This window comes from Natrix helvetica, assembly GCF_964273705.1.
Source record: "Natrix helvetica genome assembly, chromosome: 4".
Taxonomy (NCBI): Eukaryota; Metazoa; Chordata; class Lepidosauria; order Squamata; family Natricidae; genus Natrix; species Natrix helvetica.
This window is the reverse complement of record NC_138550.1, coordinates 110,324,603-110,468,781: the sequence shown is the minus strand read 5'-3', so window position 1 is coordinate 110,468,781 and position 144,179 is coordinate 110,324,603.

Genomic DNA, 144,179 nt, shown 5'->3' with positions numbered 1-144,179 from the left:
ACTCTTAACCTGAGTCAGGACTTTGTGTGAATGGATGCAGGATCTGCCAGTGGAAAAACAAAAGATTATTTTTATGCTGAAATATGAAAATCAGGTATTCCTTTAAGGCATGCAGCCATTATTGATTTAGAGCTCTTTTAACAAAGCTGCTTTTTCTCCAACTAAGACGAATTAAACATTAACTGTAAATATAAAAACAATTTAAATATAGCAATTTAAACACAGCACTGAATACATTTAAATATAGTACCATAAAACATGAAAATTAATCCAGAGAAAAACAATTGAGCTTATTTTAAAAACAGAATGAATTTGCAAATGTACATTTTTAAAAATGAAATAAAATGTAAAGTCCAAAATGAAAAGGAGCTAAACACAGACATATAAAGTTTCACAAAATGTCCCTGGGGCCATGTTAGATAAGAGTTTCGGATCTACTCCAAAGAAGCTCCTGTTATGGCCAACAAATGGCAGAACTTTTGTGTGTTCACTTGTGTATGTGTTAGAAGTAAAACATTGTCCCCAAATAAAAATTAAGTTTATTGGGAGCAGGATACAAGTTGAAGCTCAAGGACACCAGGATTTAATGTCTGGTATTTATTCTATATTGAAGCTCCTGTTGTAATCCTGTAACGTTTCTGGCTGATTCATTTATCCTTTCTCCTCTGGTCTCTTATTTTCGCATATTTTCCTATTATTTTTGTTTTCTTTTCATGTTCTTTTTATAGCTGGTCTTCTGACTGCTACCAGAACTCAAGAGTTGTCTGTGGTGTGTTTGTGTGCATGTGTGTTTATATTTAAACAACTGGACCATGCTTTTTCCCCCTCCTGGACATGTGTTGCATATAATACATAAGTAAAAAAGAAAATGTCAGCCTCTGTTTTGCTTGCTATGCTTGCTTGCTATCGGCTGCCATAGGAACGGGGGGGGGCATGGTATTGGGGAAGGGAATTATATTGTACTGGAGGAGTCTTGCTCTTACCATCTTCTGTGCATGCTGATGGCTGATGTTTGGACTTGGTCAAGGCCAACCGTTTTGCCAACTTGATGAGGCTGTTTGAAGATGCACCCCACATGACACCTTAGGGAGTTGCAGATTGGACACTGGGTTGGGGAATTGGGGTGTGGGTGCTGGGTAAACGCTTGATATTTATATGTTTCCACCTTTCTGGCTCAGATCTTGCTTTCCTTTTGCTGTTTTCACTTCATATCTAGTAAAAGTACTTTATCTCTATTAAAATGGAGTTGAGGTTTCCCTTTCTTGGATATTGAATGCCTGACAGAAACAGACTTTGATCCGGAAAATTATCTTGACATTTTTTACCATCCTACAGTGGCCTCTTATCAGACCTTTCTGCTACTGGCTGCTTTGCAGTTCTTCTTTAAATGTTTTCATTTTTTCTGGCCCCTTCCTCCTTTTTTCCTTCCATTTAACCAACCCGGCTAAATGGAGACTAAATTATTGAAGTATTGTTTTCTTGTCTCTGTGGAAGATTTTGGAAGGGAAAATAAAAGAGGATATGCTCATTATTATGCCGAGGCTGGTTTCTATGGAGTCCAAAAAGACCCAAACTCAGCTATGTTCTCTATATATACTTGAAAATCTAGAAAGGTTTATTGGCAACTGATTCCTCTTGACTTAAATGAAGTAAGCATAGATTTAGATACAGTCAACTTATATAAAGAATAAGAATACCATAAGGGTAAGAGTAAGGGCAAGGACAAGGACAAGAATAAGGTTAAAGCAGGGTGGGATGCTGGGAGTTCACACGAGTTCAGGTTATCCTCTAGCTAGCATTCTGCCTGGTTCAAATGCGACCTCTAGCTGGTACTGCCCACCCCTCCCTCCTCTCCCCTCCCCTCCCCTCCCAGGAATCTCCACATGGCCTGTTCATCATGCAAGGTAAGTGCAGGCCCATGCAGATGCTTGGGGAGGGTGAAAAATGGGCCTACCACAGGTTCTAGAAGTCTGGAAACAGGCCTGCTTCCGGTCTCTGGAGGCCCATCGGTGTCCAGGGGAAACAAGTTTTACCCTCCCAGAGGCTCAAGGAAAGCCTCCCAGACATGGTGCAGGAGGCTGGCAAGGCCGTGCCCATCACAGCCATGCCCACTCAGCAACAGGGAAGTGAACACATTGCTTGAACTTTTGAAGTTCACCCCTGAGGATAAGGATAAGATCAGTGTTTCTCGGAACTGAATGTTGAGAATCATCATTCCTGGCTTTCCCTTTTCTCAAATACATTTGACAACCAGAATCTTTTTCTTCAACAGAGTAAGCAGCTTTGGACTGAAGTGTCCAGCGTGATGTTTGTGGGCATAAAGTTTCATATGAGGTGTACCAGACAGTGCTCCACCTAATATTTAGCTGAATATGGGGGAAGAGTAGGGTTTCCATAATTAACCAAAATCCAGTTAACTGAATTGCTGCTATTTTTGTTGCCATTTCTACCATCATGCAATTATCATAAATTACTTAATTATTGAAATTATTTACTTAATTCTTTAAAAGATCCACCCATCCTATATGCCATGAACATGGATGGTCCACAAAACAACAGTAAACAAAATTTAAAAGTATCAAAAACCATCAGACCATAACAAAAGCTCCCAACACTCCAAAAACAAACAGTCCTCCATGCATTTCAATTTTTCTATTTCAGAACTTCATTGAGTTTGTTGACATTGGTTGGTAAAAAGGAGTAAGAAAATATTACTTTTAGCTAGTTTGTGACCATTTTTAATATATCTATTAGAAGAATCCTTCCTATTGGAAGTTTTGGATCAAAGTTTTAACCCAGCAATTAACTAATTAGTCTTACAGTTGTCAAAATGATGTCTGATGTCTTAGTAATTATAGATGAAAATTCAGTTTAAACAACCAGCAGCTCTTAGATTTAAATAAAGCTATGTAACTATTTAAAAGCTAACACAATCATTTTAATTCAGCAAAACAAAACAAAAATCTAATCAAGCCATCACTGAACCTTCATTAACCATCAGCAATAATTATAAGATAGGAGATCATCCATAGACTCCTTCTTCTTTCTACTCTAGAAAATAATTATTTGCAGTAATTAACAGTAGCATATGGGGCATAATATGAATTTATTTTTCCTTTTCCATTATTCATATTGATGCAAAGTGGTAGACAGCAGAGCCAAGAATTCCATTTCCCATCCGTCCCTGGGAAATATTATTACAATCTAAAGAGGATATCTTGTAGCTTGAATATTTCAGTAACACTATTCCATTAGACATGGGGAAAGGCATCTCAAAAGTTTTCAAACAAATGTCAAAAGAGATTCTGAAACAAAATAATCACACCGAAGACATGCTTAGAGAAAACCTTAATCTAAACCAAGTTGAGGTCATAAAATGTTTAATCTTATAAGTCAAGCAAGATAGTACTTTGAATAACTAGCTTGTCAAAATGTAGTCCATACTAACAACTAATTGCATGGGGATAGTGAATTTCATTGGTTTCTATGAGGATTCAATCAGGATTTTTCTTTTCACTACCCTTCCTTCCATGAAAGGAGCAGGGCAGATAAAAGTAGTGATACATACTGGGGATAATATATAGCTTGACTGGGAGAAAAATAATTGTCTCTTGCTATTTCTTTCCAAAAACTGCCACTCAATCTATATTGATAGGAAGAAAGTCAGAAGCCAAAGAGGCTACAATACTGAATGAGAACATTCTGTAACGAAGAGCAGAAAATGGTAAGGATTTCAGACAGAAGACTTTCTTCCTATTATCAGGAAATACAGTGGATTAAATTGGAGATTATCTGTATGCATACTATATGTTTGGTCCTGATTCTTACTACTCATATAACCAAATAACAAATCTGGGCTGCAGAAATTCACAACCCTGGAGGTCAGGGAAGAGTGGTCATCCTGAGTTTTACAGCCCAAATATGGCAATTCTGCAAATAACACAGCAACAAAGTGTTGTATCAAGCAAGGTCAAATTCAATTGTGTAACATTCCAATTTAGGAAATAATTTCAGAAGAACAACTTTAGTGAAACCAGACTTACAATTGCTTTTTAAATACAGTAGATTGTAACTAGTGTAATGTTTACTTTTCCATGAATTACATAACTGATTTAGAAGCATTTGGCATCTGTTTCAGTATGAAAATTAAATGTGCATATTGATTGGCAATGAGACACATGCCAGGTTACAGTAACGGTGTTATCTCTTCTTTCTGAACAAAACATTCTCAATTTCATCTTAAATTTCCTGAAGAGTTCAAGTAGTTCAAATACGGACCTGTTTAATGATCAGCACTAACAGGCTAACTTTCATTGTTGTGAAGTAGAACCAATCCACTTTGGATAGATCACAGTTGTCCCAAAATATTCTCCATTGTCTCGCAAATCAAATGTTTGCTAATTTTTGCCCTAAACCATTAGCTCATCTATGCATTAAGTTTTCTTAGCTTCATCAGTTTACTGTGCTTCATGAAGAACAAGTAGTGGTTATCCACTTCTTCTAAAAGATCACTTCACTTATACTAAGACCGGTATCCTCTTCCTGAGCAATCATTCATCATTGCCTTTGGCAGAAATGTACGTTACCTGAAGAGTTTCTATAGCTAGTGTATCTCTGAATGCTTTTTTCAACTCATATCTCCAATTGATTTCCAGGAAACAACTTGATTCACTAAAAGCTACTTGCTCTTTACACTAAATGGTCATGGCTCTGGTCCAGAAAGGAAATAATTACACTCTACACAATATATCAGATAGCCTTCATAAACCTGGTGGCTTTCTATCACTATTGCTACTTGTCTTGATTGCATTTATTTATTTGGAAATCTGTCAGAAACAAAAGGGACATTATATATATTTTTTCTTGCTAAGCCCATTTGTCTGCCTTGACACCATAAAACTGCTAACTTCTCTTTTTATTACTTGGGTTTCCAATGTGTTCTTAAAACTTACTATCCTATAAGTTTGCCTAATTTCCTTGGAAACCCTCATACATTCCTGTAATAATTTTGCTATTATAGAGCCAGGGTGATGTATTGGATTAGCAGTGGTCAGAGCCAGATTCTAGTCCTCCCTTTGACTCATATGGCTGGATGATGAGCAATTTTGGACCAGTCACTATCTCTCAGCCTAGTTTGGAAAGTTTTTTTTTAATCTATCTAAAAAAAATTATGTCTATGATGGTGTCTATATCTACATAACAACAACAGGTAGCATAATGCATTTTTGTTTTCCACATGTGAATATTATACCAAATCAATAGTATACAATATTATACAATCAATATCAATATTATACAATCAACCTGTCTACATTTCATGTAGTTCATTTTATTATACAAGCAAATGATTGGTTGAAACAATATCAGAGTCATTGATGAAACTGGGAATAAACATTGCAGCCAAAATCTTTTCAATCTTAACTATATAGCAATGTCATGCCTTTAATGCAATGTTCCTGGAACGGTCAATTTGATTTGAGGTAACCCTAGTTGTTTATGACATTAATGGATTACCTTTAGTTATATATCCAGGTGCTATATTTAATGCTTGATACTGTGCACATAAATTTTAATATTTGATATGTCATGAAGCTGAAATATAAAATATTAATAATAGAATGACATACATAACATTAGTTCTATTGCATATGAAAATAGGAATATTTTCAAAGTTTTAATTTTTCATTTGTGTAAAGTTAAAATGTAGATATTCAGGTACATGCATACCTATTCTTAGAAGGTATGCTACACATAATTTTATTGTCGGTTATGAATGCCATAAAGAATAAAGATTGTAACTGTTTTGTTATGATATGACCCGACCATAAGGGGACAAGAAGAATAAATCATAATACCATACATTGTTGTGTAATGACACAAGTTCTGTGATTTATATACTTGTGTCCTGATATTAAAATGTTTGTTCTTTACTTTTACAGCAAAATTGCAAGAGGAGTGGAACATAATGTCATCATTTATTTCACTGCCCCAATAGTTATTTATTATAGTCCAACAGTTTTGGACAAATGGAGAAAATCATCTTCAATCTTTAGCCATAAATGTTTGCTTATTGTTTATTTTGTTTATTATTTATTGTTTATTTGTTTTTCCCCTAAAGCATATAAAGTGATGCAATGTAAGGAATTAATGGAATTCCTGTTATTTTCACAAAATATTGGAAAATTCATGACAAATTTTGTTTGGGTCAGTGCTATTTAAAAGCATTGGAAATTGCTGTTGCATTTAATTTTAACCAAGGGGAAAACCTTGGATGAGTGAACATTTGAGGATACTTTTCAAACGTTGAATACCATTTATAAATGATATTAACTATTCACTACTTCTTTGAATACATTTTCCTCATCTATACAAATGCTATTTGTAAAAGAAATATCAATATAGACATTTAAAATATTGACAAGTTTCTTCATTTATATGATCTATTTTTATTGCTTTTGCTTTAGTTGTTTATCTTCTTTTTATTTTATATATATTTTTATTTCTTAGCTTCATACCACACTGATATCAAAAGTGACCCTCGGCAGTTAACATTTCTAGTGTTTGTCCTATACTGTTTGTACAATAAAAAGCAATTAATAAAAAAGAAAGGTAAAACAGCAAAAGAGCAACAGCCTTATTTCAGTCTAATAGAATTAATTAAGTAATTCATAATCTCTTGTACTACAATAAGGTATCTCGTGATAGATCATTACAATATGTGCCTGGCTCAGTTCTGCTTAACAAGCATATTTTAACTGAGTTTCTGCTATGTATGAAGTCTGCAGAATTCTTTTGAAGTGTATTAAATAAAATCTAGCAATAATGAACAGAGAAGCTATCAGGTATGCCTGAAGATGGGAAAAAATATAATTTCCTCAGATCTTCTAGGGACAGTTTACTATTCCTTTTAGGGTTTTTTAAAACTATTAGATCTAATTTTATTTTCAGTTACTCCCTAATTTAAATTGAGTCTCTTTAAGACTGCGGACATTGTCATGCTTTGAGTCTTTAATATGGGTTAGTTTACTTTTGGCACTGAAAAAGTAATAATTGGAACTGCTAAAATTTTTTAGCAACCATTTCAATTTGTGGTCAAGATTTTCCTTTATTTTAAAAGCCCACTGCAAATGCCTTACTAACTTTTGTGGTCTTAGTTAACGCGTCAATAACTGAGGAGACAGCTCCGTTCAATAACTATTTATTAACGGTAACCATTAGAACAGAACAGAACAAGCCCCATCTGATAGCTATTTATACGAGAGCTGTCAGACAGGGAACCAATGAGAGGGTTGCATGTGTCCCGCCAGCCAGCAGGCACGTCTGGGCCAATCAAGCTACTCCTGTGTTTTCGTGCCTCTGAATACCCCTTCCCCCCGGATTGCGTACACGTAGTCTTGTAGATAATTAGGCCTTCGGCACGTGCGTACAAATCATCTTAAAATGGGTGTGTCCATCAACCAAGGAGGAGTGGCGAGCTGTTGAGGTGGGCAAATAGGAACCATGGCGAGGACAGGAGGACCAGCCCCCACTGCAGTAGCGGCAGTGAACGGTAAGTCAGCTGTCAAGATCGCAGCGGGTGACGCTGGTTGGGCTGTGGGTGTTTTTGTAAATTTTTGCTGGCGGGCGACGTCTGGGTTGCTGACAGGATATGGTGCAGACTGCACTTCATGACGGCGCAGATGATTTATATGGAGGCACCACAGTCTCCCATCAGCGAGTTGGACCCTGTAAGAACAGGGCCTGGTTATCTCTGCAATGCAGCCTGGCAGCCATTTGGGGTCGCCTGTGAAGTTCTGGGCAAATACCCCCTCACCCACCAAAAAAGATTTGGGGGGGGGCAAGGCAGAAATCAGCAGGGTGGTACGCAGGGTGGAGATGGTCCAAGGTGGTCCTGAGCCTGCGGCCTATTAAAATCTCAGGAGGGCTTGTGCCACTTGTTGGGCAGGGTGTGGAGTGCTGAGTGCGAAGGTACGTGGTGATTGCTGCTGCTGGACAAAACGGGACAGGGTAGGAGCATAATGGGCCTGGAGCTTGTAAGGAGCAGATCCCAAGGAATGATGTGTACCGGGGTCAATGCGGCAAGAGCCCAAGCTGTGGCGAACATGTCAGGGCCATAGTAGTTGAGGAAAACTCCGCCCTTTCGCTCCAGGGGAAGGTCAGTGAGATCGTGAGCCCAGAAAAAACATTTGAAGTGCTGAAGGAAAGCGTCCCAAGATTCTGCCTCACGGCGATTGGTGGCAAACACAGTAGTGGCGGCCATAGCAGATAAGTGCTGTGGTTCTGTGGAAGACACCTTGGTCACCAGTTTTGTGGTCTCAGTTAACTCCAATAACTGAGGAGACAGCTACATTCAATAACTATTTATTAACGGTAACCATTAGAACAGAACAGAGCAAGCCCCGTCTGACAGCTATTTATACGAGAGCTGTCAGATGGGAAACCAATGAGAGCACTGCATTTGTCCCGCCAGCTGGCAGGTGCATCTGGGCCAATCAGGGCTACTCCTGCGTCCTTGTGCCTCCGAAGGACACAACACTAACAATAGAGGAGAACAAATAAAATGTTTGCTTCTTAACTTTGTACTGAACAATGGTGGGATTAAAAAAAAATTACTACAGGTTCTGTGGGCATAGCTTTGTGGGTGTGGCATAGCTTTCTGGGTATGGGAGCGGAAGGATACTGCAAAATCTCCATTCCCTCCCCACCCCACTAACCTGCTTTCCAGCTCTGTTCAGGGCAACAAAAGAAGATCAGCTGGGAGGCAGCAGGAGCCTATTTAGTTCTCCGAACTACTCAAAATTTCCCATACCGGTTCTCGAGAACCTGTCAGAACTGGCTGAATACCACCTCTGATACTGAAGCAAACTACTGCTTATTGTCCTAGTGGGCAGCACCGTTGGGCTAGCCTAATGAAATAAAGATCTTTTGTTTCTGTATTTAAGCCAACTGAACAAAATTCTCTAAATTAGCAAACAAAATTTATGGGAAGGGTTTTTTGGCTTACATAAACCCTTATGTATTTAAAAAGTGTTTGATTTGAAAACATCAGAACAACTTAGTACAATAAAAATCATGGGTATTGTACATGTCAGAGAAGGTTTAATAAGGGCTAGTTGCCATCTTATTGTTATCAAAGCTGGAATATAAGAGTTACCACCACCAATCTCCAAGGTCTGAATTTGCTCCTTTATTTCCCCAATCAAGGGTTATTTTTTTTTAAAGTTGGGGGGGGTGTTGAGTAACAATTTGGAGGAATTTCTGGATACTAAAGAGGTATGCCATGAGTTATAAATAGTATTTTGAATTTATTTATTTATAAAATCTGTATAGCTGTCCATTTCACCAAAATCCACTCTGAGAAGCACATATAAAAACCACAGATATAAATAAATATAAACATCTTCAATAAGAAATAAACAGTAGTGTGTGTGTGTGTGTGTGTGTGTGTGTGTGTGTGTGTTCGTAAATTTTCACGGGTGAGGTATGCTGGTCTTGTTGTATTCGGGTCTTACACACACACACATACATAAATACACACACAAACACACACACACACACATACAAACCTCTAGACAAAGAAAGAATAAAAATGGCCACCTCAACAATGAAATTATCTCAGTATATGTGAGATAAGGGAGGCTCCAGATGTTGAGGACCTTCCAAAATTTCAAAAGGGATGAAGAGAATCTAATTTTGAGGTGACGAATTATCCATAAACTGAGCACCATGACCGAGAAGACATATATCTTAGGACCCACAAAATGTAGACCCTTAGCTGATGGTACCTGCAACATGCCTTCTCATGCAGATTGAATGGAACAGACTGAAATAAGTAGAGAGTGGAGATCTCTCAAACCAGTCCCATACCATAAAGGATTTTAAAGGTTAAAACCAACTACTTGAATTGACTCAGAAGAGATCTGGAAATCAGTGAAGAAGCTCATGGAGCAGAAGTGTAACATACAAAACGCTGTTCTAGGACTGCACATAACTGTCTGCAACACAGAATTCTGTATCAGCTGAAGTGCCTTCTTTATTGCATATGCATGAAACAGTCATCCAATCAGTCCAGCCATACACCAGGATATGAATCTGAAAACCATGCACATACTGTATGCACACAAATCTGCCTGGGATTAAATTGATGCACTTCATTACATGTGGATCAGATGTATATCTGAGCATACAGGGGGTTTATATATTGATTATTATGTTTATTGATTGTAGTCTACCAGTCACTCCACCAATTAAAGTCCTTCATTAGTTTTGTTATAAACCATTGACTGCATTTGTTCCTAGCAAATCCAAAGAGGAAGTCAAATAGTCAGGATGGTGGCTGCAGCTATGCAAATGAAGCCCTGCCCCCCCTTTTTTACATATGTTACATGTTCATAAAATGGATGGGACTTAGATACGAGTCATTTCCCAACAGCAATATGATCCTTGGACTTATTTTTAGTAGCTGTTGAAATACACCCTACTTCTCTTCAATTATAAGATCAATTTGATTATGTGATTCTATCTATACCCATTTAAAAAAAAAAAACATGGCACTGATAACCTCACCAAATCCTCCCAAAATTAAGAAACAGTAGTGCTCTACCATGTCTTCTATGGCCCACACAAGAATCGATGATCCATTTATTATCAAAATAAAATTACCTACTCCAACATAGATCAAAATTATGAAGCATGAAAGTGATCTGAACATATTTATGGCTGTAAGTGTGTGCCTGTACATGTGGGTATAGGTACATGTGTATACGTGTATGTGTGATGCATTTAAATGATTATACCACTTATTAATATTTCATCACTCTTGATGATTTTCAGGTTCATACTGTGAGTGAATATATATTAATTTGCAGTCTTTTCCATCCACCTGCCACGATTAGTTAGCTACCCAGAAACCTAAAGAAGTTGCCCTTGTCTTATTAGTCAAGAATATATCTGAATGGACATCAAGTTAATTTAAAGAGGTCCAGTGCACTTTCCTTTACTTTACTAACAAGGAAAACCATTTATCAACCATCACTATTGTTCTTGGAAAGGATGTAGCTCTATTCACCTCCCTGGAAAAGTGTGCACGGAAAACTTATTTTGGCTAATTTTAATAATCCCTATAGTATCTGACATTTATGAAAGATAAGGGCAAAACTTATGCTTACAAACCAGAAGTTAACAGTGCTCAGTAACATACTAAGCAGTAGCAATTTATTATTTAGCACTCCATGATATGTCCTGATTAAATTATTCAGTCAACAACGCAGACTTACCTTTTGTCATGAATATATTTTGGTGACATAAAAACTCTCCACGATCCATTTATTATCTTGCTTCCCACTTGATGCAATGCAGCTGTTGTCACTGACCCATTTCCCCCTTAGCTTTAAGAGCACTAATTAATGCAGGGCTGTGATGCATTAACAGCAATGAAAGTGTATAAGTCACTTGGTATATTTAGAAGGCAACTGAATAGGCGTTTACTAATGATACGATATTGGTTTTTCCTGTATCACACAGTGGCATTTATGAACATGGGAATTGCCATATTATATGGAGATGAGTGGCATAGCTAATTAAATCCCCTTTTTCTGAAAATTGCCAGTGCAGCTGGACAGTAGAAAAGTATAATGAATGTTGGAGGGAGGGAAGGAGGGAGGATGGAAGGAAGGAAGACTGTATTTGATTTCAAAGAGGATATCATGAAATAAGGTTTGAATAGATTTCCACATAATTTAGTCTAATTAATTTTCTTAAAGAAAAAAATAATTATTATTATTTTTCCTTGAATAATTCTGTTTATAACAAGTGGTATAAAATATTGAATAAGGCTATAACCACATATTTTGGAATCACAAGAGATTTCTCCTATGGAATTCATGCAGAAATCACAAAACTGTAGGCATATGATTTCCTGATCTATAATTGGCAAATTCATTTGCATATAAAAAAGTGCTCAAACATACTTTTGAGGGGGGGGGGACCAGTTAACTATACACTCTTCCAGAAATATTGTCTGTTAACTTTGAAAATAAAGACCTCTATCAAAAAATATCATAAAACTAATTTTGAAGCAAAACTGTTAATTTTCTTTTCAACTCTTTGGATTCAATAGCTTTATGCAGGGATGAATGTATGGTGTCAATGTCTTCAGATGTGCATGGATAAAATTAGATATATCTACCTGAAGGAAAATATAGGTTCCTGAGTAGCATGAATGTTTTGAATCCCCACTATACTTTTTTTCTTTTAATTATCCAAAATATTCAGTGTTAGAAGGGGGAGGAATGCTAATGGACAATTCAATGGAAGCTCTGGAAGATGATGGCAGCTTTAACCCGATATCTTCCAAATGTGATAGGAATAAATTCCCTAATGCCCAGTTAGTATAGCCAGCTGCTGATTAGGTAGGAGACAGATGTAGTACATAAACCTCTGCTATTTTATAGATGAGACCTCCAGAGAATCATATTGTCTGCTTCTGGGAGAGTGAATTATCATGAATATGAAAATGCCCTGAGACAATGCCATGGGCCAGAGGTGTGTTGTTAAGGAGGAAAAAACCATCATGTATAACTTTCTCTTCCTAAGCTGTCTTTCAGAGGATGTCAGTCCTACTTTAGGTCCCAGTGTAAATATCCACAGTGGCCAGTTTTCTCTGGCTATAGATGTAGGTGAAAACACAGAGTTTGATAAGAAGAATTCAGCATTGCCTTGGATAAAAGAATTTTATAGTAAGTTAAAGCAAAGGGTTTGACAGTTGGTAGAACTGAGATACACAAGCTGCATTTTTGCATCCATGTGGAGGCTGTTTGTTTTTTTTGTCAAACATGCACAAGATAACAGGTATACGTATAAACATGGACATGAACACAGGAAATGGGTACGAATAAATGGGGACAGTATTTTTAGTCCATGTGGTAAAACACATGCTTTGCTGTTGTGGTTTGTGATTTTCCATGCAGAGTGTAATAAAAAATATTTTCCATGCTTGTTACTATGAGATCATATGTATTTTCATTATTTTTAATTCTATTTGCATCTTAGTGTATCAGCCAAAGCTAGGGCAGGATGCAATCAATAAAACAACAGATATCAAAATTTGAAAAATGAACAATAAGTGATATGAGCAGAAATTATGGTATATAGGTAATAAATAGCTACATGTACCATTAAATTACATTAAGGAAGACCCAAAGACTTGTGTGAAACTTGTTCTTATGCTGACACAGAAATGATGGGACTAGAGGAGCATCTGAAGGAAGGGGATTATTTAATATTGTGCAATTTCAGAATTAAATTGCATTGATTGTCTTCTACACATCAATAAGTGAGTTATGCGATACATTGGTTAGTATTGGACTGGCACTGAGGAGATCTGGTTCTAATTCATCCTCAGCCACAGTGGCTCACTGGGTGACATTGGACCAATCATCATCTATCCCCCCTTGAATTTCTGCATGACAGCTAGGATATAATAAGATAGAAGTTATAAGATACTTCCAATCTGAAACTTTGAACATTTAATATGTTAATATGCAAAATGAATATTATTTAGTATGCATAATTGTATGTTCATGCTATCTGTATTCACTATATCATCCTCAAGGGCAGCTTCACATGGAATGCTATATTAACTGATGTTAATATAAATAGCAATGGCTGGTATAAACCACTAGCCAACCACAAATGATTCTCTTTGGTGAGAAAAGCTAGCCAAAAGTACATTCACTCAATGCATTGAATTCATTCATTCATTTGGAATATTGAGTCTCAGTGGCAAAAATAAATTAAATTTATTCTGAAAATTATAATCCCTCCTAAGGTAAATCAGTTAAGATTTTTTTAAATCTTGGATCCACCAATGCAAAAACTATGTCTCATCAGGACTTATCTTCTTTTTTGGCCTGGCAACCACATCTAATTCCAACAACAGAGTTAAAAAAATGGAGTACAATAAACAAAATAATAATGCTTAATTCACCACTGCCTAATACATGTCAAGTGGCTTAATATTGATATTAAGCAGCATAGCTAAAAATGGAATTCAATGGTATGATCATCTAGTACATAAAAGCAGAAACACTGAAAAACAAAACATACTTTATCTTCCAAATTATACACTGCAAGCAATGTGCCAAAATGTATTGACAATTTCAATAAAGTCTTGTTTTCCTGGTCTCTTCTGGAAAGGAAACCATTAGTCGGGACTGCTTAGAACCTAAATCTTGACATGAACTTTTTCTAGACCATGGTTCTTGGAGGGAGCTAAATAATATGAGGCATTCTACATTCCCAATTTTCTTCTGAATATTCTTACATTGGCTGTGTGATGATATTGAATGATTGTGTGAACTTACTTAAGCTACAACACCTGGAAATCAAACTTAACTCAATGTTTTCATTGGATCTGTTTCTTGGTGTTATACATGTCGAACATCCACATATACTTTGATGTGGCCAAGTATCTCTTTAATGTGCAGAGCAATTTCATCCACATTTCCATTTCACTTATCCCCAAATCGAACCCAACTCTTCACCATATAGAATGCAACGGAGAAAGGTAATGAAACAGAGTTTGGTCTAGTGGTTAGAGAACCAGATTAGAAGCCAAGGGACTGTGTGTACTAGTCCCACCTTGGGCATGAAAGGCACCTGAGCCAGTCATTCTCTTTCAAACTAACTCAACTTATAGGATAGTTGTAGTGCATAAAAGAGTAAGAAGAAAAAAGCATTAGATTTCCCACCTAGAGTTATTTATAAAAAGTTAGTAAAGGTAAGATTAAAAATAATTAAAAATTGCAGGGGGAGGAAGGAAGGCTTTATTTTTAATTATTTATTGGCTCCCTTGTTGGTTTCTTCCTTTGATCTTCAAAAACTTTTTTCTCTTCTCAGGGATTACAAATTTCCTAAGAGTTCAAAGCTGTAATAGCATGTAATACTATAATACCTGGTTTTTACAACCCATCAAAAGTTGCTTCAAAGGTCGTTGTTGGAACTCATTGCTTTTCCATGAAAAGTGATATTTTAGTTATTGGCATATAGTTCAGTCAATGCGATGATTTATGGAAAATAAAATCTAAAATTAACATAATATTTTGTTATGAGCAGCCTTGATTACTCTAGTCATTCTAAATATTACATTAGCATAACTCAAACTCAACCACAAAAAGACCTAATTCTCAGGTCTAAACTTATGGATTTAGTTCTGTGATCCCAGGCTTATTATGAATTTTAGCATCCAGTTATTAACTTGGGGGTGACATTTCTACTAAGGCATGAGATAGAACACTAACTTTCATAAGGCTATTTTTAGAGTAAAAAAATCTAGCAAGGATTCAGCTGTCCACACAAAGGACTAAAGGAGAGCATAATAATGAAAGTTTAAAAAAAATGATTCTGGAGTAAGTACGCATTTTGTATAAGGTTGCTCCCAACAATAGTAGAATTAATTGGCTATTCATGTAATATCAACAGAAGGATACTGGGATCTTTGCTTCTATAAAAAGGCCAAGTATTTGTATGTAGGAAAATCTTCCTATCCAGCACAATAATTTGTTTCACTCTAAAATTTGCTGCTATGATTTTGATGCTAAATATCTGCAGAAGATTTGCTCTTTGATGTCAACAAAAGACTGTTTAGCCCAAAACACATATGATTCATTCATGAGAGAAATGCTACAGTTTGATCTGAAGTAAGAATCCAGCTGATATCCTTATGCATTCTAAAGATGTTTTGATCTAGGCCAAGTGTGGTTAACTCATTGTCAGTAAGCCTTAAAATCTTTTTCTGAAGATACCAGAGCATTGAAAAAAAACCATCTTATTTTTTAAAGTATTTTTTTTAAATATGAAATATAAATTAAAGTAGGTGCAGTAAGCAGTAGGAAGCCACTTATTTACCTTATTTCCCCCCAAAACTGAAACCAAACCAACCCAATCAATCTAAATAAAGAAATGAACTCGGAAGATTTTAACTGTTTTTTTTTAATGACATAATTGTATTGCTGTCATATAATCTGCTGCTCACATGACCTGAAAAAAAAGATGGGAATATGTAGTCCATTTGCTAATGAAAAAAGTGGCATCATGATTTTGTTTATTTTCTTTTATTCTGTAATTTTATATTTTACTCCTGACCATTTACATAAGGGCAACTTGGACTTCAACTCTCAGAATTTACCAGCTACCTATGATGGCTGGGGAATTCTAGAATTTGCCAGCCAGTTATGCTGGCTGGGCAGGGGTGGGATTCTATCACTGTAACAACCGGTTCTCTGAGAGCATGCTTCGCTCCATGTGTATGCAGTTCATTTCAAAACAGCTCTAAAACTTAACTTTAAGTCTTAAAGTTGTCAAGTTTGGACACTCCTGATCTCTATATGCTTTTCTTGAACATCCCAACCTTTAGTTTTCTGAAAATGATTTGTTAAAGAAAGTCTTTCCCAGACCACATGCTCTTACTGAAGTGCTAGAACAGCAGCTAAATTCTACCCACTGCATTTAAATTGTACAATCACCATATTCTCTACCATATACAACAAAAGACGCCCTAAATTTGGATTTAGTCATAGTTTTGCTTTCTCTTTTGGCTTTCACTAAAGTATAATAACAGAATCAGCATCAAGGTAGAGACATATATTTTAGCTATTCATAAAATGCAGTGCTATATCTCAGTGAATATTTAAGATGTGACATATATAAAATGGATTGTAATAATTGAAAGGTTTTCTTTTTCTTTTGCAAGGAGACAGTGTTATTTCCTCATAAATATCCTTACTGAAAATTGAGTGACCTGGAAAAAGGAATGTACAAATGCAGTCTACAAATGCAGAGATCTTAAGCAAAAATACATACAGTACATAATTATAAGTACACCAAAGAATATGTATGATATTCCAAATTTCCACAAGCTCAACTTGTAAGTTTTTTTTAAAAAAAAACTGTTCCTCATACAACATTCCATATGATTTGTGTGACAGACAGGACACTGCTACTGGAAAGATTATACCGCTCACAGAAAATAAAGAAAAAAATATGAACTACAATGAAATCCTTTGTTTGTCTGGCACTACAGAAATCTTACCCAAATAAATCAATTCTATTCCTCTAGCAGTGTCTGTAACTTCATATATAGCTAAAGGTTTCAGGCTGTTCTATCCCATTCTGTCTTCATATTCCCTACAAATGGACAACCCAGAATATTTTTCTGTTTGAGATGGAAAGTCAACCTTGCTACATATAATCATCTTCTCATAGTCCTTGAGATGTTGCACTATAATAGTAAAGCAATTAATTACATATTAGCTCCCTTTTAACTGTGCAGCATATATGGCCTTGCACAGGAGACTCATCCTACCCAAGAGCAGGATTTTTCAGATATAAGATGCCATTTCACATCTTTTTTCTATTTCATTGTCCAGGTTTAAAAAAGTTTTGTATTGTGTGAACAATAATGGGAACAGAGCGTTTGGGAGAGGTGAACCCAAGCATCCAAATCTGTAAGGGTTAGTATTTAGAAGAAGAAAAACACCACCTAATTTTTCTCTTTCAATGTCTTCCCTGATTTTAGAGTTCCAGTTATTCTATTTTGATTTGAACAGAATCCAGCAGACCAAAGGTTTGCCACTGTTCTGCTAGGACAGGATTATTTTTTCTCTCTCTCTCTTTTTTTAATGATCCTACTTCAGTTTTCAAAAATATGCATATGTATCCATCTCTGTCTCACACACATACAATCACACACACAAATACATATTTCTTTATATCAAGAACAACAAGGGTTTTTTTGAACTCTTGGAAGAATTTTTAGAAGGATCATCTGGGATCTGTAGTTGATTGATCTCATTGATTAATAAGATAAATCAAATATCTGTGGAATGGAATTCTTTTAAAATTATTTCAGTAGGTCATCTAAAATTGATTGCGAAAACATTGCATAGATACTATTGTATGCTGCTGACATTGCTGACTTTTTCCTCCCTTTTGATAGAGTTCTTGGCAAATTGCTACATATAATCATCTTCTCATTCTTTCCACACTTAGCATTCCCAAGAAAACATGTGGCCATGTATTTATCAGGAATCATGTTCCCTTTGATCGAAAGGAATTTTTTTGATAAGATATTAGAAAAATAACCAGGCAGCTTCTCATAATATCAAACAACTATTCTATTCTTGTTCTTTTCTTCTCTTGATAAATATGAATTCAACATAAGAAATTGATTACGTTTCTATTGTTAGCTGCTAGGCTTGTTATTGCAGGATATTGGAAAAGTAAAATAGATTTTTAATGCGGCAATACATCTAAGGATAGGTGATTGCTTTGATTAAAAAATGGATAGGACAAAAATAATTTTGTTAAAATCCTTTAGTGAACGATAATTACTCAAATCTAATCACAGTTTATTGGCAGTATTAACAGCATTTTTCCTACAAATTCCAATGAATTTAAGATTACATACATAACTCTGTATGTCTGTATTACTTTATGTGAGATTTTTTTCCCCACTTATATTCTTATTTCTTTTCAACTGAATATCAAAATGCAATGACAGTTCAATGCACTGTCATTCAGTTTGTTGAATTAAACAGTTAATGGAAAAATAAGCTAATTTGCCATAAAAATGACATCCCAATACATTTCTTGTTCATCTCTCTGTATGAACTTTGATTCGTGTTCAAAAAGGGGCATAATGCTATGCCCTTTTTGATCTTGAAATCTGTGAATTGCAAACTCTTTTATCTTTATATAAAGTGTATATCATAAATGAGTGAATAGATACAGTTGGGATTTAGTTGTATATTAGCAATTATCTTTTTAAAAATCCCAATTTATTTCCTAACAAATTGAAACGTTATACTTTTTTATTGTAAATATTTTATAGATCGTATTCAGGAAAAGCTAGTAGATGTTTTCCCCACATCCCTTGCCTCTATCCCCACCTTCCCAATAAAGTGGAGAATCAAACTAAGGAGAAAGGATATAGTTGCTTCTGGATGTTTCCTTGTTCTGCTCTCCATGAAAAAAATTAACATTTATGGGGTGGAGTGGCAGATAATTTAGCAATGGGAAAAAATGGAAATATGATATTCTGGATAGTGCTTAGGTTAATGCTTTCTAACATAGTTAGAGAGATCATTTCTCATAAGAAACATGCTGCTGCTTTTGCTTTTTATATAGCATAGGTAGTTATCAACTTATGATCACAATTAAGTACAAAATTTCTATTGCAAAACAAGACAGCTGTTAAGTCAGTTTTGCTCCATTTTACATTCTTTCTTACCACAGATGTTAAGCTAATCATTACAGTTGTTACTAACAAAGTTGTTCAGTGAATCTGGCTTCCCTATTGACTTTGCTTGTCAGAACATCGGAAAAATTGATCATATAACCCTGAGATTGCCAAGAAACCAAATTTTGATCATGTGACTATGGGGAGGCTGCAATGGTCATAAGTGTGAAAATGGACATAAGTCACTTTTTAGTAACATTGTAACCAGTGGTGGGATTCAGCTGGTTCACACTGGTTCAGGCGAACTGGTAGTTGGAAGGACTTGCTGACCCCTCCCGCCTGCCCCTCCCAGGAACCTCCACATGGCCCATTTTGGATAGCAGGTAAGTGCAGGGACTGCATGGAGGGTCTGGGAGGGCAAAAATAGGGCTTTCTGGAATTCTGCAAACAGGCCTGTTTCTAGATTCCGGAGGGCCTCCAGAGCACAGGGGAGGCCACTTTCACTCTCCTGGAGGCTCGGAGAAGCCTTCAGAAGGCAAAGAACAGGCCTACCAAAGTACTGGAAATATGAAAATGGGCTTGTTTCTGGCTTCTTGAGGGCCTCCGGAGGCCAGGGAAGGCTGTTTTCACCCTCCTGGAGGCTTAGGGAAGCATCCAGAGGGCAAAGAACAGGCCTACCAGAAATACTGGAAGTACCAGAAGTACCGGAAGTCTGAAAACGGCCTGTTTCTGGCTTCCAGAGGGCCTCCTGTTTTTGCCCTCCCGGAGGCTTGACCTAGCCTCCAGAGCCTCTGGAGGGTGAAAAACAGGCCTACCAGAAGTTCGGAAACAGGCCTGTTTCTGGCTTCCGGAGAGTCTCCAGAGCATGGGGAGTCAATGGGGAAGCCAGCAGAGAAGGTTGCATGTTACCTGGGTAAGTGTCTCCCACCCACATAGATTCCTCAGTACTAATGTGTTTGTAGGGCACTGGTGTAGGAAAATACAGGCAGAGCTGGGGAGCAGCGTTAAATGTATTGTCAGTTTAGAGTCCTTAAATTATCAGTTTCAGCCATTTTTGAATTTGTCAGGCCCATATTTAGCGCCTATTTAGTTCTGACTGTTAGTAGACGAGATTGTTATGTTTAGGCTTGAATAAATGTTTTGTGCTGCAAGTTAATGTATGGTCCTGATCCTATGTGCCTTACTTCTGGCCAATTTGCACTCTTGTGTACCCTCCCTACCCAACACAATACCCTCACTCTATCTATGTTTTGCACCCTCAACTTCCTCCCTGACTCTCACTGCATCTCTCAGGCATCCTTGTGTACCCTTACATTCCTGATCTGTGCCACAACTATCATGCATCCCATTGTACCCTCCCTGACATTTGCCACACTACTTGTACATACCTTGTCCCGCTCATCTTGTCTTCCCACATGAAGGTAAGTAGCCACTTACCTTCATGCTGGCATTGAACTTTGCAGCTTCCTGTCAGCTTCTCCACTGACTTTACTTGTGGTGGGCTGTCAAGGAGCATTGGAAATTGCAATGTGGTGGCATGGTGGTGCTAAAGCACCCACAAGTTTTCCAAATTTAAAATCCCACAGGAGTAATGAGCCAAGCTTATTAGGGGCCCATTTGAGGTAACTTGGCTCAAAAATTGTTGCCCTATGATACAACATTTTGCCCAATTGAAAGTTACAAACGTTCAAACAGATGCAAGAATTTTAGCATTATATAGATAATGGCTTTCTAAACCACTTTCCTTCTAGTTTGTCATCACTACAATATTTTGCAGTATTGTAACAATAATCAAGTACCAAAAGGAACTCAAGGCAATATTAGCTAGGGAGCATGAAAGCTTTAAAGAGAGCGTTTGTCACATTGTATTTTATAACCACTGAAGTGGCTCTGTATCATTTCAGTAAGTGGGAATTATCATTGAGAATGAACATGGCATTTTCTCACCAACATCGACACTCCTACTCCTGTCATCATGAAGTGATAATTACTTTTCAGAACAGAATGAACTTAAAAGAGACCTGCAAGGCAACTCTTTACAGGGAGCACCAGACTGCCTTTTCCTTGCAGGTAATGTGGTTCAGTTAGCAGGTCATTTGACCAATAGCCCCCGCTATAGCATCTGGTGTCAGATTTCTTTTGTGCAAATATATTTTGTTCAATCTGTTTGCTGACATTGCAGTTCTACTAAAAACAACAACAACACAAGAACAACCTAATGTGATTTAAAGACAGGAACTTATATTCTAAGGTTAGCGTTGCCTGGATTACCACTTTCTTGACCTATTTAAATGAATAAATAACAGACGTACAGTAATACAAGGAGAACAGTGGTAAAATTCAAATATATTTACTACTGGTTCTGTGGGCATGGCTTGGTGGGCGTGGTGTGGCTTGGTGGGTGTGGCTTGGTGGGCATGGCAGGGGAAGGATAGTGCAAAATCTCAATTTCCACCCCAATCCAGGGGAAGAATACTGCAAAATCTCCATTCCCACCTCACTCTGGGGCCAGTCAGAGGTGGCATTTGCCGGTTTTCTGAACTACTCAAAATTTCCACTACTGGTTCTCCAAATTACTCAAAATTTCTGCTACCGGTTCTCCAGAACCTGTCAGAACCTACTGGATTTCAACCCTGAAGGAGAACCAAAGAGTTAAGAATGCTGATCTGGCGACTTCCGGTTCCGGCTGCGGTACGCGATGGGCAAGCTTTGCTCACCCCGCGTGCTCCTGGTGGGCTCCCCTTTGATTGGGGGGGCACAGGACAGTTTGGAGGGGCTCCTGCCGAAGGGGTGGCGTAGCGGGGGACCCCCTGTGTCAGCGGCCGGGGGGGCTCCCCGCATCGCCCTAGGCATCGGGAGGCAAGAGGGGAGGCGCCGCGGCATCTTCGCGTTGAGGCAGCTGGAAGAAAACTCAATATTTGAAGGACGCAGTTGCAATGCGGTGAGATGGAAATTCCCCCCCATTCCCCCTTATGAGTGAAGGAAAACAAAGGACTGTCAGCCTTTTAGAAAAACTTTCAACTTGCTCCTGGGAAGTGTGATTGGAGGGAAGGGGATTCCCCCCCCCTTGGACAAGCGGCTTTAAACTGTTTTGCTCTCTGCCCCCAGAGGAGGAGGAGGGGGGGAGCCTTGGAATGGAATCACTCTCATAGCAAACAGCAGATTCCTTCTACTGCAATTGTGAAATGAGGTGATGATCTGTTTTTTTTTTTTTTGAACTTTGAAAACTTTTGGCTTGTTGTCTTCTGATCCCGGAGCTGGCAGGGCAAGATGGCACACTTCCGTTGTCTTCATGTACTTCAAAACTTGACTCCACCCACAGAAATTGCTGGCATTTTGTCTTTGTCTCCGTGACACTCAGACAAATCTCATGTTACATTTTACCCTGGACTTGGAACAAAGGATTTTATTGCTTTATTGCCCAGAGTTGGAACTGAGAAAAGATCCTTATCTGCTTAGACTCCCTGCCTCGTGATCTCTCTTGGCTATCCACCTTCCCAATTGTTTCTTCTCTGTACTGATATTGTCATCTCTGAGCTTTGTCTACCACAATGCCACCTAAAAGACAAACACCGGGGAAACTGGGTTTTGCTGGCTCCGCCCCGGCATCTTCGACGTCCAGCCCCAGCAGAAAACAGACACTAACTTCTTTGTTCCAGCCCAAGCCCCCTGAGTTGGACTTTCAACAGATGTTTCAACACTCTTAAAGGGGCAGGAGGACTTGAAAAATCAATTGAAGGAAATGAACGAGCAGCTCAGAGAGAATCAAGACCGTGCGATCCAAAACTCACAGAGACTGGAACTTTTGGAGGAGGGGACGGCTGAGATGAGGAGAGAGGTGAAGGGGTGCAGAAAGGAAATCAAGAACTTGAGAACCACCAGATAAAAACGGAATTTGAACGAATGTCTTTTTTCCTTAGATTTCAAAATGTAATTGAGGCTGATGATGAAGATCTGAGGGATATTATGACAAATTTATTGGCTGAATATATTAAAAAATTCAGACAACAGATGGGGTGGGACATGGACCTGGTTTATAGAGTAAACTCAGCATATGCCAGAACACACAATGTTCCAAGGGAGGTACACATTAAATTTCTCAGAAAGACCACAAGAGACGAGATTCTGAGTGCACAAAGGGGGCAAGCATTAAAATACAAGGATAGAGAAATAGCCATTCTGAAACAGATCCCAAAGAAAGTTAGAGATAAAAGAAAAAACTATTCGCTGTTAGCGAAGAAACTATACCAGAAAGGGGTGTGGTTTAGATGGCTTTTTCCAGAAGGTATGCTATTATTCTGGGAGGACATGAGAGTTAGAATCAACACAACTATGGAGGCTGAGGCTTTCATGGAAAAAAATAAAGTCCTCCTAGATAAACCTGATGACACTACACCGGACATACAGGACACGGGAGGTGCCGGAGCTCTGCTGGAAGGGGGAGAAGAGGCAACATCTAGAAAACTCAGATCACAAAAATGAACTAGAAAATCTGTTTGATATAAAATGATTGAAATTATTTGGGGATAAAAGTTTATATGCTGACAAAATACTATTTAGTAGTAACAATCTAATGTATTGATAAATGAAAGTGATGAGAATGGGGGAGAGGGCCATTTCCTGCATAATGTAACTGTCAAAATTTGTAACTTTATCCACTACCCCTTTCCTTGACTATTTTTTTAAAAAACCAATAAAATTTTGTTTAAAAAAAAAAGAATGCTGATCTGGCATGATGGCAATGCATAAGCCTTCTCTCAGGAGTGGGAGAAATAGGCAATGTCATATCATCATCAACATCAACTTCATTGCCGTTGTCGTCATCATCATCATCTTCCCTTTATAAGATTCACTTTACTATATTTTATTAGTGTGATTGTGTATTATGGCAGCTTTACAATTCTTACAATTTTATTGCAGATCTGAGCTCTTTGCTGCCTAGTAAACAAAGAATTAAAAGCCACTTGAGATTGTCAATCCTGTAACTCTGGATAGTACAGACAATTATTGCATTTCAGAATAAATTTATGTGCTATATACTGTACATTAAGTAGGACATGAACCATAGCATTTCAACAATAATGTTTGGACATGCTTTTTTATAAGCAACACTGGATCCAGTAAATTTTGTATTTGTATTTCCTCGGTGCTGTTGCTTCAACAGGATGTAACACATTTCAGATTCCTGAAGTAATGGAGTGCTCAGAATTGCCAATATATTTCTGTCATTATAATTGTGTCTACGAACTTGAAAAATATAATTTTTATTGTAACTGTAATTATAAATAATTAAATTCTCTTACAGCTCTAATTTGTTTTAAAGGCAAAAGATGCCAGTTCACTGGAGCTCTCCTCCTAGGATTTAGTTTTTAATTCCAATCATATGTGTTGCTCTGCTTTGCACCTGCACAGATCTGAATTTTTCTTAAAATTGGATGGCCAAACTGGCTTCACTAGTCAAAATTTTTGTTTTGTTTATGAGATACAGCTCTATTGATAGCATGAAAAATTAACTTTTTTGACATGCAGTTCATGTTGCTCACTCATATTCAGCAATTGTGATCAACTGCAATCCAAAGACTTTTTCCAAGATAATAAACATTGTCATGACACCCAATATTTTGCACTTTCTACTTATACATCTATGGAGATTCTAAATCATCTGCTCACGGTTGTCCCAAAGGTGCTTTTTAAAGAGACAACTGAATTTTCTTGGTTTTTTTTCGGGGGGTGGGCTGCTGGGAGTTCACACTGGTTTGGGTGATTCTGTAGCAAAGATTCTGTGCAGTTTGGCAACCCCCCAAATCCAACTCCTGCTGGCCCCACCCACCCTGCCCCGCCCCTCACAGGAGTCTCCACATGGCCCATTCATCATGCTAGGTAAGCGAAGGGCCCATGCAGAGGCTCAGGGAGGGGGAAGAACAGGCCTACCAGAGGTTCTGGAAACGGGCCTGTTTCTGCCCTTTGGAGGGCCTCTGAAGCTCGGAGGAAGCAGTTTTCACCCTCCTGGAGGTTTGAGGAAAGCCTCCAGAGCCTGCGGAGGGCAAAAAACACCCCCCACCATGGTGCAGGAGGCCAACTACTCCATGTCCACCATGGCCACGCCTACCCAGCAATGGGCAGCGAACACGTTGCTGAAATTTTTGTAGCCCACCTCTGGGTTTTTTTCCCCTTGAAAACATTTAATTTCTCATCCAAAAAGCTTCTTTGGTTCTATTGGAACATTCTGGGATGAGAAGTAAAAGATTTTTAAGGGAAAAAACCCAAGAAAGTCCAGTTGCTTTTTGAAAAAGCACCTTTGGTATTACTACCTGTATATAACTACTGTATTCCCTAAGTATTAAATTCATTTGTTTTCGACCTTTAAGCCCACACATTTATATTGAGTTTTGCTGCTCTTTTCTAAAGCATTAGTTATCCCATCCTTGGGATAATGCCTTGGTAAGGCCACTACATTCAGTTTTGGTCACCACAATGTAGAAAAGATGTGGAGACTCTAGAAAGAGTGCAGAGAAGAGCAACAAAGATGATTAGGGGACTGGAGGCTAAAACATATGAAGAACGGTTGCAGGAACTGGGTATGTCTAGTTTAATAGAAAGAAGGACTATGGGAGACATGATAGCAGTGCTCCAATATCTCAGGGGTTGCCACAAAGAAGAGGGAGTCAAACTATTTTCCAAGGTACCTGAGGGTAGAACAAGAAGCAATGGGTGGAAACTAATCAAGGAGAGAAGCAACTTAGAACTGAGGAGAAATTTCCTGACAGTTAGAACAATTAATCAGTGGAACAGCTTGCCTCCAGAAGTTGTGAATGCCCCAACACTGGAAGTCTTTAAGAAGATGTTGGATAGCCATTTGTCTGCAATGATATAGGGTTTCTTGCCTAGGCAGGGGGTTGGACCCCTGAAGACCTCCAAGGTCCCTTCCAACTCTGCTATTGTATTATTACTGTATTATTATTGTATTATCCAGTTTTTATTCAACATGCATTCCATTCCATTTCAAGGTATCACTGAAAATATTGAAGAATCCCAGTTCCAGGATCAAATACAGTGGCATGTCATTTCGTTACTCTTGTCATTTTAACCAGAAAGGAAATGATGATTTTACGATAGTTTTAAAATGTATATGTTAGCATATGAAAACCATAAGTTGGGGATCATAGATGAGCATGTGTAAGCTTCATCCACACAATGATTTTTGTAATTAGTGCAACATTGTCCAAATCTGCCAAAGGGATGTCAGGGAAAAAGCTTGCTGTATATAATTACTTCTAAGTCCCATTAATATGGATCCATATCTGGGTAAATACCTTAATGGGCTTGTTTAAATATTCTGTCATATAACCAATGAAAAAAAAGCTCAAAATATATCACTGAAGTTTGTATATATTGTTGCTAGTTTTTTATTGCTTATTGGGAGGGAGGAGCATCTAGATCAGAAGTAAGTGTTAGCATGCACAAATCATATTGCCAAAATGACCATACTTGATCTGGCAATTTTATTTTGCATTCCACTCACATGTATATTTTAATAGTGTCTACATATTTAAATTGAGATCAGTGATTTATGGAAGCCCTAAATAACAGGGAATTTCTTGAGAGTTACATACATCTGATGAAGAGAATTCTGTTAAATAGGGGAAAAAATTACAATTAATGATACAATTTTGTACACACTCATAAAAAGATTTTCACAAAATGTTGAAAATTTGGGCTTTCAGATTTCTCTGGTTTTACAATTGGATTATGGCCAACAGCTTTATTTATTTGCTTCTTCTATTATATTTTATCTTTCTTCTCAATGGCTTTGCTACTATTCTAATGGGCATACAACCTTTAAGTGATGAATATATTTGCCATATGCAAGACAGTTTTAATCTAAATTAAAATATGAAGCAAAGTTTAAAATTTAATGTATACATGTAAACATCCAAGCTGCTTAGAATCAACTTTAGGTGAGATGGATGCCTATAAGTTTAATAAATAAATAAATTTTCTAGAAAGTGATCAAGATCAAAAGTTCCCAAGATAGGAGATATTTAAGGATATGCAGTAGTCTGAAATTGATTTTTCATATACAGTATCCAGGTAAATAGTGTATAACCTGGATATAAAAGATGAATTTCTTATAATAAATATAATATGTTTTACATAATAGGGATATTTGATGCACATAATATATTATTTCAACAGAAAGAAGCAGAATGTTATTTCAGCATCACTGATTCCTCATTGAGGTATTTAAAAGTTTTGTCACATATTAAAAGCCTGAAATGAAGTTCCTGGTATCACTGCATTGAAATCATGCCGCTCTTTATGTGTTTGTGTTTCCAAACAATAAAATAAAATAAAACAAAAACCCATACAATTGCTCAGAAGTAAATTCTGTGAAAATATATACAAGATTATGGCTGAAACTGATTAGAAATTCTGGGCCATGTTGCTGTTATGTCTTCCAGTAACTTGATTGGATTTTTTAAATGAAAAAGTCACTACCAATGCAAATTAACTGCAAAATTGATATTTTTGCAATAACTGCTTATTTCCACTTCGAGGGGCTGCTTTTAACCTTTAAAGCTCTTAATGGCATAAGGTAAAGGTTCCCCTCGCACAAATTTGCTATTTGTTCCTGACTCCAGGGGGCGGTGCTCATCTCAGTTTCAAAACCAAAGAGCCAAGGCTGTCCAAAGACGTCTCTATGGTGGTCATGTGGCCAGCATGACTAAATGCAGAAACGTACGGAGCACTGTTGCCTTCACACCAAAGGTGGTTCCTATTTTTTCTACTTGCATTTTTACATGCTTTTGATGTGCTAGGGATTCTAACCATTGAACTGCTGACCCTTAGATCGACAATCTCAGCATCTTAGTCACTGAGCCACCGTGTCCCTTGGCATAGGGCCAGGTTATTTGAGGGACTGTCTCTTTCCAATTACATCTGTCCATCCTATCAGGTCTGGCAGAAGAGACATGCTGTGAGTCCTGTCTGTTAGTAAATTACACTTGGTAGGTCCCTTTTTTTGCTGTAGCATCTGCTTTATATAATATTATTTCCCCCACATACCTCCAAAATGAAATTACCTTCATTGCTACTTATTCCCTAGAAGTCCCACAAGTCCTTATTATATCATCAGCCTTCATTGTCCCAGGGAACCAGCAACCTTGGGGTGGCTCCATTATTGCAGTTAACATCTAATCTTTGGTATGCCTTGTGATTTTCAAAACTTTTTAATAGCTTTTTTTTACATACAGTCATCATTTTATATCTTTCTTGCATGCAGCCTAGAGTCACTTTTTGTGAGATGGGCGGCCATATGAATATGATAAATAATTCTTTTTCACACAGGTTACATGAAGAATATGAAGCTGTGCATTTCGTAGGAGTAGCAGGAATAGTAGGAGACCACTGATCAAAAGGTAAAAATTTATCAAACAAATTATGTGTATGTGTATTCCTGACAGATTTGAGAAACATTTCTTCAAACACACCTTTGACAATGAATATCTAATAAAAAATCAAAGCAAATGCTTGTATTTCATGAAAGTTACCATCATAACTACCACATTTCTTTTTTGCTTTTTCTATTATTCAACAGATAGAAACCTCTAGAGCAGTGGTTCTCAACCTTCCCAATGCCGCGACCCTTTAATATAGTTCCTCATGTTGTGGTGACTTCCAACCATAAAATTGGTGTCTCAGTTCCTAAGGCCATTGAAAATATGTGTTTTCCGATGGTCTTAGGCGACCCCTGTGAAAGGGTCGTTCAACCCCAAAAGGGTCCCGACCCACAGGTTGAGAACCATTGCTCTAGAGAGCATTCCACTTCTGAATTAAGTAGACCTCTGTTGTCAATGTGGATTTTTCTGGAAATATTTAGAAGAACTGGGGTAAAATGTTTGGGATGTTGACAATATCTTAATGGACAATTGTGTTACTGGGTTTTTAACTGGGTTTCATCAGTGATCATGAAACTAAGGCATTCTCAAAATACGGTACATAATTGAGGATGTTCACAAAGGATTTGGGATGCAATTCTCTGCAGTCCTTCTTGCCAGTAAATAGATTTGACTTTCAAATTATCTCTCACCCATCCTCAATTAGCAATCAAGGTATATTTATATAAAGGCACTACAACACTTCCTTTTTATAGTAGTTCTTTTCACTTTTTATTTTTTTGTGGGGAAAACCACCTGTAGAACAATATTTAAGCCAAGATAGTAGAATAATGATCAAAGGAACTTGTAACATGATCTATAGCTCAACCTCTAGACTGATTTGTAACATCTGTAGTGTTTTGAAAGATGTTTTTGGCATGTTCTTCAAAGGTCAAGCAGCCCACAGCTGAAAAAGATGGTGTATCTCTGAAATAACTACTTAAAGACCAGCACTCTGTGAGCAATGCTTGTGTCTACTGCTGTTAGCAATTCCTATTTATTGTGAGGCTGATGATACCGAGTTCTGCTCTTTACAATAGAGAAACGATAATGTGTATGCTATAGTCCTATACAAACTGAGCATCCGGGAAAGGGAAAATGAAAATGTCAGAGGTAGAAAGCATACTCAGAGGATTCTGAGGTATTCAACAGTGAACTTACCATTTTAACATTTTTACTCATGGTTTATGTGGCCACGACTCTATTAAGGCTTCTGTTATGATTATAGGTTTATCTTTGCTATGGATCAGGATGTTTACAATGAGACAGAAAGACAAGTTGTTCTCTTGGGAACAAAGTAGTCTAAAAAAGATGCAACTCATTTGTTACACCTGCCATCCCTGGAGCTTACAATTACACTGGACAAATGATGACAAATTGAAGGACTGAGAGCAAATTCTGAGCTCATGCTGCTTACTATTTAGGTTTGGCATTTCATGCTGCTGGCAATATAGGAGTAGAATATGTTTGAAACAATGACTTTAGTAGTTTCCCTTTTTTTCCCCCACTACTAACAAATTTCATTTTTTTCATCAGAAAGTTTTTTTATTAACTACACAAAAGAGTAAAAGAATGTCCTAAATTATGAATTTAAAATTAAAAGTGAAAAAAACCTTATAGCATATATATTTTCAGATATACATATTTCAATAAATTGAAGCTATGATTCATTATATTTATTATATTAATCATTGTTGTATATACTGGAGAGTTGGAACCATATTTGTCTTTCTGATGCTGAACAATAGATCTTTTGATTATAAGTCCATTTTGTGTCCAGTTATCAACTCCCATGTGATAGAGATGAACTTCAAAAGAATATAAACATTTGAAAATATTAAATCTCAAAGTTGAGTTATCTTTTTATCTTATCTATTTAATTTAAAAAAAACCACAGTATTTGCAGCAGCATAAATACAATGAGATCATTTGTAAAATATATCTTGTGGAAAAAGAGGTCATCTTAAAAATCTATTGATCTATTTTTTAAAATCATTTTTTTTACCGGTTAAGAAAAACATGCACGAAAGAAACCCCAGAAAAAGATACAGGTAGTTCTCAACTTACAGCGGGTCATTTAGTGACCATTTGAAGTTACAACAGACCTATCTTTGGGCTGCTTATGACCCAGACCCACAGTTCTGATGTTCAGAACTTTGTCTCAGTGATCATGTGACCAGACTTAAGATGCTTGGCAACATGGCTACATTTTCAGCCATTTGCAGCATGGTTGCCTGACCATGTTTTACAATCATTTGAAGGAAAATCAACACTTCTCGATTTTTATAAACCTAGAGTGGGGGCATCAAACACAAAGCCCACAGGCTGGTTCTGGCCCACAATGTTGTTGCATTCGGCCCAGGGGGCTGTCCTGGAAAATGTAAGGGGCTCACGTCAGTTTGGTCCAGTCAACCCAATGAGAAGAGGAAACATCAGGCCAGCATGGCTTCAGCCTGGTCTATCTAGTGTGAAAGGAAATCTACCAGCAGTTTGGGGAGTGGTGTCAAGCTGCCTACTCCCACCCAGTTGGTCATACCTACCCAGTCAACCACAACCCCCCCAGGTCAACCACAACCCTGATACAGCCCTCAAAGAAATTGAGTTTGACATCCCTGACCAAGAGTCATTCAGCATTCACTTAATGACTGCTGCAGAAAAGGTTGTCAAATATATATAATGCTATTCTGGTAGCCTCCTTTCTTTACCTCCCCCTCGCTTTTCTTTTGGCCCAGTCATTAACTGCTATTTTTATACTTTAGTTTGAACATTATTACTCATTCGGTTTGGATCATTGTTGTTGTTGCTTATTATGGTTGGTCGCACAGGCAGCCAGATGTTTAGATTTTTTTTCATTTTCACTAATTTTGTATTCAAAAAAGTAACTAAAATCTTTGATTACTTTCATCCACTGCCCTAAGGAGCTTAGTGGTTGCATGATTGTTAATATTATAAAAAATAAAGGAGGGAGTGAACACCCCTGCCATGTGTCTATGTTTGTGGAAAACATGAAGAAGGTGTTCCTGGGCCCTTAGTTTGTTTGTAAGTTTAAAAATCAATGTTCTAATCACTCCTTTGCTGATTATTATTATTATTATTATTATTATTATTATTATTATTATTATTATCATCATCATCATCATCATCATCATCATCATCATCATCATCATTTAAAAAAGAGCGATTACTTAAACTTATATTTAACTGTTATTTTGCTAAGTGTTGAAGGAAATGTATCCAGTGCTATCAAATCTGCCAACCCCAATTTAAGGAAAACCAGCACTTATAGCCAAAAAGCAATTAAGAAGCAATTTCTGAAAGTGATTAAGGAATGAGGCTCAGTGAGACATCCCAACCTCAAGCCCTGAACTGTGGAATGCCTCCGGGTCTGGCACTCACTTGGTTCATGAAACTGCTGGGTGAGGTCATCCATAGCAATGATGTGAGTCAGTATGCTGATGTTACTGAGCTATATATCTCTGTGCCTGCTCAAGTAAGCAATGTGGCCAATGTGCTGTGTTGATGCCTGAAGGCTATAAGGGATGGTATGGAACACAACAGGCAAGATTGAGTGGCTTTGGGGTCTCCTGAATCTAGGAATTTGTCAGCTTTGACACTTTTTCAAACAGATCCAGTTCACAATCTGGGGGTCCCTCTGGACTCATGACTCCTGCTCAAGGAGCAGGTAGTAGTCATTTTTAGAAGGTCCATAGCACAGCTTCAAGTTGTGCACCAGTTCTTCCTATTCCTGGATGAAGAGGCTCTGGGTTCAACCATGTACGCCCTGCCTATCTTCTGTATAGCTTACTGTAATGTACTGTACATGAGATTGCCCTTGAAGAATATTCAAACACTTCACTTGGTAGAGGCAACATGGGCAGTGATGTGCACACCAGGGGTGGGATTCTATCAGTTCAGATTGGTTCAAGCAAACCTGTAGCTCCAAAGATCAGCTGGGAGCAAACCGGTTCACTCCCATGAGCAAATGGGCCCGCCCGCCCATCTGCCCCTGTGCTTTACCTACCTTTATCTTCTCAGCTGAGTCATGCAGCAGAGTGGGTTGCCATGCCTCAGCTGTTTTTCTTCCCAAGCAGCAATCCAAAAGATAAATATTCTCTAAATTATGTATGCACATGAAGCACACGCTCAGCAAATCGGTTGTTAAACCGGTAGGATACTAGCCCTAGTGCACACCTAGATCTGTGCCCATTATAACTCTGCTCTGCAACTTGCATTGGCTGGCAATTTGCTACTGAGTCCAATTTAAGGTCTTAGTGATAATTTATGAAATCCTACATGACATGGGGATGGGTTATATGAGAAATTGCATCTTCTTAGTGACCCATTCCATCAAATCTAGCATAAGATGCTTTTTGCAGGTTCCATCTACCAGAGAGTCACCCTTCAAGGGTCCAGAAGGATGCCTTTTCTGCTGCTGTACCTGTCCAATGGAATATGATTTCCAAAGTCAGGCTGGTTTTACCCTGATGGTCTTTCAGAAGGGACCTGGCTTTGCTACCTATCCTTGGATTACATAGTCATATGCCGTCCATAAAATAGCCGTGCTGTTCTTGAATAGCTCTCCCGGTAATTGTGCTATTTAATTATTTTTTAACATTTGTATGTATATATGACTTTTTATTTTTATGTTTTAATTGTAATGGGGTAGGAGATTCATTTAAGATTCATGACATGGAGCCAATTAGTATCCTTTATATACAGAAAGGATGTAAACTGAACATGCACTTAATATTTCACTTTCTTCACCAATTCCATTTGAAATGCTAATATGAGCTCAAGGATCCTAACTAGCCCTCCCTTCTGAACACTTATTGACTCCTTAACCTGAGAGAAGAAAACACCGAGTGCTAGCACTGATGATGTCATCTAGTTAAGGTAATGAAATGTCTGCAAGGAAACAACCAAGCTCAGAGAGCACCAAGGACACCTCACTTCAACCTTGAACTACAAATATTCTCCTTTGTTGGAGATGGAAATTCTTCCCATCAACAGTTTTTAAAGAAAGAGGAAAATGATTCCAGTTCATATATAGCTTCCTGGAAGTCAGAGAGGGAAGGAAAGAGACCTCAACTGTTTCAATGGACAAAGAAAACCAGTAGATCCTCCTTGGCATTATTGGTGGGGAGATACACCAGGATTATCTAGGGAGGAGAGGTCTTAAAAGAGAAAGTGCTATCCCACTTGGTCAAAACTTGATACTCTGTTCATCTATTACTAAAACAAGGGGCAAATGGAAACTATCTCCAACCCAAAAGAGACTGTAACGTTTTTATATAAGAGGTGGGATTAAAAAGATGTATGAACTTTGAACGTGGGTCTTTCAAGTACAGCTTATTGGGGAGAAATTGAAATTGAATTAATTGAAATTAATGAAACAATCCCACATGAAGTCAGGAAATTCTGATAAACAATTCATCTAAAAAAAAACCCTCAGTTAACTGATTTACTGCATTTTTCCTCTTTATTGTGGCTTATGTGGGCCAAGTGAGGATCTTCTTGAAATTTCCATCCAATAAGGAAAAATGCTGGCGGTATTAGGGCTCTCAACAGTGATAATTTTAAGGTCCAGACAGATAATGTAATCTTAGGTAAATGGTCTCTGCTAAGAGTATAGACTCAGAAGCCTGATCCTGTGAAAAAGCTATTTTCCATAGCAGCAGAAGCACGAAGAGGAATTCACCCTGAAAAATGGCAGCATATTTCCTGGCTACAGAATCAAGGCCTTCTAATTATTCAGCTTGATCGATGCTGCCAAAGTGTAAATAGAACCTCCTGGAAGTTGCATGTTCTCTCATTTCATCAACCAATTTCAGCACAAGACACCAGGTGGGGGATTGATAAGAAGTTAATATAAACGGCTTTTACAAATGCAATCTTTCTACTGGTCTTTTTACTGGTACAATTTGCATGGACTGCAAGAAAAGAGTAAGGGATGGATAAAAAGGAATGAATTTGAATGAAGCATTTTTTTTTGTTCAGGGAGAAATTTTCAATATGGATGGCAGTGCTATGGGATTTTTCTTAGAATAAAATAGACTTTTGGTTCCAATTCTTGACTTTTATTTCTACTTCTATAGGATTAAAGCATTTCATCTTGCTATTTAAACTTCACCGCATAGCAGCCCCTTCTTTCTACACTATGACTGTATAAAGCAGTCTGGACCAAAAAGAAAAATGTTATGCTGTACCTCACACAATCCCTTTTCTTACACTATGATTACAGCCAAAATGGTTTAACAATAAGAAGTCTCTATGAATTTGTCAAGTGCCAGGCAAATCAGATGATCTGGGCAGTTCAAATGGGTATAAAGATTTATTGCAAGCTTAAGCTCTCTATAAGAATCTGAACTACTCAGAGTCAAAGCAAATCAATGGTACATAAGAGTCAAAGGAAGTCGAGGTGGGTTGGACTTAGATCTCTTGTGGAACGAAGGTACTCAAGGCTGATTACTCCTTTGGACTCAGTCTGGTCATCCCCTAGAGAATCGGTATCATCTAATTTTGTAATACTGTAATATTTATTTCTTCTTAAAGAGGTGAACTTTATCCTCACTGACAATATTTTAATGAGCCTAAGGAAAGATGGAATAATCTGTATCAAAGAATATATTAAAGTAATTATTGGGTTAAACTATAAAAAGTAGGCAGCAAGTGGGGTCAATCTAGAAACCCACATAAAAAGGTAATTGCACTGAATGCAGCATGTAAATATACAAAGAGCATCTCCACACTTTGTTTGGGAGCATATTTTTCTTAATGGGCAATGTAGCAGAGCTGTGTAAAGCTTCAAGGTTGAGGATTTGATGGGAAGGCAATCAATTTGAACTGCCTTCAGAATAGTTCAGTGATTTGACAGATTTCTGGGTATGTATGCACCAGTGGTAGGATTCCAAAATTTTTACTACGCTTCTGTAGGCATGGCTTGATGGGTGTGATATGACTCGGTGGGTATGGCTTGGTGGGGGTGGCAGGGGAAGGATACTGCAAAATCCCCATTTCCTCCCGATCAGAGGGAACTCGGGAGGCAGAGAATAGATGGGGGTGGGGCCAGTCAGAAGTGGTATTTACCGGTTCTCCAAACTATTCAAAATTTCCACTATTGGTTCTCCAGAACTGGTCAGAAACTGCTGAATACCATGTCTGATGCACACTGATACTGAATGAATCTTTTGAATGAAAATAATATGACCCCATTCCTCAGAGTAAGTTACAAATTCACATTAGATCTTGGCTATCCCTACACACACACACACACACACACACACACACACACACACACCTATTCAGATTGATTCAGAGGGTGAACTTTCTTTTGATTAGACTTCCAGTCATTTTTGAATAGGGTACAAAACAACTCCTGCTCAAATTCAGGATGAGCAAGACTAAAGAAAAGGTCATACAAAGCAATCAGTGTAATGCACATTTTAATATTAAGCTCCATATCCAAAGTACAAGTTGATCTGAATTAACCAATCGTTGCAGAAAGACAAAGAAGAGGTTACAGATAGTCAACTTAGAATTGGACCCTTCACAAATGTTTGGAGCTGTAGTGGACTTCCCCGAGCTACTTACAACCCATTTTTGAAGTTACAACAGCTGAAGTTTGGGCTCCATTTTCAGTGTCCCACCATCATGGTGCTGCAAGCTGTGATGCTTTAGACAATTTCTGGCATTAACTTATGACTTCTGGCAAAAAAAAAAACACCCATTCAGAAACATGGATTTGCTTAACAACCATTGTGTTTGCTTAACCACAAAAAAGGGTTAAAAAAAGAGCCTGGTCACATGATGCCCCAATTTATAACAACAATGACAGTAATTGTACCTGGAATCATAGTCATAAGTTGAGGACCAACTGTCTTGGATCACATTAGCTAATGGCTCCATTCCCATTGTCTCATATGTCTCATGTGTTTGTGGGTGTGGCTTTGTATAGTGAGTTTGTCAAGATTAAAAAAGTCAAGGCGGTGGCCACAATCATACAATTGAAGCCACCATGTGATTTTTTTATCTGCTCCCCATGGACACTGTGTGTGTCTGTGTGCATGTGTGCATGTGTGCTTTGTGTGTGTGTGTGTGTGTGTGTGTGTGTGTGTGTGTGTGTGTTTATGTGTTTGGTATGGGTGTGAAAAGTTTAGAATAATATATTAGTCTTTTCACATGCCTCTCATTCTTTCCTCTTTATTGGTACTTTGTTCATACCCTTTTGTCTATAAATAAATAAATAAAAATAAATCACTCAGGTCAAATTGAAAACAGGCAATAATCAAAATACATTTTTCCTGAAAGTATGGAATCTGTGAATAGTCCTTGAATGAAAACTGGTTACATATTGCTTGTTAATGCTACTACAATGTTGATGTTAGTCCTCTCTTTTACTATTAAAAATCATCTAAATTGCAATAAAGTTGGTGTATTTTTGTTTCTTTGCAAAGTTGTTGTTGTTCCAATTGAGCTAGGCCCATGCTGGCGAACCTATGACACGTGCCAGGGTTAGCTCCAGCAGCTGACTTCTTTTTCGGCCGTTTTTCCCTGAAGCGTCCAAAGGGCAAAAAAACACCCAACGTGCAAACTGCAAGTTCAGAAACAGACTTCTGCTTTGCGCATTGGGCCATTTTTCACCCTTCAGAGGGTTCAGGGAAGCCTCCTGAAAGCTCAAAAGGGGAAAAAAACAGCACTACGGGAAAACCGGAAGGTTGCCCTTAGGGCCATTTTTTGCCCTCCGGAGCCTTCAGGAGGCTTCCCTGAAGCCTTCAGAGCATGAAAAATTGCCCTACAGACAAACTGGAAGTCACTGTTCCTGAACTTCTGGATTGCTCGTACGGCCATTTTTTGCCAGCTCCTGAAGCCTCCAGAGGGCCTCACGGGGGGCAGGAAGGCTGTTTTTGCCCTCTCCAGGCTCTTAGAAAGCCTCTGGAGCCTGGGGAAGGCAAAAAAAAGCATGCCAAAAGCAGGGGGAGTCATGCACACATGTACGCTGAGGTCATGCGCATAGCATTATAGGTATGGCATGCCCATGCATGACCCCCCTGCACTCCCCCTGCTTTTGGCACGCGATCCAAAAAAAGCTAGCCATCACTGAGCTAGGTGATCACTTCCTTCCTGTTCTGCCCAAAAGTTCATTAAAACTAAAGTAGTAATTCACTTTGCAGCATAGAGAAGCAAAATGTCTGAATGATGCATATCCTTAGTTAATTATTGGCATAACTTGAAGGTAGAGAAGAGATCATTATTTGGAATCATGGAGCTTACTTCACTTACAGTTCAGCTGCTATTCTTGAGTTATAAGTCCCTTTTACCAAGAGATTTTCAGTGCTCCCTAATGTTATTTTCAGATAATATATTACAAATTATTATCATGTTTCAAACATCACTATTGTTTTCCAATGTATTTTGGGATGCAAAATCATTTTAGACAAGAACAGCCACAAGATATAGTATCTGAAGAAGCAACCGAGATTGGAAGCAATTGTTAATGTAAATATTAAAGTCCAGAACTCAATCTTTGAATATGCTGCTTTTATTATCCATGAAGATAATCTATGCTGGAATTACTTCTCAGCTGATTCACAGTTAGCTTGATTTTTAAAAAGTGATAGTTGTTGTACATCGGTTTTTCCATCCTTAAATTGAAAAATATAGGAGGAATGAATGGTTCTCTTTTAGTATCAGACTGATTCTAAGTTGGCTCAGGAGTGTTGCTCATTTGGTGGACATTACTAAATGGATTTAAAGAGCCATATTTAATTCCAAGTATCTCTGATGTATGAAAGAGCAGACAATAGAAGGAAAATCTTTGCCTAAAATCAAAATCTATACTATAGTAGATCATTGTTATTGTCAGCCATTCAATCATGTCAGATCTTGGCCACTCTATGCATTATCACGCTCCATGCCCTTCTGTTTTGCAGTACCTCCTTCAAATCCACATGGTCATCTCAGTGTCATATTTTATAATGTCCAGCCAGTGAGTGTTAGGGCAGCCCCTTCTCCTTTTTCTGTTAATCACTTCTGGAATGTTCAAGTGACTCAGCTCTCATGAGATATACAAAGATATACAAAGTATGACAACTTTTATTTGGCAATTTTGGCTTTGTCATTTTGGGCGAGGTTCAGTCTAAAACTTCTTCGTTATTTTTGCAATCCATAAAATGATATTTGTTGCATCCAGCATCACAGTTCAAAGGCATCCACCTTCTCCTATCTGCCTTTTTCAGAGTTTAAGTTTCACAGCCGTAAGTAGCAACTGGGAAAATTATTGCGTAAAATTTAGTAGATATAAAATTATCTACCATAGAGGATACATAGATATTATTTGAATAAGTAGGAATGCCAAATTCCTATTATCTATAAAGATAGATTCTTTATCTATGTTCCAAATGTTGAAATCCTGTGTCCAATATTAACTGTGCAAAAAAGTATATGTATACTCCCATGCCCTTGAAATACGTTCTTTGGTTTCTATAATATATTAGCATGCAAAACACTCTGCAGAACTGCACACTCAGTATTTAATTTCATTCATAATTATGTCTTAATTAAAGAACAAGTATACAGTATGTTCAATCTGTGTTGCTACGTTCTCAATGACAGCTTTTAGAAAATTATTGGCTTATTGAAACAGCAAAGTGCAGTAGGGGAAAAGGGTAGAAAGGTTAATTTTGATAACCAACTATTATGGAGATTTTGCTACAGAATATTCATGACTCTTTACACTCTATTTCAAACCTTCTCTGACCAGAAGTATAACAGCCTAATCAGATATGTCATATTAAAACCAAAACTCCTAGCAACCTTGTTATTAAATTTAGCTCTCAGTCATTTCTTTTCCAGTTGCTGCTACAAATATTCAATTTTTCACCCTTTGTTGTATGCAACCATCAATTCACATAAAATAATCAGCAGTTTAAATGGCTAGATAATCTACTTTTCTTTCTTCCTTTTAAATCCTAAAATTATAGAAAGGAAACCTATGGAATGAAAAGATGAAGAGCATGTGCTATATTCTGAGTTTGTACACCCTCCCTCTGCTTCTGCCTTGGCTGGTAACTTGGTAATTACCACTGTTACCACCTATCTTCCTGATGAATGCCTTCACTTGATGTCCTTCTCCCAATCTCATTGAGTGTGAGAAAGAGGACTCCCACCATATATAAAAATGCTCACTAATGTAAACATAGACATGAAGGAAAACGTACACACTAACCCGTGTCAACAAGGAAATGTGAAAACCAGGTGTAATGGATTCAGCTAATATGATATGTTGCTCTACAGTAAAAAAAGTTTTGGTTGGACAAGAGCAGCTTGATCACTTCCGTGATATATGACTACAATTTGCCTCTGTTCTTCTTTTTTTTTTTTTTTGTCAACATGAAAGTTAGGATGAAAATTGCAAATATAATATATCCTACTCCATTTCCATGTCAATGCTCATGAATGGTTGAAGACAGCTAAATAAACATTTAACTTTTTTTCTTTATACTGCAATATATAAGCAACTTTTACTCATTCTCACTCTTGAATGCATAATGCATGCAGGAAAAGTCTAATATTGGCAATCTCTTGTATCCTTCAAACCATCACATTCACTAAACCAGGGCGAGCCAGTTATATTAGATGTTTTAAACCATTAGCAGTCACAGCCAATATGGTCAATGTTGTCCTGTAATGATTCTGAGAATTGTAGTTCAATAAGATCTAGAATGCCACAGTTACACAGTTCCCTTACATGAGATCACTAGGAGAGCATCAGCCTACTGACATATAGATAATATAGGAATATATAAATCCAATGGCATGCACATATTCAATACAACTTATCTGTATATACATAGCCAAGAAATTTGCAAACCACAGTGCTAATCATAGTCTAGTATGTATGAATTATTTGGAACACAATACTTTCTCCCCTATATGTGTGCTAGGGCTGTGCCCCACAAAATGCTGTTTAAAAGTCTTAAAAGGTAAAGGTAAAGCTTCCCCTTGCATAAATGTGCTAGTCGTTCCCGATTCTAGGGGGTGGGGCTCATCTCTGTTTCAAAGCCAAAGAGCCAGCATTGTCCGAAGATGTCTCCATGGTCATGTGGCCAGCATGACAAAACACCGAAGGCCCACGGAACACTGTTATCTTCCCACCAAAGGTGGTTCCTATTTTTCCATTTGCATTTTTACATGCAATTAAACTGCTAGGTTGGTAGAAGCTGGGACAAGTAACAGGAGCTCACTATGTTACACAGCGCTAGGGATTGGAACCACTGAACTGCCAACCTTTCTGATCGACAAGCTCAGCATCTTAGCCACTCATCCACCACCTCCCTTTTACAAGACTTACGGTTCCTGAAAAAGCTGACTGCTGCATTTTGCAGAAGTGAGAATCATGAAAGTAATCATGCTAAGTATATGTACTAATGTGAATTAAATGGAGTTTAAATGTAACGTAAACAAAATGAAATATAGTTTGGAAAGCAGAGCCCAGCTCCCTTTTCAGAGGCAAGATGAGGTCCTTAGTCCTGAAATGCAGCCTCATTTTAATCATAAATCATAAAGAAGAGTTAAATAGATGTGTTGCAGCAAAAAAAAAAAAAAAGAATTCCAACAGTGTTTTATCTCTATTGTCCATCCCTCAATATTTACATTGTTTTTATAATTATGCTACTAGTTATCAAGGCTGAACTGAAGTCGAGACATGGGAGCTTTCTTTCTTTTTCACCATTCCCAAGGTCAGCATAAAACTATGCATGAGGATACTGATACAATCTCATATTATTATATAGCATAATTGAATATATCTTCCTGTAATTTAAGAAGAATAAAGAACATCACCCAAAGTGACTATAAAAATAACCAGGAATGAAATTAAACAAACAAAACCCAAATGCAATTGGCATAAATAGAAGGTTACATGAAGGAAATCACAACTGGCCTATGTTCAAAAGACAGAGGGTTTTCTTAGAAATACGTTTGAGGGCAGAGTGAATAAATGTGAAAATAGAATTCCTCCTATTTTGTTTGATTAATGTATTATTTGTATGCATTTGAACAGTTTTCTGATCTGATCACCAGACTGAAAAATGCATTTTATCTGGATATAATTGACTGTCAGATGCTTTGAGAAAAGACAGATGTCTGAAAGGCAACGTAAATCAGATATTTCTGTAAATTGGCCCAAGGAGAAAAGAAAATGGAAGGAGGAACTCCGGATATGGTAAATGCCACTGCCAAATTTCATAGTATTTTAGGAATTTGCAGGAATTAAAAAAATAGAGAAGATGTGAGAAACGATGAACCAAATGCCTGAGGAAACAATAATACAGAGGAAGGGAAAGGTAAGAAGAAATAAATATATATAAAGAATATCTATATAAAGACTCTAGCAATTTTCCAAGCCTCCAGAGGCTGAAACCAACATAAAAACTAACAACAACAACCTGACTCTCATCCCATTGTGCATTGTGCTTTATTAACTTCCACTGATACTCGTTCACCAGAATATATTCCTTGCAATCTTGTTTTCTCCTCATACTTCACAAACCCTTGACACAGCAAATTTGCTGAAACAATGTCTTTGCCGGGTAGTTCTAATACAGCATTGGTAGAGTGCCAAAGGAATATCAATAAGGATCATAGGACAATATGATTCAGGGGGGAAAAACAGGAATACATTGCATACAATGAAATTGATTATGGTAATACTTATTATTTGCTATAGCACTGAGCTTGGATCTTGCAGCACACTTATTACAGTCCATATATCTTGTTGCAGAATCCAACACAATTTAAGGACTAATCAATTTTAAAACACCAAATATTACTTTGTCATCATCAGGTAAGAGAAATTAAATTCAACTGGGCTAGACTGTGAGGTTTCCTTTTGCCTTGGTCCAGAGGTGGGTTCGGAGTGGTTTGGACTAGTTCAGCTGAGTAGGAAGTAACTCAGCCGCCCATGCACCCAAACCAGTTCTATTGTGGCTGGTGCCATCTTGATTTTTGCTTCTGCGCATGTGCAGAACAATCTCCATTGCAGAAATGTAAGTTTTTTCCCCTTTTCTAACCTTCTGCACATATGCAGACCTTTTTAGGTGTAAATATGCACATGCACGGAACCGTCAGTAAAGCTGGTAGCAACCCACCTCTGCCTTGGTCCCTTGCAAAGAGCCTCTGTTTCAAAGTTCCAGATCTAGAATTAATAGTGTAGAACTTGCTAAGTGTAAAACTACTCCAAATAGTCTTTTGAGATAAGATTGGTCACTTAATGTCCATTTGAGGTTATGACAGACACTCCCCAAAAGTTACCATGACCTTGGGGGCTGCAGCACTTATGACTGACCAAAGGGGACATTGCAGTATCCCGTGCCCCTCTCCCTCCCATCCATCCCTGATTGAACCCCTTAATGCTTGGGCAGCTACCATTTTCAGCAGAAATTTTGTGCAGAAATGGCAACTGCTTTCAATTTTCTGCTCAGATCAATGGGCCCTTGGGAAACTGAAAACTTCTCCTGGTTTGAAGGAAGCTGCCAACATGCAAAGATTGCCATCTTGAGGATGACTTTCCCAAAACCTTTTCCTTGCTAAAACTCTGCCCCTCATAAACCCCTTCCCCTCTTAAATAAACCAAACAAAATAAGCTAGGAGGGACAGGCCTGTTGATATTTCCCTTGTTCCCCAATTAGAGGCATCTTCACCGTTGCTTGCCTATCTCAATCCCTTTTCACAAAAAGCTTTTTTGCTGTCTGTCTGACTCTCTTTAAAAACTAACTTCTGCTGTGGTCCTTTGGTGCAACTTTCACTTAGCTGCCGCTATTTCTTTTGAGTTGAACTTTTTCTTCAGCTCCTCAAGACAAACAAGCTGTGGAAAGATTTTCTTTGCTTGCTTGCTTCCTTCCTTCCTTTCCTCTATTCTTCAGCCTGGCAGTCACTCATCAAGGTAAGTAACTTACAGATTTTGTCACCCTCTTTCAGGGCATGAAGTAAGTTTATCAAATTAGACAGATAAAAGGGACTGAGATTGAAGGGAAGAGGCACAGTTTACTTTCAGCACTAGGATTGGGGGAGGGGAGATCAACAAGTCTCTCTCTCCTAGCTTTTAAATTTTTCTTTATTGAAGAAATGTGAATATCTGGGGAAGGAAGGGGAAAGGTTTTAGGAAGATGAGCCTAAAGCTGGTATCTTGTATGCAGGTGGCTGACTTCCCAAAAGATTGCAAGTGCTTGGAGAAGTTTGCAGTCTCCTGATGGCTAGTAGATTGAGACCAATGCCCAGCCCACAAGCTTGGCTTCATTGGCCAAACACAAACTCTTATTTGGAAGCCTCTCTGTATGGGAGCACAGCACTGGGCCCCAATTTAGCTGGGCTCTTCTCCCATGTTGGTCTGTTTTCAGCCGTGCAAAGCTTTTTTCCTGCTTGCCTGCCTCCTTTAAAGACCAGTAAAGTGGCAGGCCTCCCTACATATGAGGTGCCCCATACTTACTTAACGATCCATATATTCATTCAACAGTGGCATCATGGAGATCAGGATTGGGGATCGTTAAGCAAGACTGTCTCACTTAACATTGTCACCACTTGAAACTGTAATGGGGTGGCTCCAATATTGTTGCAGGTCAAAGACTACCTGTGGTGGCTTAAACTAACTGAATAAAAAAGCCATTGATGCTTCAGCAGTTCCCATTACTACTTCATTTTCATAAAAACAGTTTCAATATTCTCAGCTTATCTAGAGGTCAATTTCTCAGTAGCATTAAAAAAAATGAGATATAATTCGTGAAGGAATTCTTGGAGGAAGTGATATTGACATGCTAAGAAATGGTGCAATACCTCCCTGATACTTCAAAGAATTCTATTATTTGGCTATACATTTAGGCTTGTTCTTCCATTTGAAACCTCCAATTTAGATAATCCTAGCAACCCAAATACTGAAATCCTTAAAATTGTGTTTGGATAAAAATCTATTGTTAGCACAAGAAGAGGCAGAGAAGGGATTCTGATCTTAAATAAAGTCAAGTAAACTTGCCCTTTTATTCTGCAAATGAGTTATTGCTGTTGGATGGGTAGTGTAAAAACCATATAAAAATCTGCCAGTTTAAAAGAGCAATCTTTAAGCATGTGAGCAATTATTGTTCACGGAGGTTAAAAAAATCCAGCTCTGTTTTGATTAAGCACAATTTGATCATATATGAAAAAAAACCCAGATAATTGGTATTCACCGTTGATCTAAAATTATCCATTGGAGCTTCCATCTCTCCTTGTTTGTATAGGTAACCCTTGGCATGCTTAATTATGCTGAGGCTCCAAAGTAAGCAACACAGCTGTGTCTATGCATATGTTTAGTAGTTAAAATGTGGCTTCTCATAATTGCCTTCACAAAGAAATGGAATGGGATAGAGTGGTTAGGAAGTGTTGGCAAGCTGTTCTTCCCTTGTTGATGATTATTAACCTTCACAAAGATCATGTTGGAACATGAAACTTGGGGGGGGGGAGCAAAGGGGCATTTGGATAATACAATCGATGAAGGCTTCATTCTCAGTCAGAATAGTAGGCCTGTATGTAGAAACTTCACTTCTACCTTAGATTATTAGTAACTACAACAGGGTTAACTTGACCACATGTGGAAAAATAGAGAAAATTGGAAAAGAATGAGACCTGTGGAAGAAGAGAAATGTGATTCTCCACAGTGAGGCAAAGAAGAGGCACGATTCTCCTCAAGGATTTTGCATCACCTTGAAGCCTCCACCAGACACAGTAACCAGGCACAATAACATTAGTGGCATGAAGATAGCTTATTTAAAACCTCTATCCACTTATCAAGTGAGAGGAAGGAAAATAATGTGGCAAAACTGGGCAGATTTGGACATAAAGGCATAATTTGATGTTTATATGGTGAATAATAAATACTGTATAGTTCAGTGACGTGCGGTGAGGTTTATGGCTGGTGAGGCACTGACGTCATCAAATGATCATCATGAAGGGAGGACTGTGACAACTTTGATCTTTGCAAGCGTGCAAGCAAAATACCCCAGGATCACAGTGGCGGGGACAGCAACTTCTTCTGCTGTGCTGCGGAGAAGAGCCATGCTGTGCAGGAGGCTCCTCAGCGCTAGCCTCAGATCAGCGCGAGCCGCAGAGCCTCCTGATTAGATTAGATTAGATTAGATTTATTGCATTTCTAAACCGCTCCCTCTCCCCAAAGGGACTCGGGGCGGTGTACAATCGGAAGTTAAAAGCATATATAATTACATAGACATTGCATAACGTATATACAATTACATTTATATAGAGGAGGCATTAGGACTCATAAAACCAATTCATTTAAAATCAATCCAATAATGGTAAGATTAGTCCAGTAATGGTAAAATATAATACAACATTAAAAACTACCCTATAATTTAAAATAACTGCCAGGAGGATTAGAAGGTAATACTATAGTTGAGCCAGGCCGGCTAGTTGGAACAGGTGGGTCTTGAGTTTCGTACGGAAAGAGCGGAGGTCGGTGGTGGTCCTAATATCTGAGGGGAGGTCATTCCAGAGGGCTGGGCCCATCACAGAGAAGGCCCTACTCCTGGGCGCCGCCCGCTGGCATTGCTTAGTGGACAGCACCCGGAGGAGTCCCTCTCTGTGAGAGCGAATTGGCCGCAGGGATGTATGGGGTAGGATGCGATCCCGCAAGTAACTAGGTCCTGTGCCATGGAGCGCTTTGAAGATGGTAATCAACACCTTGAAACGCACCCGGTAGACCACAGGTAGCCAGTGCAGCTCGCGCAGGATAGGTGTTACATGGGAGTACCTGGTACTCCCCATAATTGCCCGCGCGGCCGCATTCTGAACCAGCTGTAGTCTCCGGGTGCATCTCAAGGGCAGCGCCATGTAGAGAGCGTTGCAGTAGTCCAGACGGGACGTCACCAGCGCATGAGTGACTGTGCGAAGGGCGTCCCGGTCCAATAGGGGGCGCAATTGGCGCACCAGGTGAACCTGGTGGAACATCCCCCTCGCCACGGCTGCCACGTGCTCATCCTGCACACGCGGTCCCATTCCCCTCCTTCCTGAGCCAACATGAAGGGGACTGCGGCTCGCGCTGATCTGTGGCTAGCGCTGAGGAGCCTCCTGCACAGCGTGGCTCTTCTCCGCAGCTCAGCGGAAGGAGTTTCTGTCCCCGCCACCGTGATCCTGGGGTATTTTGCTTGCACGCTTGCAAAGATCAAAGTTGTCGCAGTCCTCCCTTTTTTAGAGGCTTTTTTAAGCCTCACCTCAGCACTCACCTTTTCCCTTTTACATTTTTTTTCTTTTCATGAGAGCAGTGAGGCTCTGCCTCCCCTGACCGCACATCACTGGTATAGTTGTATATAGCAGATGTGCATTGCAATATCTCCTTTTTCCTTTCCTCCTGTTGTTCTGTTGAACTATTATCTCTTTTTCCTCCTCTATTATTCCTTTTTCTCCAAGAAGTATTCTTGCAATAAATTATATTTCTTTTATTAATGGAGCTGGGGTGATCTAAAAAGATTTTTGAAGTCACTAAAAGAAAACCTGATGCTTCAGGGTACAGAGGAAATACTGTATTTCCTAATTTATGTTTATGAGCAGTAAGACATTTACTAGGAAGAGCAGAATGCAAGAGAAGGCTGAGAAGAAATCAAAATCTGGGGTCGTCATAAGGTTTTCCCTGATGCAGAGATACAGTACATTCAAAATTAGTTTTTACTGCCTGAGCTTTGTTCATAGGGTGAGATTGTGCAACCTCAGTTATTTATTTATTTATTTGATTTGATTTCTAGACCGCCCCCTCTCCCCGAAGGGACTCGGGGCGGTGTACAGGTACCAAATTAAAAACCTCACAAATAATCATAAATATAGTTAAAATCGAATTAAACTTTAAACCCCTGTACAAATTTATAAAAATTAAAAACTTAGCCTAAAACCAAAATTAGAGCTGGAAATTAGGCCAAGCCGGCTAGATTAAACAGGTGGGTTTTGAGCTTCTTACGGAAGGAGCGGAGGTCCGTGGTTGTTCTAATATCAGGGGGAAGGTCAGTTACATCAAGGACATTTGTTTTAGCCTAAAACCAAAATTAGAGCTGGAATTAGGCCAAGCTGGCTAGATTAAACAGGTGGGTTTTGAGCTTCTTACGGAAGGAGCGGAGGTCCGTGGTTGTTCTAATATCAGGGGGAAGGTCAGTTACATCAAGGACATTTGTTTTCAGATGAGCCAAGTCATGAAATAAAATTTAAATAAATGTTTTATTTTTTAACACTGTTATATAGCAACATTTGTTCACAATGGATGGCTTAATTTCAGTTCCACATAAATCTAAAAGGTATAAATCAGATTATTTGCAAAGAAGGAATTTTCAGGCAGTTCTAATATGATACGGTGTACATATTGTCTGTAACAGGCTTAGTATTCATACATAATAATCACTAATTAAAGAGCTGTTAACTGGCAATTGCATTTTTAAAACATCTTTGTTTAAGTCTTGATATAATATAAGCACATATTGTGAGACTCTTGGCAAGTTGCCCTGCTTTTGGGTTTCTTTTTTTATTTATCCCAGGAATAATTTCAAAGCAATCTTTTTCAGGTATTTTTGGCTTCACCCAAGACATCTGTGGCACAAATTCTGGCTGTCATTTGAAAGCATGCATTTACAAGTGTCATTCTAGTCTGCCTTTTTTGTTATTTATTTCATTTGTGAGATCTTTTATTTGTGCAAGCAAACATCTCCCTATGCCAATAATGCACTTATGATTCCTAAAATAGTTATGACAGTTTCTTGGCTAATATGAAAGCTTCATCCTGAAAGTATCAACTTATGGTGAATTATAAAATCCACAGCATATATTTTCCTGATTTATCCATATCATTCTGTCTGACACTTTCTTCCCCCTGCCTCCCTACTCTTTGCCTATTTCCTCTTTCTGTTCGCTCAGCCTGATTGTAGACATTCTTGTTAGTGACTGTCGCACTTTATCAGTTTATATAAATATGCATTCGGACATATTTCTACCTGATATTCTAGCTGATGTTTGCAGAAATGTGCCTCTACACTTTGAGTTACACAGCAAACTCAAATCACATTGTATAAATTAGCTTAAGAACATCAGAAGCTATATGTGTGTGGGGAGGGTGTTTGTACTAAAATATTTATCAAAAAGAAACAGTGCACTAGAAAAAAAATGTCTAATAATGCCTAGCATTTTCCTAGAGTTAAAGAACCTTAGACTTTGGTCCTAGTACAGTGTCAACTCCCCAGCTGAGTCACTGAAATGAGCAAATAGATTATAAATGAAATTGGGAAGAAGAGGAACAGAGGTTTACAGAAGATTACATACATAATTGAGGCATAATGAAATCATTACAATTAAAAGGAAAGATTCTGGAAAAGATAATCAAGCAACCAATTAGTGAACACCTAGAAGTAAACAAAGAAATAGCCAAAAGCCAACATGGGTTTGTCAATATCAGATATATTCCAGACTAATCTTATTGCATTCTTTGACAAAATGACAAAATTAGTGGACCAGAGGAATGCCGTCAATATAGTTTATTTGGACTTCAGTAAGGCATTTGATAAGGTAGACCTTAACCTACTAAAAGGTAAAGTAGAAGAATGTGGGTTAGACAGCATCACCACAAGATGGGTTTGTAACTGGCTGACCAACCACACTCAACGTGTAGTCCAATGGAACTGCATCTACATGGAGGGAAGTATGCAGTGGAGTACCCCAAGGCTCTTTTTAGGCCCAGTACTCTTCAACATCTTCATCAATGATTTGGATGAGGAATAAATGGGGAACTCATCAAATTTGCAGATGACACCAAGCTGGCAGGAACAGACAACACTCCAGAAGACAGGCTTAAGATACAGAAGGATCTTGACAAACTTGAACACTGGGCACTATCCAATAAAACGAAATTCAATGGTGAAAAGAGTAAGGTTCTACATTTAGGGGAAAAATGAAATGCACAGGTATAGTATAGGTGGTACCTTGCTCAATAATAGTAACTGTGAGAGGGATCTTGGAGTCCTGGTGGACAACCATTTAAATATGAGCCAGCAGTGTGCAGCAGCTGCCAAAAAGCCAACACAGTTCTAGGCTACATAAACAGAGGGATAGAATCAAGATCACGTGAAGTGTTAATACCATTTTATAATGCCTTGATAAGGCCACACTTGGAATACTCCAGAAGTTGTGAATGCCCCAACACTGGAAGTCTTTAAGAAGATGTTGGATAGCCATTTGTCTGAAATGGTATAGGGTTTCCTGCCTAGACCTCCAAGGTCCCTTCCAACTCTGCTATTGTATTGTATTGTATTGTATTGTATTGTATTGTATTGTATTGTATTGTATTGTATTTTGTGTTTGCAATGAAAAAGAAAAAGAAAGAAAGATATGTTTCAAATGTTCGTCTAGAGAAGACCAGAGAAAAAAGAACTCTGTCTAAAAATCTATCTAAAATTGTAACAGTAGATGTCCACAAAAAATGATAATAGGGTCTTCAATTATAACAGTTTTAGGAGCATTTTCAAAGTAATAAATTACCAAATCTCAGGTTCTTCCTCCTGAGAAAAACCCACCCACAAATGTTTCATCTAAATAAAAGTCCCGTGGCCCATTACCTTGAGCTATTTGTAATCAAGCTGTGAAGTGGTGGGTGAGCACACATGTGCGAATTCCCACTTCTGCAAGCAGTGGGCGAACATGTGCACATGTGCTCCATTGGTGAGAGCACAATAGAACTACGCACACATGCATGCTTACCTGCCACTTGTAGAGAACCATCCTCTCTCCCCACCCTCCTGCTTGTCTGCAAAGCCAGAAAGATCTAGGTAGTATCCAGTCTGTTTATTTACACCATCTAGACTCCCCAGAAACTGATTTAGAACATACACATTCAGATATTATAGAGCAAATGGATGTAGATAATTCCAAGATGCCTAAATAATCTGTGTGCCATTTTATTCTACCAAGTCTACCAGTATTATTTGCTTAGATTCTCCCTGCAATTAAGACCTATCCTGACATACTCTTACCAATCCCGGGTCCTAAAAATAATTCAGGAAGACATTGTGATTAATGGTGTCAACAGTTGGCAATGATTTAACATGGCCATATTTCCTTTGTCTCTCCTACAAAACAACCAAAAACAGAGTATAAAAACAGTGTAGCAAAAGATGAGTTCTGCATTGTGTATGCACAAAAATGTAGAGAGAAGCACTTTATTATTCCTCACCTGTTATTTCCTATCTCTGTGGAATTTATACACCATCTGCAGAATTTTCATGTGATGAGTGAACACATATGGCGCTAACCATGATAAACATTCTTAACTACAGTGCATAGAATGTGAACATCTGTGTGTGTGTATGTTCATTTTTAAGATCTAATGACAAATGCACACCTATATTGAGTCTCTATGCATGGAACCAATTTCCTGAAGAAAAATCTAGTTAGGTCACAGAATAATAACCAGAAGGGGTGAATCTGCCAAATTTGATTATGATCTATATTTATTTCTGAATATTAAACTTGTTTTATTACTATTCAATTGGTGAGAATTTTTAAGGTCATTTAAAAAGCATGTATATTTGCATACTAACCAGCACACTAATATCCTAATTGCAAAAAATCAGGCTCACATGTAAGATCTGTTTCAGAAGATTTATTGTTTAAGCCCATACTCAAAGCTTCTGTTCAACTAATGGTTAGCACTAAATTGATGCTGGATAAGTATTAATGGAATTCAAGGTGCTGGACTTGGACTGTTTGTGGATATGTAATGACCTTAGGCTGAGTCCTCTCTTAACTCCAACCCCAGGTCCTGCCTGCTCTTCTTTTACATCACACACATTTTATGATATGCACTTTTCCAAATATTTTAAAATCTTCAGCCACTAACCAAATTACAAGCAATATAGTGCATATCTGTCTGTTAAAATGCAGGCTTTTATATACAGGTGAAACTCAAAAAATTAGAATATCATGCAAAAGTTCATTTATTTCAGTAATGCAACTTAAAAGGTGAAACTAATATATGAGATAAGACTCATTACATGCAAAGCAAGATAGTTCAAGCCGTGATTTGTCATAACTGTGATGATTATAGCGTACAGCTCATAAAAACTCCAAATCCACCATCTCAGAAAATTAGAATATTACATGCAATCAATAAAACAAGGATTGTACATAGAACAATATCGGACCTCTGAAAAGTATAAGCATGCATATGTACTCAGTACTTGTCTGCAGAAGGAAGCATGAAGTGCTCCAAAATCTCCTGGTAGACGGCTGCATTTACTCTGGTCTTAATGAAGCACAGTAGTCCAAAGTCATGTTGCTCCTTGGTCCAAAGTCCTCTTTTGTGATGAGAGCAACTTTTGCCAAAAGCACAAAAACTGGTCAATGACCGTGGGATTACTGTGCTTGATTGGCCTCTCCATTCTTCCTCCATACTCTGGGTCCTTGGTTTCCAGATGCAAAAGTTGCTCTCATCAGAAAAGAGGACTTTGGACCAGTGAGCAACAGGACTTTGGACCACTATGCTTCATTAAGACCAGGGTCAACGCAGCCGTCTACCAGGAGATTTTGGAGCACTTCATGCTTCCTTCTGCAGATGAGATTTATGGGGATGCTGACTTCATTCTCCAGCTGCCCACACTGCCAAAAGCACCAAAACCTGGTTCAATGACTGTTGGATTACTGTGCTTGATTGGCCAGCAAATTCGCCTGATTTGAACCCCATAGAGAATCAATGGGGCATGGACAAGAGAAAGATGAGAGACATGAGACCAAACAATGCAGAAGAGCTGAAGGCCGCTATTGAAGCATCCTGGTCTTCCATAATAACTCAGCAGTGCCACAGGCTGATAGCTTCCATGCCACGCCGCATTGAGGCAGCAATTGCTGCAAAAGGGACCCAAACCAAGTACTGAGTACATATGCATGCTTTTACTTTTCAGAGGTCCGATATTATTCTACGTACAATCCTTGTTTTATTGATTGCATGTAATATTCTAATTTTCTGAGATGGTGGATTTGGGGTTTTCATGAGTTGTATGCCATAATCATCACAATTATGACAAATCACGGCTTGAACTATCTTGCTTTGCATGTAATGAATCTTATCTCATGTATTAGTTTCACCTTTTAAGTTGCGTTACTGAAATAAATGAACTTTTGCACGATCTTCTAATTTTTTGAGTTTCACCTGTATTTTCCAAAAGAATGAAATTGCATAACAAAATTTAGAAAATTAGAAATATTGGCACATAAGTTCAGGTAACTCCAATATTGACATGTAAACTAAGTTTTAGTTCAGGTACCATACTCTAAATAAATTATAAATAAATAAATTTAGTTCAGATCGTGCAAAGTAGGTAAGTTCATATTAATAGAATATTTTATTGGCCAAATGTGGTAGACATACTAGGAATGTCTACTTTGTCTCTGGTGCCTAAGCTCTCAGAATGCATGCAAAAGAACAAAATAATAATAATAATAATAATAATAATAATAATAATAATAATAATAATAATAATAATAACAACAACAACAACAATAACAATAACAATAACAATAATAATCTTAATATCAAAATAACAACAATAACAACAACAACAACAACAACAACAATAATAATAATAATAATAATAATAATAATTAGTAGTAGTAGTAGTGGAACAGATGAGAAGGATAAAAGTAATACAGCCATACTACATGGATAAATATACTTAGACATAAGGCAGTACTATGGGAAAACATGCACCCGATAAATTTTCTTCTGCCCTAGCATTGCTTTTCTGCACTTACAAATCTTATAGTACAACCTTCAGAAAAATTCCAAAAAAATTGCCAAAAGATGCCACAAGATCATTGGAAAAGATATGGCTGCTTTCAAGACTTGCAAATAGGTACAACTTTTTTTTTTTAATGAACTCTTCCTGGTTTAAGAAGTAAATGCAAGCAGACTTGTAATCCCCAACAGTTCCTTTACAAATGTACCATTGATGACATGCCATTCTTAGTACTGAAGAGACTGCTTTCATCATCAAGAGTTGTAGAAGTTTTAGAGATCTCTGCATTGCTCCTATTCACAAAACCTCAAGAATTGCAGGGATAAATACAGGGATATTTTCCCTATATTGCATATGTGCAGTATCTAGTTCAAACTATAGATTGGACTAGAGATGAAGGCTGGTAACTTAAGGTCTGTTGGATTGTTGCACACCATCGAGAATGAAATGTGATGCAAGCGACAAGTAGATATTAAACACACTAGCAAATCAAAAGAGCTCTGACAAGAAATATTTTGTCGTCTTTTTCCAGTATGAAAAGAAAATATATGTTTTGCCTATAATTATTTCCATATTTGCAGAGATGCACAAAAACACAGACATCAATATTATAGTAACAGATATTACTTTCCTCCAGAAAACAATCTAAAAATGAAAATAAAAAATGATAACTTGGAAGCACAATAGAAGTGCTCTTTAATCTATTCATTCTGTTATGAATACAGGTAGTTCTCAGTTAATAATGAAAATTTGGACCAAAATTTATATTGCTAAGCAATGCAATCATAAAGCATGGCATTATGATAGCAACATTTAGCACTGTCAATCCCAGTACTCCCCATTGACATCATTAATGGAGCCCTCAATGACTTACTTACAGGTCAGCAAATGGCAAGTGGCTGCCACCAGAGAGGAGAGGGTACATAGGCATGGTCTGAGCACAATGGAATTTGAGGGTGGTTGCTACCAGTTGAGGAACAGTACAAGTGATTTACTGGAGTTACTTGATCTGTTTCCTACTGGCTTCCCATTGACTTATCTTGTGGGAAGCCAGCAGAGAAAGTCACAAATGACAATTACATGATCCCAGGGCACTAGCAATAGCACTTAGAATTATATACCGCTTCATAGTGCTTTTACTCTCTAAGTGGTTGACAGAGTCAGCATGTTGCCTCCAGCAATCTGGATCCTCATTTTACCTACCTCAGAAGGAGGGAAGGCTGAGTCAACCTTGAGCTGGTGAGATTTGAACAGCTGAACTGCAGCTTGCAGTCAGCTGAAGTAGCTGAAGTAGCTGAAGTAGTCTGCAGTACTGCAATCTAACTACTGTGCCATCTTCTGCACCCAGAAAGTGGTCATGTGACTGCAGGATGCTGGGACAGCACAATTTTAAGGAGCAGCTCAGGATCATTAAATGGTTGCTAAAGGAGTGGTTATTCGACTAAAACTACCTTTATATGTAAGGTTGAAAAATGAACTTCACTGATAAGAGTATTTGTAGCTCAGGGATAAAATGTGTGGTTCTTGGTGCTCTCCAAGTTTGGTTGTTTTCTTGCAGACATTTCATTACATAAATTAGGTAACATCATTAGTGCTAGTAGGAAGTAGGGTTTCCTTTCATTCTATATTCTAGTGATCATCCTGGCAGTGTGAATGGTCTTGGTGCTTGGTGCTTCTCTCATTGGGGTATTTACAGTTAGCTTGTTTGGCAATTATGTGATTGGAGTATTGTTTGCTTCTTGATTGTTGGTATAATGTTAATCTTGGTGTTAATCTCTGTTCATCTGAGTATTCATGGCTGGTGAGGAGGTGCTTATATTTTTGTTCCCTTTTCAGCTTGTTGACTGTCTCTTCTGAATATTGTTGTTTGTGTTGGTGCCTGTTGAGGGCTGATTTGTTAGAGTGCCAGGCTTCCTTGCAAACAATCAACCCAATCAAATAACCGCCAAACAAGCTAACAGTAAACAGCCCAACCAAAGAACTACCAAGACCATTCCCACCATCATTGACAGGGCAAGTCACTAGAATATAAAACAAGAGCAACTCCACTCCCTAGTAGTACTGATGATGTTATCTTGTTTGAGTCTGCAAACAGTGACTGCAAGAAGACCACTATGCTTGGAGACTACCAAAGACCCATCAAGTGAGCTTCAATTGTGCAAACATTGTTTTTCGTTCTACTTCCTCTTTAGACTTTTAGCTCTCAAGAGGAAACTGGGCAAGCATTTGGTAGTGTAGGCCTCTGATTAGGAAATGCAATCTTGATACTGTTCATATGAAAGTTAAGAAATAAAAATCAGTAGCTAGAAATTCAAAAGAAATAGTTTGGCTATGTGACTCAGCAGACAAAATTGCAAGTAATGTGATGTTATAGAGCTGTGTGTGTGTGCTGGCCTCACCATAAACAAGGTGTGTCAGTGATGCAGAATTATATGTACATCATTGTTAGGAGAATGATTTCTAATGGCTGTGCTGCATTTCAGCTTTTTAGCTGTGCTGGGTTGAACAGAAGAAAGGGAAGAGGAAAAATGAAGATTTATAACCACAGTTTCCCTAATGGTTTTATGACATTCTTGTCATCAATAATTAAATACCCATAGCCAAGAGAAGAAAATGATTAGAGCTGATTTGTACAATCATGGTAGAGTTGTTTTCTGTTAAGAAGGTACCGATAGGTATTTAGTGAGCAATGACAATGCTTGACAATGTAATATATGCATTCATTATTCATTTACACCAGACTTCCTCATCACTTTGCAGATTAAAAAAAGAAAGAAATCTGTGCATTTTATGTCTCTCGTTAATATATGCATCTTTGTAGGTACGGTATTATAGATATATTCATTTTTGTAGAAAATTTCCCCAAATGTACATAATTTTAGGGTGGGGGGGACCCCTCTTACATCTGGATTCCAAAGCAGCTGGGGATTCTGCCAGGAATCTTTGTCTATAGAAATTCTCAGTCTATCTCAAAGGTACTTTTTCAAAAGGCAACTGGACTTTGTTTTTTGTTTCCCCTTGGAAAAAAAAAACAAAGAAAAAAGAAAACAAGTCCAGTTGCCTTTTGAAAAAGTACCTTTGAGACAGCCAGGAATCTTGTTGCTGACATCTGGTAAATAGCTGTTGTACTGGCTAAAATCTCAAAGAGGTACCTCTTTGGGGAAACTGCTTCAGGATAATCATAAAAGTGATTCTTATTTCTGTTGGTCAATGCAGTTTATTGTATTTTCTTCTCCTGAAGAAGATAAGTGTGAGCACATGAGAGTATTCCTAATAAAGAGCAAAAGTCAGCTGCTATGATGAGTGAATGAGCTAAGAGAATTGTGTCCTAAGTGATAGTGGGTAAGATTGCCCATCCTACTACTTTTACTACAGCTACATTTTAATTAATTAATGTATTGCCCCAAAGGTGCTTTTTCCTAAAGGCAACTAGACTTTCTTGCTTTTCTCCTTTGAAAACATTTTGCTTCTCATCCAAGAAGCCTGTGGCACAGTGGTTAGAATGCAGTATTACAGGCAAACTTTGCCCACAGTCTGGAGTTCGATCCTGATGGCCTCAAGGTTAATTAAGCCTTCCATTCTTCTGAGGTCGGTAAAATGAGGACCCAGATTGTTGGTGGTAATATGCAAATACATTGTAAACCATAGAGAGATTGCTGTAAAACACTACAGAACAGTATAAAATTCGAAGTGCTAATGCAATTGCGATTCTTCAGTTCTAACTGACTGGTGGGGAATGGAAGGATTTACATTCTTACAGTCATCTGTATATAAATATTAATATAAATCCTTCCATTCCCCACTAGTCTGTTGGAACTGAAAAAACTTCTTAGATGAGAAGCAAAATATTTTCAAAGGAAAAAAAAAAAGAAATCCAGTTGCCTTTTGGAAAAAGCTTCTTTTGGACAATCGTGACCTGGATGAATTTTCATAGACATTTAATGTATTTATTTTTATTTATTTATTTCAATCTGTGCAGTAAAGATCAAAACACAATAAAGTCTGCCCAATAGTATTAATTCAGTTCTTGCCAACCAACCTGTAAAGTCATTATTTAGAATAAAACTAATCAAACACTATAACCATACATATTTAAAGGAATGTCCTATGATACTACAGAGCACAAAAATATGCCCATAATTAATGAAAAACAAATGCTAACCTGTAAACCAACAATTGTAATGGGATTAGGATAAAACAACCAGAACACACTTTAACCCATATATCAAAGTAAACATAAATATATGAAGCAATTTTAAAAGCCATACAAATTCCCAACATTGAAAGAAAGAGGAAAAACGTATTCCAGAGTCATGGAGTCAGATTTTTGGATTATGATCCTGGAATGGGGAAAGAAAGAAGATCCTGCCCCAGAAAGCATAAAGAATGCAAAGTGTTGCATAATAATAAAACAATTATTAGAGAGCTTGTGACCAGAAGTCTCCAGACAGAAATAATAGTTGTTGGGATTTGGCTTAGGGTACCAGAGAAGAATCCTCTGATATAATGAAATATGGATTTAGCATAGAGATCTAGAACAATTCAACCCTCTGACTTACTATCTTGCACTTAATCTTTGTAAGAGTATAAGTACCTCTCTGTAAAAATAAGAATTCAAGTGAAGAAAGATGGAAGAAGAGGCATGCCTGGTCTGAGTTAGCCACTAGTGGGATAGTGGACTAGTTACTAGTAGTGGAAGTGGAAGAAGGAAATATTGAAAAATCAGAGCAACTAAGGTAAGTTATCACCTCCTCTGGTCATGTCATCAAATGCTTAGTGGCATTCTTTCTAAGTCCTCTTAGCCCAGTGATATGTCTGCTAAATGCCAAGTAAGTATACAGTAAGGTATACAGTTATGACTTTATCATAATTGTATAATTGAAAGATTGAAAAAGAAAACAAAAGCAGAAATAAAAACGTCATACCATTTGAAATATGCATTTAATTTTGTATTTTAAAGTTAATATGCTGCTCTGAAATACTTTTATATAGGAAATTATGCACATCAACATTCATCCAACCTTTCACCAGGAGCAAAACACCAAACTATGTCTCCCGTAGAACCTGTTTAATTTGGTATCCATCCAATCTATTTTATTTCTTGTTGATGCTTGAATACCAGCCATAAATGATAATCAATCAAAGATTTATTTATTTATTGTTTTACAGTTTTCAGGCTACTCAAAAAAAAAATCGCTATCAAGTACAAGTAAGGCACAATATGTTGATGATTAAACTTGAGTCACCAGTTCTTCTGACCTAATTATTTTGTTTAATATTTCCATTCTGAATGAATCATGACTTATGCTGTTAAAATAACACTTAACCATAGAAGTAGGTGATGGTAACAGTGAGCATCTACATTCTGTGATGAATAAATTACACATACACACACACACAAACACAGACACCGATTTTTTAATAAACATTTATGGTATACAAAGTGTGTGTGTGTGTGTGTGTGTGTGTGTGTGTATGTCTGTGTATGTTTCCTATATTTGTTCCCTTTGTTGTATCAGCAAAGTTTTTATGAAATGAAGAGCTGAGAACCTTAGAAGATAGATTTAGCACTTCTAGTCACAAGAGCAGTTAGGAATATATGGAACATCCCTGAGAAATGCTGCTATTTTTCAAAGATCTTTTAATTTTCCTTGAAATTCCTTGGGTATTTCTCTGAAGGTGAAATCTGAAATTCACTTCAAATTGTACTTTTAAACTGATTTACCAGCCATTCAAACAGCAGCACTGCAAGCGTTTTCTTATTCCCATCGCAATGTCTGGTAGCCTTAAAGATAAAGGAGCATACACAAAATGGAAACTCTGCAAACAATGAATGATCTGATCTTTTTGTTGTGAGAAATGTGCCCAGAGAAGACTGTAGTTTTTTTCTGGTGTATCCCATATACACTGGCAACACTTTCAAGAACAGCTGCTAAAATCTAAGGTGTGAGACTAGGTATTGATTATTTATTTAATCATGTTTATTGCTCACCTCAGACACAGTGACTTTAGACAGCATACAACAACACTCATTGTTAAAATCAAATATTAAAAATCATCAAAACAATTAAATAATCAATATTAGTAAAAGAAAGATTGAGAGATTGCTAATTAAGATGTCATATATGGTATAAGGGATGCAGTGGCTCAGTGGCTAAGATGCTGAGCTTGTTAATCAGAAAGGTCAGCAGTTCGATGGTTCGAATCCCTAGCACTGCATAATGGAGTGAGCTCCCATTACTTGTCCCAGCTTTTGGCAACCTAGCTGTTTGAAAACACGTAAACATGCAAGTAGAAAAATATGGACCACTTTTGGTGGAAGGTTACAGCATTCAGTGCACCTTCAGCATTTAGTCATGCCAACCACTGAGACATCTTAGGACAGTGCTGGCTCTTCAGCTTTGAAACGGAGATGAGCACCGCCCCCCAGAGTTAGGAACAACTAGCACATATGTGCGAGGGGAATCTTTACCTTAAAGCAAAGTTGCAATTGTTCTTTTAAAGATATACACACATACCACACTAAATATTTTTGATGTATTGTTTTAAAAATTAAAATATTTTAATTACTTTTTAATATTAAAAATGATGTATGAAAACATGATGTGCAACTCCTATAAAAATAGCAAACCTAATATAATTCAGAAATCCATTGTGTGGGGCTGTGGGAATCTGCAGAGGGAGTCAAAAAGTCAAGTTGGAAGATCCAGCTTCAAACGAAATATCACAAGTTTCTTAAAAAGTGCTTTCTTTCTTCACAACTTTCATTGATGGTAGTAAATTTATCATTATTGAAATGATAATGATTGTGATGTTGCTTCAACAATCCTCATAATTAATAATATCAACATACTATAATCCCCTAAACGTTCAATAAAACAGTGACAAGAAAAATCATTGCAGAGATAACCAACATGGAAATAGTAATCAGGCATGCTTGTTGTAATCTAATTATAACATTACAGATTTTCTTGAATATTGATCTCTTCTGTGGTTTTTCACAGTAGACATTTCCTGGAAATATTGATGCAGAATAGCATTTCATTGTGGATAAACCCTGACCCTGTATTTCCAACTTATTTAGAATTCCAGGTGAAAAGAGGAGTGAAAAATTAGGCATGGAGAAAATCAAATTAGAGGAGACCCTGATTTTTTTTTTAATAGTATGCCTGGAGAATTCATTAATACCAAGTCTAAATTAATCAGTACAGGAGAAAGTTAGTGGGAGGGTAATAATTAGCCAAAATAAAGTCTTGATGTCAATGTCATCTTACTTATTATTCTACCTACAATGAAATAATTAAACTCCCCCCCCCCAAAAAAAAAAAGTTGTGTTGAAAAAATAGGGAGTACTCATATCAAGAATCTTAAAAATATCAAAAGACATTCAGAAAAATATGTAGTCCGAAAGAAATGTCCTGGTAGGAAAGGACTGGTGGCTGCTCATAAACCCATGAGATATTCACAATGAATTCTGTTCAGATTTAACTATTTTGACTCTTGGCTCTTGGAAATTTCAGACTTCACTGGAAAATCTTGAAGATGAAGCAAAGTCTGAGTTAGCAGGAAAAGGATGGTGGATTCTATTCTGTCCAAATGAAACTGGTTTGTCTGTTATCTAAGGCCACTCATATAACTAGTAGAACTGAGGATGATCTTATCATTAATCTATAGAGTAAACAATGAATTCTTGGCACAATAGCTTTTTCTGTAACTGCAATCCCTAAAAGTATTTTAGAGAAAGGGTTAAATTTTGGGACAATAAATTGAGACAATAGCAGTGAATAATATTTGAGTCTAAATATGGAACAACATAGAAGACTAGTATTTAGGGAAAAGAGCAACTTCAATTTATTTATTTATTGGCTTCTTTGTTTGGTGGACTTACAACACACTCTAGATCAGGGCTGTCAAACTTGATTTCATTGAGGGCCGGATCAGGATTGTGTTTGACGTCAGGGAGCTTGGAGGGTGTGGCCAGAGTGGGTGTGGTCAATTCAATAACTCTTTTGACAGCCTTGAAACCCTCCGCCAGTAAAAACGGAGCTTGAGAAAGCTGTGTGCGCCCCCTACCCCAGCTCCAATTTTGCTGGCAGAGGCACCATAGGCTGGTCTTTCACTGTTTCCAGGGTGGCTCCGTGGGCCAGATCTAATTACCCCATGGGCCGGACCTGGCCTCCAGGCCTTGAGTTTGACTCCCCTGCTCTAGATGCTCTAGATGGTGATGTATATAACTCTCCCTTCTCATCTTTTCCCCCAGGCTAACAGGAATTCTGTGTTGTAGATTAGACTTGAGAAAAACTAAATGACCAGATGACTGATATCATAACCATTAAACCCAAAAAAGTCTATTTCATAACTGGAGAGAATGAGAGAACAATTCCACATGGAACTACTACACAGTAACCCAGTGCTTCTCAATTATTTTCTGTCATGCCCCCCCTAGGAAGAAGAAAACATTTCGCGCGCCCCCCCGTGCGACTGTAAATAGTATAATTTGTCTATAAAATTGTTATAAGTACACCTCTGCATAACATAGCACACCGGTCTTTCCTCGTCTCCCACCGTAGTCACATGCTTTCTTTCCTCTTTCCCTCTTACTTGTCTATCCTTCCTTCCACCCTCCCTTCCTCCTTCCCTTCCTTCCTGCCTCCCTTCCAGTTCCTTCCTTCCTCTTTCCCCCTGCCTGCCTGCCTTCTTTCCTCTTTCCCTATCCTCCTATCCTTCCTTTCTCCCTCCCTCCTTCCCTGCCTCCCTTCCAGTTCCATTCTTCCCTCCTTCCTTCTGCCTCCTTCCTGCCTGCTTGCCTTCTTTCCTCTTTCCCTCTTGCTTGTCTATCCTTACTCCCTCCTCCCTTTCTTCCCTCCCTCCCTGCCAGCAGCTCCTCCAGCATCCCAGCTGGAAGCAGCAGCACAACAGTCGCCGTTACCAGGGGCGAAGGGGTGGCGGTGGCAAGATCGGGCGACCGCTGCCCCTTTGTCCCTTCCCCAACAGCGGCTGTTGCGCTTCCGCTTCCAGACGGAATGCTGGTGGTGGAGCTGCTGGCGGGGAGGCGAGCTAGCTGCATAAAGACGCCGCCGAGGGCATGGCAGAATATATCCCGGCTTGAAGTGGCAGCGCTGGGGACTGCTCAGAGACTCATCAGAGCCGCGGGCTGGAGCTGTGCAAAAAGTCTGCTTGGGCTGGGGGGGGAGGGAGGGAAGCCTGGGACAGCCATGCTTCCATCCCTCCCACCCCCGCCCGAGCAAGCTTCTTGCACAGCTCCAGCCCGCGGCTCCAATGAAAATCCACAGTCCGAAGTACTGCCACTTCCAGGCGGGATATATTATGCCTCGCCCACGCCGCCGCCGTTGCACCCAGATGGAAAGGGGGCCTTCGCGCCCCCCTTTACGGAGCCTCGCGCCCCCTCCAGGGGGGCGCGCCCCACTATTTGAGAACCGCTGCAGTAACCACATACTTCCTATGTTATGAACATTTGTTCTCTTAGTTAAATTGCCTAACAGCTAATCTCTAATACTCAAATTTGAATTGTACTAATAAAAGAAACATTAACTCATGCCACTCGCCCCCCCCCTACTGAAAAATATTGTCACATATATTTTTATTGCCAGTATTTTTCAATACTTTCATGCGACACAGACTTCACGCTGTGCTGTTTGCTATCCAATCCCCACTGGTTTAAGCAGAAATGGAGCTCAATTCATGACTAAAGAGAGGCAGAATATACTTTGATGTTGGTGTGGGGAATGAATCTTAATAGATATGCTACTTCCTCTACATCTCCATGATTTTTTTATTATGCCTCCCTCCTGCCTCCTTCATTTTTATTGCAAGTAACATGATCATAGTTTTGGAAGAAGAAGGGCCAAATAGAAATTTATCAATGCCCTGATTTGGCTAGATTGACACCAGTAGCATCATGCATCATGTTTTTGTTTTTGTTTACATAAGGTAGTCCGTCACATTGAGATGAATTTTTATATTTAAAATTATTTATGGTAGATACCAGTTTAGGAGATTTCCCTGAAGCAACTTTAAATATCAAGTTAATTCCAGAGATCTGCTGGTCAGGGCTAGGATATCCAGAGACAGCAGCATCCCATGAACGTCAAAACAGGCAAGATAGTCATAGCAACACAGTCAAAGCCCCAACATTTTAATATGTGGATTAATATTGCATGCATATACCAATGGCCAGAGCTTCGATTGTAAGACTACAATGAGTGCTGTCAAGCCGGCCTCCTTCAGCAACCAAGAAAACCCCCAATGTTGTCCTCCTGGTCACTGCCTAGGTTGGACATTCCTTTGAAGGTTTTATTACACTCCCCTTGGAAGGTGTTAGCTCCGGGATGAGTGCAAAAGTGAGACCTTGCTTAATGTCAAGCCGGTCTCCTTCAGCAACGAAGAAAGAAACCACTTAACTCCATTTTGCAGAATTAAGAGTACTTTTACTGGTTATGGAAAGATAGCAGCCAAGTAAAGCAAGTTCTGAGGCAAAAGCGTGTGAAATCATACATATCAATATTTGTCCAACCCCTCCCCCCGGTAACCCCCATCCCATTGTCCAATCTGCAAATCCCTCAGGTGTTATGAGGGTTGCATCTCCAAGAAGCATCATCAGGTTGGTATGCAGGACGGTTGGCCTTGACCAACTCTAAACACCAGCCATCAGCCTGCGCAGTAGATGGTGAGAACAAAACTCCCTCTTAACAAGCTCTCCTGTACCAAATATTCCCCTCCCAAATACCAGCCCTCCCTCCCCATTTCAATGGAGCCGAAAGCGAATAGCAAAACAGAGGCTGAAAAGTGCTTTGCCTGTTTCACCCCCTAGGAATGCTGCTGCCTATGAGCCACGTATAGATCATCCTTAGGGCTAAATTGTTCAGATTGTGTGGAGCATTCTTCCTTCTCATTAGAAAAGAAGCATCATAGGGAATTACATCTGTTATTGCCGCTCTTCGGGAGTGGAGTATTTATGCAAGGTAATTATTTATTTCAGAAGTTGCTCCTCTGTAGTCCTTTAGCTATGTTAATCTCTTTGCACTTGAAACACAGTGCTTTCTCACTTTAGCCAAATTTATAGCTCAGAATAAAGTATTTTTTGGATGGAAAGTTGGACATTTCTTCCAAGACCTGCACTACTGTTCCCAAAAATGTCACATTCCATCTCAAAGCTACCCAGTATAGGTGGAATTAAGATCAGTCTTAAGCTTTGGGTTGTACTATTTAACCCCTTTTCAGTACTATTTTGTACTATTTACCCCCAAATTGGATCACATTAGTGTTTTAAAGGTAGAAATGGATACAATAAAAATTCTACAAAACTTTAAGTTACCACATTATCCTGACTCATCCCAAAAACCTGGCAAGAAAGAAGCCAACTACTCAGTTGAAATGCCCAGAACATTTTCACCCCTGGTGCTACTTTCCTGTAGGCAATAGAGTTACTTACCTCATGTGGACTTTATATGTCAAATGCTGATTCAACTCGGGCTTTGTCATCCTTCTGGGTCAGAAGGACAGATCATGGATACTTTCTCACAAAATATTGTATATTATTAACTTAGCAAAGGGAGAGAATGTTATATACAATGGGAGTAACCCATTAATGATAATTTGTATATTTCAATCAGATCAAAGTTATTGTTACCCTGCTCCATTACTATTTGTTTTTTAGCGTTCGCCTCTGGCCCACCTAAACTCATAATTTGCACCACTAAACTGAATGCAAGTGGGCACATTTTATTAAATGACCTTGAAACCAAGCAGGTCCAAATCTGATCGGTGTTTATTTATTTATTTAATTTATTTTATCAGACTTATTAGTCACCCCCTCTCCCCACAGGGACTCGGGGCGACGTACACAAACAACGGTCTACGGACAACAAAGAAGGAGGTAAAAATAAATAAATACAATAATCAGAGAAGTTAAAACCCCAATAAGAATAAAAGTTTAAAAGCTAACATTGACAATTAAAATTAACCAAGGGGTGGAACAGTTGTCGAGATTATGCCAGGCCGGCTAGCCGAAACAGGTGGGTCTTCAGTTTACTGCAGAAGGAGCGGAGATCGGTTGTTGTCCTGATGTCTGGGGGGAGGTCGTTCCAAAGGGTGGGACCCGCCACAGAGAAGGACCTACTCCTGGGCACCGCCCTCTGACAGTCTCTAGAGGACGGCACCTGGAGAAGGTCCTCTCTGTGTGAGCGAATGGGCCGCAGGGATGTATGGGGCAGGACACGATCCCGCAGATAACTAGGCCCTATGCCATGGAGCACTTTAAAGATGGTGACTAACACCTTGAAGCGCACCCGGTAGGCCACAGGAAGCCAGTGCAGCTCGCGCAGGAGAGGTGTTATATGGGAGAACCTCGATCTCCCCATGATTACCCGCGCGGCTGCATTCTGGACCAACTGCAGTCTCCGGGTGCACCTCAAGGGGAGCCCCATGTAGAGAGCATTACAGTAGTCCAGACGAGACGTCACCAGCGCGTGAGTGACTGTGCGCAGGGCCCCCCGGTCCAAAAGGGGACGCAATTGGCGCACCAGGCGAACCTGGTGGAACGTCCCCCTCGTTTGAACTGAGAGTGTTTCAAAATGTATGGATAGGGCCTTGATATTATTTAATTATTTTATTTATGGATTAGTAATAATTAAAAGTATTCTTTGACCAAATCTGTAACAAAAGGAAGGGTTTTCTTACAAAGTATAAATTTATCAAAACTCAGTGTTGGGAAATATACTGCATTGAGGATGTTAGAAGTAATTTCACATCTGCTAAGTCAGATTCACAGCAGTCCATCTCTAGTTCATTCAACTATAATTAAGAATCAAACAGGGGCATATTGCAGCCAAGTAATAATGGGAGGGGGGACATCAGAGATAACTTATATGTGGAGATGCAACTTTTCAAATACACCTAATTAAAAACATTATAAACTGCCTGTTCACACCTAGATTTAGCTCTATCACATGGTGTCAATGTTTGCCTATTGTAATAATATACTTAGATTTCAGACTAATATCATATAAACAAAAAAACAAGTTGATGAATATCATTTTAAAGGCAGAAAATCTGGCAATGTAAAGTTGTTCTTGTTGTTCTCTTTATTTTCTTTGAGTGATTTAATGGTGCTGAAAAAAAGTTGGCAACTTTTAATCATGGATGACTTTGGGCTCTGCCTCACAACCACCTTAATATGTTATCCTCCAGTATTTCAATTGGCAGAAAAGTAAGCTGGCATAAATTCTATTGCCTGACTGCCAGGCCTTATTTAGCTCCAGGTCCAAGTTTTGTGAGTAGTGTTGCCCTCACAATTTTAATGTGAAAAGAGTGAAGCAAAATATCTGGTTTTGTTTTTCTTCCTCCTGTGCACCACCTGCTTGCAGAGAAAAAAAAATCACGAACATTTTTTTAAATGTAATGGATGGAGCAGGGCAATATAGGTAGGTGCCTGATATGGAAAAATTATTTAGTTTTGAATTGTCTGAGATGGTTTACAACAGGGAATGTTCTGCTGTTTGTTTTTTTGAAAGGTCATAAGTACAGAGGGATGGCTCAAAGGTGAGGAGGAAGTGCTCTTCTGGTGTTGTTGTGGCCCACTAGATTTGGACAGTGAGGAGGTTGGGGAGGAACATGGGCCAGTCCTGGAGTCTGGGGAAGGCTCTGATGAGAGCTCTGTGTTGGAGGCAGAGAATGGGCCAAAGCTGTATGCCAGTTATCAGCTGCCTTCAGAGTCAGACATCAGTGATGCAGAAGAACAGCTGGAGCCTGTTCCCAATGTGCATATGCGCAGAATTGCCAGATGAAGTGAACAACTAAAGAACAGGGGTCGACTTGGAAGTAAGGCCACAGGTGGATGATGAATAGCCCCTTCCATAGGAAATAAAAGAGGAGTAAAAGGGGTGTGGAGTTTGCAGGAGACAATTAGTTCACTTAATTGGTTTGTTACTCACCGAGACTCATTGCCAAGTTTTGCAGATATCGGCCTGTCAGCTCTCCAAGCCAGATAAGGTCTGTGACTGTAAATCCTCCCTTGAAAGACTTTGCTGGAAGTGAATGAGCAGAATTCACAGTAAATTAATAAAAGGGTTTTTTGTTGGGACAAGGGGTTTGCTTCATGCTCTCTGGAAGCCTCGGTCAGAACAGGTGTATTTCACAATCTTCCATCCCTACAACCTGAAAGACGTTTTTCTGGTGAGACAGGTCTATCAGGGCAACCTGATCTACCCAAATATGAGACGGGGCATACTACTTCTGCTTTCGTCTTTCAGCCCCAATCCAGGAGTTTTTGCAGGAATTCACTTCCACAACAAACAATACGTGTTAAATTTAAATTTATTAACAATTTACTCCCTTTATTTCTTTGTCGGCAAATTTAAATTCAGCAGCTAGACTATTTTTGGACAAGGATTTAGCACACTTTCAAAAGAGTGCTAGAGCCACAAGCTATACCTGACTTATAGGTTACATATGTGGAAGAGAAGAATTGATGGCACCAATCCCATGTATATAAAAAAAACCACTAGTGACAACCAGATGGATTTTAATGGTGTGGCCAAGTATCCCTCACAAAAGCCAGCTTTCTGATCTTTCCTTTAGCCTAAGCCAAAATGACATGGAAATTTATGTTTAGTGTTGGCAGGGAGGTGGCATGTTATAGAAGTCTGAAGTGACCAAGTGAAGACCCAGTTCCTGAGTTGTTAACAGGAATGTGATTATGTCTTTGGCAGAAATTGTGTTGGACAATTTCTGGACAACAAGAGGAAAAACTCGACGTTAAAACTGAATAAGGTAAAAATAGCTTTAAGTTACCTCAGTTTTGGGCTAGGATGAGAAGAAGCCAGTGTTATGAAAACATTACTAAGGCATGTTCATGCCACAATTAAGGGGGTCCCAAAACAAATGAATCTCAACTTCTCTAAAATTGTACTACTGCAATTGCCAGCAACCCTGAATGACAACAGCATTATTCCCTGGTCCATTTAGCCATGATTTGATATAATGTCCCTCCATGTCACTTTAAAAAAACAACAGAATCTCCAAAGTTGGATTTTTTCCTGATTGTCTTCTTCTCCATTTTTTAAAAATATGGCAATCACAAATATACACTATCTATAGTTAGGCTTTCTGGGGATATGATTTTAGTTTATTTTTATTTCTCTTAAGTTGCATCATGTTATGCTTACTTAAAATGAAATAGATTTGTCATTTGAATGACAATTCACTCCTTTTGAAAAGATTCTTCTAAAATTATTTAATATCATTTTTTCTCATTCACTACTCTGACTGGTATCATCTGCAAAGTTAGCCAGCTCATTGCAAAACTATTTTGTGCAGGTTAAAAAGCACAGATCCCAATGTAGATTCTTGAAATAATTTACTTCCTGCTCTGGGAAAATTGCCCTTTTATCCCAATTATCTCCCCTCCTTTTTTCTTTTTTAGCTAGTGAGCAAGTCATAAAATGTCAGTCCTTCCTATCCAGCAACAAATATGTTTACTAAAAAGCTTTTGATAAAAACCTTTCTCAAAGGTCTTTTGAATCATCAGACTCAAAAAGATTTCCCTCCTTTGCTGCAAAATATCCAAGTATTGCAAATCCCCCTCCCAAAAAAGACTGCAAACAGCCCAGTAAGAAGAGAGAATGAGGTACTGATTACTGATTTCTAACTCCTCTTCAAGCAGAGAAATGTGAGGGTTCCAGGGGATTGTTAATTATGGGATAACTGATATGAATATGGAGAGGTGAAAAGAGCAACCATATATGTGTTCCAAATTGGTGACTGAATAAGAAAAAAATTAAGATGCTGAAATTACGGCAGAAAAAGAACAAGCTCTTCTTTGACAGGTACAAAAAACCTGTAGTACAGTATATGGTTCATATACCTAGTTTTATGGGCTAGCAAAACGTAATGTACTCTTATGCACTATGAAAATAGATCAGATTTGTAATGTGAAAATTCCTAGCAAAATCAGTTATTCCACTGAGCAATTTTCATGAAACCACTGTATGTGTATTAATCAAACTAAGCATCTGATCTGGCTTATTTTAAAATGTTCATCATCATGTATATCATGTTGTATTTAAGTACAATGACAATAAAGATTATACTTATACTTATCATCCTGCAACCGTGTTGCTGTTTTCTCTTCCTTATATATTCGATTAGTGATTTGCTGCAAAAAGAAATGAAAAGAAAGAATTCTCAATCTGATGAGCAGGCCTATGTGGCTTAATGAAACAGGAGCTATACTGATGGTATACCTACTGGCAGGTTCAATCATAACAGACAAGTCTTGGTAGAGAGGCTAGATGAATATAATCCAAACTCATTCCCAGTAGCAAATACAGAAAAGAAAAATTCCATACTGGATCAATTCTCATCTAGATCAGCAAGGACCATGCCTAATACTATGGCTCCTGGGCATCAATAGATAAATGGGCTATAGGGCTCAGCTGTTCTTGCTAGATGACAAGAGTAGTGAGCTTAAAATAATTAGGAGAGCCAGAAAAGTGAAATATATGGTCAGTTAAAGAAAAATAATAATCATGAAGCCTAAAATTAGGAGATTTCAAAACAAAATATTGGAAACAATAATACTTAGTCTCACTAAGGGATGAACAATAATTCATGGATCCATGAAGATTATTCCTTAGAATAAAACCAATAACTAAATTACAAGTATTGGGGGGGAAACCCTAGCTGAATATCTAAACAATATTCATAATAATAACACAAATTGGGATGGGCAACTATAGTCCCTTTATCAATCTGTGGGCTTCAATATTCAGAATTCCTGAATCAGTAATGCTGGCTGAGGAATTCTGGGATTTGAAGTCCATAGGTCATAAAGGGGCCATAGTTGCCTATCTCTGACATAAATGAACCTGAAGACTGTCAAGGAAATAAAAGCTTTTAAAAGCAACATCAAATATTCTGAATGTCTGAAAGTAAAGTTATTGAACATATAAAAAACTCAAAAGAAAGGTTTCTGCTATTTCAATATTTCTATTTCTTCAGAAAAACCTACAACTAGGGAAGTATTATCAACAATTTTGAAAGACACAAATTTGGTAGTAGAAAATATTGAAACAAACATATTGGCTGAAACCAATCAACTGATTTATAGCAGAACAGCAGTGATAACATCAGAACTGGCAGATCATGCAATAAAGCAAAACAGCAAAAACATCCAACAAAATAAAAAAATTTGATTACAAAGATCAATAAATTATGAACTGATATCAGCAATCTGAAAAATTTGAAGGAAAGAAAATTGAAAAATAATGAGTTCAAAGCAAGTGTATAGAAAAGATATAATCTTGGCACTAAGATGATTAAAGAATTTCAGAAGAATTAAAGCAATGTGTCACAGCTATTTGAGGGAAAACTAAACAATATAAAAGTAGAATAAATCAATTTCAACCAAATCACCAGTTTCAAACAAGTACAGCGTTTATTTCACAAAGCATCCCTTGAAAATACTACAAGCATACATTATAATAAAAGATGAAAAATTACAATTTTGGAGTGACATCTGGGAAACCTAAAAGAACATAATAAAGATGGTAATGGATAAAACAGATCGAGAAAAATATTGACAGTCAACATGGATGATACAAGCAAAGAAAACACAACTTATATATGGCTTGGATTGATTATAAAAAGGGTGTATGTTCTCTTGCACACTCTTGGGTACAGAAATGTTTGGAGATATTTGGCCCTTGTGTGAACATCCAGGATTTTATCAAAGAAGCTATTAAATATTAGAAAACAACTTTAAGAGAAAATGACAAAGAAAATTGAAATGTGAAAATCAGAGGATTTTTTTTAAAGGGGACTCATTGTCTCCGTTATTTATGATAGCTTCATTCATATCCTGAATAAAACACAGAGAGTGGAATGAGGGGAGGAGAGAAAGAGAGGGAGAGGGAGGGAGGGAGGGAGGGAGGGAGGGACAGACAGACAGACAGACAGACAGACAGCGAGAGAAAGAGAGAGACAGAAATAGAAATAGAGAAACAGAGAGACAGCCATGATAATGGCTCTAGAGGATTTCTTCACTTTGACAATTCTTATCAAATCTCAAAAGCTAAATAATATAATACATGATTATATTATTCTACCTTATTCCCCTCACCTTTGTTACACACACCACTTATTACTCAAGAATGTCTCATAAAATGGAGGTCACTAAATATTCTCGGCAGTTTGTAAATAAACTGTGATGTGTTCTCATGTAGATTACATATATCCCAATTGTTTCAACCTTGCACTGTCTTTTGTAGAGCATAGAAGAATCACATGTCATAATCACCTTAGCTTGAATCCACAAGTCTATTAGGTATAAACAGAGCTCTAAAGAAGATAAAAAGAATAATAATTCAAAACTAATTTGCTATATATTGCATTTCTTACTGGAATTGTGCTTTGTCAGTAATTATCTGGTTAAACTGACAAAGACTCCTCTAGTACATCAATTTTCACTATCCTTATTGCAACGCAATTACCAATTGTTGTGTACTTTTCTATAAGAAATTATAGTGTATTGGGATCAGGTTGGCCAATACAGATGTAATGATGTCCCTTATAGTTCAATCTATATCAAGGAAACAGCCTCAATTCAAATATGGAGTCCATTTTGCTCACTAGTTGTTACACAGTTCTTTAGTATTAGTATTGAACAAATTAAAATCTGATCACAGAGAGTGTCAAGGATCCATCAAGGTTAGAGAAAGAAGAAAACCCTTTTTATTTCCAGCATTTTGCTCCAACCAATACCTACAGAAACGTGTACTTGGTTGTTTCTGGGTATAACATACAAGAAAAACTGCCCCCCCCCCATATATTTGATATTGACACTTTCTGACTCTTCTGGAGAATATGGAGGAAAAACAGATTTCTTGTCCCTTGAGTATCTTGCTACTTTGAAGTAGCTTTGAATTTCTTCCCTTAAAGTTGATTTACCAGTCATTTTAGGTCAAGAAATGTATTGGAAGAAGCAAAAATAAATAAATCCCTCTTTTAAAAAACTGTATGCATGTTGTAGAGCTTGCTTTAGTTTCTTTCTGCCATATCATTCAGTATGAATATATTCTTCAAATTTATTAAATTTATGTTGATTTATTTCCTGTTCTCTAGTTTCTAGGAACAGAGAGAAAAAATATTCTGAGTTCAGAAAACCCCAGTTCTGAACAAAGAAATCAACAAAGAAATAATGGAAAAACCATAGAGTGAACTTCACATCTTTTACGACCAAAAATAACTTATACCTTCCTGTTTTACTGATATAAAAGGATTATATATTAGCTATCATTCCAATAATGACTTGATTTGATTACAGATATGGGGATTTTAACCTGCCGTCGGTGGGAGAAGCATCAGAGGGGGTTCGGGAGTTCATGGCTTCCATGACAGCCATGGACCTGACTCAAATGATTCAGGGCCCAACACACGAGGGAGGTCACACTCTGGACCTTGTTTTTGTCTCTGGCCAGTGGCTGAGTGATCTGGGAGGAGGCGACTTAACCATCACTCCCCTGTCATGGTCAGATCACTCACTCCTTCGTCTTGACTTCCCTGGTGCTACCTCCCGCCGCGGGGAGGCGGAACCGGAAAGTTCCAGATGGTTCCGCCCCAGGCGCCTGATGGGACCTGATAGGTTCCAGAAGGAGCTTGGGCCACCTCCTGTAACCTTGACCCGCCCCCGGGTAGGGGACCTGGTGGTTGCGTGGAATAATGCAACTACCGGGGCCTTGAACCGGGTGGCGCCTTTGCGGCCTCTCCGGCGGCAACGATCCACCCTGGCCCCTTGGTTTACCGAGGAGCTGAGGGTGATGAAATGCCGCAAGAGACGTCTAGAGAGTCGTTGGAGATCCTCTCGCTCCGAATTTGATCGAACACAGGTACGAGCCCATTTAAGGACGTACCTTGTGGCATTGAGAGCGGCCAAACGTCAATACTGTGCCACTCTCATTGCATCCGCGGAGAACCGCCCTGCCGCCCTGTTTCGGGTGTCCCGCTCCCTCTTGTTTCAGAGGCCGCGGGAGGCCCCTCTACAGGGCAGGGCAGAGGAATTTGGTAAATATCTGCAGGATAAAATCGCTCAAATCCGGAGAGACTGGGTTCCTGTCAGTGATCCAATGGAGACGCCCATGGCGAGTCTTGAGGCTTCTATCTGGGAGGAGTTTGACTTGGTTGCCATCGAGGATTTGGACAGATTGCGTGGACGACTGCGACCCACCACATGTTTATTGGACCCGTGTCCCTCCTGGCTTGTACTGGCATCCTGGGAGGTTACACGAGACTGGCTCCTGGGCCTAGTGAATGCTTCGTTGGGAGAGGGGTCTCTCCCGGCCGCCTTGAAAGAGGCGGTGGTGAGACCCTTGCTCAAGAAGCCTTCCCTGGACCCTTTGGAGCTGGCCAATTATCGTCCTGTCTCCAACCTTCCCTTCTTGGCGAAGGTTGTAGAGAGTGTGGTGGCCTACCAGTTCCCACGACATCTGGAGGAAAATGATTATCTAGACCCGCGCCAGTCCGGCTTCCGCCCCAGTCACAGCACGGAGACGGCCTTGGTCGCGTTGGTGGATGATCTCTGGAGGGCCAGAGATAGAGGTTGTTCCTCTATCCTGGTCCTATTAGACCTCTCGGCGGCTTTTGATACCATCGACCATGGTATCCTGCTGCGCCGGCTGGAGGGGTTGGGGGTCCGGGGCACCGTTTTGCGGTGGTTCGGCTCCTACCTTTCTGACCGGACGCAGCGTGTGTTGACAGGAGAAGAGAGGTCGACCCTACGCCCCCTTACTTGTGGGGTGCCACAGGGGTCGGTCCTCTCGCCACTCCTGTTCAACACATATATGAAGCCGCTGGGTGAGATCATCCGTGGTTTCGGGGTGGGATACCATCTGTACGCTGATGATACTCAGCTGTACTTTTCCACCCCGAACCACCCCAACGAGGCCATCGAAGTGATGTCCCGGTGTGTGGAAGCCGTACGGATCTGGATGGATGACAACCGACTCAAGCTCAACCCTTCCAAGACGGAGTGGCTGTGGGTACCAGCCCCCCGGTTCAGCCAATTAATTCCATCATTGGCCATTGGGGCATCCATCTTGCCCCCGTGGAGCGGGCGCGCAATTTGGGCGTCCTCCTAGATGCCCGGCTGTCCATGGATGACCATGTGACAGCCGTGGCAAGGGGGGCGTTCCACCAGGTTCGCCTGGTGCGCCAATTGCGCCCCCTACTGGACCGGGATGCCTTGCGCACAGTCACTCATGCGCTGGTGACGTCTCGCTTGGACTACTGTAACGCTCTCTACATGGGGCTTCCCTTGAAATGCACCCGGAGGCTGCAGTTGGTCCAGAACGCAGCCGCGCGGGTAATTATGGGGAGTACTAGGTACTCCCACGTGACACCGCTCCTGCGCGAGCTGCACTGGCTTCCTGTGGTCTATCGGGTGCGTTTCAAGGTTTTGATAACTATCTTTAAAGCGCTCCATGGCTTAGGACCTAGTTACTTGCGGGATCGTATTCTGCCCCATACATCCCTGCGACCAATTCGCTCGCACAGAGAGGGGCTCCTCCAGGTGCCGTCCGCTAGACAATGTCGTGGGGCGGCGCCTAGGAGTAGAGCCTTCTCTGTGGCGGGCCCAGCCCTGTGGAATGACCTCCCTCCGGATATTAGGAATACCTCTGACCTCCGCTCCTTCCGTATTAAGCTTAAGACCCACCTTTTCCAAGCAGCTGGCCTGGCTCAACTTTGATTTAACCATATCGCTCCTGACGGGTTTTTAACTGGGTATTTTAATTATATTTAATTTCTAGGGGTTTTAAATACAGTATTTTAATTGTTTTTATCAATCGATCTCCTCCTTATGTATGTATGTATGTTTTAGTGTACCTTTGTTATATGTTTGTTTTGTTTACATATTTATTTCGAATGTTTCATTGTACGCCGCCCCGAGTCCTTCGGGAGAGGGTGCGGCTAAGAAATAAATAAATATATTATTATTATTATTATTATTATTATTATTATTATTATTATTATTTGTTACTACATAAATTGATACCTTCCACTGCATGAGCCTATTAGTCCCTCTGAATCAAGTATAATTGCAGCAGGTTTCCAGGGCAGTATTTCAGGCAGAAATCTTGAATTGTTCTGCTGGAAATCCATTAAGCATTAATTCTAGGGGCTGCTGGGGGAATCTTAAGAATTCAAATCTGTGCTCTACCACTAAAATATAATTTTTAGCTTACAATTGCCTGTTTATGCTTCGAGCTAATTTAATATTGAGATAAGAAAAAATAGAGCCGTGTTTTGGGTGTACATTGTGAGTTATTACCTTCTGCTGCAAAATCCCTCAGTCTTTCCATTAGCAATGTTTCCATGAGTTTCTTCACTGGTTCTAATTCATCTACCTAAATAGGGTTATATTTTTATGCTCAGAGACTGCCTGGACAAGTCCCTGCAGTTTTCCTGGAAACAGTTTTCAGAAGTAGTTTGCAAGTGCCTCCTTTCTAGGGCTGAGGGAAAATGACTGGCCCACAGTCACTTAGTTGACTTTGTGCCTAAAGTGGAACTAGAATTCATGGTCTCTGGGAAGAGTTAATCTAAGAGTCCCAGATTAACCATAATTTTTGACAAGAGATTAGCAATCAGATCTTAATCACATTTCCATTCAGGAAATTGCCTCGTACGAATTTGGACTATTTGTTCATCTAACCAAACATTGAATATTTTTATATGCATTACTGTACTCCAAAGTTTTATGCAACATGTTTAATGCAGAAATGAATCTAAAATATTCTTCATGGGGAAAAAAACATGTTTACTGATCTCTGACCTTTTTCCTACTCACAGTTATGCTTCATTATTTTCATTGCAGGTAAGCATACTTGGGAGTGCAGTCTTCATAGTACAATGATTAATACTCTGATATTTAACCAGAAAGCTAGGGAGGAAGGGAAATACTTCCATCTCCTTCACTTTGGATGGCAGCCAACGAACCATAATTTGTGGTAAGCAATCTAATCAACCCCCTCACTTTCTGCATGCTTCCTCACAAAAGATTTATATCACATGTGCTATAAGTAATACATATAATGCTATGCTATAGCAACTCTAAATATGCCAAGCTAAGAAATATATTTAAATCTACAGCATTATATAAGGAAAAAGCTTAAATTAAATAAGAATAAGAATCAATAGTGGGACACACACACACACACACACACACACACAGAGAGAGAGAGAGAGAGAGAGAGAGAGAGAGAGAGAGAGAGAGAGAATCCTTTTTTTTCACAGAACAGAGTAATACAGATTATACTGACTATGGCTAACAGGGCCATTTGAACAAAGTAATTGTACAGGATGGGTATCAAAGATATCACAAATGTGCAGTTCACTAGGGATAGGATTGGAGATGATGGTAGGGTCGCTTCTTCCTTCTCCACCACCCAGAGGTGGGCTGCACTTTCTTTAACAAAGGGTTTGCTGGTTCTGAGTGTGTGTGTGCTCTCTTCAGTTGCACGCGCTCTTTGGGAGAGAAACTGAGCTTCAAACAGGCTCCTAATCAGTTCAAGAGCTCCAGTGAGAACAGCAGGGGTGGTGCAGAATGCAGCTGGGCCAACCAATGAGCCAGAAAGTTATAAATGGATACTATAGAACATGGGCAGGTGGGCGGGCTCAGCCAGCGATCAGAGCTAAGGGTTCACCCAAACCCTTGCGACCATGCATCAACCCACCACTGCCTCCGCTTCCTTGTCTGTCTCCACCTCCCACATACATTGCTATCTCCAGTAATTAGGAAGTAATTCTCCAGCCTAGTGTTTTCATATTTGAATGTGGTTTGAGTTGCTTGTTTTAGCACATGTTTTTTTAAACTCTATATCATTTTGCTCTGTTAGCATGTTGAATGGAATGGAAAGAAACAACTACATGGTGGACACATTTGTCTTCTGATGGCTTTTCTTTTGGTTGTGCTTCATGGGAGCATAAAATCGTTACCAGGAATTACCAATTTATGCATACTTAGAAATGATTATATTTCAAAGAATACCTTCAACTAGGAAAGGATTGCCTTGTTACTAATAATTAGTACAATACAGTATAGTGCGATTATATTGAATTTTTCCACTACTACTTCAGTTATGAATCACATTTTGCTTTTAGACTTTTTTTCAACAAGACTTCTGTGAATACTCATTTGGTGGAGTCTGGTATTCTTTTCCTTATTTAATGGGGACAATGACTGTCCTGTTTTTATTTTATTTTATAATCCTTTCTCCAATGAGAGGATTCATGCTGGAGCCCATTCTTGGTGAAAGAGATGTTCCTTAAGGATGGGCTCCAGCATGAGTCCAAAAGCTCAGAATACTTAACCCAGTGATCGACCCAGATTGGATCCTGCAACATTATCCTGGGACACGTATATTCATTCAGACACAAAGTTGATAATGTTCAAGTCTAGTTTATGAAATTGTGCATTGAAATATCAGAGTCCTTCAATAAGGATATGCATTTACTATAATAAGTGAACTTCTATTTCAAATTTTCCTTGCGCACAGATTGGATACTGAAAGTTTGTGCCCACTGTTAGTCATATTTAAGGTCTATTTTGGGAACAAAGTAGATCATAGGTCAACTCCACGCTTTCCTACTGTATATGAAATAAAGCAGAATTAAGCATTTCCAGTATGTAATATGCATTTTCAAAGAAAGAATGGCTCTCCAGTAGGACTTTCATACTCGTAATGTCTCTGTCAGCTCTGAGGCCTGAAGCTGCCATTCAGGGGAGAAGATTGGGCCAGCTGCCAAGACTCACTGTCCCACCTACACAAATTGAAGAAATTCATGCTAACAATCCATGATTAATTGCTGGGTGGTTTCACTCTGGCTCACAAGGTGTTGGGTGTGCGCATGCGCGTGGTGCAGCTTATCTTAATTACCAATGTAGCTTAAAAAGGTGGTGGAAAGCACGGGGTAGCAGCTCTGACAATTTATTCATTCCCTTAGTGCTTTGTTGGTCAGTTCATGCCAAAGGAAGAATACAAACTGCATTTCAAACTGTTTCTGTGTTTGGCTGGTTTCATTATCCCTTCGGAACTGGACAGTCTCCCTGTAAGATTCAAGGTTCTGTGATTGATTTTTGTAATTGAACCAACACCGAATCTACTGTCTGCACTTTGGCAAGAATCTACATTAAAACAAAAACAAAGAAAGTGGTAGCAATTAGGCAATGGGACATAGTACAGGAGCTATTATCTCTTATAACTAACTGTGTGGATTAGAACAGAAACTAAGAAGTAAGCCAACTCTCTCATTTACAATCATATGACCTCTTTAGAGTTGAAACAACAAAATTCATTTTACACCACAATTGTGCACAAGTACCTATAATATAATCTTCCTCGGGCGTCTGTGTACCCCATTGTTAACACACTCACCTCCAGAATGTCTCTGCAGGCCAACCTTTCAGTTCCAGCCCGCGGGGCTCTCAAAGGTAAGTCCTGCACACAGTCGAAAGGTGGGCAGGGTGATGTGGGTGGGGCAGCCTTGTGGTCCTGTACGGGCAGGATTAATGGCTTCGTCAGGCTGTATGCAGCCAGTGAGCTGTATTTTGAGGACCCATGGTGAAGACCATTGAAACAGTAAAAGAATTCATTTTCCTAGACTTTAAAATCAACCAAAGTGGTGACTGTAGCCCTGAGATCAAAAAGCATACAGCACTTGGAAGAACCTCCGTGTATGGCATAAATAACATCAGAAAGAGTAAAGGCTTCACAACCAAATGCAGATTAATTAATGTAATAATTTTTCCAACTCCTATTTATGGCTGCTATATCTGGACTCTGAAAAAGGCAGATAGGAGAAGGGTGGACACCTTTGAACTGTGGTGCTGGAGGAGACTATTATGCATTTCCTGGGCTGCAAAAATAACAAACGAAGAAGTCCTATGCTGAACCTCAGCAAAAATATCACTTGAAACCAAGATTGCCAAACAGAGGCTGCCATACTTTGGTCATGTCATTTGAGCTGACTCACTCAAAAAGTCATTCATGCTGGGAGTGTTCAGTGGAAAAAGGAGAAGGGGCCACCTAGTACCAGCTGGCTAGACACTATAAAGGATGACACCGGCATACATGGCATATCTGAAGGAAGCAGTGTGAGACAAAGGAGTATGGAGAGTGCTGATCCATTGAGTGGCCAAGAGTCAGTCACGACTGAATGGCTGACGACAATGAATTATTTAAAATACAAAAATATGAAAAATATGAAAGATGAAGTGCTTCTAAATTGACTTTCTGTTTCTTTTTCCCCTTTGAAAGGGAAAGAATGCAGGGCAATTTTAAATAACTATATTTCCTTTTTTAATGATAAAACCGAAACAGCCCATTAAATATCAGAATGTATAAATAAACATTAAATATACTTGAAGGGCATATTCAATTTGCAAATGGAGTATGGTTGAAAGAGAAGCAGTCTTATTTTCATTTTTCTTAGCAAACATAATCATACACATTATCTGAGAATACATTTAAGGGATTTTCAATGAAAAAAAAGTCTAACTTATTTCTGTTCGTATAAACAGAAACAAATTCAGAAGTTTTGCTTGATAGGATGAATACTTCTGAATTCAGGGAATTTAAGTCCTAAAGTGGTGAATTTGTGATATTATTTATGTATTATCATCTAAAGTCAATAGTAGCATTTGAACCACAGGTTTCATTCTTCATTGGTTTCACTGTTCACCCCCAAGAAACAACACAATGCAAACTAAGTCATAAAAGAAATGTCAACAAGGATGGCCTTTTCACCCAGACAAAAATGAGTTCAAAACATTATTTAGAGTAGGGGTCCCCAAGCTTTGTGGCTTGACAGCCTGGCAGGGGAGGGGCAGAGAGGAGTGGAGTGGAACATGAATGGCACTGTGTGAAAATGTGCATGTGCACTGTTCTGCTGCTTGCGTGAGTGGAGCTGTACATATGCCAGCCCACCACTGGCACAAGTGAAGCTCCAGCCTGCCTCTTGCATGGCCTATATCTGAATAAGCCATGGCCCAGTAGTGGGTTGCAGCCTGGGGATTGGTGTGCTGTCCCATTCACTCATACACACACACACACACACACACACACACATATATGTAACTGTGATTAGTGAGTTTATTAATATTCCCCAGCAATTCCCTTCACCAAAACCCCAAAACTATCCCAATTAAGTCCAGCCAGAGGCAGACCAATGCTAGTCCACAAAGCAATGGCCAAAGAGTCTACAAGGCACTTGAAAGTTTCTCAATCAAAATAAATCTATCAGGCAAATTTAAATCCACAAGAGTGTTTACAAAGCAAGAAAAGTCCAGAGTTTCCAAGGAATGATCCAAATCAAGGCGCAGTGTCAATCCAAAGAGACATATGAATCCCAACAACCAGCAAACACACAGCTAGGAAATAAACACATTGTTCCCAGAATCACCTTCATCTGTCTGCTGTGCTAAATAGCCAGCTTCTGGTGCAGCCCATCAAGAAGGGCAAGGCTTTCTCCTTGCAAGTCAACTGGCTGACCTCTGTTCCTGCTTTTTCTTTGCCCTACATGTTCTTGGATCAGGTGCAGAAAGCAGTTCCTTTTCCTCATCATTGACCCACTGTAATTGCATTTTTCCCCACCTGGAACCTAAGAACACTTCTGCTGCAGATGCACTTCAACCAAGTCCCTCACAAATGGCTGCTCAGACCCTGACATGTCAGAGACTGGTACATCCTTCCTCAAGCTGATATTTAGAATGTATCTGGGAAAGGAACAATGGGTGGAAACTAATCATGGAGAGAATCAACCTGGAATTGAGGAGAAACTTCCTAACAGTGAAGACAATTAATCAGTGGAACAGCTTGGCTTCAGTCATTGTGGGCGCTTCATCATTGGAGGTTTTTAAGAAGAGAGTGGACAATCACTTGTCTGAAATGGTGTAGGATCTCCTGCTTGAGCAGGGGGCTGGACTAGAAGACCTCCAAGGTCCCTTCCAGCTCTATTCTGACTCTGAGGTGGCTGGGGGAGTAGCCCAGGTGGGGGGCCCTGACTTTAAGAATGTTTGTAGTCAGGGGCAATGTGGAGAGAGCCAGTTCAGTATAATAGATAATACTTCTGGCTAGAAATTGGGAAACTGTGAGTTCTAGCCCCACCTTGGGCACAAAGCCAGTTGACTGACCTTGGGTCAATCAATTTCTCTCAGTCATAGGAAGCAGGCAATGGCAAGCCACCACTGAAAAACTTAGCCAAGAAAACTGCAGGGCCTTGTCCGGGCAGTCTATAAGAATCAGACACAATAGAATAGAAATTTTAAAAATGTAGGAAGAACCTAAAATATCAAAGCAATACAGAAACAGAATGTATCAAAAGAATAGAAACAAGGTTATGCAGGATCAAATGAAAAGTTTATTTACTGCAGAATCTTTGTTTCCACAGTTGTCTGCAGCACAATTGTCTATGGCAGTGTTTCTTAACCTTGGCAACTTCAAGATGTGTGAACTTTAACTCCCAAAATTCCCTCTGCTGGGAAAAAAATGTAACAAGAAATGCATATAGTAGACTTTGCCCCCCCCCCCCCCAATCATTTGAGACTAAGAAGGAAGAGAAGTTAAAAAGCAAATCATCTGGGGAAAATAACTTAATATTTAGTGACTTAGAAGCATTCATACCTAACCTAATACCAGACTTGAAAGGTTTATGCTAGATTTAAATAAGCAACAGAAAGTATGTTTTTAAATCAGTTCCATACATTTGGAAAAACTATATTGGGCTGCACCCATTATGATCCCTATTGTACATAAGGAAATCTAGTAAGCTTTTAACAGATCAGCAATGAGTCACAACAACTTTTTTATATCATGATGACCAGTGGATCATGATGCCACTACCTACTCTAGATAATAGGTCATAACTAATATTTTGAGAGTAGAAACACTATTTTTTCACTGTTCTCTTGTACACTTCCATAATTGAAAGAAAATTTATAGTGTCCAGCCAAGTATAAGTAAAAACTACAGAAACATAAATTTAAAAATGGGGAAAAAGAGAAAAAGAATGGGGAAAAAATGTGAAAGACAGCAAAAAAACCTTCCCAAAGAATAAATAAAGAAAATAAGGAAAAGTAAATGACTACTTCAACTTCAACCATAATAATATATGGGCAAACAATAGATACAAATTCAAAGTAAACTGTTCCAGACTCGATTGCAGAAAATACAACTTCAGCAATAGAGTGGTCAATGCCTGGAACACTCTACCTGATTCCATTGTTAGTTCCTCAAAAACCCATATCTTTAACCTTAAACTATCCACCATGGACCTCACATGTTTCTTAAGAGGTCTCTAAGGGGGAGTGCATAAGTGCACCAGTGTGCCTACCATCCCTGTCCTACTGTCCCCATTGATATATACTCATTTTATGTGTTCATGGCCATGTTATACTTATTTATATCCATCTATTTGTACCAATCTCATGCAATAATGTCCATGTCTATACTAATACCTGTTACCTTGTACCTGATGACAAAATAAAATAAATAAAAAATATAAATAAATAAATATATGCCTAGAGCAAAAAAAAATTTTTCCAAACTTTGCAGAAGTTTTAAGCATAACAGTTACCATCTACAAAATTATATATCTTGGTTCTCTTCTTCCTATAACAACACCTTTTAATCAGTGAATCTCAAAATCACTAATTCATTTTTATTCATTTTCTGTAAATAATCTAAGTCTTTTATAAAAAGTAATTGTTTTTAACCTCTTTAATCAAGCAAGCCCATTCCGCCACCTTTGCATATTTCTTGTTGGATATTGTTGGGAAAACCAGAAATCATACACTTGACTTGACTAAAATCTAATAAACATCGAAGAAGAGCAGGTGTAGCTGTGTTCCAGGCTAATCTTTTCTGTCATTCAGCTGGTTTCTGCCAAATTAGACCAACAGCATTTTAGTGCTGTTGACATTTATTTATTGGAAACATATTGTAGATTAAATAATAGCTGGCTTAGATCATCTGATTTGCTCCCTGGGTGATATTTTGAACTCTGCTTCTCTAATGGAAGATGTTTAACACAATCAGTCTACATCCTAGCTAATCTTGAAGTACAAGTAAAATTACCTGTGCCAATTTCTTGAAGTACAGTTAGTTCTTGACTTACGGCCACAATATATCTTTTGCTAAGTGAGGCATCTGTTAAGTGAGTTTTGCACCATTTTAGGACCTTTGTTAAATGAATCCCTGCAGTTGTTAAGTCAGTAACCATGATTGTTAAGTGAATCTGGCTTCCCCATTGACTTTGCTTGTTAGAAGGTCACAAAAAGTGATTACATGACCCCAGGGCATTGCAACAGTCATAAATATGAGTCAGTTGCCAAGCATCTGAATTTTGATCATGGGACCATGGGGATGCTGCAATGTTTGGGTGAAAAAAAAGTCATAAATCACTTTCTTCAGTGCTATGGTAACTTTGAATGGCCACTAAACAAATTGTTATAAGTCAAGGACTACCTGTATCAGTTAACAATCGATAGCACTGCTTTGATTGTTACAGCCTTCATTGCACCAGAAATAAGATTCATATAATTTGGTTTAATTCATGTTTAGATCTGTTTAAATTATTGTGAATAATTCCTACCCAATCTATCCATACTACTCAGAGGTGGTATTCAGCCGGTTAAGACCAGTTCACCTGAACCAGTAGCGGAAATCGAGCCCACCCACCCTGGTTCTATGGTGTCCTATTTAGGCAGATTTTTGAGGGTGGGCACATGGGCGGAAGGTGCGCGTGTGAGAAAACAGCATACGCAGAAGGTCAAGTGTATGTGCGGAAGTGGACACGCGTGAAGCGAGTGGGCGTGTGCAGGGTAACAAAATGTGAAACCTACTGCTAATACTACTATAAACAATGGATCTGTTTCAGAAAGGCATGAACTAGAAATGGCTAGTAGAAGGGTTTAAAAAAAACTTTTCACACAGAGAAGCAAAACTGTAAAGTGGCAAATGGTTTACACACCAAACAAAGCTGCAAGGTTATTGTGTGATATCTCAACATGTATAATTGGAGCAATTATTTCACATGTCCTGGCTGATGGAGAAGAAACCTCAGCAACCTCTGTGTGCAAATGCTCTGTGTAAACAATTTTTTTTGTAACAGGTGGATGTAGAGGGTTTATTTTGTATTCATAGCTGCTTACTGAAATAGGAAGGAAGGTCAGGAATTGTGGTTTATGCAGGCATTTCTTTTGTAAAAGTCCACATTCCATTTGCTGCCCAAAATTATGTGATAGGGAGAATTTCCTGACTACTATTTTAGAGACAGAAGTGGGTTTAATAATATATTTGCCAGTAGAGTTTGCTGTTACTTATGCTGCACTGCTATCCAGAATAAAATTATTTCCATTAAAATGTATTGAATTTGATAGAGACCATCAGACTTAAATATACAGAGCACCAGTGACGTGCAGTGGGGTTTATGGCCGGTGATGCTGGTGACGTCATCAGGAAGGCGGAGAATGGGACCATGTGTGCAGGAGGCTGAGGCGGCCTCAGCCTCCATCCTGCACACGTGGTCCCATTCCCCACCTAGGATTTCCTGGGTCCCCATCCTAATCAAAGATTAATCAAATCTGACCCCGCTTAGTTTTCTTGGAATCAGCCATGGCCTTCTAAGCACTACGTTCAATATCGTATCACAAAATAGTAATTGTAAAAAAAATACACCTGCTTTTTCTCTCTGTCTCTTTCAGCAGCGCAATTCTTAACAAGGCGCCAGCCATGACTCGGTTTCCAGGGTCCTTTTGCGAGCTGGCAGGGAAACGGTAGCCGCCGGTCCGAAAAGTCCGTCACACTTTCCGCTTTCGCAAGCAACTTCCTGTAAACCCGCCGTTGGGAGGGCCTCCTGCACCTCACTCTTGCACACATGGTCCCATTCCTCGAGGCTCCTCAGTGCCTTTTCCCTTTTTTTTTCTTTTCATGATGAGAGCGGTGGGGCTCTGCCTCCCCTGCCTCCCCTGACCGCATGTCCCTGCAGAGCAGTAACCTTAGATCATCATTTAACAGGTTTTATCTCTATTACACATTTTCTTCCCATTATTTGTTTTAACTCATTCTAGTAGATTTTAATTCTTTAGCTGGTGTGATTTGCAACAACAACTACTAATATCTGTAGTTCTGAAAACCTATACGGGATATTACAATGTCATAACCCATGAGTCTGTAGTCATTTGGCACCAAGACTAACATTAACTGTAAAACTCACATATTGCATAAAGCTAATATACCCTTAGATACTCTAACACAGCTGGTGTATGAATGATTCAATTGAAAGCTTCAATGACTGAAAGATAATAGTTTAAAATTGGCCTGCCTTGCCACTAAAGGGATAGAAATCTTAAAATTCAGCTTATTTCACATATGCCTGCTCACTGCATTGCAGTATTTTTAAATGAAGCAAGCCAATTGACAAAAGAACAGAAAGTGCCTATTTGAGACACCCTGAGATGGAGAATAGATAATAAAAATGTTTATAACTTTTCTATTTTATTTTGAGAGCCAGAAAAGGTACCCTTTTTAAACCAAATATCTACTTGGGTGAATAGAGAGACAGTTTCAAAGAAAAACAGGAAAACATACTTAAAATAGCACCCCCTCCACCCCCAGCAACATAGCTCATAGTTCATCTCAGTATATTGTAATCTAGCTATTGGTAGTTACTGTTTTCTTTAGAAAGATGCCATTTCAAAATGACAGTCATGGACTAATGAAAGGATTTGGTGAATGAAAGTCAAGAAGCACTTGACATTAAAAAAAGGTAGCAAGGCTAGATATTTGGATGGATAAAAAGAACTACAAGACTTTTTCCTTTTGGAGACTTTTATCTCAAAAACCAAGACTATGCCTTGGAGACAAAAAAAAAAACACCTTTCAGATTTAAAATGTACTAGGATAGGATTAGGCAAACTTCTTCCATGTAGAAATTATTATGGTCAGCCAGATGTATAAACTAGATTTAGTATTTTTTTCCCATCCATTGAGTCCTTCCAAGGGCTAGGAAATGTTTGATAGTGTTAAAGGTATTGTCACAGGATGTAAGCTGTTTCAAATAAAGCTGCCTTTTCCAATTCACTGCTGGTAATTTTGTCAATGACAATAGTGGTGCACTAATTGTTTATGGTTGCACCCAAGGTGCCTGTTTTGATTGGTACTATCATTGTTTTCTTTTGCTACAGTTCTTCTATCTATATTTGCAGGTCCTTATACTTTGAGATTTTCTTCAATTCTTTATTCAGCTGTCTCTGAGTATCCACACTTTTTTGTCTCTCTTACCAATATTTTTTTTTAATCTAAAGTGTTTCGTGGCAGGTGCTTGTCTGTTTGAAACCTAAACTACCGTAGTTTAGCTTCTTCATTTTTTTAATTACTTTGTCTAATTTTTGGTTCCACCAGTTCTGTCTTGCAGGAAAATGGTATTTTGCAAATATTCTAATCCTTTGTGCTTCTTTGTCATGCTGTTGTTTGAAGTCAGTCTGAATGACTTCTTGTAGCAGCTTACTAGCTGATCCACTGTTTCTTCAGCTGTTTTGCAGAAGCAATATTTGTTTTCTTCTCAGTTCTGGTTTTGTGTGCATTTCTTCTCAATGTTTGGTCTTGTTCAGCCAGAATTAGCCTTTCTGTGTCTTTCTTCAACTTTCCTGGTCTTAGCCATTGCCAAATCATCTTGTTATTTGCTTTGTCTGGTAGTCTTTTTAATGTACTGGCCATGTAATATTTTGCCTTGTCATGTCTCTTTTCTATTCTACATTTAGTGTTTGTTGTACACTAGTTGTTCCAGTGTTCACTAAGCCTTCATAGTATACTAGCTTCAGTGCATCTTCTTCACTGTCTTTCAGGATATTCTTCCAATGCCCATTTTCTTCTTCAACTGTCTAATGTACTTTCAACATTTCACACGAACCTATTTTCCTTGGTAAGTAGAGTGTATCAACATTGCTAAAATGATGGGCATGTCATTATTTTTCTGGTCTTCTTCCTATACTGTTATTACTTTATACAATGTACCAAACTGTCTCTCTTCTTCACATGCAAAGGGAACATGACAAAGCAAGACAGAGGAAACAATCCTGGGTTCAAAATGCTGGATGTAATTGAGCATCCAAAGCCCCTCCCCTTTTTACCATGTATTCTGCATACACATAAAAGGGGGCAGGTGTCAATCACCTTATCACATCCATCATTTGGAACAGTGGTGGGTTCCTACCAGTTCAGGCCAGTTCAGTCGAACCAGTAGTGCTTTGGTGGCCTGGGTCCCTGGAACCAGCAGTGACCCAGACCTGCCACACCCCCAAACCGGTTCCCTGGTTGGTGGCGCCATCTTGTTTTTTAGTTCTGCGTATGCACAGAACAATTTTAATAGAACTGTGCATGCACATGCACACACACGCAAAGCACACACACCAGCGAACCGGCAGTAGTGCTGGCCAGAACCCACCCCTGATTTGGAAGCCAGCGACCAATGTGGTAGAAGCAAGTCTAAAGCCAATAATTGTTTTTTACAGTCCTTATTCTCTTGCCAGATCTTATTTTACAAGTATGAATGGGTTGTTCTCTATAAGGACTATTAACTGCATTCTTGATTGATATGTTTTCTCCACAGAATTAATTTAACAGGAACTTTGTGTTGAACTGAATAATTTCCCCAGAATAGTAAAGAAACACAACACATTTAGAATTAATAGTTTTTGTGAGAGGAGCATCATAGGATACTGACCTAAAATGTAAATACTAATTTAATTTAATATACTTTGCTCCCTTTGAATGTGGAGCGTGGTTTAAAGACAGACAGAATAAGGAAAGTTGTACAGTGCCAAAATTGAGTTAGAAGATGGAATTAATTCCAGGTAACTCTTCTGACTTGTAGACTCTGTACAAATACATGTACAGTTTCTTTTCCCTTTGATCCGTGACACCTGCAAGGGAGGATAACAATCTGTAAAATGATAAGTGTTGCATCTCAACAGAAGCTCTCTCTCTTTTCTACATGTATACACAATTCTTTACTAGAGAATTTAGAGTTCCAACATAACTAGTAATATTATTTTTAATCTATCCAGTAATTGTAATTCTCTGGGCAAAGTTCAGCACTATTAAAACACGAAGAATTTCTAAAACATTAAAAAGAAGAACAAAGATAAAACAACCACATGGATGTAATAGATAGCACAGAAAAATAACTACTGAAGTACAGTGCAGGCAGGTATAAGTGTATAAAATTCTAAACAGAGAAAAACAAGCTTCTTTCACAATAGATGAAAACTTTGGGGAAAAATGGAGGTCAGATTTCGACATAGTATTATCTGCAGCTGCTTTTTTACCCAAAGGACAAAGCAGAGTGATTACCCCATCTCTTCCCCTGAAGGAAGGGGGGGCAGTCATGGACACCCTTATCAGCAAGATCAAATGTGCATACACAAACACACCACCTTCCTCAGCCTTACCCAGAAGGACAAAACAGAAACAGGCTTTTAACAGATTCTTCAACAGCGTGAAAAAGCTAACAAAGGCTTAAGAAACATCTTAAAAGCCTATCAGGGAATAAAAAAGGAAGAACAAAACATTTTCAACTTTTTATGTATTGTAGAGGTGAATCCTATATGGTTGTCTATAACAGATAAATAGATAGATGACAGACAGACAGACAGACAGACAGATAGCTTGATAGTTTTTATCTTTCATTTTAAGGTTAGACTTTGATTTCATATTCCTAATCTTTATTCATCTCTGAATCTTTGATGGGTCTCAGGTGTAAAAAATAACATATGGTTATGCAAAAGAGGAACTCTGGAAACTTATACTTCCTTAACAGGGCATAAGCCATCATATGCTACCTATATGTACATATTTGAAATATTAAGATATCAACTTAATTCATTATGTTTATTCTCCAAATATATTTCCCACCTTGAAAACAATAAAAATGCCTTTCACAAGGAGAGGGCATAACTGATTTAATAGCCTCCTTCCTTGCCATAATGAATACCCAAATATACTATTGCTTCATTGAATAAATTAGACAAACACATACAAAACAATCTCTTGAATGTTCAAATCTATGTTAGTGAAATTTCCAAATGAATTTTTAACACCTAGTGTTAAGAATGTAAACTATAGTATAATGCTGGGATTGAGCCACCTATCAATAACTACTGTTGTCCGTTCTACTTATTGAAAGAAAAACCTGACTCTGAAAATGTTCTTCTTCTTCTTGCTTTACTAAAACTTCTAAAACCTCATTAAGCTTGCAACTGCAGCATTTAAAACATTCTAGGCAGTTCAAGGTAACTGAACAAAATCACAAACATTTTTAATCAACAATAACAGTAACCAAGAGTGGTGATACTATCTATCATCTATCTATCTATCTATCTATCTATCTATCTATCTATCTATCTATCTATCTATCTATCTATCTATCTATCTACCTATCATCTATCCACACACACACACACACACACACACACACACATATACATACACATATACATACACACACATACATACAATAAAAGCAGAACTAAACAAGAAAAGAGTAGACAAAAGAATATTAATAGTAACAGACACACCTTACAAGTTTATGAGAATTTGAAAAATAAGAAAAAGGAATAAGAAAAAACATTAGCAGATATAACTTGATGGGTAGTACCTTCAGAATATAAGAGGCATTATTTCTTTGGTGTGGATGAAATTGACTGATATCATAGGATTAATGAAATTATGGAAAATCTAGCTTGCTGTCTGTGATAGATACACTGAAAAAGATTAGCAGCAGTCAAAATTATACCTTTTTTTAAAGAAAGCATTTTCTCTTCTTGAAGCAGTTGACTCTAAATTTCAAAGAACAAGCTCCTACTTACTTCAACTATTTTCATTTCTTTGATGCCTGGATTCTATGAGAGTTGAAACTGAAAAGAAAAAATTGCTCATCTTAAAACTGTATTGTATAACTATAGATATTTTTAAAATAAACTGTATTTTCATCGAATGACAATATTCAATCACCATGTCCACTGATGTGGATTATAAAGTAGATTAATACATCATTAGAAAATTGCTGTCATCTGTCTGCAATCTCCTTTCCATCCATTGGTATTAAGGAAGGTGGGAATTGGAGGGCATTGAAATTTTTTCCCTTCAATGTAGGGCCAGAGCATTGAAATTACCTTGAATTGAAACATCTTATGGTTTAATATCTATTAACCTGCCTTGTGGTGTTCTGTGTGCTTTACTTGGTTTCTCTACTTTAATTATATAAGCCACCCATGGTCACACTTTGTGAATATTTATAATAATCAAATAAAATCTAATATACTATCAGCATATGATTATAATTCAGATTCAATGCAGTCATTTTATACCCAGAATGTCCTTCAGTAACTTGATAAGATGGACCAGTGGTTACATTATTAAGTTATATATATAAAGACTTTTCAGTAATGTCTGTTCGTAATCATACTTCCTAAAGTGTTTAAATATCATATTTTAATACCCTCAATTTAAAAAATAAAATCCATATTTTATGGATTTATCCATAGTTTAAAATTTCAAATATACAATATCAAAGGCATATTCCGTGTCCAACAAAACCACTGCTTGCTATTCTATCTCAAATATTAACTCAATATTATGAAAGTGTGTTCTGCAGGATAGAAAATACAAGTAATAGAATCTGTGGTGCAGTGGTGGGATTCAGCCAGTTCGCACCACTTTGGGAGAACTGGTTGTTAAGTTTCTGAGCAGTTTGGTGAACTATCTGTTGGAAGAAATCATTAGGACAGAGAACCGGTTGTTAAATTATTTGAATCCCACCATTGCTGTGGTGCTTATACCAGAACAAATTTTGGACATCAATATTTAAACAAGGGCCACATTTTGCACATCAATGTTTAAAAATTTAACAAGGGAGAGCCAGTTTGGTGAAATGTTTTAAGGCATCAGATTAAAAACTAGGATACCATGTTGTATCACCTTGGGCACAAAGCCACTGGGTGACCTTAGTCCAGTCACTTTCTCCCTTAGGAAGGAAACAATGGCAAACCACTTCTGAAAAACCTTGCCAAGAAAACTGCAGGGACTTGTTCAGACTGTCTCCAAGAATCAGACATGATTGAACAAACCAATTAACAATAAGATAGCAGGCCAATTAACAGAATTATTGCAACACTTCAAGATCATACCTATATAAGCTTCATTGAGGAACTAAAAAAAAACAACAATTCAGAAAAGCAAAACTGTCAGGTTCCAAAGGCTTAATACAATAATACAATAATAATACAATACAATAGTAGAGTTGGAAGGGACCTTGGAGGTCTTCTAGTCCAACCCCCTGCCTAGGCAGGAAACCCTATACCGTTCCAGACAAATGGCTATCCAACATCTTCTTAAAGACTTCCAGTGTTGGGGCATTCACAACTTCTGGAGGCAAGCTGTTCCACTGATTAATTGTTCTAACTGTCAGGAAGTTTCTCCTCAGTTCTAAGTTGCTTCCCTCCTTGATTAGTTTCCACCCATTGCTTCTTGTTCTGTCCTCAGGTGCCTTGGATAATAGTTTGACTCCCTCTTCTTTGTGGCAACCCCTGAGATATTGGAACACTGCTATCATGTCTCCCCTAGTCCTTCTTTCTCTTAAGCTAGACATACCTAGTTCCTAGCTTAATGAAAACAGCCAAACACAGAGATGGTTTGAAAATGCAGTTTAACTTCCTACAGCACGAACTGACCAACAAAGCACTAAGGTAATGAATAAATTGTCATAGCTGACATCCGGTGCTCCCCATCACCTTTTATAGTTACTTGGTAATTAGGCTAAAGCCCATCTCCACATGCGTGCACACACCTCGTGACCCAGAGTGAAAACCACCCGGCAATCAATCATGGATTGTTCTGAGCCAGTTATCAATTTTGGAATGTTCTCAGTGGAAATCTCCCGGCAGTCAATCATGAATAGCTTTGTAGAGTTCTCAACTGGACTGTAGGTGGAGGAGGTAAGCACGAATCTTGGCATCTGGCCCAGTTGTCCCTCCTGAATGGCAGCCAGAGTTGACAATAACTGAATTTCCAATAATATAGGAAACAAAATATTTAGTATATGTCTAGTTGCTGAGGTGCTGGAATGATGTGGAAAATTGAGTTCCAGTCCTGCCATAGGCATTGAAGCCACTTTGGGTCAGTCACTCTCTTTGGGTCCTAGGAAGAAGATAATTATCACCAATTTCAGAAAAAAACCTGCCAAGAATACTTCATAAATTTATCCATAGAGTTGCCAGAACTGAAGACTGATTCAAAGGCACAAAATTGCTGTTTTACCCTCAGTCCATATATGGGACCATTGAATATCTTGCCAGAAATATGCTAGGACCTACACTTCAAAAACTAATAAGCAGGGCCAAAGCAAAAGCTCAATTTGATTTAGTTATAGGAATACATTTAATTGAAATGTAATATATTCCATTTGAATATTCTTCCATTGCATACTCAATAATCTACCCCCTTTTAATACAGCATTGTAAGCAATGAATTAACTCCACTGAAGATTTCTTGGAGAATGCATCTAGGTTTTGGGAGGCTGCAAAGTGGTCTAAACCTTAGAATAGAATAGAATAGAATAGAATAGAATAGAATAGAATAGAATAATTTATTGGCCAAGTGTAATTGGACACACAAGGAATTTGTCTTTGGTGCATATGCTCTCAGTGTAGGTAAAGAAAAATAAAATAGAATACATTCATCAAGAATCATAAGATACAGCACTTAGTGATAGTCATAGGTTTCCAATAAGCAATCAAATTATACTAGTAAACTATATATATATATATATATATATATATATATATATATATATATATATATATATATATATATATATATATATATATATATATATATATATATATATATATATATATATATATATATATATATATATATATATATATATATATATATATATATATGTTTGTGTTACAACCCCTGGTATGACCTAATATGGGAGGGAGCTCACTCCTCCCTCTTTCTGTCCTTTCGGCTCATCACAGAAAACCATCCAGGCAGAAACCCATATTTTTATTTTTAATGTTGCCTTTTTATATTTGTGTTGTATTTGTGCTGATAAAATAGCACAAATACAACATATATATATATATATATATATATATATATATATATATATATATATCAGCACAAATACAACATATATATATATATATGTGTGTGTGTGTGTGTGTGTGTGTGTGTTTGTGTTACACACACACACACACACACATGTATATATATATATATATATATATATATATATATATATATATATATATATATATATATATATATATATATATATATATACTAGTCTCCCTTTATTTTATCAGCACAAATACAACATTATACATACACATATATATATACATACATACATACATACATACATACATACATACATACATACATACATACACATACATTTTAAAGGTACAAGTAACATGGTTATAGTCATAAGTGGAAAGAGATAGGTACTAGAATTAAGAATTAGAATTAAGAAGACATCACTACAGTGCAGCTAAAAGAGAGCACCCAATGCCATGGGCAAATATAGCACTGCTTAGACAGCAACTATTGTTGATTGCCACAGAAATGTTCACTTTTGTAATATATTCCTTTTAGGGCATTACTTCCATCAAGAAGCAGACATCATGATCGCATCTCTGCAGAGGGACACAAGATTGGAGAGAATGAAATTAAGGGAAGTCCTGGGGGAAGCTACTGACATAGTGTTCCTTAATTCAACTAATTTGATAGGAAAGATTAGAAAAAAGAAAGCCACTTCTGAGAGACCAGCATATCAGCATTCTTGCTATCATGATTCCATACAGAGCAGTCCTTGCAGGCTTGATCTGATAAGGACCCTCTAAAGTTTCCAGTGTATTTTTGCTTACCTCTTTCACTCTGTGGAACATTTTAATTAAATTGACCTCCATCACTTAATCAGACATTTTCCATTAGGACACATAAAAGACCTTATCCATTTCATCTAGGCACTTGACTAAGTCCCTCCAATCATTTTAACTTAATTACTAATAGATGAAAAATTACTTGTCTAACATAATTCCTGTCAAAACAATTCTAGATCAGAGAACTAATGTGAATTCCCGGGGAGATAGCCTTACATTCTAAACAATGTTCTTTGTGTAGTTTAAAGGAGACAGGGGTGGAAAAAAATCTGAAGTTTTCAACTTAGAAAGAGACTCCTTGTGCATTTTAACAGAGGTGAACATGGATCAAGTATCAGCCACATTGAAAGAAGCAATATTTTCAGTGCACCATATGCTTCATGCAGCATCTATGTGAATATTTTTCTTGACTTGTTATACACTCCACAGATGGAAACCAAAGCCTCTAACTTGCTAGATGCTTCTGTTCTTTTTAAGTAAGGAAGAGGTACCTCCTTGCACTTTGACAGGTAAATAATCAGAATTTATCTGCATCAATTTGGTGTTAGCTAACATACCTTCTGTATGTAACATTTTAGGAACAATTGACTTCCTATAAACTTGAACCAAAGCGCCCTCTTGAAACTGCTTTATGGAATAACAGTGGTGCCTTTTATGAGTGAAGAGAAAAAACCATGTTGCTTTGATCTGCATTGGAGCCTCTCTTAGTCTTCTCCTCATAGTGCCCTCTCTAGGTCAGGGCTGTCAAACTCGTAGCCAGCAGGCCAGATTTGTCACATGCTGGCCCCGCCCCCAACTGGTTTAGCGAAGGGGTGGAAAGTCCCAATACATCACATGATGCCACCATGACAACACAAGTTTGACACACCTCCTCTAGGTAAAGACTGAGAAGAGTATTGCTCAGCAGTTGCAGAAAAAAGCTGGAAGGCATTCCGAAGTTGGCTACAAGGACTCCTAAAAGTTTTCCAGAAGTCAGCCGGACCAAAAGCAGTTAAGGATTTGCTAAGAGGTTCCAGCTGAACAGGCTGCACAGAATCTTTCTGCAACTACTAAAGCAGGGGTCTCCAAACTTGGCTGCTGAAGAATTCTGGAAGTTGAACTCCACAAGTTTTAAAGTTGCCAAGTTAGCCCCCGGTAATGCATGAAAAGTTTTGACTGGTGAGTATGGCAGCCTGAATGACTCACTTCCCCAAGTCACTGTCCAAGCAGGGAAAGAATCAAATAGCAGTCAAAGCAGGGCAATTGCTTCTGCTTGTTGAGAGCTGCTTAATCCTATGGCTGGTACAGAGGGCAAAGGAGTGAAATTCTGTACTAGATTTTTGGATTGGATGGGTTTTGCTACGGGAAGGAAAAAAAAAACATTCAACAATTTCTTAAGGGAAAGATTTCCTTTAGGAATAATGGAACTACTGCAATGGAAAAAAAGCAAATGGAATGAATTTTTCCATAATGTTTTCCTTTGGAATATAATTAAAACATGGGAAGCCAAGGAAGCTACTGGAGAAAAGATTGTACAGAGAAATTTAGAACATTCAGTTCATACATACAGTATACCATGGACCACATTGTAACAAAACAATACCATGTCTTATGAAGCCACCTCTTTGAGGCATTCTCATGGCTAGCTGAGATATTCTAAATGTTGAAATCCACACATCCTAAAGTGGCCAAGATTGGGAACCCCTACCCTAGAGGATGAGCATAATAATTCAAAACCTTTCCCAGGTTCTGTATCTTCATATGTACAGAGAGATAACATTTGTATTGAGACTATGAGTGAAATGGCTCCACTTGTATACAAATATGTAGACAGGCTCAGAAAGGTTTGAATTGGAAGCATCTATGCCAGGGGTGTCCAAACTTGGGAACTTTAAGACTTGTGGACTTCAACTCCCAGAATTCCCCAGCCAGCCATGCTGGCTGGGGAATTCTGGGAGTTGAAGCCCACAAGTCTTAAAGTTCCAAGTTTGGACACCTCTGATCTATGCCAACTCTTCTGGAAGATGCAGATGCCTTAATGTAAATTCAAAGGACATTTCATTTGTAACAACTTTGTGATCCCCTGGTCTGGAAGCGTTGGACAGTTGTTTTCTATAATATTACATTAAATAATTCCTTTGTTCATGTTAGAGTTCTTAGGGTAACTTTAGAAGAACAATATAAAACTGGAGTCAGAAGAAAGAAAGAACTGTCATAATACTTGATGTTCAAATGATGCTAGAAACACAAAAGGGAATATAATTCTCAACTATGTAATCAAAGCCTTGACTCTTTTAAAAATGCAACATGTGTAAAAAATAGAGTAGGACTTTGATCATACAATCTTGGTTATGTTCTTGAGTTTTGGACTCCCACTCTGGATGCCCTTGGGTGACATTATAGCCTATGTTCAGCTGAAGCTGGAAACAACTATTTGTAACAATCTGACTTTGAATTGTGTGGATAAATTCCTCTGGTTCAGGTTTTGGTAAGAACTTAACCAGTTCTGCAGATTTTTTCAAATGTATAATGAAAAATATTTTTAATTATTATGGGAAAAGGAGACCTGGCAGATTTGTCTACTTAGACACAGCCTTTGAGTAATTTAGGTCTGGACTTGAATTGCTGCGTGTTTAGCTATGTGTAGGGCAGCACTATTGTCTGACAACCTGCTTATCTTTAACAATTGGTGAGTAAGCAGTTTGAGCCTCTACATGATGGGAATAATTATCTCTCTTGCATTTGGCAGGTATAAATTATGGGATATTTAATTTGGCTTATTTTTGTAATAGAAGCTAAGAAAGAAGTTCTTCATAAGGAAAACCAATCAATTAAACCATCTGTATTTTCTATCCCATGAAATGTCTTCATAGCTTTACATTGCTTTTGAATAGTCATAGATAAATGTGTGGCATTTCCTTTTTTTTCCACATCTGAGTTCTTTTCTCCAGTTTCCATATAAACTGTAGTTTAGAAAAAAAAGGTGCAAGTATTTTCTTACACTTTTTCTTTACACCTTTATATTTCCCAATATCTGCTCTTTGCAAGCAATTCCCTCAACATGAAGTTGTTGTTAACAATGTATTCATTGTCATGCTCATCTTCTCATCTTCTCCAATATGTAAATTATTATGATGTTTTATGTTGACAAATCTTCATCTGAAAAAAACAGAAAATAGTGATATCAGTGTTTTGATTCATACAATGGTTAAGAACATTGGTTAATATTCTTCACAATAGAAAGAATCTCACCCTTGCTTACTCATCTCTGAAATTACTTTTTTATAGTGTATTCCTTATGCGGAGAGAACTGCTTTCGAGAAGATCAAAATTCAGCACCTGTTTTAATATACAGTCATACTTTGCTTGCATGGCTTGGTTTTAATTTTGGCTCATGAAATAATCCCCAGCATCTGCCCTTTCTATGAAAACTGCCCATGCTATATAACCACAGTATAATTCTGCTTGGATATTCATTATCCTTGGGATAAGATGATAACACACACACACCCCGCCCCCTAAAAAGCAAATGGAACAATTTTCAAAGATCCAAATTCAGGCTGCAAAAGTTTGAAGCCACAGAAGATGCCGTCTTTCCAATAAGAAACCCATCTTCTCTCTCTCTGTTGTGATTTTTGATTATCAAACAAAAGATATACCCAATTAAACTATATTTTTTTTTAAAAAAATCTACTGATAAATGTTTACCAGATGCTCTTTTTCCTGCCTTTATTTTTTATTGTGTTACATAAAGATTCATAAATCAGTCTCTTCTGCCCAATGACATCTGCACACACTATGATAATGAACTTTAATTTCTCACTTCTTTGAAAAATTAATTTAATCTTAACTTAATCTATTTAATGAACCTTGCTTAGATGAATTAGGTTTCAATTAGATTTTGATTAGAATGAGTAAGTGAGAGATGGCCACAGAGGAGAACAAAACAACTCAGAGGGTGACACGACCCAGGGGAGAGGGGGGGAATGGAAACTAAATAGAGAAATTAAAAGAGGAGCTGATTGTCTTGAAGCACTTCCCATATTTTAATAATGATATGCCTGCCCATTTCCTTGGGCAGAGTTTCTTCTTTAATGTTCATATCAAATTCAACTGGAAATGCTAAAATATAACTGGCAATGTGCTATCAAGGAAAAAAAATATTTATTTCCATTTCAACTTTCCCTCTCAATTTGATGCTTCTCAAAGATAAATTATCTGTTCTATGGAGGAGGGAGATGTTTCTCTTTTGTTTATGAGTATATAGATACATATGTGCAGTTTCTAACTTCATCTTTATTACTTTACTTTTTTCAATAGGTCTGCATGAATTTAAGACTTTTGCGTGTTTGTTTTGCATGTTTCCCCATTACTACAGACAGGGCAGGATCTAAGCTACACAAAGTAGGCATCAGCCAAGGTGTGCCAAATTTTATGGGGTGCTAAAATTGTAAAGTATTTCAAAAACAGCAAGCAGTAACAGCAAATTCTCCCTCAAAGGTTTAATATAATCTTGCAAGATAAATAGGATAAACATGTCCAGGTTTGAAAATTAGGGTTGTAATGTTCAAAAACGCAAAGAAAAGAAGAAATTAGAGGGTGCCTTTTTTGAAATTCCTAGCAGAATTGGAAGATGAGCACAAAAATGTCTAGAGCCAGTCCTGGCTACAGATGTGACAGCTTTTATGCAAAAGTTTATACAAGAACTTATTGCACAGCTTTTATGCAAAATCTAATATGCCATTTTTTTTTGCTAATATGAAATGTACTTTTTCAGCCATAGTGTGTCTGAACATCACTGTTTGAAACAATTTTAAAGCTCGACAAATGTCAGACAAATCAGATAAAATCTGTAAGCTTAATTGCTTCTTCTGCAGAATATTTGTATAATGGGGGTCTTTTTTAAATCCAATATTTTAACTTAAGGAAGTTACTACCTTCCTATGGTTTTTGAGGGTATTTTTTAAAATGTTATGGTTTTGAAGTAAGAAAAAGAGATTGTGGTATTTATGTTTTCTGTCTAGGTTGATAGCATCAAAGATACAAAAACATTGTTTTAATTTGGACTTTATGATCAAACCACTTATTATAGAACAGATAATACATTCAAGTATGATATGTTTATATTATATATTGCCATTTTGTTTCATCTCTACCTCTTTCTAAGCACTTTGATTTTTCTCCATTTATCGGGTAAATTCATTCATACGCACTTAAAAGGAAAGAGATACTATATGAATAAAACCATAAAGCTCAACTTTCTTGTAAAGCCTTAATAAACTTTATTTTATTTTTATATTTATATTACAGGGTTTTTTTTCCCTGAGAATCTGGCAGGAGTCTTCTTACTTCCTGTAAGAATGGGACGCAATGGGTCTTTGATTTTAGCTCATGTTGCTACAACCCAATCTCAGCTAAAGGCCTGCAAGGCACAATTCAGCCACTCTTGCCCATTTTCAATAGAATAATTGAGTGAGAGGTAAAAGTAAGATTCATTATGCAAAGTTCTGTAGTATTTGGGTAGATTGATTGTTACCAATAAAGGAGAATATTTGTAACTCAGGCTTGAAATCAGGAGTCCTTGATGCTTTCTGAGTTTGGTTGCCTTCTTGCAGACATTTTACTATCCAAACATAATCAGTGCTAGTAGGAAATGGGCTTTGCTCTAAATTTATATTTTAGTGGCTTCCTCTGTCACTGTTGGTGGGATGGTCTTCAATAGTTCTTTGGCTGGGCTGTTTACTGGTAGCTTGTTTGGCAGTTCCTTGATTGGGGTATTGTTTATTTCCTGATTGTCAATCTGATGTTACTCTTGGTCTTAATATATGCTTATTTGAGTGTTGATTGCTGGTGGGGAGGTGTTTTGGTTCGTTTGTTTCCTTTTTGGTTGTTGATTTGGTTGTTGGTTGTCCCTTTTGAACAATATGTAGATGTTGTTATGAACCAAGCTCTTATGTAGTCATTAGCTATTGTGGCACAGTGATTAGAATGCAGTACTGCAGGCTAATTCTTCCAACTGCAAGCATTTCAATCCTCACCAAATCAGGTTGATGCAGCCTTCCATTCTTCCAAGGTCAGTAAAATGAGGACCCAGATTGTTGAGGAAATTATGCTGACTCTGTAAACCACTTAGAGAGGACTCTCTAAGTGTATAGAAGTCTAAGTGCTGTTGCTATTAATGTTTTCAATAAAGTAGGAAGGAAAATGTCATAGGAAATCTATCTTACCATATGTGAAGCATGAATGAAAAGTTGTGCTCCTCCAACTATTACTGAACAACTGGATTTATAATGCAGAACAATCTGAAAGCCCATTAGTGCCATCCAATGTACAGTTACAGATGCTTCCTTTCATTTTCCTATATGACTATAGGTATGCAGACAGATATGGGAGAGCTCTGCATTAACTGTGTAACACTCATCTCAAGGGAAACACCGCTCACTGTTTCTCTATGTGGAAAAACAAAGGAATGATACTCTGAACCACCCAGGAGGATAAAAATCCAGTTAATAGAAATATTATCTCTCCAGCTATTCATCCTTGAATTATAACTGAGCATGAATGTGTCAAAGATACAACTCTATCTCCCTTTCATCATTGAAAGTGATCTTGTATTTTCTGTTTCTGTTGAATATGACACACATTGAGGCCTGCCCTACTTTTAATTGCCTATAAACCAGACAAGAAGTTGTTTGTTATGAAAGTAGAAAACTCTATCAAAACTACCAAATTACAACACAACATATTACTAACCTTTCCGAATGCCTGCTACATGTCACTTAAAATGTATTTGCTATTTCTTAGTTGAAAAATAGCAAACACCCTTTTTTTTCATATACTTCCAACCTCTGCCATCCTTTAAGGTTCTTTCTTTAAATATTGTAATTATGTTTTTATTAAAGGTTCATTTTTATACACTGTTTTGGCTATGTTGAATATATTTTCCACAATCTGAATATAAAATAAACCCAGTTTACTTGGGTACTTTAGACAATGTGACACTTATGTCCTATATTTGTGCCTTGTCAATAATCTGGATCACTGAGGTATTCATTTGTTATTTTCCCTTACAATTGTCTAATATATTGTATGCCCTTAAAGGACTTTTTCATACTTTGTATGATGGAAATTTCTCCCTTGGTGAATATGACTATCAATTAATTGTTGAGAGTTTAAACAGTGTATTTAACCTAAAATAAATGTATTCCAAATTTAAATGACTGCTGAGAAATACTTAGAATATTTTCAATACTTTCCCTCCTTCTCTCTTTTTTTCCACATATAGTCAATTACTACCTCATGTGAATACTGACACTTATAGTACTTCCAAATCTGAAAGACGAATTTCAGACTTTCAAACAATAGTCATTTTTTTCTAGGTTAGTAGTATAGAACAATCCCCCTTGCTCAGTAGTATCTTGAAATAAATACTATAAATATTTCAAAAGAAAGGACAACAAAATCCAATGTGAAATCTATCTAAAATCTTTGCACATCTCAGGAGACTGATCAACATAAAGTATTATCTAGCTTTGTCACTCCTATGTTCTTTAAGTACACCAGTAATGAGGAGGAATAAAAAGAGAAGGAGTAACCTGTCTATCTGAACAATTGTTTGCATTTACCCAATGAAATTACAAAATTGTTGCAGCAGCAATAAAAATACATTTCTCAGGGTGGGGTGGGTTAAGTATAGTTACCCTGCATAAATGTCCCCTAAAAGTTGGAGCCTACATATTCCACATTGTAGGGGGCACTCCTAACATCTGGAAACTCTCTGAAATTATCCTGATTTTTAAAAGATCTAAACTACAATTTGTTGCCATAGCTAGGATGATAAATGTTTTTTATATTACCATGTACTTTGCTCAGAAAAATAGCAGTGAACATTTCTTTTCTATGCACAAAATTCAAAACTCTGCTTTCCATACAGTAAGTCCAAATGAGATGTAAAAAAGGAAGCTATAATTTATATTATCTATCCAAAGACTATCATAAATATAAATTAAATGTAGGCATGCAATTTATATAGATTCAAAAATGTATAATCAAAATGATATTGTTGAAATGCAAAATTAAATACTGCTCTAGTTTTATTAATATATAATTGCATGTTCAATAGAAATTCAATACCATGAAGGACTGTAACTGCTAGTTCGACATGCATTCTCTTCATCTCTTCTTTTCTTTTCTTTTAGCTGTCAAAACAAAATACAATTTACATAAAACCTCACAGTCAAAACAGGATTAATTTATGCTTAGATCTGCTGTGAGAATATAGTAAGAATTAGGTCTTCTTTTCCCACTTACTACATCTTCATCTTTCCTCTTTTCGAGCTGTCAAAACAAAGACAAATTACATTAAACAAGACCATATAAATAGAAAGGAATACAACTGAAACAAAGTACATCTCATGGAACCAATGATAGTAAATTTCAGTGTTTGTCCACCTTCGTCTTACCCAAACTTTGATTTATCATTTTGGATTTTTTTTTCCTTATGAAACATCATAGAACATCAAACTTAACTTTCGTTTCCCCTTTATACACTTCAGACTTCTTGACCTGGAATGTACACAGCTCTGCTTTATATCAAACTAGATCAGTCATGCCAGGACACATCTGATCAAATATAAGAAGATGCAATGGAGGATGACTGGTTAAAGCTGATGCAATGTGATGGAGTATTTCAAGTGAAAACTGAACATAGCTCTCCTAAATTTGCATTTTGGCTCATGCTTTTTTAGTAATAATTTTTTTTGTTCGTTTTGATATATTTCAACAAAAGACTTCCATATAGTATTGCTGGTAGAGCCTATGTATTTATGGATGCTCATTAAAATATCCAGGTTACTACTATCAAACATAATCAATAATTATACTACAATCTAGCTCTCTTGTAGTAATAGCCCTATGGAATGAAGTAGCAAGTTGCAGAATCTCTTGAATAAACTAGAATCAAACAGAACTAAGAACACTTAAACTTGTCAAAGAAGCAGTAATTCATAGCCAATAGATATTATTAACCAAGTAGATATTATTAGAAAGGTACCCTACCTAAACTGAAACTCTGTAATCGTGCCAGCTAAATCCTAAAATAATACTATTTCCTTTATTTATTTTTTTATTTTCAATTTTGAAAAGAGGAATTGGATTATTCATGATGCTTATCTTTGATTTAAATTTAAACTTAAGTTTATTTCTCAAGTGGGACATGGTCTTCAAGGAGGCTGAATAGAACAACAATGCAAATGGGATTAAAAAGGTATTCCTACATTTATACCCAGGAATTTGAGTTGTAGTTTATAGGAATTCTCTCCAGACTAAAAATCCTGCCATTAGATGCCAAATCAGTTTCTGGTAAAAGGGTCAGAGAATTAATTCTGCATGAAAGCATTGACCCAACAAGCACTGTGGATGTTTCACTGACAGAAGAGGAGTTTATCTCTTCCAAATTTATGTATCTGAATAAATATGTGGTTTATGGGCTAGGATTGGAAGCAGGAAGAATGCAGACAATGTTCTACAGGAATTTCACTGATTAGATCTCTACCCAAAAAACTGTCATGGTGTTATAGGGGACAGATCTTATCCACATTTTTATTCTGCAGTTGAATTCTTCCCTATATGTCTATTGTAGCAAGATAAAATCATGAGAAGTTTTAAGAAACTAAGGAGATCCATTTAAAAGAGTTTTAAATAAACAAATGTGATTCTAATATCCTTGCCCTCATTATTTATCATGTTTATATGGTTGCCCATTTCACACTGGGCAACATACACAATCACTATACTTAAAATGAGAAGTTGTTTTAAATGACAATTAAAAACATTCAATGGCATTTGAACATTTGACAATGTTCAATGTTTTCATTCTATGGCTAATGTTTTTCAAGACACATTTTAAAAAACTTTGTTCAACAAACTTTTAGCGAAAGCCTCTGCTTCCACTGGTGTGTGAATTCTAATTCTGCTGCCCTCCCAAAAATCAGCATGCCTTCTGGAAATAGCCATCTAAACCAGATCCCATTATTATATAATTTTTTTGCTAAGAAGGAATATTTCCTTCTATTATCTCTTACTTTTTTGGGGATCTGTTTAAGAATGGTTATCTCTTTATCTTTATATTTTAGTGGTCCTCCCCTTTGAGCCCCTAGAACCTCATCTCTTGTAGTTTTTCTAAGAAATTTAATATGAACTTCCCTTGGAACGTTGTGTGTTCTTGCATAGGCCGAATTAACCCTATAAATCAGGTCAATGACCCACCAGAGCTGTTGTTTATCTCTATTAATATACTCTGCTAGTATTGTGGTCCTAGTCTCCTTGAGATCTTCATTCTCAGCTTCTGGCAAATTTTGGAACCTAAGAAAGAAAGACATCCTTTCAAATTCCATTTTTAACATTTGATTCCCAAATTCTGTATTCCCCCTCTGGATTGTCTTCATCTCATCTCTAATCCCAACCGCCCCCTCCTCCAGCACACCAATCCTCTGTTCATTCCATGTGGTTTGCTGGTTCGTCTCTCTGAGCTCTTCCTTTAAGTCCTGCAATTGTTTTTTAATTTCGTCCTGTCCAATTAAGATGTTTTGAAGCATCTGCTGAGTAGACAGGTCTTTTGCACTCTCTTCAGAGGCTTTAGGTTGTAGGAAGGATCCCATTTGTGACTGGTGTGCAGGGCTGGACGTTGAAGCAGGGCTCGACGCTGGGGCCGACGAGGCCTTAACAGGTGGCAATTTCTTAGGACCCATCATGAGGCTCAGAGTTAATTGTTATTCTGTACAAAGAAATGGCATATGTAGGAGAGCAAAGCCGGCAGGGATCACCAAACAAACAGGTCCAGAGAAGAACAAGTCCTCTAGCAGAGAAGTTAAATCAGATAGGTGGGTCAAAATATTCCAAGTCCAGGGGAATAACATGTTTGAAGAGTCTCCTGGAGGTCTCTGGGGTGGAAGTTAGTTGAAAGCCATAATGTTTTCCAAGGGAGGAGTCTCATTCATAAAGACAAAGAAGAAGAAGGAAGTTGGCCATCTTGGGTCAGCCAGTATAGGTGATCAGGAAAACAACAAAGTCAAAATTTCCATAGGTAGTTTAAAAAGGAATCAGTTCAGCCATCCTTTCTTTCGCAATTGTAGCCAAAGAAAAAGATTTTTCCCCATTATTTAAGGGAAGTGAAAGTGGTTTTCAAACTTTCTCTCTCCCCCATGGAGGGAAGGGATTTTTCAAGCGCTGCTTTTCCAAGGGGGGTGGAATTTCCCCCCCTCCAATCTAAACTCCTCCAGAGGTTGAAACAAGCAAGGCAGGAAAACTGCAAAACCGTCAGAAATATAAAAATAGTAAAAGACCTGGGGAGACCCCTCAGCTCACCGCTCTTCAGCTGCTTCGTTGTAATTGATTATTTTCTTCAGGTTGCGTTCGGAGAAGCATGCGGTGGCATTCCGTGTGCTCCCTACGCTCCTCGGCTCCTGGGGCAAAACTGGAGACCCACTGCAGCCGCCGCCATTCCAGGGGGTCCCAGCAAGCCGCCCATATGCCAGGGCGCCTTTCCCAGGCACCCTGTGCTCCCCTAGACTTCGGGGGAGCCCACTGGAGCAGCAAGAAGGCAGACGCAGGCGTCCGTCTCCTTCGGTTGCCGGAAGTCGTCCCAACATTTGACAATGTTGCATGTTTTCATTCTATGGCTAATGTTTTTCAAGACACCTTTTAAAAAAAATTGTTCAACAAACTTCATACAAAATCATTAAACTTGAAATGAATTTAGATATCATACTTGTGGTACAGAGCATTAAATCACTGACAATGGAAATAGTTTCCTACGGGCCTATGCAATTAAATATGCAGGTTAATAAAAAGTAAAACAGATATAAAAGTTGTGCTGAATTACCAGTAATTCCACTATTTTTAAAAACTTGGCAAGGAGGTTAACTGACAGCATTAATTTTCAAACATATTGTGTTAGATAATATATCACTTGCTAAGCTGAAGAGAAGTTTTACAGCATTATAGTATTACAGGATAAAACAGAAAGTAAATTAGAGATAATGTTGGATTTCAGGAAATGAGTGACTTTTCACTTTGAAAAAAAGGCTATACATCTAAAAAGATCATATTAAACATTGGTTTTATTTCTTGCTTAAAAATGTCTTTTTTCAACAGGAAAGAAAACTAATGTATAATATGATTTGTTTTTTAGATCTATGGTCTTCTTTCCAGGATAAAGTGCTTCACAAAGCAGTTTAAAGCATAGGGTAAGCATCTAAAAACACATGTTCAAAGTATAAAAGCAGTATTTTTACAATAACAATATCTTGGGACCATAGTTCAAAGCATTTTTTTAAAAGATCTTCCTAAAGTCATTAAGAAAGGGGCAAAATACATTGCTTAATGAGAAAGGAAATCCAAATATGAGCAATGACCACAGATATTCTTCCTGGTATCACTAATTGTGTAACTCTGCCATGATGTATATCATTGTATCAGTTCAGACTACAATATGACTGAATAGAATGGAATATGAAGAATTTGTCTCTGTTACTCTTAGTGTACATATAAACAAACTCTTAGTGTACATATAAACAATAAAGTTATATATGTTGTGTGTGTATGTCTGTGTGTGTTGCATTTGTACTGATAAATAAATAAAGGGAGACTAGTATAGATCTATTTCAACCTATTTAGGTCTCATCATCTAGCCATACCCTTACTGGGAATTGAACCAGGGCTGTATTGCATATTAGGCAGATGTAATTGCCACTAAGCCACAGGCTCTCCTCCTTATCAGCTAGGCCAGGGAAATAGGTATGTATTAAGTTTACAACCCCTGGTATGCCCAAATATGGGAGGAAGCATACTGCTTCCTTTCTCTGTCTATCGGCTCATCCCAAGAAACCATCCAGACAGAAAGCCATTATTTTTAATGTTGCCTTTGTTATTTGTGTTGCGTTTGTGCTGATAAATAAATAAAGTCTCTCTCTCTCTCTCTCTTTCTCTTTCTCTCTCTCTCTCTCTCTCTCTCTCTCTCTCTCTCTGTGTGTGTGTGTGGGTGTCTGTTCCAGCATAACTCTGGAATGTCTCAAGCAATTTCAACCAAACTAGGTACACAGATGACTTACTCACTAGAAAAAAATATTGAGGGGGTAAGACACCACTAAAATCCTTGAGTGTGTCTGTTCTGTTAAGATACAGCCTATTGTACCTTAAAATGGTTTCTACTGTACTGCTATAAAATGGTTTCTATTGTACAGCACAGTGGAGTTGCCATGGTAATGACTTCACAATACTCCACAAGGGGGCTCCCTCTGTTAAGGGGGGAGAATCCAGCATTAGAAATTACGTTTGGTCCAGACATTTTCCCCTTATAAATAAATACCCGGGCAATGCTGGGTTATCGGTTAGTATAATAATGAGATATCAATAGAATAAGGAAAGATGAGAAGAATAATAGTAATACAGTCCTACTACATGGTTAAATACTCTTAGACATAAAACAGTGCTTTGAGAATTAGGTGTTTAGCAGAGAGATGGCATGGGGGGAAACTATCTTTGCTTCTAGCTGTTTTGGCATGTCATGCACTCTAGCAGCATCTTGACTGGAGGAGTTGAAACAGTACTGCATGCAAATACAAAATCTATTCTTCTTTCTATTAATAGGTATAGTGGATTAAGCTATGCACCTGATGAAAACAGAGAATGAATGAATAAATAAATTATTGCCAACATGATGGCTATTGTGGAATATTGGATGATCTTCAGTTCCATTCTGATTTGAATGGGACTTAAGCTTTACCCAGGTGTTATTTAAAGCAAGAAACTTTAAATGGGGATTGAGGTTTTACTATCTCCTTGACATTCACATAACCAGCTTCTTCCTTCCGATAACTGTGTTTACAACATCAAGGGTTCCAGTGATGGAAGAGTGTGAACGAAAACAGCTACTCTTCCAGCAATTGTAGGTAATTGGGGTTCTGAATCACCTAAGGCATTTTTAGGGGGCAGGTATAATATTTGGGGCATTATACATTCTCCTAACCTATCTTAGAGCACTTTTGGTTAGGTTAGGTTAGGTTACTCTTGAGAAAGTTGGCTATATCTCCTTGGAAGGAGGGTAGAACAAAAATGTGATCATTCGACTATTTTCACTTTTTCCTTAGTATTGGAATTTATATTCTGAAAAGGCAGCTTACTCTCTTCTTCCCTCTCATTCTGGCATCAGGGTAAGAACATAGCTGGATGATTTATTTAAAGAGAAAAAATGTCACTCCAACCTAGGTTGCATTCACTTCTTAGCAATGATAATATTGCTAGAGCCATCATTATTTTCACTAAATAACATCTAAGCAATTATGCATGTCCTAGATGTATTTCAAGATATGTTTTTGAGATATATATTTTTCCTTTAATTCTAAATCTTAAAGAGACGATAAATAATTTTGTTCCAAAACTTGCAATATTTCTTTGAATACCTCCGATGCCTCTCCACATCAATGATATCTTGCCAAAGCTAATGAAGTTGCCCTCTAAGTAAAAAGTAACTATAGCTAGTCCTCACTGACTGACCATAATTGGGACTGGCAACACTGTTGCTAAGCAATGTGGTCATAAAATGAAATGGCACATGATAGCACTAAGTGTACTGTATCAATCATCAGTTCTGCTGAAGGTAGTAAGAAAATAACTAAAGGTAAAGGTTTCCCTTGCACATATGTGCTGGTTGTTCCCGACTCTAAGGGGCGGTGCTCATCTCCGTTTCAAAGCTGAAGAGCCAGCACTGTCCAAAGACGTTTCGTGGTCATGTGGTCAGCATGACTAAATGCCAAAGGCGCTGTTACTTTCCCACCAAAGGCAGTTCCTATTTTTCTACTTGCATTTTTACATGCTTTCGAACTGCTAGGTTAGCAGAAGCTGGGACAAGTAACGGGAGCTCACTCCGTTACACGGTGCTAGGGATTCAAACCGCTGAACTGCCGACCTTTCTGAGTGACAAGCTCAGAGTCTTATCCATTGAGCTACCACGTCACTTATAACGAACTATAGGTTATTAAATGTGAGTTGTAACTTCCTGCCACTTTCTTCATTTTACCAGCTGTGAAGGTTAAAACTGGCGGTCACATAACTGTTTGGATTCTGGCCACACTTTGAGGACTGGTAAGTCTCCTTTTTACCTGTTGTAACGTAAGTGAGAACTACCTCTACTTCCTAGATTTGGTGTAATTCCTTGTGTCTTCTTGAACACTTCCAAAGAGTCTTTACCATTTGGTTGTCTGTTTGCAGAAAGCAAGAAGCAAGAGATTGTCATAAAGGGGAAATAATAGAATTCTATGTGACCAAACCATAGCAACCTGGGAATAAATTAGTTAAGGTGCAACAATAAGGTGTTTTTTTTGGTAATGAAATACCAATATTGGTAGGAATGAGGAGAAAGAAAAAGAGAAATCTTAGGGATCTTGCAGAATTTAACTCTGTTAATCCTCTAAATATGACTATACTTATAGTCATATTTAGACTTTAAGGGCAAGGCAGGTAGAACAAAATAACACTAAGGATTCAAAGAAACAGTTTAGGTGCATGGGTTAAAAGATGCTTAATTGGGATTAAAAGTTTTAATTCACTTTTAGCTCTACATTTCAAAAGATGTCTGTTTTCTTTTGGTTCCCAAACTCTTCTCCAAGTTGGAATGCATTTCTTATTTGAAAGAAGCTAATCTGAGAAACTGGATCTCTTCTCGTGAAGTAAACAAAATCAAAACAAAGCCTTTTATTCTGAAGAAAGAGGGAAAGAAAATGAATGAATCCAGATAGGTTTTGAAACATGGTGTGACTTGTTATGATTTTAAATTTTTAATGAGCTTTGTTCATTGACCTTCCTTTGGATGTATATTTAGTATTCTGCTTCTAAAAATGAATGAGTAAAAAACCAATCCATACCTTTTTTTTTTAATGTCCTTTCTACAGGTAGTTAATACTCCTTATACTTCTGGCTTTGACTGTGATTCTTGAGACATAATCCAGTTCAGGAAGTACTAGTCCATATACAATTGTCTGCTAAATAGATAAATCAATTTAAAGAGCAACTTTTTTTGCTTCATAGTAGTAGACTATTAACCTTCCTGTGTATTTATTGGCCTGGTTTATGTAAATGATATACAATCTTACATGCATTTCTTTTTGAGAAATATGAATAGTTATCCACCATTCATACCTATGAAAATACTGTATTTCTATAAGAAAGGACACATTTACTATAAATAGAAAGGCATGTCTTACATTATCATATTTTTACAATTATGCTGAAATATTCATGAACATCTGGTTAATCACTTCATATAAGCAAGATCATTTATCCATTCATTTATCCCCATACACAAAGGCCCGCAAAGCGCTTGCTATTCCCAGATGGGCAGTATGTACACTAACTCCTTACTAATAAGTTAACTAAACTCCGGTCTATATATCTGCTTTAGAATTGTTTAGATAGCTTTAGCATTTTTGTAACATGCTTTTAAATCAAGTACTTTAAGCAATGTTCCTGTGTTCTCTAATATAGATAATAAGCCTAAGGGCCATCCTCAGATTATTATCACATATGGTGTACTAATTCCAAAGTTAGAATTTGAAAAATGTACATGAACTATGAGAACAAATTACTTTAACCGTATTTAATTCTGTATCATGCAAAGATAACCTGAATATTTATGAATCCTCTACTAATTTATGAAGGAATACTCAACAGACTTAGAAACATTGTCTATGGAGATTCTCAGTCATTCAGGTCATGGTTGTCCCAAAGGTGTTTTTTCAAGAGGCAACTGGACTTTCTGGTTTTCTGTGAAGACATTTCACTTCTCATCCAGGAAGCTTCTTCAGCTCTGACTGGATTGTGGAGAATGGAAAGATTTATATTCCTTGCAGACAGTTGACCATTCACATTCTTTTAGAGAGTTGTTGAGGCTACCTGAAGGTTTAGGGTGTGTCCTCGGGGTCCCCCAATGGGTGTGTCCTCGGGGTCCCCTGAGTAGTGCAAATGGGTGTGGAGTCTTTTTGGAACTGTTGAAAGGACTGTGTTGAAGATAGGAGATAAGATCATATTGTATCCTCCCCTTTTGCAGAAAGAGGGCTGTTCAATTTTGACATAGATGGCCTCTTTGATGCCTCTTTCAAACCAGAGATCCTCTCTGTCTAAAATATGGACTTTGCTGTCTTCAAAAGTGTGGCTTTTGTCTTTTAAATGCAAATGGACTGCTGAATCTTGTCCTGATGTGTTTGTTTTCCTATGTTGTGCCATGTGTTTGTGAAGTGGTCGTTTTGTTTCCCCAATGTACAGATCTGCACAGATTTCACTGCATTGTACCAGTAAGGAAAAAATTTTGGATAGAGAGAACAGCTGATTTTTTTTTTAAACAAAGTTTTTTATTGGTTTTTTGATGTTTTACATAGGGAAAAGGTAAGGGAAAGGTTACAAATTTTGGCAGCTGCGAAATGCGGTAGGTGCACCCTCCCTCCAGACTCATAGTATACATTTGCATAAAATTCAAATATTACATAATAGCATATAGTCAGTGTGGTAAATTCAATTGGTAATTTCGGTCAGTTTATATCACGTGGATTTTCTTACTTATTTGTGTGATCTGAGCTTTCTTGATGTCGCCCCATCTCCCCCAGTTGGCAGTGCTCCGGCCCCTCCCGTGTCTTGTACATCTACTGAAGTGTCTTCTGGTTTTTCTAGGAGTAGTTTATTTTTTTCCATAAAGGCCTGCGCCTCTATGGGTGTATTAATTCTAACTCTTGTCTCCTCCCAGAATATTAGCATACCTTCAGGCAGTAACCATCGAAACCACACCCCTTCTGGTATAGTTTATTCACCAATTGCGAATAAGATTTTCTTTTCTCCCTCACTTTCTTGGGGATCTGTTTCAGAATGGTTATCTCCTTATCTTTGTATGTCAAGGCTTGCCCCCTTTGTGCATTCAGAATTTTATCTCTTGTGCTTTTCCTAAGAAATTTAATGTGTACCTCCCTGGGGACATTGTGTGTTCTAGCATACACTGAGTTCACTCTATAGGCCAGGTCTATTTCCCACACCATCTGTTGTTTTTCCTTCTGAATATACTCAGCCAAAATGGTTGTCATGATGTCCCTTATGTTTTCATCATCTGTCTCTATCACGTTCTGAAATCTAAGATAAAAAGACATTCTCTCAAACTCTATTTTCATTTGTTGGGTGTCAAGTTCTTTGTTTCCCCTCTGCACACCCTCTATCCCCCCTTCATCTCAGCCACCCCATCTTCCAAAAGATCCAGTCTCTGTGAGTTCTTATTAATTTTATCCTGGTTCTCTTTAATTTCTTCTTTCATCTCCTTCAATTGTCTCTTTATTTCCTCTTGTCCCTGTAGAAGTTGTTGTAACATTTGATGAAACTCCAGGTCCGTAGATTTAGGTTGCTTGAAGGCTGTTAACGTTGATTGTGTGCTAGGACTGGAGGTTGCAGATGTTGGGGCAGAGGCAGCAAAGCCTGACTTTCCAGGAGGTGGTCTTTTAGATGCCATTGTTTATAAAGTAAAGAGTCCAGTCAGTATAAAGAAGGATCAGTCAGAGAGATAGAACAGCCAAGAGAGTCCAGGAGACAGAGAGTCCAGGCACAGGAGAATTTTCTAATCACCCTGGCAAAAGAGCAGTCGTTTTTCACTCCAGGGGGGAGAGAACAGCTGATTTGAAAGGGGTCAAAGAGGCCATCTATGTCAAAACTGAACAGCCATTACCTCAACAGAGAAGGAGGGATACAACACCACCTATAGTATCTGCTATCTACAACACAGTCCTTTCGGCAGTTCCAAGAAAGCTTCATACCCATTTGCACCCATTTCCATCTGTGACCTTGAGGACACAGTTAAACCTCCAAGTGGCGTCAGCAACTCTCTAAAAGAATACAAATGACCAGCTGTCTGCAAGGAATCTAAATCCTTCCATTATCCACCATCCAGTCAGTGCTGTAGAAGCTTCTTGGATGAGAAGTGAAATGTCTTCAGAGAAAATAGGAAAGCCCAGCTGCCTCTTGGAAAAGCACCTTTGGGACTTAGAAGTACTGTTTTCCCAAGTTACCAGACAGTATTGTCACTGGAAAATGACAACAAATAGGATCTGTCTGGGAGCTGTCAGTTGTCAGCAAGGAAGTCTGGCAAATTCTGTTCTGTTACATCTCTTTTTCCCTACAGTGAAAATAATCAGGCAGTGAAAACTAGCATATGGGAAAAATAACTGTGACACCATCTTTTCTTTAACACATAAAAATATGAGAAACATTGGCATCCTATTTATAGGCATTATTTATTGTGGCAATACCATTTGCGTTTATCTGTGGCTTAATACTGATTTCTTTTCTAGTTTAATACACTGTTTAAGAGGAACATAAGGATAAATATATTTTGGCAGAGAACTGCTCTTTTCCATTTTAAATGATGATTTTAAAACCACACAGTTTTCTCTTGCAGAAGTGAAACTCAGCTTCTTGCCACTGAGCTAGAACAAAGTTTTCTCTCTTGCAGAAAATGCACACAACATTGATGTGTGAAAATAAATTAAAACTTCAAAGTCTTGGGGACAATTTTAAAAGTATACATTAATAAATGAGATATTTTTGGTACCTTGATGATTCAACTAAATTTCAGTCAATGAGCTATGATTATTCATTGCTTAAATTCTCAATTAATGCAGATGCTACTTCTTAATTATGGCTGAAAACAGCTTCTGAAGACATTTGCTAGGCATGTACTGAGGCTTTTTCTGGCACGTAGTGACACAAAACAAAGGAACATAAAGATGGCAGCTTTGTTTCAGCCTTCAGAAGCAGATAGGCTGCATGGCTTCAGAAGGCTTTTCAAAAGGATGCTTCACTCAAAGTTTTGCAAAATTGAACCAATCCTTTGAGCTTTTAAGAAAAGTATCCAACCTTGAGCTGATTAAATGACAGAATCTGCTTGATTTCTCTCTTCCCCCAAGCCTTGTCAACAGTTAGCAAAAGATAACAACTCTCCTAGTCTTTCAAATGACAAAATGGGAGGCAGTTGAGCATGATGGCTAGATTGTCACTTCTTAGACTTTTGGCTGAGAAACCAACCGAAATATCTGCTCTTATCATTGTTATGTTATGTTACTCTATCTCAGGGATACTTAGATTTGGCCCATGGGGCCGCCCTGCAAATAGTGAAGGACCGGCACGCAGCACCTCTGCCACCAAAACAGTGCTCGCAAGGACCACGCACGGCTCTCCTGAACTCCATTTTCACTGTCACAGGGTTGCAGGAGCCCATCCCAGCCAAAAACAGAGCTTGCAAGGGCTGCATGTGCGCCCCCCACAAGCTCCATTTTTGCTGGCAGAGGGTTGCAGGAAGCCATCACAGCTGAAAACGGAACTCAGGAGCCCATTTCGCTGGCAGAGCACTTGGGCCACCACAGGTGTCCCTGACATGAGTGACATCAAGCTGGCCATGCCCACCTGGGCCACACTCACCCTGACCTCCTGAGGTCAAACACCACCCTGATGCAGCACTCAATGAAGTCGACTTTGACACCTTTGTTCTATCTGATTCACTTAATGGACCACCTATTAAGCTCACTTTACCTTCTCTTTAATCTCTTTCTTGTGATATTGTGTAAACATGATGACTGCAAGTGAAGGACTGGAATAACAAAAAATACCAAGTTTACCAATTTATATGTCCCCTTACACACACACACACACCTCACAAGCAGCTTACAGCAAAAAAAATTAAAACATAAAACAAGTCAAAAGAAGTCAAACTAAAAGGTTTTTAAAAGCATAATATATACAAGAGATTAGCTCAGCAAGGGAGTCCAATTTTTTACTTTGAATTATTTTTAGTTAATGTTCTATATCAACAATTATTTTCTCATTTGTACTTCCGTGTGTTATGTGAATTCAGAAAATTGGTCAATTCAGTAATGAGAATAAACATTTTGTTTGAACAGAGCCAGTATTACTGTGGTGGCTTGATTCCTTCAGTGGCTACTAAGGTGAAGATTGCTGAAGTAGACGGAAGAAGGAGAAGGTAGAGGCTTGGAGGAGAGGTCTGGAGAGGAGCAGAAATGAATTGCTCAATCCAAGCCAAAGAACAGTAATTTCCATCTCTCTCCTCTCATTGTCTTTACATCTAAAACTTTTCTATAAATGTCCAAATACATCTTAAGTGCTAAGTAGTTCCACACCAACATGGACTGCTGGAAAACCTGCTTCACACAGATTTCCACAAAGCCATATAGTGTATTGATTTCCTGCTTGCCACATCGAATCAGCACTGACACCGCAATTTATAAAGTAATGGGTGCTACTTCAGTGGGTTTCAGTGGAGTGCTAGTTAAAATCTGCAGATAGTGGGTGCAGCATTAAAAACAAAGCCTCCACCATAATGCTGCAGAAATGTGTAATGCTTGTTGTATGCCTGATTTAATATTAAATGTAACAATGGTTAGAGTTATTATAACAAAGGCCGTGTCCCTGTGCAGGTAAACATATGTACAAATAAAGAGAAAGCATAATTTCTTGACAAGGTTTTGTTCTTTTTCTTCTGTTTTGTAAAAGGTCTTCAAAGTGTTATGTTTTTATCTCACAGTTTCATAATGATCACATTAGTGCCTGGGGTTGACAGCCCTTATTAGCCTTTAGTACTAAAATCCACCACCATGCTACACTATTTCCTAAGGCCTATCAATTAAAATTTCTTTTTAGTGTTTACATCAGAGAAGGCAAAAACATGGACAAAATATCTCCAGTGGCAAAATCACTGAAGATTCTTTTTCCCATTCCATTGAATGTTTTTTGTTTCATTTTAAAATATGTTTTCTTTCTAATTATATAAGAAAACTACTATATTTTTCAGAGTATAAGATGCACCAGACTATAAGACACACCTAAATTTACAGGAGGAAAATAAGAAAAAAAATCATTTTTGGTGTCTGCATGTCATGTTTTCGCCCTCCCTTGCCCCCAGAAGCACTCTGCAGTGCTCGGCACATCCTGTTTTTGCAAAAACTGCACACATTTTCCTGGCTCCGGAACATTCAGCGTGTCACATTTTCACCCTCCCCATCCCCCAGAAGCAGTCTACAGGCCAAAGACAGGTTCATTTTTGGCAAAAACGTGATGTGTGGAGCACTATAGGGTGCTTCTGGGGGCTGGGGAGAGTGAAAATGTGACCCATGGAGGACTTGGGAACCCTTGGCAAAAATAGGACTGTTTCTGGTGAAAACGGGATGTGAGGAGCATTGCAGAGTGCTTCTGCGGGCCAGGTTATATATTTAGATATATTTAGATATGACAATTAGATTTCAAGTCATATCATATATATGGACTAAATCCTACTTTATCTATAGTAAGCATAAATGGTAGCAGAGGTTACATACTGATCATTTTCCAGGACAGAATGACAAGATTGATGCTGTTCAAAGTCTGATAAATATACTAATAGTACTACTAGTTGTATAATACAGTCCTTTAAAGATTTGCTTTTTTCTCTTTTTGCAATGAAATATGCAACTGACACAACTGAAAATTGTGAAAAACTGACGGCCCAGTATAATATTTCAACCACATACAGATTAAATAAAACATCACAGGAATGTTTTTTATCATATTTATGATTTAGCATATGACATACGGTATCAGGGAAATCTACACGATAGACCTAATGCAGTCCTGACTGCCTAGATTGCTACTCTGCTCCACTTGGTTCTTGTGCATCTATCCTTGGTCTACTATGGAGAGCAAAATAACTTTACACCAATTAAATAGTGGACTTGAGTTACTTGTTCTTCCAGGCTCCTCTTCTAGTCTCACCTCACTTTGTCTTGTGATGCCTTGCATCTTGTCCTGGTCCAGTGCCGGCTTCTGCTTTCCACACAAATGAATGCAGCTAGGTATTTTTTTCCCCACTAAAGTGTATCCATTTATCTTCTTACAAGGTTGCCGGCTTTCAAACTGCTGGGCAGGAAGGAGCTAAGGGATTGAGTGATGGGAGCTCACTCTGTCTCACAGACCTGGACTTGAATCACCACAGGGCAGACCATTTCTGTAGTTCCAGTGTCATTAAGTCTCTACAGCACTGTGTCCCCTGTTTTTATTGCATATGATCTAGGCAGATTAACTTTGCTAAATAATGGAAATATGATTCCCGAAATTCTTCTTTCGTGCTAACTAGGATTTTTATATTTTTATGTTATGTTCATAATAAAGGAGCATATTTCTAGTAAAAACAACAAATCTTTCATTTAAGGAAGAGTAGGATTGGGCTGATTCTGGTAAACAGAAAATAACAAATTTCCCAAACAGAGAAGTTTGTGTAGTCTATAAAATTTCATTCTGGTACACTTTAAAACTTTGCATATTACAGTAATTCTAACCACATGGCTTTTAATTGTGATTATAGAAGACTAAAAATGTTGGTAGCATTAATAGCATCTCAGAAATAATAGGCAAGACATTGTATGGTTTTAAGAGGAATTAATAAACCAATAAATTATTAATATTATGGAATATTCCATATACACAAAGCATTTCATATTCCGTGACAAAAACAGGAATTGTGAGTTATTGAAAATTGGGCAGCATGAAAGTTTAATTTTTATTATTATTATACACACAACATTTCAAATCATAGCTGCAAGCTCTTTAACTGGTGTTGGCCTACATAGCATCTAGTTCTTTCCAAGAATCTAGGATGTTGTAATGTATTGGCATAGTATATGTGCAGATCGAAGCAGCGTGCCCCTTTGTAAATGGCAAATGGAAATTTCGTCAATGCACAGATTTGCTAAGTACCATCCAAGTCTTTTTGGTATGGCATTCAGTGTGCTGATAACCACTGGGGTCAACATGGACTGTTTAAGCCATAATTTTTCAGTTTTGATTTTCAAGCCTGCAGAGACTTAATGATGCTGGAACTACAGAATAATAGTATTGGAAGATATTTTGGAGATCTTCTAGTCCAACCCCCTGCCCAACCAAGAGATTCTATACAGTGGTGAAATTCTTTTTTTTTTTTTTTTGCTACAGGTTCTGTGGGCGTGGCTTGGTGGGCATGGCAGGGGAAGGATATTGCAAAATCTCCATTCCAACCCCACTCTGGGGCCAGCCAGAGGTGGTATTTGCCGGTTCTCTGAATTACTCAAAAATTCCGCTACTGGTTCTCCAAAATCTGTCAGAACCTGCTGAATTTCACCCCTGATTTGAACAAGGTCACAACAGAAAATCTGAACACTATATATGATTCTATATCATTCTGGATAAATAGCTGTACAGTCTTTTCTTTAAAAACATCCACTGATGGAGCATCCACAACTTCTGAAAGCAATTGATTAATTGTTCTATCTATCAGGAAATTTCTCCTTAGTTCAAGGTTGGATATCTCTTTTCCATCCATTGTTTCTTCTTGCCCTTAGGTGCTTTGGAGAGTAGGTTGTTCCCCTTTTCTTTGAGATAACCTATCAAATATTGGAAGACTGCTATCTTATCACCCATAGTCCTTCTCTTCATTAGACCTGGTATATCCAGTTCCTGAAACTGTTCATCCTATGTGTTCAACTTTCTTTATTGCTTTTCTCTACAACTTTTTTTTGGGGGGGAGGGGTATTGTAATGGCCAGAATTGAATGCAGTATTCCAAGTGTGATCTTACCAAGGCATTACATAGTGGTACTAATACTTCACATAATCATATTACTGTTCCTATTTGGTGCAGCCTAGGACTGCATTGGCTCTTTTGACAGTTGCAGCCAACTGTTGGCTTATTCTTAGGTGGTTTTCCACTAGCACTCTTAGATCCCTTCTGCATTTAGTTTTTCTTACCTGAGTATAAAACCTTACTTTTCTCACCACTGAATTGCTTTTCGTTGAATACGGCCCAATGCTCAAATCTATCAATAACTTTCTGGATCATGTGCCTATCTTCTAAAGTGTGAATGGAGAAAAAAATTGCACCTGAAGATGAAATGGAGATGTTAAGCTTTGCTTAGTTTAATAGAGGATTTTAAAAGTAGCATCTCAAACCTGAGCAGTGGAACTAGGTTAGCAGCAAGTTTGACATTTAAAGAATGATTTTAACATTTCTCAGTTATTTCTATTGCATCTTTTCATTTTTATCTTTTCAATAGGGAACGAGCCTGATATATATGAAAGAAGCAAAATAGACCTAAAACAGAGGTGGGTTCCTACCGGTTCAGACCGGTTCAGCCAAACCGGTAGTAACTTGGTAATCTGGGTTGCTGGAATCAGCAGCGACCCATGCTTGCCACGCTCCTGAACCCATTCTCCTCTGTTGCTGCCATCTTGATTTTCAGTTCTGTGCATGTGCAGAACAGTTTTCACTGCAGAAATGTATTTTTTTTCCTTTTCTAACATTTTGCACATGTGCAGGCCTTTTTAGATGCAAATACACACGTGTGTGGAGTGCCGAACCGGCAGTAATTCCAGCAGCAATTCACCCCTGACCTAAAGAGAGCTGTCAATTGGTGTCACCTACATGAGGAAAGCAATGTCATTTTATATCCTTCAAAACATCTCATAATTTACCAGAGGAAGAAAGAGAGGGAATCAAAATTAATGAGAACTTGTACCAGTCATAAAAGTCACACCAATATCCCTTTTCACAGACAGAGTCACAAAGAAGCCATGTTGAAGCAAAACTTTCTACATTTCTTTAGTTCAATCGTTTGAACAGTATCAGTTAGAAAACTTGTATTTTCTGGATTAATGGGCCTCAAATGTTTGGTATGTTGTTCTAATGATAGTGAAATTTCTAAAACACACATATCAAAACAAATATATAGGCCAGAACCAGACAGAAACAAACTTTTGTTGGCTTGTAGTTTTTAAAATCCAACCTCTCATTAAATGACTAATGACCCAATCCATTTTGCAAACAAAATACTTTGTCTCAGTTCCATCTTACACAATCAAAAGGACAGCCTTAAATCCTCTTTATTTATTATAAAATCCATGATACTTGCAGAGAGTTTTTGTTTTTCTGGAAATATTTGCAAATATGAAGGAGCTAATTACGGTCCCAAAGGTGCTTTTTCAAGAGGCAACTGAACTTTCTGGTTTTTCTTTGAAGACATTTTGCTTCTTATTCAAGAAGCTTCTTCAGATGGAGGGGAATGGAAGGATTTATATTCCTTGCAGACAGCTGATCATTTGCATTCTTTGTCTAGAATACAGTCCTTGTAACAATTCCAAGAAGGCTGCACACCCATTTGCACTATTCAGGTGACCCTGTAGACACAGATAAACCTCCAGGTGGCCTTAACAACTTGCTAAAAGAATGAAAATGACCAGCTGTCTGCAAGAGTATAAATCCTTCCATTCCTCACCATCCAGTCAAAGCTTAAGAAGCTTCTTGGATGAGAAGCGAAACGCCGGCCTGGCCCACTTATAGTTCTACTCTTACCTCCTGGCGGATATTTTATTTGGGATAGCTTTTAAGGTTAATGTTTTTAACTTTTTTAAATTTTTAAAAAATTTTTAATCTAACTTAACTAAATTGTACAGGGAACTTCTACTACCTCCTCCAGTCCTATGTTTAATTTATTTATTGTATACTTATAACATGTATATTTACTGTTCAACTATTTTAATATGACTGTACACCGCCCCGAGTCTCTTTTGAGAGAGGGGCGGTCTAGAAATCCAATAAAGTTAAAGTCTTCAAAGAAAAAACAGGAAGTCCAGTTGCCTCTTGAAGAAACACCTTTGGGACAACCATGACCTGGATGACTGAGAATCTCCATAGAGTTAATTACAGTTTTCCACACAGGATACTCCCCAGCATATTTTGCTATCTGTGGCAAGATAATCTACATTGATTATGACATAGCTTCTCCAAGGCAATTGATCAATTTATAGAGACGGGAAGAAGAGAACTTGCAAGCTACTACAATTGCAAAACATAGGACTATTTCCTAAAAAATTAAAAAAGGCTGTAAATGTTCATGTTATGGGTCAGATAGAAAGAGGTGAGAGTAAAACTCACACCATGAGGAAGAATAATATTAAATTGGGTATAGTGAGTGAAGCTAAAAGTTAAAACTGCCCAGCAGGATGTTTAGTTTTACTGGAGGGGAAATTAACGCATCTGATACTAACTCAGATAAATTGATATTATATAAAGGGTAACTGAACAATGTTTGACACAAATGAAGTACTTTCTAAAATGATGTAGCCTGGTTTACTGACGTGGTGGCAAGAAAGTATACAGGTTACTGAGAAGTTTAAGAAAAATAATCCAGGAACATTTTATGCCCAAACTATTATTAAGTTAGAACATTTCAGTTTTGTAAGAACAAGCAGAAAGAGGGAAAGTGAACTTCAGTACATGCAGCTGAATGTGAAAAGCTGCTTAAACTAAAGTGAATAACAGTGGTTATCCTGGAAAAAACAAACACAATAAAAGGAAGCATCTTAACAGAAGGGGATTTAATATTTTGAAGACAGTATTTGAAAATTACTGTCTCCATGGAAACGCAACTGCTTGAGATATCATAGAGCTGTAGTCAGGAGTAAAAGCAGATATGAATAACCTGTAATATAGAAGTATAGAAACAACGTTACAAACTTTGAGAGGTCACAATGAACTGTGCTATCATTGTGGCAGAGGTTCACATATACTACCTCAATGTACATTTAAAGAACAGACCTGAAGAAAAGGCAATAAGTGAGACATATTCACAGACTTCAAGAGAAAATGGACCTTTTGCCATACTGGTTTAAAGACTAGTCCATGCACAAAATAAGATCTATAGGCATGTGGCCTGTCAAACAGCTTTATGAGACATTCTGGCCTTTAAAAATAAATAAATAAATTCACCACTGCTGAAAAATATGAAAACTCCAAGTCTCACCAACACCACAAGCTCTGCTGCCCCACTGCTAGCCAATGGGAGTTCTTTTGTGACCTGTGATGATTTCTAATTCATCAGTGGGGCCTGCTGTAGAGGCCTGCCATAGAGAAAGAAGTTGATTATGAAATTAATCAGGGAGAGCCAATTCAATTTGTAACATAAAATATGAAATGAGGCCAGCAGTAATATGGCTGATATTAGTAGTGAATATCAATGTAATTAATACATGCTTTTATACCAGTTATAGACTAGCACAAGATGAATCAGAGCAGCATTTCAAGGATGCTAAACCAAAGCTATCAGAAATTATATTTAGAGACTTATACTGAATGACTGTAATTGTAAAATACAATAATCATCAGGAGGTATTGGGCTTTTATGCAGGCTGGACCAGCCCAATGGCTTTATGATTTAATAAGAAGACTATTGAAGAACTGGAGGTCCTTCAACAGTTTATATATAGTATAACTATGTTTATATACTGTATCACAGAAACCAGTTGGTTGAGAAAGATACTAGATGATGCACAATTTCTGTTCAAAGATAGCATGTGCTCATATAAACTTCAGTAATAGGCTCACAAGAAAAATGTGACACTCAAGTTTTACAGAGCATATCCAGTTCCATATGCCATACCCAAAAAGTAGATACCAGGTTCGTTTGGATAGAAGCTGAGGGAATTCATTTGAAAGCTGACTACAGCCCGTGGACTACAGTTGTGATGCCAGAAGCTAAGAAAAATGGAACTGTCAAGATCTATTGGGAATTTAAAGTTAGAATGAATCCATTATTACACTCTTGAGCATCCTTCTTCCTGAAGACATCTTGCTAAACTCACTGGGGCACAACATTTCAGCCAAACAAACCTAGCAGAAGCTTATTGGTATGTGGAGAAAAATCCCATTGTTCCCCCACCATAAATATAATATGAAGTTATATTATTGCAACAGATGTATTTGGGGAGTTAGCATCTATACCAGCTCTTTGCAGACAGCTTGGAACTCAGTGCTACATAGCTATTCCAATACTAACTTTCTGAAAAATCAGAAATGGTGCTCACACATTACAACCTGCCCTTACAGCTGTCATTGGTTTGAGATGCCTCACTGTACAATATCAGTCATATATAAGGGAATATAGCAGTGAAGACCAAGTAGCGTTTGCATCATGCTCACTCACAGCTATAAAAAATAACTATTCATGAATCAATGGAGACTCTGAATGAGAATCTAGGCCAGGGGTGTCAAAATCAATTTCATTGAGGGCCACAACAGGGTTGTGTTTGACCTTGAGGGGGTGAGGCCAGGGTGGGCATGGCCAGTTTGATGTCACTCATGTCAGGGACACCCAGTGACGTGCAGTCAGGTGAGGCAAGTGAGGCACAGCCTCACCACTCTCATCATGGAAAAAAAAAGTAAAAGGAAAAAGCTGAGCTAGTTGCTGCCTCACCGTGGATGACTCTGCTTAACCTCACTGGTGCTCTCCCTCCCCAAGGGTAGTGACTTCCTCCCCAGGCCCCCATTCATTTCTCTCTCTCACACACACAGCTGGATAAAACTATATAAAAATCTAGCCCAGCTTCACTGATTACAAGTTTGAAAAGGCAACGTGGCTCCACCTGCAATCAAACTACACTTGGGGAGGGAGAGCACAAGCGAGCACTGAGGAGACCACAGGAGGAGGCAGGAAGCCAGGCAAAGAGCCATGCTGTAGTACACACACTTCCCCCCAGCCTCTTTCTTTTGGAAGGCTCGGCTCGGCTCTCCTCCGGCTTCTCTGCCTCTCCTCTCACCCCAGCCTGCCAGCAGGAGGTGGTGGGTGGGCTTTATTGTGTTCCAGGCATTTCCCACCCAGACAGCAGGCTGCATTTGCAATGGTGGAGGTGTTTGGGAAAGGCAGCAGGGGAATGGGGGGGGGGGGATGGCAGAGAAGCTGCTTTCAAGCCACTGGAAAAGATATCCAATCCAACTTTTGTGTGTGTGGGGGGGGGTTTGTTTGAGAGTGAGTGAGAGAGGGAAGGGGTAGGAGAGATAGTCCAATCCAACTTCTGTGTGTGTGTGTGTGTGTGTGTGTGTGTGTGTGTTTGAGAGAGGGGGAGGAAGGGAGAGAGGGAGGAAGGAGGGGAAGGAGAAGAAAAAGAAAAAGAAAGAAGGAGCAAAGGAGAAAAACAAATGCTGTCACTTTAAATTGGAACTGAGCATGACTGGCTGTGGAATTCTGGGAGTTGAAGTCCACAAGTCTAAAAATATTTGAAACCCAGCACTGTGTCAATGCCTCACCAGTCATAAACCTCACCGCACGTCACTGGGGACACCTGTGGTGGCCTGAGCGCTCTGCCAGCGAAAACAGGCTCCCAAGCTCCATTTTTGGCTCCCACGGCCTCCTGCAACCCTCTGCCAGTTAAAACAGGGCTTGGGAGGGCTGCACTGGTGGTCCCATGGTCCAGACCTGGTTTCCGGGCAGTCTCATGTGCCAGATTCAAGTAGTCTATGGGCCAGATTCAGGCCCCAGGCCTTGAGTTTGACATCCCTGATCTAGGCACTCGAATTTTCCACCAGCATTGTATAGAAAAATTTAACTTTGCCACTGATCATGATTTACTTTTATCAATCTTTAGACTTCAAAAAGGAATGTCATTTACAGCAATGGTTTTGATGCTACATTGCCTTATATTCACTGAAAAACACAGATACAAAATAGAATTCAGGAACACTCAAGAAATGCGAATGCAGAGGGTTGATCTTAAATCATACTTTACCACTACAGGTTTGCAAAATTGACATCGCAACGTGATTCCTTTGGGAAACTTCCCTTCACAATTTAGATCAGTGTTTCTCAAACTTGGCGACTTTAAGTCCTGTGGACTTCAACTCCCAGAATCCCCCAGCCAACATAGCTGGCGGGGGGAATTCTGGGAGTTGAAGTCCACAGGACTTAAAGTCGCCAAGTTTGAGAAACACTGATTTAGATGATTTACAGAGTTACAAGTAAGAGCAACAGTGTCTCAAGTTTACAACACGATAGCTGGAACGCATGACAAATCCCAGTCACCAGCATTATGATGAATTTACACTTGGCAGAGGTAATGTTATGTGAAGAGTATGAGAGCTACATTCATGCTGAAAACTTAAGTGCTCCAGGAGCTTTTTTTTACATTGTGTAATAGTAAAGGCATTAAAGTTGGGAATAGATCAACAAACAGAAGAGCTTGCAATCAACTTTGATATATTCAAAAGATACCAATAACAGCAGTATTTCACCTATAGAAATGGTTTACCTTGCCAAAGCAAAGAAGTAATTTAGATTTCGAAGGACTGCTTATGGCCATAGATTTTTAATTGTGGTGGTCATAAGTTAAAAGTAGCCGCAGATCTACAAGGAGAATTTTTTTGCAGAATAGGAATTAAGGAAGAATTTGAGAGTAGTAAGGAACTGAATGTGTAGCTTCAGATATTCTTGAAAAAGAATGCAATTAAAAATATAATACCAACACTATATTATTCAGCCACAAATGGATTGACTGAGAAGTCTGTTTAGAGTTTCAAGAATGTCTAGAAAAGCCATCACAAAAAAATTACAAGTTTTCCATTTACAGCATACATAATACAGCATGCAAAACAATAAATCAAATGCCAATGTGGTTCTTAAATCATACTTTACATTCAAGGTTGGACTTTCTCAAACCTAATTAGTAAAGAAGTCTTCAGGATGAAGAACTGAAATAGGAGCAGGAAATGTATTAGGTTTTTAAAAAAATCATTGTGAGTTAACTAAGTATGCCAGTAACTTTCTTGTTACGCAACTTCCTTGTATTGTATTATCGTAGGTTCACTGGAGATAGATCTTCTAGACTATTCAATAGAGTAAGTAGCAGAAAAATCTTTCTTAACTGTTATGTTTTATTTAATCAATAGGAAAGATACAACAGTGACCTCTGAGTATCTGTTACATGAGATAATGTTATTACTCTGCCTAAAGATTTAGCCAGCATTGACTTTCAGTAATCTACTTGAAGTGATTTTCCCATTGAAATCTTAATTCTGCTGTGGGAAATGGCAGTTGGATACCATGAACCTAATGTTAATATGATTTCAGTAAATTTTCCATTTATTTCTTTATTTGTTTGTGTCCTTCTTGGTGTCCTGTTTTTATTATTTTTACAAATAACTCATGGTGATAAACCTAGCTAACACACTTTCTTCCTCCCATTTTCCCTACTACAAGAGCAGCCCTGTGAGCTGAATTGGGCTGAGAGAGTGTGATTGGCCCATGGTCACCCAGCTGGCTTTCATGTCTAAGGCAGGACTTGAACTCATGGTCTCCTACTTTATGACCTTTTTGTTGAAACTGAATAAAAAGATTTTGATTGTTTCTGGATTTGCTGACTGAATGGGGCTGAATATGGAAAGAAGTGAATTATGTGATAAAATCTTGATTGGGGACAAGTGACAATAAGTTAGTTTGTGACTAAGGAAGATCAGAAATTGTTTTTTTTCATTTTCTTTTCTTATATCTGTATATTCTATTTATTCTCTCTCTCTCTCTTAAATTGGTTTTTTGTATATTTTTCCTGTAGATCTTTATTTGGTTAAAAAAAACATTCTAATAAAAATAGTTTTTAAAAATCCAAACAGAAACATACCAGAACTTGTACTGCTGGATGTTGCTTTGGCTCAGACCAATAACCACAAAGATGTTCTTCTTGACCAATGCTTGTGCTGCCACTTACAATACAATACAATAGCAGAGTTGGAAGGGACCTTGGAGGTCTTCTAGTCCAACCCCCTGCCTAGGCAGGAAACCCTATACCATTGCAGACAAATGGCTATCCAACATCTTCTTAAAGACTTCCAGTGTTGGGGCATTCACAACTTCTGGAGGCAAGCTGTTCCACTGATTAATTGTTCTAACTGTCAGGAAGTTTCTCCTCAGTTCTAAGTTGCTTCTCTCCTTGATTAGTTTCTACCCATTGCTTCTTATTCTACCCTCAGGTGCCTTGGAGAATAGTTTGACTCCCTCTTCTTTGTGGCAACCCCTGAGATATTGGAACAATGCTATCATGTCTCCCCTAGTCCTTCTTTCTCTTAAGCTAAACATACCCAGTTCCTGCAACCATTCTTCATATGTTTTAGCCTCCAGTCCCCTAATCATCTTTGTTGCTCTTCTCTGCACTCTTTCTAGAGCCTCCACATCTTTTTTACATCGTGGTGACCAGAACTGAATGCAGTATTCCAAGTGTGGCCTTACCAAGGCATTATAAAGTGGTATTAACACTTCACGTGATCTTGATTCTATCCTTCTATTTCTCTCCCTTCTTTCTGTCTAAAAAAAGAATGGAACAAGGAGAAAAAAGAAATCTTGCAGAGCTTCTGGATGTTGCGAAGACCAAGCAAAAAGCAGAGTAAAAAAAGTAGATGGACAATATTTCATTCAGTGACTATGACTGGCATTGGTCATCTTGTCATCTTAAAGGAATTTGTGACTATCACAAGTAGGCCTCTGAATCCCTTTTTCTTCAGGCATTTATTGATTACAGTTACTGCTAAAGTGCTGCATACCTAAGGTAAGCCACTTTCAAAAGTATGAAAGAATTATGAGAAATTAAGTTTGTTGAAGTTCCACAGAAGATCCTCAAGTTAGGGAAGATACTCCTAAAGTTATTTATTGGAAAATATTCCATTTGCATGCTGATTGACAGGAGTATAGGTCTGTTAGAAACAGTTGTCTCTAATAAGCATGCATGAGAATTGAATGCTGTGAGTTGTAAATCAGAAGGAAATAAAAGTGAGGCAAAGTGTTTTTTCAATAAGTCAGAATTTTGCCTCAGGTACTCAGTTTAACCGCAAACCAGGGGATTTCCTTTAATATTGTTTCCTTTACCACCAAATCATACAACCATCAATTTCTTATTAACGGTAGTGAAGCTCTGATAGCTGAGCCTAGCACTTTTTGATCCAGGAGGAACAATTTAGACTGTGGTTATTTTCAGCCTACAAATTACACCTGTAGTTGGAGTTTGCATTTCTTTGTTTGTTTGGTGTGTTGATTTTTTGTATGTGTGTGTGGGGGGGAGAGAACATTGGATTGAAAAGCTGGCAGTTTGAAAGAAATGAAGAAATATATACCTAATCTTTGCCCAAAATATTTTCTTTCTTTCTCTCTGCCTCCCTCCCCCCTCTCTCTTTCTTTGTATAGCTCTGGTGATGGACTGGAAGAATACTTGTAAGATTTTAGAAATGGATTGCCATTGTTTTCTTCTTACGATTACCCAACTGGTTTTATGCCAAAGGTAGGACTAGAACTCATGGTTTCTCAGTTTCTAGCCTAGTGCCTTAACCCCTACACCCAACTGCCTTCCATAAATGTAAAACTAGAAATGTTTAATGCTTTTTAACAGGAAATTGGGTTTTACTATGCAAGGGAACCTGTAATTATCGCATACCAAAAATCTGATCACATCAAAGACATTCTAGTTCAAAAACCTTACCTTTTGCATACTGTAGATGGAGTAGGAACATGGAAATAGCAATCAAGAAAGAACTACTGGTATTCCAGTTCCATGCATCTCCCTGGTGGGCTCAATAATGATGCAGCATGAATTAATATTGACCAAATTTCATTTATAACAAAATAAAATTAAAATAGTACATGTGTTAAAAAAAGATAATCTTGAAACTATAATACAGATTTTATCTCATTTTGGCTTACAAGTAGTCATTAGTAACATATTTTGAATCCTTCATTAACTCTAAAACATGACTTCTTTTGTTCCGATGTTATGGACAGTGAGGTTGGGATTCAAGAATATTTTCTTGATTTTTAAAAAGGAATATTATTTTTCAAAAAGTCATTGATTATTGATTCAGATTTTATTCATGTTTTTGAAGACATTCTGCTTTTAATGATTAACAGATTGGGGAAATGCCATGGATATAGTGACCTTAGCAAAGCATCCAACAAAATCTCTCATAAAGATCTTATCAATAAAATATAAACTCAAGGATACAGGAAGAACAGCATGGATCCTTTTAGATGGATTGATAATTGGCCAAATAACTACACTTAGTCAGCATTCACAAGAGTTACTTATCAAATTAAAGTAGCAACATCTAATGGAGCACCACAGCCCTGAGCCTTGTGTAATTCAATATTGTTATTGATAGAATGGATGAAGGGGTTAAGGAGAGGATGTTAAAATTTGCACATAATTCAATATAAAAGGAGGAGCCAAAGGGAAGCTTCAGAAAGATTTAGACCAAAGAAAGAAGGATTTGCAGGCTTATACAGGTATAGAGTGGTAGATTGACTTATATTTATGTAAACTAGATTTAGTTATATTTCTCTTTCTTATCCCATATCTTTGTTATAATTTGCTTTATTGTTTATTACCTTATTTTTCTTTGCAATAAAATTGCTTACCTCAAAAAGTAGATAGCTGGAAATATGGTAAATGAATGCAGCCAAAGCTGAAGCAATCATCTAAGGTTTTGCACATGAATCGTGAGAGTCTGGAAACCATCAAGGTCATTAAAGCAGGATCCTGAGAAGGAGGTGGATTATTCCCATAGCAAAAGGACATCTATGAATGGACAATGTGAACACTCAGGAGTGGGGAGAAAGGGAAGCTCTTGTTTAACTAAGCAAGTCTTTGCAGGGGAAAACCAGAGCTGGTATTGATTCTTCAGTGGCAAAACGGTGTATCCAATAAAGTTTTACTTTTGGGAATTCAAAGCTCCTGAGAATGTTGACTTCAATTGGATCTGCTAGTCAGACATTGACAGTAGCAGCAATAGACAGAGAACAGCAAGTATTTACTAACTTGTTCATGCTTTCTTTTGGAACCAGTGTCACAGCTATCCAATCTATGAGTGATGGAAGTATCATTTATAATTTGTCTTAGTGGTGATACATAAAGTTCAGTGACAAAATAAATTAAAGAATACTCTTTCAGTACTCAGGGTTTGCTAGCATTCAATATTTAGTTCTTTCTTCCCATATAAATAACTATATGTAGTTCTTGTTTAGTGACTTTCTCATTTATGACTTCTTACAAATGCTATGGTGATGAAAAACTATGTCAAATATTCACATTTGCAGGTTTTTAAAGCAAAAAGCTTAAGTAAGATCAAAAGCACAGTAACACTCTCACTTTAGTGACTGTTTTGCTGAATGGCCAAATTGCTAGTCCCAATTCATGGTCACTAAAGGAGAACTACCTGTATAAGCTTAAATATCAGCAGGGGATGAATCTGCTGGACTGTCAATCATTGGAGGTAGTGCAGAACAAACAGCACTGCAGAGATTTCAGATTTTTTTTATTGTAGTAGGGTAGAATAACAGAATATTGGGATATTACATCAAATAAAATTGGAGTTGGGAGTCTTTTGAATATCTTTCCCATGCTCCCCTCTTTCTAGGGACTTATAATGCATCCTGGAAGTATCTCCTTAATAGTTCATTCCTTCTTTCCTCCAGATCATTCTACATTGTTTGAAATGGACTTGGTGAAACATAAGCTAAAAGCCAAATATATTGGTTTAATCAAGCTGAGCATTTCTTGATGGTTTTATAACTAGATAATGGGGATGGGGTAGGAAGGGAGATATTTTAAGAGATTTGTCTTTTTATTGCTGTGGGTTTGAAAGATGCCATTAAAATTTATGGGTAAAGCAGCAGACGAAATAATAGATTAAAAATAAGTAACTATATAAAAATATTCTGTATATTCAGTGAAGGTTCAAATTGCTTTCTTCAAGTATATTCCAAGCATAATGTTCTATTTTTCACTCCCAGCAAAGATACGTGTTTAAATATTTACCACTGCTATTATTATGACAGCTTTGCTCAAGTTGCTTTATTGTCTAAATATCCTGAAAAGAAAGACCTGTGTGGTGGTGGTGGGAAAACACAGAAGATAACTCTATATTATATCCTGCCATGAAGAATCACACTGTTTATATCACTTTATACAAACACAGATATGTTGGTAGTGCATCATTGTTGCTCTGATAATACATTTTTAATATAAAAGGAAACAAATTATGTATCTTCATAAAATATTCAAAAATGCTTTGGGCTTCTTCTTCTTTTTTTTTTTTGCTCTACTCAAAGTGGACATGCCCCCCTTTTTATTATTAAAGTTGTATAATAGGATTAAGCTGGGTGCTTTATGTATGAGCTTTGCATAATTCCTGACCTCCGGTCCTTCTGGCGCGCCCTAAAAAGTTGGCTTTTCCAACAAGCTGTACTGGCCTGAATAAAATAAATTATTAATTTTAATTGTTAATTTTAATTTAATTTCTAAATCTTATTGTAAATGTCAATTGGTTTTTTGGGATATTCTATTTAATCTTTCTTTTAACTTTTGTAATATATGTTTTTTATGTTGTACGCCGCCCTGAGTCCTTTGGGAGAAGGGCGGCAGATAAGTTCAATAAACCTAAGCCTAATGATTACACTAACAATGGATTTCATGAGTCTGTTTTAGACAACTATACAATTCTGTAACATATTTAAAGGATGCCATATTTTACAACTTTGTTTGTATCCACTTAAATGCAATTAAGCTTCTGAGGAAGATTTGCATCAAAATATTTCAAACACAAAGTTGTTTTGGTTTTTTAAAATAATCCAACATTCATTAACATGTCAACTCTAAACGACTTCAACAGGTGTGATTTCCTAATCTTTGAAGTCTAATAATATGAAACAAGATTAGGCACAAATGGCTTTTCAAAATCTCCCATTAGATTTATGCCCAAAAGTTGGATAGTATTTTCTCCAAATTTCTTCTTTATCTTCTCTTAATTGTCATAGGGAAAATGATTGTGTAAAGGAAAAACAGGAAATACCTAGTCCGCTTTGTACTGAAATATGTGTGAAAGCAACATTCAACATGCAAATATCTCTAGAATTCTCTTCTCCTTTAAAATTATGAAGTAAATTCACTAAATGAAATGAAATTATGAAAATAAATGTACAAAGTTTGATGTGTGTATTTACTTTACAAAGTTTGTATAATACACTGAATATACATGTTATTGTAGTTTCACCGTGAAAGACCGAAATTGGTGAATGTTGACATTCACCGGTGAATGGAAAGACCGAAATTGGTGAATATCGACATTCACTGGTGAATGTCGACACATACCAATTTCGGTCTTTCATGGTGACATATATATAACGAGTCAGCATAACGCTTTACTTTTGCTTTTCAATTCGCGGTCCTGGAAACTACTCGTTCTAACCGCGCAGGATCGCAGGTTTTTAAAAAAAAGAAGTCCGTGAATAGAAGACGCTTAAAAGGAAGCGAGGAGCCGAGGTGTCGAGAGGATAAGGGTATTAGGGTAAGGGTGTCGAGAGGATAAGGGTATAAATATTTCGGACATACACCAAGCGACTATGTGAATGTCAACATTCACCGGTGAATGTCGACATTCACCAGATTCGGACTTTCACAGTAACAGATATACACATACATACACAAACACATATGGGCAGCATGTCACAAGCATATGGGACCTTACAGATAAAGTCTGATACTTAGCCCACATGCCTTGCATCCCCAATGGAACAAAATTTTCAGCAGACCTGTCAGCTGGTCACTGAGGTATTCTGGTGTCAGTCTTTCCCCAAATATTCCAACAAGAGCCACAAGTTAAGGAACACTCCCATATCACAAACTAGCTCTTTCAGAAGCAATATGATCCCAGTCTAGCCCAACCACTGGGGCTGATAGTCCAGTTCTTTATGCATAAATAGCAACTCCATCTTAGTCAGATTTAATCTGAATTTATTTTTCCTTGATGGCCTCTAGATACTGGTTCAAGGCTTCTACAGCAGCCCTACTTCAATCTTGATTGAAATATAGAAATGAGACTCATTAACATGCTAATGATACCTCAACATGGAAACTAAGGGATGACCTCTCCCAGCAGTTTTATATAAGATAAAGATTAGTTGGGAGAACTGTGTTACCTCTATGTCAACCAAATTGGAGCAAGGAAGAACTTAGTAACTGGTATTATTACCTTGGTTATTTTAGTAATTACTGTCAGAAATTTTATGATGATTGTGGAATCATCATAAAACTCTTCCAGCTCTAACAAACCCAAAGGATATAATAAAGTATGGAATCAAATGTCACTGAATATCTAATAGAACCAGGAGTTATATACATCTCGATTCACCAAACACTTCCACACACATTCCAAATGAAGTTCTCAAAATGAATGAGCACACAATAACAATAACAACAACAATAATATCATTGACCCATTGGATACTCTAATTGACCCTTGGGGGTCATCACAGACCACTTTGGAGAACCCTGGGAAAAACAATGGCTCAAAGAGTTTATGTTTATTTTCAAATTATTATAGCTTATTTCCTAACCGCCAGTTTTTACAGATTCAAGATACATAAAGTTAGCTTAGCATTGCAAAATCTCAGTGGTGTATTTAACTTAGCAAAGGTCAAGCTTTTTAAAAATATAAACAGTTCCCAGAAGCAGCTTCTGGTATATCTGAAAATTATATCACAAGTTGGAAAGACTGTCCATGAAAATCCATTCTCAGATCACATGGGGAAACATTTTTTTAAAAAAATGAAGATTAGAAGCTGATTGTTTTGCCCAAGCATCTCTAAAAACCTGAAAATTCAGTTGTCAATTCTATCAAAATGTCAGTAGAATCTAAAGGGAACAAAGATAAGGCACTCATGTTATCAAAAATCTAAGAATGCAAATGAAGAATGATTTCTCCAATATGTTGGAAATAAACCTACTGTACATATGAAACAATAGAAAAGGAAACAGAATAAATTTCAAAATGTCCTTTTTTCCATTTTATAAATGGCTTGCAAGAGGTATAAATAAATATAAGGTGAAAAGCATAGGAATCAGTCATGTATGTCACTTATATATTTCTTTACATTTTTGCTCAAGGTAAATGGATTCAGTTATATAAGTGATGGATGCACCATTGGAGCACCTGAAATACCAGATTGGGACGATATCATCTTGAACAAAATCTTCATCCTATGTGATGTCCAGGGAAACCAAATAGCTGCAATACTCTTCCTAACTTCCTTAAAATGTTTGCATAATTCCTATTTTCAGGGGGTAAGTGTACATGTAAGTTTGACTTATCATACTGAGAAATTCACTTTTTTCTACCCACAATTGCCAAGAAATCATAGTAGGTTGCAAATTCTGCTGAACTATCTTAGGATGTTGGCCGCAGGGAAATAAAGGAGCTCATTTTTTCATGTTCCATCTGGAGTCAATCTTCAGTTCCATTTTTGTCTACCTGTTGCATGCTGTCCAAATCCTGCATTAAAATGTTAGTTATCAAACCATGTAGAGAATATAGCTATATAAGCAGCAGCATTCATAGCAAATTGCAGTTAATGCCAAAAAGATGTTGTTCATAGTGATATAATTGCCCAGTTGCTAACAATAAATAGTAGAGGTTAAAGGTGGAAACCTAGTTCTTCCTCAGGCACAAAACCAGTTAAGTTGCTTTGGAGCAGTCATTTCCTCTCCACCTTAGGAAAAAGGTACTGAGAATTCAGGTCTAAAAATATTGTCCAAAAATTAATGCAGTTCTGTGTCAACTTCTAAAGCATTGCCATGACTATTATCAGGTTGGCATTCGAGGGAGGATTCCATCAGTGACGTGCAGTCAGGGGAGGCACAGCCTCACCACTGTCATCATGAAAAGAAAAAAAATGTAAAGGAAAAAGGGTGAGAGCTGAGGTCAAACTGAGCTGGTTGCTGCCTGAGCCTGCCTCACTGTGGATGACTGCTTAACTGTTTAAAAAAGCTTCTAAAAAGCGCCCTCTACTATGAGGCAGAAGAACTGCATGCCGCTCCTACGTCAGGAATTTTTAGGCTTTTAACCCTTAAGTTAAGCAAGGGTTAAAAGCCTAAAAATTCCTGATGTAGGGGAGGCACCCAGTTCTCCTATCTCATAGTAGAGGGCGCTCGCTTGGGTGGGGCTGCTTCAGAGGACCAGAGGCAAGAGCAGAATTGAAATCCTCTCTGAAACAGAAGAAAAGGTATATGTGGATCAGAGGGAGGGGGAGGAATTCAAACTTCATCCTCCTGGTGCGGGGATTTGGGCAAAGGCTGGAGGGAAGGACTCTGGCTCGCTTGTGCTCTCCCTTGCAGGCAGAGCCATGTTGCCTTTTCAAACCTGTAATCAGTGAAGCTGTGCTGGATCCTTCCGGAGCTGGGAGAAAGTGTGTGTGCTCCAGTATGGCTCTTTGACTGGCTTCCTGCTTCCCCCTCACACACTTTGTTTGTGTGTGTTTGTTTGAGAGAGAGTGAGAGAGAGAGAGGGAAGGGGTAGGAGAGATAGTCCAATCCAACTTCTCTGTGTGTGTGTGTTTGAGAGAAGGGAAAGGGAGGGAGAAAGGGAGGAAGGAGGTGAAGGGAGAAGAAAAAGAAAAAGAAAGAAGTAAACGTCTTTCGCAAAGGAGAAAAACAAATGCTATCGCTTTAAATCGGAACTGAGCATGCCTGGCTGTGGAATTCTGGGAGTTGAAGTCCACAAGCCTAAAAAAAATGCTGCCTCACCAGCCATAAACCTCACCGCACGTCACTGGATTCTATGCATACCTTCGGCCAGAATTGGATCTCATATTTCTACATCCTAGTTCATGAATATGATCTATGGTGCATGATAGAAAGGAGGAGATAGAGGAGTAAAGTTCAAACGCAATTAAGCGAAAGCCAGTTTAGGCTCCACAGAAGTCCGTGCCAAGATGTTAGTTATAATAAATGAATGGTTTTTTTTTAACTTTGTCTCGAGGCTTGTAAATTAATTAGGTCAGCTCTTGGGAACTTCAGAGAGCCTAAACTGAACTTTTAAAAATCTATCAAGATTTCCGGGTTTCCTGAATCCTGGGCTCTCCGAGCACTCCCCCAATATTTGGGTTGCTTGGAGGGAAAATCAGCAACCATGGCAGAAGGTGGATTATCGGGAGAAATCCTGATTTCTAGTGGAGGAAGTCAGCCAGACCCCCCCCCCCTTCAGAGCTCCACGCTTCCACGCTGTGATGTCTTCCCCAGCAGCAGAAGCAAGAAAGGATGGGGACTTTTGGAAATTAACCCGTAAGGCAGCTTAGGTAGAGTTCCCTTATCCCAATTCCCAGACACAGGGAATGTTCTCAAGCAAGCTGGCAAGGGTGGATTGGAGATGGGACTGGAAACAAGCCAGGCTCCCAAAACCCCAGATAGAATCCCTAGGGAGTGCAAAAGAGCAACTGAAGGAGGATTTTGACCGAGCCACCCTTCATGTTGAGGGACCATCATGCTGCCCAAAAGAGAGGGGAGGGACATCTGATCCTGTTGAAGGGAGGAGATGCAGACTGGAGTGCAGCCCCCCTCCCCCTCCCGATAGAAGGAGAAGAAGCCCAAAACAGCAACCAGTGCCTCTCCCATGCAGCAGGCATGCTCCCAAAAGCAGGCAACCCCCTCCCTCTCTCTGAACTAGGGGTGAAGAAGATAACCAACCATATCAGGTGCAAGCATACAGAGGTCAACAGGAGGTTGGAGGAGTAGGGCTGAATGACCCAGCCCAATTCAGGGGAAAGGTTTTTTTAAATATTTTTTTTTATTTTTTATTTTTCAAAACAAACACAACACAAAGAATCTTCCTTCTTTACATACTGTAGAAAGTGTATCAGTTGGTTACAAAAGACTTTCACGCATCTCTTCCACAATCAACCATAATTCATATTAACTCAAGTATTTTAACTCAAATATTTATACATATTTCCATCATCATATCTCCATTTACATTTGACTATAATTGTTTAAGTGTCCTTCATCATAAAATATACCAAGATTTAATACATAACCACATACTGGCATTTCATTTACTATTTCTAAAATCCTCCAATAACACTGAATCCTTATGTCCCATTCTAGCTAAACATCCATAATATTTAGTAACAAAATTTTCTAATCCTCCTTTCTAAATCACTGTTTACAATTTACATCCAATTTCCTTATGTTGTACACATATATACATACATACATACATACATACATACATACATACATACATATGTTGTTATCATTATCCCACTTTTATTTGACTATATCCTGTATCATAACATTTTCCCCCTAATAATCAAGACTTAACTGAATCTAACTTAGTTCTTTTTTATTAATCTTTATATATAATCAAAAAGATTTCTAATCTTCCTTTCATGGGTACCATTCAATATTCATATCCAATTATTACTTTAATAACATTACACATTGTATACATTATTATCATTATCAATTATTTATTTAACTATATCTATTGTCACTAAATTTGACTAAGTTTAACTAGTTTTAAATTATACACTTCCATCTATCAACCTGTATCTTTCCAGTAGCAAAACAGTCTCATGTCTTCTGCCATTTGTGATTATCAGTCCTCTAATCATCTCCTTAATCAAATTTGTATGGACTCCTCTTAGCAACTCCTTGCTTATAAAATCTCTCATGCAATTTCGATGCCCTTCTTCTGTTTCCTTAATCAGATTATCTTTTATTGTCAGTAGTGTTATCAATGATGTTGCTAATAAAATTTCTCTCTTTAAATCCATAAATTATTTTATTTCTTATTCTTCTGTGTCTTGCCATCTGGGGTAGATTTCCCCTCCACTTAATTCCTCTTTCAGTATTCCACTCTTTTCATTTCCAGAAACAAACCAATCACCATAAATATCAGCAGATTTAATTTCTTTATGGTCGTTTTCCTCTTCGGTTTTTAGGATTCTAACCTCGACTTTTTCCACTTGATAAACATTTCCAACTTCTTCATCATATTTTACTGTTAGATGCTCTAAGTCTTCCAACTTCTTCTTCATCCTCTCAAATGTGTTTGATAATTTCTGAATTTCTAAAAATATCTTTTGCAGGCTTAAAGTTTCTTTCGGCTGTTGAAGTTGCGCCATTATCTCCAGCTAACAAACACTGCTGGAGATTATGTCCAGCTAACAAACACTGCTGGAGATAATGGCCCAATTCAGGAGAAAGTTTGACGGAGACTCAGACTAGATAGCCATATTCCTTGATTCAGCTGATATCCACCTAGAACCTATGGGCACCTCTACCCATCCCCCAAAGCCATGGTGAATACCATCGCACAGGGTCTAGAGGGAAAAGCAAGGGAATGGCTAGCAGCCCTCCACAAGAGGAAAGCCCCCCAACTGCAAAACATAGATGATTTCCTGCAACTGTAGAGGCCAGATTTGAGGAGGTGGAGGAGGACCCATATGCAGAAGAGGAACTCAGCAACCTAAAGCAGAGGGGCCGCCCCAGCAAAGAGCATATCCATGAATTTAGGAGGGTTATAGGAAGGCTATCCCCTTTACCAGAGCTGCTGCTGGTGCATTTTTTCAGAACAAGCCTGGACAAGCAAATTGCCCAGGTAACTGCATACTGCGACATCCCAAATCAATTCTCTGAGTGGTTCCAAGTAGCAGCAAAAGTTGACAGTGGGCTGCATGCCAATGACATGACAAAGCAACCAGACACACAAGAGAGAGGTCAACCTAACCTGAAACCATCCAGCTGGCGGGGAAACACAGCACCAAAGCAGGCCTTGAGACCAGCCCTCCCTCGAAGTCTGCTGAAATGCTACAGACGCGGGGCGATGGGCCACATGGGAGCTGCATGCCCAACCCCAGCCCCAAAACCAAGGCCACACCCACCGCCCAGGATACGACCAGAACAACGGCCCAAATGGATCACCAACACGTTCAGGAAAGCCCTCCAGGCTGCAGAGGCCCCTTCCCCCTCAGGCAAAAGTGGTGGAACCCCAGGCAACGACAACCAGTTGCCCGAATCATATGACAGCGAGGACGAGGGAGAAAATGACCCAATGGTGACCCTTTCTGTTTTCCAATATGCCTCACAGCCCTAAAAACAGGAAACCAGGGGGATTATCAAGCCCTAATAGACTCAGGCTGCACAAGATGCTTGATCAACCTAACCTCAGTCCTGAAACTGGGGATCTGAGCAAAAAGACTGGCCCACCCAATCTGGTTCGAGCAGGTTGACGGGTCCCTAATGGGAGGAGCCTATGCCACCCACCTAACTGAACCAGTGAGGCTAGAACTATCAGATCACTGGGAAGTAATTTGATTCATAATAGCCCCCAAAATGACAGACGCAGTCATACTGGAACTTTCCTGGCTAAACAAGTGGGGACCGACCATCTGGTGGCAAGGGGTTAACCGCAGACTTAGGATATCAAGGGGCCCCCAACCCCTCCCACACCAGCAAGCAGAAACACCTCCTACGCTGGAAACCCGTCTAAAGAGCCCACAAGAACAACTGGCAATCACATCTGACAAAACCCCAGAGGCCGAAATGATTCCAATGGAATATCAGGACCTCACAGAAGTATTCAGTGAGGCCAAGTGCAATGTTATGCCTCCCCATCAGGAGACAGACTGTGCCATCGAAGTCACCCCAGGGCAAAACTACCCAAGCCCAAACTGTACGCCATGACACCCCGGGAAATGTAAGAGATGCGCAACTACATAGACAAAAACCTAGCAAGGGGGTTCATTGAGCCAGCCAAGCCACGGGTCGCAGCACCAGTCCACTTCAAAGGAAAAAAAGATGGAACTATGAGGTTGTGTGTGGACTTTCGAGGGATAAATTGTGTGTGCGTGCACAATCTATACCCCTCCCCCTCATGAAGGACATGCTATCTCATCTGGCCAAGGGAAAAGTCTTCACCAAACTAGATCTCAGAGATGCATACTACCGAATACATATCAGAGTGGGAGATGAGTGGAAAATAGCGTTCAACTGCCCCCTAGGGAGCTTTCAATTCAAAGTGATGCCTTTGGACTGCAGGGGGCCCCAGCAGTATTCATGCAGTTAATAAACAAGGTGCTGCCCGAGCACCTCTACAAGGGGGTCCTTGTCTACCTAGTTTACATCCTTATCTACACTGAGACCATGGACGACCACATACCCTTGGTTCACCAAATACTGGAAAAACTTCTGGCAGCCAACCTGTACATCAAGGTATCAAAATGCGACTTCCACCGTCCGTGGTTAGACTACCCGGATTACTGAGTATCAATTGAGGGAATAGAGATGGACCCAGCTAAAGTGCAAGCCATCCTAAGCTGGCAACCCCCCTTCACCCGCAGATAGCTACAAAACTTCCTAGGGTTCGCAAACCTCTACAGGCAATTCATCCCCTCCTTTACAAAGATTGCCAAACCCCTGACAGACCTCCTGAAGACAGGGAGTCCAGGAACAAAACCTCATCCAGGACAACCACTACAATGGGGCCTAACCTGCCAAGAGGTGTTCAAAACACTAAAAGAAATGTTTGCAAAGCAGCTGGTGCTGAAGCATCCTAACCCCGAACAACCCTTCATGATCCAGGCAGATGCCAGCGACATGGCAGTGGGAGCAGTGCAACTCCAAAGGAACAACCAAGGAAACTTACAACCCTGTGCCTACACCTCCCACAAGCTCAAAGACACAGAGACGATGGGCCGCATTGGAAAAGGAGGTGTTCACAGTGAGATGAGCACTGCTAACCTGGAGACACCTGTTAGAAGGGAGCCAGAAACGGTTCGAAGTCTGGACCGACTACAAAAATCTGGAGGCATTTAGGACCCCACAGAAACTGTCACCCAAACAAGTCCGAGGGGCTCAATACTTCAACCATTTTGATTTTGTCTTAAAGCACATTCCAGGCGGGAGGAACTTTCTAGCTGACGCCCTCTCCCGCATGCCTCAGTACAAATGTGAACAGGAGCACGTAGTGGATGCCATCGTTCCCTCTACACAAACAGCTGCCCAAATAACCATCAGGCGGCAATGCCGTGACCAGCAAGACCAACCTGCAAGCAACCTAATCATGAGACTCAAAACCGAACTGTTAGCGGACCCCTGGTTCCAAAACAACCAACACATCTTGACGAAAAGAGACGACCTTGCATGGAAGGGGATGAAACTCTATGTCCCAGAATCCCTATGTACCCTAGTTCTGCAGAGGAGTCACCATGCCAAACCGGCAGGCCACTTTGGGTTCCTAAAGACTTTACACTTAGCCCAGAGGCAATTCTGGTGCCCTGGCATAAAGAAAGATGTGGATAATTATGTGAAAAGTCGCACCATCTGCGCCACAATGAAGAGATGACTGGGAAAATCCCCCAGACTGCTGCAAACAGTAGCAGAGCCAACGAGGCTGTGTGAGGAGATTGCAATGGACTTTAAAGTAGAGTTGCCAAAAAGTGGGGGAAATACAGTGATTTGGACTGTAATAGATCTGTTCTCCAAACAGGCACACTTCATTCCTGTAGCGGACTACCCTCGGCTCACAAGCTGGCTAAACTGTTCATGAAGCATATCTGCCGACTGCATGGAGTACCTCAAAGAATTATCTTAGGCAGAGGGGTCCAGTTCACGGCTAAGTTCTGGAGGGAGTTCCTGCGGTCCACTGGGTCATCTCAGGGTCTTACTTCAGCTTTTCATCCGAGCACTAATGGGGCAGCAGAGAAACTGAATGCCATGATAGAGCAGTGCCTGAGATGCTGCGTGAACTATCAGCAGTCCAATTGGGCTTATCTTTTATCTTTTGCTGAGGTCGCGTACAATAATACTATTCACAGTAGCACAGGACTCACACCGTTCAAAAGTGAGCAGTATGGACTTCGTTGGATCTCATATTTCTACAACCTAGTTCGTGAATATGATCTACGACACATGATAGAAAGGAGAAGATATGACTTGAAGGATCATATCAACAATAATAGAACCTAAATGTTCAGATTTTCTTTTTTTTCCATTTTATTAACAAACATGTAAAATACACACACACAAAACTTAGACGTACAACACATTTACACAATGCAATGCAAACAGGAGCTTCCTGTTCTTTCTAATAGCAATTATCAATCAATACCACTCACCTTATATTATTTCCCCTTCTATTGTATTTCATTTGGATTTCACCATTCTTAACTTTCTTATTTTACTCATAACTATTATTTTTGAGTTTTGTTATATTCCTTCATTGATTCTTGTTTCTTTCCTCCATCCATCTATACCATTTATCCCATATCTGATAGAATTCTGATTCTTCTTTTCCCTGAATTTCTTTAGTTAATTTGTCCATTTCAGCACAGTCCATAACCTTACTTATTATTTCATCTTCACTTGGAGTTAGTTTGTTTTTCCATTTCTGGGCAAAAGCAATCCTTGCCACCATAATTATATATAGTATTAAATACTGGATTTCTTTTTTGTATTTCGCAGACATTATTCCTAATAAAAAAAATTCAAGTTTCCCATTCTATTTTAACCCCCGTTATTGCCTCCAGCCAATTTTTGATCTTTTTCCAAAAATTTTTAGCCTCCTCACGGGTCCACCATAAATAGTAATATGTGCCGTGTATCAATTCACATGTCCAACATTTTGGGGAGGTATTTGTTGAGATTTTAGCTAACCTTGTTGGTGCCAGGTGCCATCTATAAAACATTTTTTACTGGTTTTCCTTGTATGCAACTGATAATGTCATTTTTAAGTTTGTTTCCCAACATTTTTCCCATTTGTCTAATTCAATATTATACCCAAAGTTCTGTGCCCATATTATCACTTATTCTTTCACAATTTCCTCTTCCATTTTATACTTCAGGAAAATTTATATATTCTCCCTATCATCTTTCTATCTGAGCTTTGAATAATTTTATCCAATTCATGTGGTTCTGTTTCAATGTCATATAATTTGGTATCTTTATTGTATTTAGCTTTGATTTGAAGGTAAGTTAGCCAGTCAACTTTCATGTTCTGTTCTGCCAATTCTTCAATTGTTTTTAAATTTCCCTGTCTATCAGTTAAATCTCTATATCTTAGCATTTTGTTCAAATCTATAAAATTTGAATGGGTTGTCCTTTCTGTCGGTGATAGCCAATTCGGAATTTTCACATAGTGGATTTTTTTTAATTTTGAGCCATTTTTGCAATAACACTCTTCTAATTAAATGATTTTGAAAGTATTTGTGCGCTTTATTTTTATCATCCCATAGGAATGTATGCCAGACTGCTTGCAAATCATGGCCTTCCAGAATCAAAATTCTTTTATTCTTTAGCTCTATCCAATCCTTCACCCATGTTATTGTTACTGCTGATGCGTATAGATCCCAATTTGGTAATGCTAAACCTCCCCTCTCCTTGCTGTCTTGCATTGACTTTAGTTTAATCCTCGCTTTTCGTCCCTGCCAAATAAACCTAGCGGTTATTTTGTTTAATCCTTGAAATAAGTTTTTTACCCGGATTAATAGGTGTGGCTTGCAACAGGAATAAGATTCTTGGTAAAATATTCATTTTAATTGTCGCTATATGTCCCATGAGTGATAGTTGAATATTTTTCCAAAGTTCTAAATCTTTTTTTATTTGTATCACTAATTTATTATAATTATCGTCTTTAATTGTGGAACATTTTGCCGACAACCAATATTTCACTTTCTTAGTTATTTGCATTCTGGTTGTTACTTCCAGTTCCTTTTCTTGCTTTTTTGTCATGTTCTTGGTTATCCTTTTTGTTTTGTCTTCATTGATCTTTAGTCCTGCCACTTCGCCATATTCTTCTAATTTTTGAATTAATTTCAGGCTGAATTCTACTGGGTCCTCTAGAACAAATACTAAGTCATCAGCATAGGCTTGGGCCTTATATTCTTCATTTTTGAGTTTTAAACCTTTTATTCCCTGGTCCTTCTGAATTTCATTTAATAAAATTTCCAAAGTTAATATAAACAGCAAAGGAGAGAG